The sequence below is a fragment of the Meleagris gallopavo genome, chromosome 1 (assembly GCF_905368555.1).
Source record: "Meleagris gallopavo chromosome 1, MGAL_WU_HG_1.1, whole genome shotgun sequence".
Taxonomy (NCBI): domain Eukaryota; kingdom Metazoa; phylum Chordata; class Aves; order Galliformes; family Phasianidae; genus Meleagris; species Meleagris gallopavo.
In genome coordinates this window covers 102,212,417-102,331,651 of record NC_139404.1, presented here as the reverse complement: position 1 = coordinate 102,331,651, position 119,235 = coordinate 102,212,417, and the positions used below count along the sequence as shown (strand labels likewise).

The following is a 119,235-nucleotide window of genomic DNA, read 5'->3' as shown; positions in this document are numbered from 1 at the left end:
CAGTAGTCATAACAGGAAGGGTCTTGGTCAGAAAGTATGGCTGAATAGCTCAGGAGTGGCTTTTCCAGAAAGCTCTGACACTCCACATTTCCTGACTGACACTTCAGTTGTACTCTGTTTAAACAGCATATATATTTGAAAACTGAGTTCATCATCATGTTTGGAATCCATTGTATACATATTTTTAAATGTCAGTGTTTCTAGTTAAACCTTGTATTATTATCCACGGTTTACAATGGAAGATAGAAACACCTGTGCTTTACTGAATGTGCACATCCTAAGTTGGGTTCTTCTCCAGAAGACTAATAATCATGAGCTAAGATATCAAAATTGTACAAACAGCCAAGATTTAAATTCATTTAAGTATCAGTTCTATGCTTTACACAATGCTTGGTCACCTGGAATTACTACTTCATGTAAGGCAGCATATTTTAAGAATCCCAGAACATTGTGGCATTCTATATATAGGACATTAAATCTGAAATATCAAGTTGAATGATTTGACTGTAACCATTTTTTGTCACGTATTTACTACTGAGGTGCTACAAGAAATAACAATATGAACTTAAATAGCACATTTTTTAAAAAATTTTAAAATTACTTTACAGTAATACACTGGAGAAGAAATCCATTTTAAACAATGGGGAAGTTGAAATTCAGGGTGCTTCAATACTGTGATTTGCTGAAACTAGTAGTTGAAGACATTGTAAATCTGGGAAGGAGATACATCCCGCTTCTCCTATTCTGTAGTCTGATTGAAATCTATGTATCTAAGAAAATTATTCAACATATTGTATTATTGTAACACAAATAATACTTTTTTATAACAGTCTGCATATACATCTTACTGTCATATTTATGAAAATTACAGGATGCCTATAACACCGTTGTTTTGTTTTATTTTATTTTATTTTATTTTATTTTATTTTATTTTATTTTGTGCTTTTTCATTTTCAGCATACTCTTAGACATCAGATGCCTAGAAACCAAGAAAAATTTTGTTAATGCTTTATCACACTGCAAAGCTGATGATAAGCAAGAGGAGAATATCATGAAAAACATCTTAAAGAGACGTACACTGAATTAGGAACACTGAAAGTCATTGATGCTCAGTAGCAGAGACATGCAAATTTGTAACAATTTTAGAATGAAGTATAAGTTATTCTACGGATGTAAAAAAAAAGCCAATATCTGCTATCTAATAAAACACCTGTTGCCTTCTCTTTTTTAGCTTTGCTACTCTCAATTCATCTTGGCTTCCTAGTATAGGTAGTATTTTAGTAGCATATGATCTCATTCGTGCTAAAATGGTGTTTCACAGATTGTCAGTCACTATTTAAAAATACACTTTAAATATTCCATCATATGGGAGATGTCCCAAGGAGAAATGAAAAAAAATATATATATCTTTTGCTTAAAATTGCTCCTACAGCAAAATCTTCATTTTACAAATTCCTCTGAGCATGAAAAGAATCAGTTATGAATATTTCTGATTTTGCTGCACATTATTGCTGTAGCAAAAAAAAAAAAATTGAAACCTCTGCAGGAGACATTTGTTCCTCTTTACTTAGATTGAGTCTGACCAGGTCGAAGCTGCTCCTTGCCACAGAGAATTGACTTTAAAAACATAAAAACTGGTGAGTTACACTTTTAGTTCCACATTACATGTAGAACTAAGGAAAACAACAAAAGCAACAAAAAACAAAACACCTTGATTGCAAAGCTCAGCATTTGCCAGACACTAAAATGGTATATTCCGTTTTGCCTGTCATGGTAATTGAAAAAATGCCTTCACACCACCCATAACAATACCATTTCTTTATTGACTCAATCTCTTCTATAAGGATAACCATTTCAAGTCAGCATGAAATGAGTAGAGTAGAGAAATAACTAGAGAAGTGGGTTGTTTGTTTTGGTTTGGTTTGGTTTTTGTTAAAGAGAAATTTTAAAAATTGGCTTAGTCAAGGTAATGCAGAATGACAGGAGCTGACTCAACATTTTTTTCACCTGTCTTGTGATCATCTGGAAATTACTGCAACTTGAATCATTTGAAAGTCTGACTATTGAAAAGCTCCAGCAATCTGTAGACAAAAACTGTGGGAAGCTAATGATGCTGACAGGAAGAAAACATAAACCTCTGAGACAGGAAGCTGCCAAAGGTCCTTGAATATTTATTGGATGAAGAGTAAGATGAAAGCTGAAGTTAGAAATATTACTGGAAAAGGATCGCTGTTGTCAGAAATTAACAGGTGCAAACATACACTCACATCAGCACAGAGATGCAAATAACCTTTAGAAATTAAATACAGGAAGAATAGCAGCAGGTCATCTGAATAGGGAATGATGAAGAGGGATATGGATAGACAGTATGCAGCAATGCACTGGGAGATTAGCAGACAAATATTCAAAGCTAGCACTGGCTAGAAAGAAACATTAGCACTTTCCTGAACGCACTAAAAACCAAACACATCAAATTTATTTACTGATTGTGTCATTAAACCATAATAAACTGTCTTAGGATAGAAGGACAGCTCTCTTACAGTCATGTAAAAGTTGTCACTCCACTTCAGTTGGACTTTTCTTGTCCTAAGGAAATGCTTAATGTATCTTGCTAAAGAACTTACTTGGAGGAAATGTTGCAGAACATTACAGACTTACTCAATGATGGCTGAGGTCATCATGCTCCCATGGATACAGCCACGAGACTTTCAAGCCAGTACACTTTTTTATCAAACTTTGTTGCTGTCAGGTAGAAGTCAGCCTCCAGAAGAACCTGTGCCAGAATCCCCAGCAGCAGCCGATATTCTGTGCCAGTGGTTTTAGCACTTTAACTGAAATATGTCTGCTAAAGGATTTTTAACAGTATTTGCAGTAATGACTCTCAAACAAACGTATTGAATAGCTTTGAAAACCGTTATTTCTAGACAACAGAGAATAAGTACTGATTTGGTAGTCCCTTATTTATACTTACCTCAGATTATGAATAGAAGATAGATACCTGCTCTTCAATGCTGCCCCTTAGAGGACATATTCAAGAAATTCATCCAGCTCCCGTCAAAGAGCCTTTGAAGACAATACAAAGAGAACTGCATCAGGACAATATACTGTTGTGCCATCTGAAACCTATTAACAATTTTGATTCTAACTGTTCAACATTATGGTATATTAACATGTCAAATTCCTTAATCACTTCTAGAAAATGCCTCTGCTTCAGTGATGTTTGTCAAACAAAGCAAAAGATTTCCCATACCACTTTTGTGTAAGTCCTCTACTGACATCCCAGTTTTAACTTTGTGATTTTCTTCACATAGTCATCCACACTAATCCAAGTGTGGATGACTATGTGAAGAAAAATAAAAAGAAATCTACAAACTAGACATGTACTCTTCTTCTTGTTTTAATTCTTTTTCCTTTTTATTTACTCCCCTTTGTTTAGTTCTGTTGTCAGTACCAGCTGATTGTCTTAACATCATGGACTGTATCCAGGCTGCCATAGCTCCTGCTTGAGATCTCTCGATCCTGATACTCTTGTGAGAGCAACAAGAATGCCACCTTATCAGGAAGGCAGCACAGAATACTGATCTCTAGATTATCTCAATTAAGGGATCCTCATAAAAATGTTGAATAATCCCATCTTTCAAGATGCAGGAACTCTATGTTTGAAGTTTGAATTCCAACAGATGTGTGCAGTTAGGTTGTAACATCTGGTAGCCATCTATTTCAGACGAAACGTTGAAATGTTATGATATTTAACACTGAAGTCTCAAGTATTCTCCACTGGCATCAAAAGAAAAGGTGAAAGGTAGGTGGGGTAGCACATTTTTGGGGACAAATTGTACATCCCAGGAAACAGTTCAGATCATCACCCTATTTGCCTTTTGACTATTGTCTTTAAACACATAGAACTAATGAAGTTGCTATTCAAATAATTAAAATGAAAATTACTCCTATCTATTCACTCGATTCCTACACTTTTATAGTCATAATAAAATAAAAACTAATTTTAAATTAACAAAACCAGCTATCAGTACAGCCCACGTTTCTTGAAATGTTAATTCCAATACCAGTAGCACTAAACAGTTTGTGTTACCAGTGATTTTCTATGTCTGTGCAACGTTATGCTAAGGATTCACTCTAATGAATTTAAGGGAGAAACACCAGAAGTATGTATCTGGAATTCTTTAGCACAGACATCTAGACATAAAGCATAAGGATTTATTTTTATTAGTTTTTAAGTAAAAATACTATGGATGACACCCTTGGAAATATATACTCAGTGTTTTTTTATTTTAGTTTGGACTGTGATCCCAGTACGTAAAATCAATTATTAGCTCTCAGCTTCATAACCTCACATGAGTCTCATCAGAACACCACCTTTTGTTTTGTAGTTCTTACGTACGTGCCAGTGGTAACAGAAATTCAAGACAAACTACCGCAGAGGATGGAGGCATAGAAGCATAATGAAGTACCTCAGTAGGTGTTAGAGTTCAAACTTTCAAACTGAAGGCTTGAAAGGCAGACATCAGACTGCCTAAGAGAGCAAAGGGAGTTACTTATTTCTTCAAAACCATCATAAATAGAATCATATGTTGCTGAATGACTGCTTTGGGTTTTTCATCTTCTCTACAGATTTCTCTCTGGATCCTATTCCACAGTGTTCTTCTGAGTTCATGCACAAAGCAAGTCTAATTGTCAATGTCTTCTTTTATCTCTTAAGCACGTGAAGTTCAAACGAAGCAAAAAATTTAGCAGTATGGTTCAGAGTTCTGTAGACTCTGCCTTCCAACATTTCCATCTGTGAAAGTGCTGTCTTCTGGGCCAACCTATCCAAAACCTCTGTAAGTGATCAAGCAAGCAATTATTCTGTCAGTTTCTGGAGATATTAGGAACATAGATGACTTCCATGTATATATGTGGCAGGTTGATGTTCAAAGTGAGAGAGCAAGTGGTGGCATGGCTTGTTGCCACACAGTGTTCTACTTCAAGCACTGGTTTAATGTCTTCTGCTTTCATTGCCAGCTGGCTGAGAAGGACTTCTGCTAGTGGATCAGAATAACCAGTGTGAAGTTATAATATATTTTTGGACCACTTTCACCCAAGAGAATGACTACCAGAAAATTTGCTCTGAATCTCACGTGTGGCATTTCTGGGCTTCACAGTATAAAAAGGTTATTGAAAGAATCCAGAGGAAGGCAGCAAAGCTGGCAATAGCACTGGAAGGGTCTGTGAGGAGATGACACTTGGACTGTCAAGTCTTGTCTAGAAGAGGTCAAGTGGCAACCTCACTGCTCCTTGCATCTCCTGAGCAGAGGAAATGGAGAAGGAGGCATTGATCTCTTCTCACTGGAAATCAATGACTGGATGCATGGCAAAGCTGTGCTGGGGAGGCTCAGGCTGATATTTGGAAAAACTTTTTTTGCTGTGAGTGTGGTCACACACCGAAACAGGCTTCCTAGAGAGGCAGTTGAAGCCCCATGGCTGTCAGTGTTCAAGAAGTATTTGGATAATATCCCCAGTAAAATGCTCTAACTTTTGTTTACCCCTACTCTGGTCAGACAGTTGGACTAGATGATCTTTTGAATGTCCCTTCCAAGTGAACTATTCTTTTCTGTTCTATCCTGTTCCATTCTGTTCTTATGCTGCATGAATATTACAACACTGGTACTTTCACAATTATCTGTTTTGAAGTTGTTATTAAAAAATGTTTCTGCTTAATTTTTACATTTAAACTGTGTCTTGCTGCTTAAATGATACTTAATGTATGGGAACTGCTGAACCACGGCCTGAACCTCTGATTGATCACCTGAGGCGAGCAATGAGTGAAGGCAATTCACCTGTGCTGCAGGAAGGGGTGGAGCCTGGCTGCACCTCTCCTAGACCCATTTAAGAGCTGGCTACCGGGCAGAAAGGATCTCTTCTGGAGATCCCCTCCTCTGGAGTTTTGTAGTGAGCCTAGGATGCAGGTAAGCTTTCTACCTATTCTCTTTTTGTTATTTGCTTTGCTAAACTCTCTTGTTTATTTCGTGATTGTAACATCTTTATATTCATTGCCTATACACTTAGGCAATTGTCCATTTATGATATTTATATAACTGTATAAATATTACTTTTTCCCTACTGTGTAACTTAAATACCAATAGTGTATTTTTTCATCTTAACAGGTTTTTTAAGTGCTAGGTGATGTGACTACTGTTCAGATACAGGATCACAGTTTAGGGATTTAACATGTGATGTTGGAATCAAATCTTGTGATATGGTCCAAGATTTTGGCATGGATCCCTCCAGGGCCTTTAGCATGACAGCATGATTTCCTTCTTTATACAATGTGGAATTATATCTCCTACTTTACAGAAGTGTATAGCGTTTAGTTATTAACACTTCTTTAAACACTTAAGGAATTGTGTAGGGAAGACTACGCATAATTGTGTAGGGAAGACTATGCATCACTGGGCAAGGCATGATATTTAGTTACATTTAGGAAAGTTCATGCAGGTCAGAAAGGGCTGCAAAGGTATCCTTTGAATTCTTTTGATTCACAACTGAGTATAGGGTCAGGCTAATTGCCCAGCTGCTGGTAGATACATGGGGCTGAAAGAGCAGCCAGGAAATAATGGGATATACAGAAGTTTCCCCACGTCATGCTAGTGGGTCACAATTTGTGCTGGCAGCAGGATGAAGAGAGCTCTGCAGTCCCTGGGCCTGATGCCCCATCTCTGGAACTGTTGAAGTCCAGTTTGGATGGGGTTTTGAGTAACCTGACCTAGTGGAAGAGATATCTGCCCATGTCAGGGGTGTTAGAACTGTATAAACTTCAAGGTCTCTTCCAACTCAAACCATTCTATGATTCAGAAGCAGCTGGGCCAGGAGACTCTCACTGGCCTAGATTCTGGAGACTTCATAGGTTTCTCAACAAGTATATTCTGAAGATATAGAATCACAAAACCTAAGATTAATTCCCAAATATGAACAGGGGTAACATGAGAAAGAAAATCTTCAGTTACTTGGACAAGGTCTTTAAGATATTTGGGTAGAGAAATGAGGTATTAAAAAACTGAAAAAAGAAACTCCATCTTTTTTTTCCTAAACGCTTATTATTGCTTTAGACTAACCCTTAGAAAATTCCAGATTGGTCCACTTAGTCAAGGCAGGACACAGTGCGGAAAGATCTTAGACCTCAATGGCCCAAGTGCCAACCAACCTAAGTTGAGGTTTGAGCTCACAATCCTACCACTTAGCTATATTTGCTTTATTTAGCATCAGCAGAGTGAAAGAAATGCAGATCAGATGTGATAGTAGCTTGTTTCTAGGAGTCTGCAAACAGTTGTGATTTCTTTTACTCTTCATGACTTCAACTGAGTGCTATTTCTGCAAAAGTCTTTGGCTATCCAATCCTCAGCCCACCATCCTGTTCCAGTATTTCCTATCTTTTGAAAGTACAGCCTAAAATGACTTTCCCCCACTCCTCAGTTTGATGTTCTCCAAGTTTCCACATCCCATACATGCTGATAAATTCTTCCCACCTCCAGCAAGAGCAGCCAAACATAATAGCAGCTGGTTTGTATTTCCCAGATACTGTGCAATGCACTGGAAAAAAAACTCACACATCACCATTTCAAAAACTGAAGAGAGATGACTCCCCAGGCCTTAACTGATGCCTGGATTTGGCTTTCTCATGGAAAACAGAACTTGCCATCTAAATCTGTTATTTTTACCCAAAGAATCTTTCTTATCAAAACCAGAAAGAGCTCAATGATTTTGCTTTCCCTCATAAAGCAGATGTCCTTGGATTGTGTTTTGGTGTGTAGTGTATCTGTGACTCATCACTATTTTATACCTGAATAGTACCTGCAACATAAAATAGTTGAAACAGCATCACTTCCATTCTGAGACTATCAGCCTTTCCAATCTTGTTTGATTAGAAAAACTTTTGATCTCTTGCCACGAGTGCAGAGAGAATCAAACATTATGGATCCTTAGCTCAGTGAGGGACTGCGAACACTATTTTAAAATAAGTCAACATTTTCAAAGTGTTCCACCCCATGCGAAGACAACTCCTCTCTAAAATCCCCAGAAGTGGGGACTTTAGGAGTGACCTGCTAATTGGGTTAGCTATAGCAGGAAGCTCATATATTGAGTTAAAAATACACTAATGGTAAAGTCGTCTTTCTTTCCTGTCTTGCTTCTACCAGCAAGTGAGATAAGCCTGGGATGCAAGTAGCATTTAACTCAGGAGCTTTGCACCAATGACCTAAGAAGTACTCATAGCTGATTAGAGCACTCCTTCTCATTTTGTGACAGGTGAGATAAGACCAGTCTGGAAAAAGATTATGCAATTTACTGCTGTTGTTACCAAGAGAATAATGCTCATCTTGAATGCTCAGTCCTATGTGGTTCACAATTCTGTGTGTCATGTATAAGTGTGATTCACTGCAAACTAGGTGTGATCCTCAGGTTTTCATCAACATGATGCTCACATTTGTTCATTGGACAAACATCAGCACTGTTTGACAAACACAATCGGGTATTTTACTCACAATCTCACCAAACACTTTTATGTCCCTTATTTTCCAATTTCTCAGGTTCCCACTGTGGAATAAGTAAATAGAATCTAAGCCCCTTAACATTCTACCCTTTTTACAAATTTCCCAAGATCTTGTTAAATTTTACCATCCCAGAATTTGACAAACATATGCTGACAGATAAGTTGGGGATTTCCATGTGTACAGTAATAGATTTGGGCTGTTGAAAGGGCAGCCAACTGCCAATAGCCAACCCTGTGACCTTTGGATGGTCCTCTAGCATGGTGATGTCTGCACAGAATATAAATGAATAGCTAAAAAAAGATCAAGGCCAAGTCAAAGTCATGATTAGACACTGGAGTCCTAAATACTTCCTGATTATAATAGAGTATTTTAGTAATAGTTCAGTATAGATTAATGTATACATGTATATGTTTATAATAATGTACATATATATGTATATTCTAGATTTAGTAGTATTCTGGCTTAAAAAAAAATGTAGCTAGCATAAACTTCACGGAATACATTGGACCAAGAGAGCAGTTCCAGAAATAATACAAGATAGTATAGGGCAGCATTGCCACAGAGCATTGCTGCCTGGTTCCCTTCTTCCTTCCTTATGAACAGAAACAAACACTGAATAAATTTAATTCTAAAAAAAAAAAAAAAAAAGATGCCTGGACCAAAGTGAAATGGACAGCTGAAGTGCTGAATAATAAGATTTAAACCACAAGCTGCTTATGTAAGTAGAGTCAACTAGGAGCACCATGCAATGGTCCAACAATTCCTGCTGGCCCGTATGAGCGACTTTGCTTTTTTTTTTTTGCTCAAATTCTATCATTTTGCAAAACACATTTCATCTATATATCCATCATAGAATATTCTCTACAGGTAAAGCACTTAATCCTGCAGAGTGGGATGTAATCTTTGGGAGACTGCTGGCATGGTGGAGCATCACCTGTGCACACAGCTACTCCCTTGCAGAACCTGTGCTGTTGAAGTCACAGAACATGTGCAAGAAATGGTGACAAACTGGGAAGAGATCACCATTCTGTTAACACTGCATGGAAAAATGGTGCCCACCTCAGTCTGGAGAACCAGAGGGACATCAAGGGGGCCAGAAGGGATCAAGTCATGGGCTACACAGGGAAAGGGAAGCAAGGTCTGGGTGAGAAGTTCAGATACAATTTTATTTGCTCCTTGAGTAAAGTGACAACACCTGTGGCCCTATGCAGGACCAGCAACAAGTGTGGGTAATCAATGCCTGCTTGGGCTGCTGCACCAGCCAGGCCCTGGGCACCTTGTGGAGATGTCACTGCAATTACATGTGGGTGCCATGGTGACATCTGAGCATCTCCCAGAGAAACCCCCAACAGCTCCATGGGATTTTGCTTGCTAACTAGCAGGATGAAGGGCGGCTCCTCAATGAGATGGCTGTGAGTGCAAACTTGGTCAGGCTGAGACAGGAGATATAAAAAGACAACCATCTGCAGCATGAACCTCTTCTGTTTGGGTTCTGGAGGAGCTGGCTGAGTCCTTCAGCTGTCCTTCTCCTTGTGCTCCACCAGGAGCTTGGAATGCTGGCAGGGCACCAACAGAAGAAGAAAAGGACTCACAGCATTTTACCAATGAGCAGGAAACAAAATGTTCACCTCATACCTCTTCTGAGGAGAATATTGGCACCACCAGTATCTTTACAGCCCTCAGCTTTACAGAGAAACTCTGGACACTGATTGGAAGTGACCGGTTTGAGAACACCTGGTGGGGTCACAGTGGGAACTGTGCTTTAATTGATGAAGAACTGTTTCAGGTGGAAGCACAGGGAAAGAAAGGGCCTTTCAGAGTTTGTGGGACAGAGAGCATGAAAGGCTTCATTCCTCAGATTAATGTGCATGGATTTACCCTGCTGCGAACTGACTGCATAAGAACTATCTCACTTCCTGCATTCCAGGCAGAAGAAGGGGCACTGCTGCTCATAGGAAGGCACGTCAGCTGCTCCACCACAGTGTTCCGGTGGGAGCAATGGAGAGTCTAACAAAGTAAGCCTTGGTAATAGAGAGGAGGGGGATGGCAGTAAATGTTTGTATCCTGATTTCTTTCTCTGCCTTTGCAGATACTTCAGAGGTAGCACTGCTGAGTAATAGAAGTGTGAATAAAATATATTTAAGTTACATCCAATGTGGAATGGAAAGATAAATAAATGAGGATGTGATGAGTCTACTTCTTTCAGTGCATTTGCAACATATCATAGTCAGCCTAAGCTCTAGGTTTGAACTGACTGATAGACATTTTAATATCCATATTTACTTTCAGCAATTAAAAGCCTTAGTTCCTGTGCCTTGCTGTCTTTCAGTCCCAAACTGCTCACAACTAACTCTTCTCCTATACGTTTTCAGTTATTCTTCTAGTACAACCTTTGCTTCAGGAGAGATTACCCACAGCTGCTGAAGCACTGCAAGTGCACAGCTGCCCTGACTAGAAGAGATGTGGCTGCTCCTCTCCTGCAGGAAGAGCTGAATGAGAGCCCTCTGAGGAGCAGCCCAGGTGCCCAGCCTGTGCAAAGAGTGGTTGCTGGGCCGGAGTGGTTGCCAGCAGATCCTGCAGCAGGCATGCGGAGAGTGGCAACCATTAAGTGCCACTTCTGCTCCTCTGCCTTGCAATGCTCTGCTCTTCACGGCACCCACTTTTACACCTGGCACAGCACAGCAGGAGTTTCCCCAGCACCCATAGGCACCAGAGTGGCTGGTTCCTTGGGTTGCCCCACCGTGCTTCAGCCAATGCTTTGCCATGGCTGTGCTGACACCGCCTAACAGGCGGTCCTGGGCAGCCCCGCAGTGGGAGCCCCTGGGAGCCCAACATGCTCCTGTAGCTCTGACAGGGCAGATGGACCACAGCGTGGGACCCGCAGCAGACAGTGGGGACAGCAGTACCTAGTTACAAGTTCATAAGCTGATAGTTCATAGACAGATATTTCTGGAAATAAAATGTTTGAATAATAAACTTTTTTATTTGCTATGTCCTTTATTTTATTTTATTTTTTTAATGTTTGTTTATTTAACTGTGAAATATCATTGAATTTGTATTTCACCTCAAAAGACAATAGAAACAATGGTTCTAGCATCAATGCACAGGTTTTCTGTGACAATCAATCTCTAGATTCTTAGCTGTTGAGAGTAACAGACTGGTTGACGTTTTCATGCTGCATGCACTGAGAATGCTCATCCTAATGATGTCTTCTGAGAGAAAATTAGGAGAGACTAATTAAATAACAGCATTTTAATTATTGAAGACTCAGAGAATGTCACCTTCTTATCAGGACGACTGCTCACAAAGTATCTCTCTACATTCTCAGGCAGTAATAACCCAACTTAATTTCTGAGCTAATGTTTACCAAGTTTGTAAGAAACCACGTGCCTTAGAGAGGTTGTTCTTAAAAATCAGACAGTGGCGTTATGAAAAGAAGTTATGAAAAGATAACTATTTAGCCTTTCTTGTTTTAGAAAAGTTATAATGGATATCACTTTGAGAAATGTTTTAAATAGTAAAATCCCATTTCTTTAACACCATAAACACCATTACATTGAATCTTCTATTGTCTATCTTGGTTTAAATCAAGCAAGGATAATAACAACAATGTATACATGCAAGCTCAGAAATATTTTTTAGTACAAATCAGTAGTGTTTGGGGCTGGACAATTTAAGTCCAGCTTGGCACTCCACCTTGAATGATGTAGTGCTGGAAAGTGATCAGACCCTACAGGAGAACACCGGGCTCCTGGCTGAAAACTGCAAAATATTCAGGAAGCATTTCAACATTTAACTATTATGTTTCCTATCTGGAAAAAAAAATGTACTTGTATAAATCCTGCAATAATGAGGCAGGTCCAGATGATAGCTTAGAATATGTAAAACATATGGTAAAAAAATGAAAATTTAAGAGTTGATGAATCAATAGAGACTTGTCTGAAGCTCGTGCTGGATGTTACAGAGAACTGAAAGTCATCCTGTGAGTTACTGATTAGCAGTCTAACCACTTGATCTCTTCTTAGTCTGTGCAATAAAATGAATATGTCTAAATAGAAGCATTCAACTATTTAGACCCCTGATTTCATGCTCATGGTTATGAAAAGTCATCTGCATTGACTTAGAAGTGTCTCCTCCAAGGCTATGAAAAGATTACATATGTTGCTTTATAAAATGCAAACTCATCTGTATGGGACTTGGAATTTCCTTATTTCTAAGCTGCCCTGTGATGCAGATACATTGGAAAGGAAAAGAGAGAGTTAAGTGGGGTTGCACCCATTATGCCAGGTATGAGCACTTCCTTTTGCAGTACCCATACACCTTGATTGCAACAGACAGGGCGGAATTGGTTCCCTCTACTGGCTTGAAGTTGCGCCAGAGGAGGTACAGGTCAGATATTAGGAACAATTTCTTCTCAGCAAGAGTGGTGATGCAATGGTACAGGCTGCCCATGGAGGTGGTGGAGTCACTGTCCTGGAGGCGTTCAAGAGCCGTGTGGATGTGGCACTGAGGGATGTGGGCAGTGGGCCTGGTGGGGGTGAACTGATGGTTGGACTGGGTGATCTTAGAGGTCTTTTCCAACCTTAATGATTTTATGATTCTATGATAAATCCTATAATGACTTCTAGCAAAAGTTCACACAGACTTCTGAAGTTGATTCATGGAGCGCTTTATTTTTTCTTTCCATTACCACTCCTTATTGCAATGTCATGATAAGTCAAAACTGATGACATTTTAGGAATTATAGGGTGATAAAACTAAACTAAGTATGTCCTCTTGAGGATGCTTAAACATCACATTTTAAGTGATTTCATTAACCTGTATATGGTCTACTTATGGTCCAGAGAGGAAGCAACTTTATCCCTGCTGGGTTACAGGCTTATTGATTGTGTGGCCTAAATTCAGCAATATTATTTCCCTTCTTTGACAAGGTGTGTTTTCTACTTTTTCTACAGCTTTCTCCTGTAGAAACTGCCCATTCACAGCTTGCATGAGAGTATTATTCTTTAGGTAAAGAACTGGCTGAATGGATGGGTCCAAAGAGTTTTGTGAATGGAGTTAAATCCATTAGGCAGTGGTCACAGGTGGTGTTCTCCAGGGCTCAGTATTAGGGCCAGTTTCCTTTAACATCTTAATCAGTGATATTGGTGAGGAGATGAAGTACACCCTCTGTAAGTTTGGGTAGGAGTGTTGATCTGCTTCCTAGGCTCTGCAGAGGAATCTGGATGGGCTGGATTGATGGGCCATGTCCAATTGTATAGTTAAATGCCAAGTCTGGCACCTGTGTCATAACAACTCCAAGCAATAGGGTTGACAGCAGAAAAGGACCTGGGAATGCTCATCAGCAGCCAGATGAACATGAGTCAGCAGCATGCCCAGGTGGCCAAGAAGGCCAATGGCATTCCAGCTTGTATCAGAAATAGCATGGGCAGCAGGACTAAGGAGGTACTGAGCAATGATGAGACTGCATCTTGAGTGCTGTGCTTAGTTTTGGGCATTTCTCTACAAAAAGGGTGTCGAGTTGTTCAGCTGTGTGCAGAGAAGATAAATGAAGATGGTGCAGAAAACCAGTTACAAGGAACAGCTGAGGGAACTGGAGCTGTTTTGTCTGGAGAGTAAAAGGCTGAGGGGAGACTTCATAGCTCTCCAAAGCCACCTGAAAGGAGGTTGCAGCAAGGAGGACGGTGTTGTTGACAAAGGACAAGCGAGGAAATGGCCTCAAGTTGCACAAGGGAAGGTTTAGATTGGACATCAGGAAAAATTTCTTCATGGGAATGACGCGAGAACAGGCTGCCCAAGGAAGCAGTAGAGTCCCCATCCCTGCAGGTGTGGGCTATAGCGCTTAGAGACACGGTTTAACAGCTGCTTTGGCAGTTACGTAGCTGGTTGGACTCGATATATTAAAGATCTTCTCCATTCCGAGGCCGCAGCCCGAGCGCCGCCCCTCGCCGAGCTGAGGAGAAGCGGGAGCGCGCGCTCGAGTTCCCCGGCAGCGACTGGCTGTGCCTGCGGCTCCGCCTCGCTCACCGCGCATGCGCGCTGCCAATCCCAGCATCCTGAGGCGCGGCGCGAGCGGAGCGGAGCCATGGCGCTGCACGTCCCTAAGGCCCCGGGCTTCGCCCAGATGCTCAAAGAGGGAGCGAAGGTGAGAGGGGCACCGGGCAGCTCGCGCGCGCGCGCCTCCCGGTCTCCTTCCTCCCTTCCCCCCTCCCGCTGCGAGCGGGCTGCGGGACGTTTCGGCGTGGCGGGCGGGGAAGTTTCTGGAAGGCCCGGCGGCTCCACGCGGCCCGGCGCGGCCTGGGCTCCCGGCTGCTCCGCTCGGACTGTGGGCGCCGGGAGGGCGGCCTGGCCCTGTGGGGCTGCGTGCTGGGACGGCCTTCTAGAAGGCTCTGCAGTCGGAGATAGTCAGTGCTACTGAAAGATGGGATAGAAAGGAAGCAGCTTATTTTTCTTGTAGGTGGAAAAAAGGAGGGGAGCTTTGCTTGCTGCTACTGAATAGAACGGATAGCGAAGCTGAGCAGCTCAGTCCTATTTTTTTTTATTTTTTTTTTTCATTTATTTATTTTTTTTTCCGGAGGTTTCTTTGGAGACAAGGAATGGCTTCTTTCAGGGGTGGGAGAGAGCAGAATGCCGTAGTTGCTGGTGCTGTAAAAGAAAAAAAGGCACAGGGAGAGCTGTGTTCTACCGAGTGAGGAGGGTGCCTTCTGAGCTGCTTGCTTTGCACTTAAAGAGTGATTCTTAGGGAGCTGTATGCGTATAGTGGCCTTCCAGTACCTGAAGGGAGCATGCAGGAAAGCTGGGGAGGGCTATTTATAAGGTCGTCTAGTGACAGGATGAGTGGAAATGATATTTAAACTGGAAGAGGGTAGGTTTAGACTAGATGTTAGGAAGAAATTCTTTACTGTGAGGGTAGTGAGACACTGGAACAGATGTTGGTTGCACAGAGAGGTGGTGGATGTTCCCTCCCTGGAGGCATGCAAGGCCAGGCTGGATGGGGCTTTGAGCAACCTGGTCCAGAGGGAGGTATCCCTGCCTACAGCAGGGCGTTGGAACTAGGTGATCCTAAAGGTCCCTTCCAACGAAACCATTCTATGACTCTCCTCCTGGGAGGCATAGACTATGGCTTACCTGGTTTACAAATAAGGCCCTTTCAGGAGATTCCTTCTTCCAAACTGAAGCCAGGCTGATCAGCTTCTCAAACACCAATATTTTCTGAATCATAAAAACATTTAGACTGGAAAAAACATTGAAGATCATGCAGACCAACCGTCAACCTGACCTGAGTCTCAGGACTAAACCATGTCACTTGGTACATGGGCATACGCACTCCAATGTGTTAAATTAAGTCACTGAATTAAATAAATGTGCAGACTGTCTACTCTTAAATTTTTTAAGCCATTCATTTGAATGTGAAACTGAGTTAAATGATTTTGTGATGTACAGAGTTGTGTGTAAAGAAACGAAACCCTTTGTTGCATACCCCTGGTTCTCCCTTCTTTATCCAAGCTGCTCTTGGTTATTTTCTATCTCCGTTTTGTATGCCATTAATGTTTTATTTAGTAGCCTTTTGCATATAAAGAAGGGCTATAAGAAAAGAGGAGACTGGAAATGGTTTTGAACTAAAAGAGGAGAGATTTAGATTGGATGTAATGAAGAAGCTTTTTTTACTGTAAGGGTGGTGAAGCACTGCAACAGGTTGCCAAGAGAGGTGGTGGATACTCCATCCCTGGAAATGTTCAAAGTCAGGCTGGATGGGGCTCTGAGCACCTGATGGAACTGTGTGTGTCCCTGCTTATTGCAAGGGAGTTGGATCAGGTGGCCTTTAAAGTTTCCTTCCAACTCAAATGATTCTATGATTTTTTTTTTTTTTTTTTTAGAGGAGTTTAGATATCAAACTATTAAAAAATCATGTCATGCTGAGTTGAGTAGGAGCATGTGCAATTTCTTGTCTCATTGTCTTTGGGTAAAGATTATTTTTTGTTTAAACTTTTTGTGAAGTATCAACTCTGTCAGAAAGTTTTGTGAACTTGCTGAATTATTACTGCTTCTTTGAGAAGTGACTAGTCCTGAGCAGTTTATTTGTTTGTTTTTAGCATTACTCAGGACTAGAGGAAGCTGTTTACAGGAACATCCAGGCATGCAAAGAACTTGCTCAAACCACCCGTACAGCTTATGGACCCAATGGTAAGTAAATCCTGAAGCTGCAGTAGTTATTTAGAGCAAAATTATGTATCTGAAGGCTAATCTTGCCTTGACGAAGAGGCAGTTAATTCTTTCTTGAGAAAACTCATTGGACTTGCTGTAGAGAACTCCAGATACAGTTGTTGTGTCTGGTTAGTTCTTAAGTTATGCAGTATGTACCTGCCTTATCGCTGGGGTTTTTGTGCCCGTTATGCTGCAGTTACTTTGTTCTCTTTGCTGTCTGATTGTTATATGGAAGACCTACAGAACTTAGAGTAGTCATGATTAATGACTACAGAAATTGGTAGTCATGATTAATGTAACCTTAGAATATTCTGACAAATACACCACAACAGCAGTGTTCTCCAGTGTTAATTAAATTATGCACCAATATTTCTGAAAACTGCTTGTTCAGAAGAAATGAGTTCTTAATAATGTAATGCATTCCCAAGTGTTATTTCACAAAAGTACATAAGAATCTGAAGTTATAAATAGGGCTCATGTTTTAATGTGTCAGATGAACTCTCGACGCAGAGGGTGGTCGTTAGTGGTGCAGAGTCTGGCTGGAGACCTGTAACCAGTGGTGTCCCCCAGGGGTCTGTGCTGGGTCCGGTCTTGTTCAACATCTTCATCAATGACCTTGATGAGGGGATAGTGGCCACCCTCAGCAAGTTTGCTGATGATACGAAGTTGGGAGGATTGGCTGACACGCCTGAAGGCTGTGCTGCCATTCAGCGAGACCTGGACAGGCTGGAGAGCTGGGCAGTAAGAAACCGGATGAGGTTCAACAAAAGCAAGTGTAGGGTCTTACACCTAGGGAGGAATAATTGCATGCACCAATACAGGCTGGGGGATGAGCTGCTGGAGAGGAGCTCTGCAGAGAGGGACCTGGGCGTCCTGGTGGACGACAGGTTGGCCATGAGCCAGCAGTGTGCCCTCGTGGCCAAAAAGGCCAATGGCATTCTGGGGTGCATTAAGAAGAGCGTGTCCAGCAGGTCGAGGGAGGTGATCCTCCCCCTCTACTCTGCCTTGATAAGGCCTCATCTGGAGTACTGTGTCCAGTTCTGGGCTCCCCAGTACAAAAAAGACAAGGATCTCTTGGAAAGAGTCCAGCGGAGGGCCACAAAGATGGTGAAAGGCCTGGAGCATCTCCCCTATGAAGAAAGGCTGAGTGAACTGGGTCTGTTTAGCCTTGAGAAAAGACGACTGAGAGGGGACCTGATCCAGGTTTATAAATATCTGAGGTGTGGCGGCCATAGCGGTGAGGCCAGTCTCTTTTCAGTGGTACGTGGAGACAGGACGAGGGGAAACGGACATAAGCTGCAGCACAGGAAGTTTCGCACGAATGTGCGTAAGAACTTCTTCACGGTGAGGGTGACGGAGCACTGGAACAGGCTGCCCAGGGAGGTTGTGGAGTCTCCTTCTCTGGAGATATTCAAGTCTCGCCTGGACGCCTACCTGTGCGACCTGGTGTAGGGAACCTGCTTTGGCAGGGGGGTTGGTCTCGATGATCTCTAGAGGTCCCTTCCAACTCCTACAATTCTGTGATTCTGTGAACTGGAAAGCTACAGAAACTGTATTTCTGTACAATGCAACAGTTGCCTAATGAATACTTTTTTTTTTTTTCCCCACTAGGAATGAACAAAATGGTTATCAATCATCTGGAGAAACTTTTTGTTACAAATGATGCTGCTACTATCTTGAGAGAGTTGGAGGTGAGTTCTCTTAGAATGGGTCACTGGGAGGAGACCTTCAGAGCTGAGAATCCGACTGCTTGACCGCTTCAGGACTACACAAAAATTAGATCACGTTGTTGGGGACGTTATCCAAATGAGTCTTGAACACCAAAAGCCATGGGGCATTGACCACCCGTGCAGGAAGCCTATTGCATTGTGTGACCCTCGTGGTAAATTTCCTCCTGATGTTCAGTCGGAACCTCTTCAGTACAGCTTTGTGTCAGTGGTTGTAACCCAGTGTTCCTGTTAGCATGGGTCACTGGTTCTGAGCTCTAAGAGCTCTAATAGGAATTTTATGTCACCCTCCCAGATTATGTATGCCATTTTGTGTTTACGTTTGTCATTGGATTTAAGTAAATAGGTATATCCAGCATGAGATAAACTTTTCCATAAAGCAGCATCAAGCAGTTGCAGAAGATGCTTAGTAAATGACTACTTCTTTTCCTTCCAAACCATTGTATATTTAGAGAAGAGTATGCTTAGGCAATACGGTGTCTGGAATACTCTGAATGAAATAGCCACTGTGTTAATCTCGTGGTGTTGGTGGTTGCCATCTTCTTCTGTTTGCTTAGAACGTGATAATTGGATGTATGAAGCTGGAGATACAACAGCACCTACTCCTAAGTAAACAAAAGAAAAAATTGTGGAAAGGCTGACATGACTTTTTTCTTTTGTTATCAAATGTGTGATAGAAATGATACTTCACTGAGTTCTACTTAGACAGAAATTCTAGAATAATTAGCAAGAAACTTTGTCAACTTTGTCAACTGTAAGAATAGTTTCTTCAAACCAGTATAGTTACTGGTGTTAGTGACAGTGATGTGCACCTTCTTTTAAAGGTCCAGCATCCTGCTGCAAAAATGCTTGTGATGGCTTCCCACATGCAAGAACAAGAAGTTGGAGATGGAACTAACTTTGTTCTTGTTTTTGCTGGAGTCCTTCTGGAGTTAGCAGAAGACCTTCTGAGGATGGGATTATCAGTCTCAGAGGCAAGTTCCATTGTTAAGACAGTTCATGTATCCTGAGTTCAGATTGCAGCTGGTCAGTGTTCTCGAGTCATAGTGCTGTGAATAGCACACTTCATCTGAATCAAGTTTTAGTTAGAAGTGTATTGATTGCTGCTTGTGATTCTCGTTTCCCTGGCAAACTTTTTCATCTGCATGTTTTAGTGGACTTTTGGAAGGAAACATAGGCAGTATGAATGCATAATGAGGTAAAGTAGTAAATATTTGCTGTTGTTGCACAGGTGATTGAAGGATATGAAAAAGCATGCAAGAAAGCTCTAGAAATTCTTCCAGATCTGGTGTGCTGTTCTGCAAAGAACCTTAGAGATGTTGATGAGGTGGCATCTTTGTTGCATACTTCAGTAATGAGCAAACAGTATGGCAATGAAAGTTTTCTGTCAAAGCTTATTGCTCAGGCCTGTGGTAAGTGCCTAACAACATATCCGTGCGTGCATCTGAAAAATGGAGTGCGTGTCCTTGTGGTTCTTCACGGCCTGTTTAGTTTACTAGGTTAAGTTAATGAAATACAGTAGCCTCTGAAATTAGTATAATGTTTCTCATGTTGAACTCTTCATTGAGATGGTGGCTCAGAAGAGCCCTGTACTTCCTACTAAACGTAGAAATTGCTTACTACTTCTGCCTTTCTATCCATCTTCTGTAGTCTCTTTTGACATCAAGGGAATACATTACACTTCAGATAAGCTGTTTCTACTCTCAGCCACAGAACAATGGAAGCAAGACTGTAGTTGTATTGAGCTGTTGATTTCTCCTTTTAGACTTCAAAGTAAAACATGTAGGTTAAGTGCTTTCTATAAAATACCCTGGGCCAGGTTTCACTCAAAAATAAGTTTCTAAATGGAGCTCATTCAGACTGTTGAGTTAAAGTAATGTTGCTTTCTGATTACTGCTACATTTTAAAAAGAATTTAAAAAGCAGGAAATATAACTGCCTTAAATTAATTAGGCAGTTCAAACCATAGAATTCTAGTATTTCAGGGAAAGCTTTAGGTATCGTGATCTTATTTTATTCATTAAGCAACACATTTTTTTTCTCCTTTCAAACAGTTTCTATTCTGCCTGATTCTGGTCATTTCAATGTTGATAATATCAGAGTGTGCAAGATTGTGGTAAGTTGAAGATAGATTTACTGTAAGCTAAGAAGTTTAAGGAAAGAACATAATTTTTAGACCTTTCAACTTTTGAAAGTGCCTCTACTGTTCTAATCTCTGTTGTGCTGTGGCATGCATGATAAGCTTTGGAAATTGGTCTCCACATTCCTTGTTTACTGCTCAGTAGCTAACTTCAGAAATAGAAATTGTGAAATTTGCACTGAATCAGATAATTATCTACAGGGACTGCTGCTTTGTAGTAGAAGCGTAGAATCATTAAGGTAGGAAAAGACCTCTAAGATCACTCAGTCCAACCATCAGCCCTCCCCACCACGCCCACTGCCCACGTCCCTCAGTGCCACATCCACACGGCTCCTGAACACCTCCAGGGACGGTGACTGCACCACCTCCCTGGGCAGCCTGTGCCACTGCCTCACTGCTCTTGCTGAGAAGAAATTCTTCCTAATACCCAATCTGAATCTCCAGTGAATTCACATGGATAGGCTGAGGTGCAGACTGGAAGAAATGCAGTGATATAATCTTAAGGTTTATTTCTAAGTGGGACTTTAGGCCTCAGTAGATTCTATAGAATGGGAGCACAGATTTTCCCCGTATTATTTTTTTCTTAAGTCTTCTGTTTGTGTGACAGTGGAGATTGGTAGGTTCAAGTAAATGTAAGGGACTGCTTTTGGAAAGTGTAGTGCAGCTTTCTGACAGCAAATGAAATGATGAATAATGTGACTTTCCTTCTGTTCTATCTCTTTTCTACCAGGGTGCTGGTGTCTCTGCTTCATCAGTGCTACATGGCATGGTTTTTAAAAAGGAAACTGAAGGAGATGTTACTTCTGTCAAAGATGCAAAAATAGCTGTGTATTCCTGCCCTTTTGATGGTATGATAACTGAAACTAAGGTATGTAGAAGCTCAAAATAAATTATGTATCTACATATACTTATTTGTGGCTCTTAGCCTCTTATTTTTAGACTTATCTATAAATATTTTTGACACTTGGTGATTAAGATATATTTGTTAAGACTGAGTTCATTAGACTAAAAAAGTTCATAGAAAACTTCTGAGCCTAATTTTGCTATGTAAGGTTTTGGATGGTATGGGTGGGTCTTGGTTGTTTTTATTATTATTTTAACCCATTTAGCCTGGGAAGTGTCAGTGTGATTCAATAGGCACATTTGAGGTTTATGGATTGGTTGGGAGACAGACAGTGATTTGTCTAAAAGTTAGGGTTTTCATTTGACACTGAACTGATGTGTGTATGTGTTTTACTAGGGCACTGTACTTATAAAGAATGCTGAAGAGCTGATGAATTTCAGCAAGGGAGAAGAAAACCTAATGGATTTGCAAGTCAAAGCTATTGCTGATAGTGGTGCAAATGTAGTTGTAACAGGTGGCAAAGTGGCAGACATGGCACTTCATTATGCCAACAAATACAATCTTATGGTAGTCAGGTAAGTGCTAGAAGACGTAAGATATTTGCTCTGCCACATTTATGAAATGCACTTGGGATATTGTCTCTTGCCTCTCAGATTACTTACAATGCAGAGTACTGCAGGCAGTTTTTCTAGTAGGTAAAAACCTGAGATGCAGACAGGTGGTTTCCTAGCCTATGTTTCTTGACAGTATTTCACCTCTATGTAGTAACTAACTGGGTACTAATTAGTGTAGGTATGGTACTGTTACTCTCTTCTAAGGTCTTTTACAAATCAACTGATTTTTTTTTTTTTTATTTAGAAAACAGATGTGTCCACAAATGTGTATGATTACCATAAGGGTTCTTCCTGGTCAGTTGTCTTGTGAAACCTTAGCAATGACAAGATGCATCTCTGTGCATCACTGTTATGTTGATGAATGGAAGAACTAATTCTTAATACTTCTCAGCTACTTCTTTGGATCTTAGATCTGCTTAAAATACATTCTGCAAAACATAAAGACAAATCACTTGATAGCACCTTTTATGTCTTACGTAGATAAGTTGCTGAAAACTTCATTGATGGTGTCTCAAAATTCTGAACTTCTGGAAGTAGTGAACTTCATGGAGCATGATACTGTCATTTCTTGCATGACAGGGGATTATTACAGGGGTGTTGTAAAAAATCAATTGAAGTATTATGCAGTAGGAGATCAGTAATTTCCATGTATTTGGTATTTGTTCTCAAACTATTAAAAAAGTCATTATATAGAATCTCTTTTACTTGATGCAGTAAATTTTGATGGATGTCACTGTTAACAAAAAGTTAAGGGGAGAATATTTGCTCGTCTGTGTTAGCATTTGTTCTGGAAGGTTATAAATAACAAGACTGCTTTTGTTTTTGAAAGGTTGAACTCAAAATGGGATCTGAGAAGACTGTGCAAAACTGTTGGTGCGACAGCCCTACCCAGACTGGTATGGAATTTTCAAATGAGATGCAGGTAGGAGAGAGTTGTTGAGTCATCTCCTGACCTTTGTTTTTCTTTCCAGACCCCCCCTACTCTAGAAGAAATGGGTCACTGCAATAGTGTGTATTTATCAGAGGTTGGAGATACGCAAGTTGTTGTGTTTAAGCACGGTATGTATGTTCTATAGAAATTGTAATGCTGTTGTTCTACAAGGATGGTACTCGTGTGTGTGTTTACATCTAACAAGTTAGTTCAGTAATGAGCATCTCTCTCTTAACAGAAAAGGAGGATGGTGCTATTTCTACTATACTCATTCGTGGATCTACAGACAATCTCATGGATGATATCGAGAGAGCAGTGGATGATGGCGTAAATACTTTCAAAGTGCTCACGAGGGTAAATACCCAGAATGTTTCTGTTACCAAAACTGAGCTATGGATCATTTGAGGCATGGTACCTGCCTCAAATTTGCTTTGGGCTCGTTTGTCACGAAGGCATTAACTGCCCCTTTCATTGTCAATTCAGGAGTGTTTTTGATAGGTTGAAAACGCTGTGTAGAGAAGACTGCTGCCAGTGTTCTCATGAATATGATGTATTTAAAAGCACTATTTGTACTGAATTCGCTTCTTCAGTCCTTGAAGATGCTCTTTGACCTCTTTATGTGTACCCCTTTTAACTCTCCTTGAAAACCAGAGAGGACAAAAGCCAGATGGCTTTTCTTGTCTCTGAAAAGTGGGGGGTTGCAAAGTAATTTTCTCATTCATGGGTCATAAGATACGCTTTCCCCACATACCATTACATTTTATAACTTACTTATAACTTACTTCTTCAGTGCTTTTTTTGTGATCAGTTTTTGTGGAGTAAATTTCCTTTTGAAGGAGAAAAGAAATGTTTGAAAATTTACTTGGAAGATAGCATGCAAAAAGAGTAAAAATCTAGACACTTACAGTCCTGCATTCATACATACTGAGTATGGGAACACCCATAAACTGTACATTTATGGCTGTCTGTAGTTATGGTTTATGTTGATAACTTTTCTGTTTAGAAGATTGGGAGTTCTTGAGTGAATGCTGGTTTACCAGAAGGTTTTTTAAATTCTTGGTTTTTTTTTTCCTTCAAACAAAAAACAAAACTATTGTGATACCTCTTGATGTATTGAGCTTAGTTTTAAAGGATTTGTTTTGTGCTTATTGTTTACCAAATACTTAATAGAAAAAGTGAGGAAAAAAAAACACCCAGGAATTCAACCCTCAGCTTATGAGTAATTGAAATGACTTCTATGAAGAGAACAAAAAAACTGCACTATTATTTTTCTTGAAAGATATTTGGAAGGAATGATTAAATTCTGGTAAATGTCTCTTGATACAAGTGTTCTAAAAAATAAAATTCTGGAAGCTAAGAAATGAATGTGATGCTTTCTGTTTTGGTATGGTCTGTTCACAGGACAAACGTCTTGTTCCTGGAGGTGGTGCAACAGAGATTGAATTAGCCAAGCAAATCACATCTTATGGAGAGGTACAGCTGTTCTTTTGTTAATTTTTTTTCTTTCTTATATATATACATGCTATTAAACAAAAAATACATATATACATGTACCTACATGTAAATCAGTAGAAAAATGTAAAGGAAGTAAGTACCTTCCTTATATTACTGTTGTTGAAAATGCCTGCGTGGTGTTCACTTTAGACTTGTCCTGGGCTTGACCAATATGCCATCAAGAAGTTTGCTGAAGCATTTGAAGCCATTCCTCGAGCATTGGCAGAAAATTCTGGAGTAAAGGCAAATGAAGTCATATCCAAACTTTATGCTGTGCATCAGGAAGGCAACAAAAACGTTGGATTTGATATTGAGGTAAGTAGTTTCTCACATTACTCACTGCTCAGCAATACAAGGTTATATTTAAAAGTACTTCCATCAGTAGTACTGCATATTTATAAATGAACTGAAATCTTTGAAGCTTGGTGTTGCACATTCTACAATTAATGGGTTTTTTTATTCATCAGGCTATTAAACTGGGTACCACCTGTAGGAAGTAAAGCGAGATACTGAACTAACATGATAGATACAATAAATCTTTAGTGATTACTTTATCTTCCTGTAATGGAATAGAAATGAAGATTTTTCTGAAGAGATAAGAAAATGGTAACCTTGAAAACTTAATAACTTACTAGGTAGAAGCCTGTAAAAACTTAAAAGATTTTCCTCCTATTTGAAAGGCTGAAGCTGCTGCTGTGAAGGATATGTTAGAAGCTGGCATACTAGACACATACCTGGGAAAATCCTGGGGTATCAAGCTGGCCACAAACGCAGCAGTAACTGTCCTACGAGTCGATCAGGTAAGCTTAAAAATGCTTTGGGTGCTAAACTGAAACCTCTGCTTTAACTCAGTGTTCAGAACACTAATACAAAGTGTGAGAGTGTTGTGGGATTACAAGGCACATAGATCTGATGCTGGAAAACTTGGTTTGTTTAAACTTACTTTGAAAAAATGAGGAATTGGTTTCTTCAGGAGCTCATATTTTGGAATATGAGTGGAGATGTTTCAGCTACCAAATATTGCTGTTTCATGTTCCTTTAACATTTAGCAATTGATACTTATGCCCAGAAGGGAACCTTCTATAGGAACAAGGATTATCACAAGAAACCTTTTCCCATATACTATTCTTACATTAAAATCTCACTTCAGGAAAATGTTTATAATATTAATGGTTAAAAAAAAAAAAAAAAAAAAAAGTTTATTTCTTGTGTGGAATTCTAGCAAAAATGTATTTGCATGTAAAATTTCTGTAGATTATTATGGCAAAAACAGCAGGCGGTCCAAAAGTCCCTAAGCAACAAGGACACTGGGATAAGGATGACTGGAGAGATGAGCCTGACAAGTAGTATCAGTAAGCTCTGTCAGAGAAGCATCAGTGTGTTAAAGCATGTGTGAACATACTGACAATCACATGACAGATCTGCTTTTTTCTTGAGGGCATGTAACACTCCTGTCTTATGTGTGCTGACTTCTTATTTCCATCTCATTTGTGCCACAGTGAACGAGCCTTACTCTTCAAACTAAACTTTCATTGAAGAGATGACGAGTACCGTTCTAGTTTTACCTGCCAGTGGAACAAGTGCAGAAAATAAGCCTCTAACAAAGCATTGCTAGTGGGACTTGTGCTTTAAAGGGTGTATCTAGGCTGGAGTTCAGTAGCTCTGATAATTTTGCTTTGTGTGGAGGGCGACCTGTAAAGCAGTCACCGCTTAGTTTATTTAAGCACTCATGCTTTATTAGACTAACTTATTTTGCATGCGTAAGTAAGGTAAAAGCACTTTGTATGTGAGGGCTCAGCTTCTGCCATTTTCAAGAAAAAAGATGTGTTTCAGTAAGATGGATAATAGTGATTGCGAGTTTAAGTTCAAAGCAAGGAAACTGCATAACCTAAGAAATGTTTTCAGTCAGCATCATAAGGATATAAATTAGAGGTGGGAGAAAAGCGAGTCTAACTTTTTTTTTCTTCTCTTTTTCTACTTTCTCGTCATCTTCAAGATCATAATGGCAAAACCAGCTGGTGGTCCTAAACCTCCATCAGGAAAAAAAGACTGGGATGAAGACCAAAATGATTGAACAATTTAACTGTACTACTTAATTACATGATTATGTGAGTTTTGTAATATTCCATTTGGGACCTGTCATGATGTTTTGGTCTCTTGCCTTTAAGTTATGAACTGTGTATCCAGTAGAGTTGCAGAACTTTGAATGAACACTTCAATAAACTTACTACTCCTAAACTGCTTGCTTTAATTTTATTTGATTATCATAATACAGTTCTTCCCTGCTGGGCCCAGCTGTGTCAAGCAGGGGGCAGCCCTAGCCTTGCCTCCCCTAAGAGCTGAGCCACCCCCTTGCCTCTGCAGCTTAGCTTGGTACAGGAGCTGAGTGAGACTGGCCATAAGCCTGCTGTAAGGAATACAACTGAAAGCACAGTCCATACTCTTCGCACTTCATTGCAGTCCTTGCCCCTCTGTGTAAAAAGTTAACTGAGTTTTGAAATAATACAGCGGTTATGCTGTAGTCTGTACCTATGCTTTGTGTTGATACACACATCTCTTACATCCTCGCATTCAGAGGCTCTACATGCTCAAAATGTCAGCCAGACAGTGGTGAAACGTATCTAGTAGCTTTACAGATAAATGAAGGTTAGCTGTTGAGAAGTATCAAGCACATATATGCTGATCACTGGAAATTTTTCACGCAGACATAAAATTTGAAGTCCTCTGCTAAGTTTCCTTGGGGAAAGTAAATAACTTGTGTGCCCTAAAGTCCCTTGAAATTCAAACCACTTCAATATTTTATTACTCTTGTCTGTACTTCACAGCCAGAAGGGAGTGGACAGCTAAATCAAGTTTGGAACTACTGCATGCCTAAATAAGGTTGCTGCACAGCAGCTATACCAGAGCTTGCCTTACAGTTGGTAGCTGGCATGGCTGAAAAACTCAGCAAGTTTTTGGAAGGATTGGCATACTGATTTCATCAGCTGCACAAGTGCTACTGCTGATGACTTCAAGGGTAACAAACACATGAGAGCACTCATTTTCTTAGGAAGGGTGTTGTGAAAAATGCACTGAATGTAAACAGCTGCTGGTTCCAGCACAAGGAGCCAGGACTTTATGTGAACCAGTGTAAAGCCAAGCCTGGGAGGGGACAAGCTTTCTTAATCCTCCAGAACCAAAGTGCTTAACACTAAGAGCTGTGATCACAGCCTTGTCAATATGCTGCAGTAAGGTGCTCATACCAGGGACTTCCGAGAGACTTTGCAAATTGAGGGCTCCACTGGAAATAAACCAAAGACACAAAGACAGCCAATGCAGAATCTGTTGGCTCTAACACACCTAGAAAGTTCTGGAACACATACATACAGAAGTAACAGGTAACTGTAGTTCAATACTAAAGCTGGTCTCTGTGAAATGAAAGAGCAGCAGATGCTTGTTTGTACCAGTGTAAGAATACTCAGTAGAAACATCAGGTTCTAATTTTGAAAAAAAAAAAAAAAAGTTCTTTATTTATAAGTAGTGAAAACACTGGAAAAAGTATAAGTTAACCATGTGTCAGTGTGTCTAAGAAGCACAAAGTATACTCTTGCAGTTGCATACAGTAGCTCTAACATGTTAATATGATTTGCTTGTTCCAGCCTTCTTTTAGGGTGCTTAAGGTGGTTATAGACCAAGGAGACATCTTGGATGAGTTACAGCAGTCGCTCATAGAACAGAAGATAGGCTTGTGAGCTCAGCACTTTTGATGTAGACACAGCTTGTACATGGGTATCGCTGATGTGGAACCACTGTCCTTTTATTGGTTCAGTTTCTAAAGCTACAAAAGTAAGAATTTCAGAGCAAAAGTAGGGATTAATGCACTCAGTCCTGTTGCTGTTTGGCAATAAAACGTAATTTGTAAAATACAGTTAATTATTTACCTTGAGGAGGATGTCCTTGAAGGACAAGATCAGAAAGATGGTTGTTCATATTTCTTATTTTAGCATAAGCAGTGTAGTGCCCAGACCTCATTGTTCCACTGTGTTCAACAACTCCATAGAGAGAGTATAATACTTTCGTATTCCCTTCAGCCACGTTCTAAAAAAGTGGGAATTAAAGCATGTCAGTGTGGTACTGGCTTTTGAACTAGGCTAGAATATAATCTCTTCGCTTTGATTTGTTTGCCAATGAAAAGGAAGGTGGTCATCTGTGGTAGTACACCCAAATTAAGATAGCTTTGAAGTGCCACTTGCACTTGTCACAAAAAAATAACCTGATAAGCATTCAACACAGATTTTGCTAAGCAGCAGAATTGTGAAAGCACATTAAAATATGGGAGAATGCAAATGTTATTTCATTACTTACTTTACATTTAACTGTACAGAAAGGAGCCATGTCTATCACTTCTGGAAACTTGATATGCCTGTTAACCTTCCGTAGGTTAAATCCAGCCTTAAACAGACAAAAAGTAGAAGGAAAATCCATATTTTAAGTCTAGCATATTAAAACTATGCTTAATTACTAAATACTTCAGCTTAATATTTTTAGCAATACAAATTAAATTTTACGTTAGACGAGATCGTAAGGAAGCAAAATTGTCTCTATTTTTCTCCCGTGCCCAGAGTGTTCTGGCATTACCTCCTTGCCCCTGCAGGCTGCACAAGTTAAGATGGCTCTTCAGCTCACTCTTACGGTAACTTAATGGTAGCAGGAGAGAACGATTCAACTCAATGTACACTCTTCTAACTATGAAGACATCTCTTTCTTCTAGATACTGCAGTACGCCTGATGACCTAATTTTAGATTGTCAAAACTGATGGGAATTCTACTCCCACCTTATTAAAATAATCTTCCAGTATCAAACTGGAAAAACAGGGGAAAAGATGATAAATGTTATTTTCTTAATTGTATAATCACCCTTAATAATATCCTATACATTTGCATTTTCTCTGTGGAATCGCTTTTCATCTACAAAAAAAGTCACCTCCCTTATTTTATTTTTCAGTCTTGAACTGTTTTGACCAAAACTTATATGGTTTTAAATTGAAAAGAGACAACACTGTCTGCTATCCTCATCTATTCCCTCTTTTTCTTCTTTTCCTTTCAAATTTAAAGCCCTACGTGTAAAGCTTTTCTAAGCCTATTCATTAAATTCTTTTAGTGAGGCATCCTGTTCTATCTGTACAGAAACAGAAGAGTTCATCAGCTGCTGTAGTAGCAGGGAACAGTGTTAACTTGCTGCTTAATACAGTTTGCACTAACAATAGTGAAGGAAAAAATTATTAAGCAAATAAACTCACAAGAAGTTGCTTAGACCCCTACTAGGAAGTTTTGCTTTTTTTTTTTTTTCTTTTTTTCCCCCTGACAAAACACACCCACCTCACCACCCCATGAGAAACAAAAAAAAGCCAATGAAACAAAAAACAACCACAACCTTGCATGTATCTGCCTCCCAAATACTGGAAGGAAGAACAACAACAGAAAAAAAAAAAAAACACAAAACAAGATTAGAGATAAATGGAAATATGCTACCATCAGATTTAAGTTAAGCTAGTACAATAGCACAAAATCACAGAATGGCTTGGGTTGGAAAGGACCTCAAGTATCATGAAGCTCCAACTCCTGTACCGTAGGCAGGGCCACCAATCTAATCTAACACTACACCAGGCTGCCCAGGGCCCCATCCAACCTGGCCTTGAACACCTCCAGGGTGATATGATGTATACATATTAAAAATGCACATTTTTGAAATAAATACTGTTCATTACCTGTTGAAATCTCTTTAAGTGAAGAGTTAAAATTGGAGGAGCAAGAGAAATCAGCATTTGCTTTTTGGCATTAGTATAAACATGCTTTTCATCTGCAAGAGAGAAAAAACATTAGTGATTAATATGTAAATCCAAGCATTCAATTTTAGCATGATGAACTGTAAAACAGCTGCCATCATGCAGCTCTCAGATCACAGAATTACTAACTGCTTTTACTATGTCAGATCAGAGCTAGCACACGCAGGATGAATTCTTGCATGTTCTCTACAACTCTCATAATCTGAAACTGCATGCTGCTTTCACCGGTCTTTTGAGCAAACACCAACATGATCTCCCTATGACTGTTACAGAAATTCCACATCTGAGAGAAGAAAGAATAACCACTTAATTCATCCACATTACAAAGTTCTAGATTGAAATGAACCTCCTGAATTAAACCCACTCCTCTTTAACCATCTGTTCCAGTCCTGCAGTATTCTGTACCCAAGCTTGTGAGCACACTACTTTACTTGATTAATAACTTGTATCAGTCTACACAAACAAGGTTCTCACAACCTACACATCAAATACTATTCTACAGATCCAAGTCAGGTTTGAAGTTACACAAGAAGTTACACTCTTTTAAGAACACCCCCCTTCAACCCAAGCAGCAATCGGGACATTTGTTCATTTAAAAGATTAAAAAGTATATATAATCAATCATACTTTTTGTGTTCTTTGGTCCATAACGTCTTTGTGTACATACATCACACAGCAGTTTATTGTTCTCACTAAGTTTTTCATTACGGGTAAATTGATACAAACAGTGATGGATTGAGCCTTCTTCTGGGTTCAGGTCTTCCCTGCTAGCAAGAGTACAAAATGCCATTTCTGCATCTTCGGTTAATATTTCACATGTCTTGGCTGGAACAGTTTGAAGGTCATCTACGACGTTTATATCCGATTCAGCACTGGCACCCAAGTGTAGTTTTGAAAAGTCAGTAGCAAGCCCTTCATCGTCTTCATTTTCTTCATCTTCATCTTTCAAAGACAAGTCATCAAGGCCATTGACAAACTCTACAGGAGAATCTAAGTCTTCTGTGGGGGGATCCACTATAGACTCCTTTTCTACACATTCTTGCTCTGGCTTTCCTGTGCTTTCATGCATGCTTTGAACATCTGTACTATTTCCCTGTATATTTAAGTCATTTTGAGTTAAGTAGTCATCTCTGCAATCATTTGATGATTCCTCTTCCTGCTTCACATCAGGAATTTCAGAGTTAATTTCTGCCTCTCCTTCCTGGTCACATACTACATCTTTTTCTGACTCTTCAGTAGCACAGATATCTGTCAATTGAAGTACCTTTCCCTGGAGTTTTTGCTGGCGGCGCTGGCTCTGCAAATTGGCATACATAATTTATAAGCATAGAAAAAGCATAGAATCATTTAATTGCTCAGGATGGAAAAGACCTTTAAAGATCATCAACCACGACCTAACCATACTACCCTAACTAACAGCCTTCTGCTAAATCATGTCCCTGAGCACCACATTCAAATGGTTTTTAAACACATCCACGGATGGTGACTCAACCACCTCCCTGGTGAGCCTATTCCAGTGCTTAACCACCCGTTCTGTAAAGAAGTGTTTCCTGATATCCAACCTAAACTTCCAGAAGAGTAAGTTTAAATGATACTTAACATTTCTGACCATTTCTTTATGAAATTTCTTGCTGCACCACACATCTGGGTGAATAGGGAGAAAAATACCTACTAGTAAGTGATCTGATGTCAGTTTAACTAACACTGATTTTATCTTTGCTCAGATGTAACAACCCCCACTGCACTCTGTTGCATAGGATCAAGGAGATACAAAGGGAATTGTTGTATTTTAAAGACACTTTCTTAAGCCTGTATTCTAAAGTTTTGTGACTATTTTACAACCAATGAGTGGAGAACCTGACACAAGCACGCTGCCCATCTGAAGTAGCATTAATTTCACATTCCCCTGGATACTAACTTATTCCTTCTACAACAGCTCTTAACAGAATGTATAATTTCTTCACAGCAATGCCCTATATAGAATTGGTCTTTTTTGTTGTGCATTTGATTGAGGAGAAATTCTAAGTTGTCCCCTCTTCCTCCACCTAAACTGAGGAAGCAAAAAAGAACTTGTTTTACCCCAAGTTTCAAGTGCTTCATTAGTAAAAATGAAATACTTATCAAAACCAACCTTGGCTTGTTTTTTGGCCTGTTTCTTTGCTTTCTTCTGAAGGTGCTTACTTGTACCAGGGGGCTCATCTCTCTGCTTAATATAATAATCATTGTTTTTATCATCTTCTTCCTCTTCAGACTCCTTTCCTTTATTTTTTTTAACATTTCTCTCATTTGTATTTTTTGTTTTCTGGTGGTAAAAAAAGAGAAAAGCCACAAAACAATCACAGAAGCAGATATGTTACTGTCCTGGATAACAAAACAGCATTCCAGAGAAAACTACAGGAATGTTAGTTGAGTTCTGAGCCCCAGACATAACATTTTAGTGATTAATATACAACCAACTCACTGACGCCAGCCACCCTAACGCTTAGAAGAGATGGATCTCACTCCAGGTGAAGCCCATGAGAAATGATGATTTGCAAAAGGAAACAGTATGAAAAAGTCAGTATATTAGACCCATATTCTGGACCCATAAAGGGACAACCTTTGCCTCTAATAGATGGAAATCTCATTAAATTCACTAAAGAGTAGCATTTCACACAAGTAGAGACATTTGCAGTTGAACTGCATGTCACACAATTTTTGCAGCATTACCATTTATTTGCTTCTGCTAAAACAAAATCTGTTCATTTGCACGATTCCTTTGGTTAAGGGGATTTCATTTCAATATGTATTCATTAGTTGAGCAGTGCTACATGGCAAATCTGAAATACTATACGTGCTGATTCTCAATTTGAAGCTCAAAGCAAATCAAGTATTCTGAGTGTCAATTTTTGAGAGCAGGCAAATCAAATAAGTATTCAGACACTATTCTAGCGATGCTTCTCAATTTTATTCAATATGCATTTAGATTATGAGAAGTATTATTGCACTGAGTGTAGAAAAATGGATGAAAAGTCAGAAAATAAATTGCTATTTATACTAAAAGTATACCAGTGGGCAACCATCACTGTCATGCCATTTAGTTCATCAATGACAGCGAAGGCAAACTGCTAAACATTGTTCTTTGTAACTCAATTTTCCACTGTAGTGAGACAGCATTTGAATTTACCAGATTATTCCCTAAGCCAATGTCTACACCAGAGTTATTAACTGACAATGCAGAAAGATCACCAATATACTATCACTGATTTTACAAAGGCAACTTAAGAGCCATTACTTACTGGAGTAAGTCTCATGAAAATCTTATTCTCTGCCTTTCTGAGGCAAGATCAGTATTTTGATATGCAAAGAGGCGTTTAGAAAGATGCATATATTAATTCCCAAATGAATATATAATATGTGCTTTCATATACAAAAAACAAAATTAAGCCAGGTGTCAAGCACATACAGGTCCTTACCTGATCATCTAGTACAGGAAGCGACAAATCAAGGAAAGATTCATGGACCAAGGATACCTTTAAATGAACATTTAAGAGTTCAATTTAAATTTTTGGATACAGCTGGCATGCTGTCAAATAAGCTTATCTGTATATATCTTTGTTGCATTCAATGTTGGGTTTTTTTCCCCCACTTATGCATACAAATGTAAAACATAGTCAATCTGTATTCACAAAGAGCTATCCACAATTAAATTCTACCAATCCTACAGAAGTAAGAAATACTTTCATTAGTCTTGGTTTTCTAGAGCATGAGAATACAGCCTAGGGCCTATGAGGTTCATTCTGAGATCTGCCAGGATAATCATCTAACCCACTCACTAATATCCATAATGATCCCATTTTCGGGGTGCCTCATCCCCACAGTGCCTTCTTCCTTAACTATTTTCCTAGGAACTCCATGGTAATTCCTACATGGGAAAGGGATTAGGAAAGTCCATTAATTGTCTAATGAAAAAGTAAAGAGAGACCTTCCTAGCATACTGCTGCTGGTAACAGAACAGAACAACTCATTCACTACAATTTGCATCACTGGAAGGTATTTACCTGGAATCTGATAATAAATTATTTTGGTAGGTGCAGCTTGCTGCTGCTACCCTCTTTTTTTGGAACTTTTGGAAAGAAATGGAAGATTAACTCTGTAGGAATAAGGAAGACAGATTTCCAGCCAATCATGCGACTCATCAGCTCACAGATGTGTATTAACTGAAGAAAATCTCTCTAATTCCACTTATTTCTACAAAGTTACTTTGGGGTTCTTCTCAAAAGGACATAAAATCATGCACTAAGGCATTCAAAGCAGGTACTTTACTCACTGTTCTGCATTCCTCACACATAATCGCACTGGTTAATTCTCCACCAAAGATTCGATCTACAAAACTTTTTATTCCTTTCTTCTTCTCATATTCTGAGAATTGACAAAGTACACATTGCAGTTAACAATATTGCATATAATATAGTGGCAACCCATTTAATTATGGCATACCAAATCCCCCAAAATCCCACCAACATTATGTAAGAAGTACATGGCACGTGTTAGTCTGTTCCATCTACTCAGCAAGTGCAGTATGACTCTTACAATAAGATCCTTTCATATATCAAAGGAGCAGGTGTAAAGAATCTGCAAAAGACACCTTGACTGAACTGAAAACTTTACAGCTTTCTCAAGTCAAATGCATTTTTTAATTTCCTCAGAACGACCACACCCCAGCAGGAGTTCCCATTTTCTCTCTGGATTTACCTCAGACAATTGTCTGAAGCTAAAGCTAAATATCAGCTTTCATCACAATCAGACCTCTACAAACAAAACCAATTTCTTCAACCTATATTTCCACTGTAGCACATACTGTCTTATTCCACTATAGAAAAACACCGCTAAGGTCAGCAAGACTTCTAAAGACATCATTTAATGTTTGATCATTTAAAGTTTTATGTTCTAGACGGACACATATTCAAGATTTGGCACTTAACATGTATCTTTTAATGACAACTGTTGGTGTCAGAATGAAAAAAAAATTTAAACTATCATACCATCAGCAACACATTTTTACCTTTAATTTTCTTTCTCAGTTCTTCTTCATTTTGTTTGTTTGAATCAGTCAGAGCCTTCAGTATTCCAACACTTATTCGCTGAAATTTTCAAAACAAGCACACATTTTGCACTATTTCCTAACTGAATTCAGTTAGCTTTATAAAGTGCCTCAAATTGAGAAAAAAAAAAATTCTCTTTACTGTTAAAAGAATCCATACAAACAACACAACTGCCTGTATAGATAATAGAGACCTCCTGCATTTTGACGTTAAAAAAAACAGCCAACCAATCAAGAAACAAATTTGCAATCATAACATCACAATTAGTATATAAGAAAGTTAGTCCAAGGATTAAATACTTTATAAAATTAGAACTGGACAAACACAGCATGAAATTTCCACAAGCGTTCCTCTAGATTTTTCAGAAAGGAATACACACACACACACAAAAACCAACAGAAAATATCACTGCATTTGAAACTTAAACAATGTGTGCAACCTTGAAGAGATAGACGATAGGAACAAATTTATTTCTTTGAATATTCTTTTCTAAAATTAAAATAGCAATACTCATGATGGTCTCTTTACAACGATACTACTTAGAGCCTGCTATGTTCTACAGCTCTGTTGTCAATCCTCTGCAAGTACGTACTTATGGGCAGCACAAACCACTTTACATAGGGTTGACCTCTCTGAGAAAGAATGCGTTTTCTTCCTTCAGCAGAGATGAAAGTCTTGATCTGAAGAAGAAAGTTATATGCAACTATGAAACTAACACTCACTTGAATTTCTTCTGCTCTCATTCCATCAAGTAAGTATCGAAGCAATTCCTGACTGTCTTGCTGTTGATAACCTTTAAATCGTATTGCTCTGTTAAAGGAAACAATAATTGTGAAGTATAGCTGATCTTAGAGATAAAAAAAAAGTAAAAACAACATGCTCCAGACACAAAAGTGCAGAATCTCAAGCATCCACGTATTTAAGAGCACTAAATATCTGCATATGTTAGTTTCTAAAAATCTGAACATATCATTGTATCACTGAATCTCTTTCATTTTATTTCTCTTTGCTTATATTTCGCTTTTTACCCTTTCAAAACTTTAAGTACTATGATAACTTTAAATGCAGTGATGTAAGCTCAAGAAAAAGAAAGAAAACTCACCTTTTGTTTAAAGAACACTCCCTCCAGCCCCCCCAAACTCATTATGCTATGCAGTTACATAGATACTCACTTTTTACAAACCTGAGCAAAAAGTTCCTTAGGAGTCACTACCCCTCTCTTTGTCTCTTGCATTTCTGTCAGGAATTGATGCATGGCTAAAGTCAAAGGACCTGGCTGATCTAGTTTTACCAGCTGAGGTTCCTGTTTTAAACAACAATAACAGAATTGGCCCTTAGTTTGGAGACTGATCCTTCTGGATTAGGTTTTTCCCTGTCTGATCTCTCGACTTCTTGAAAATACTCTTACAAGACAGAATACACACAATTTCAAGATGGCATTCTGTTACACTGACAAGAACAAGCAACAAATGGTTTCTCATCACGTAATATCAAAACACTGACTTGAAAGTCATTAGCTATTTTTTTTTGTTCAGTTGCAACTGTTTATTTCTTGCTTTTATTCAGTGCTTTAACCCATTTTTTTTTTTTCCCAGCCAAATACCCACTGGGTTTGTGCTGGAGACATTTTCTAGTTCCCTATGTTGCATTCAGACGAATGCAAAAGTTATACAGTTCCATTTCTTTGAAAATGAAAAGCAGACTGACTTCAGCAGCAGCTCTGTTAAATTCAGTGGTGAAGTTTCCACTGATTTCACATTTTAATCTTGTTAATAGTTAAAGAGTTTTCAAATCTAGAGAAGAGAGTATTGCTTGCTTTTTTTAAACAGAATTGAGGAAAACAAACAAACAAATCCACAATGAAGGTTGAAACATATATACCATGAACAACTCAGGTGACTCGATCTTAACTGTTGTGTTGGGTATTTTAGCTTCTTTAAGCAGCTCCCTCAGGACTGGGGTCTGTGATAAATTCTGCAGAAGACAAAGGAAAGAAAAATAGGCAGGGAACAGGTAGCCAGGGAACAATAGGAAAGGAAGTTCCCCTTGCACGTGTTAGCAACAAGATTAACAGTAAGTTATATTTGCCAACCACAATTAGAGAGTTAAGTATGACTTTGGACACAAATCTGGAAATTCTATAAATGTTTAACTACTAAAAGTAAATCCCACAGAACTAAGGGGACTCGCAAATATCTTCTCTCTACATTCTCATTGGTCATAGAAGCCCTAGATGTATTCTACAGACTGACCTTTTGACGGTCTACTTACTAGTATCTGTTTTAAATCGAAAGGTTAATCTAGTGCACATATTTATTCCCTTAGTTTTAAATGTATTACAACATAAAATCAAGCTGTTCATTAAAATCTACAAGTGCAATGTGAATTTTGCTCAAGAAAAGCCAGCAGCCAAAGAGTACAAGGTAACACGCAAGTTTTAAAACATTCAGAAGAGGAAGCTTACTTAATCTATGCATTTCTTAGCTAAGAAAGATAGCAATGGAATATGCTGATCCAGTTAATATTTTCCTCTATTTGATTTCCTGCTGCTTACAGCGAGTATTTTGTTTCAGTAAACATCCATGGTCTTTGGGTATTAATGTCATATTCCAAGAGGTCAGGAAGGGTAACATACCAGGCTACTTTACAATGTATTTTTACATTATTACTAAATTTGGACGTTGGCATGCTTAATCTCTATCAATAAAAGATGCTGTCCCTCAAAGGCAAGGCAATTGCTTAGATCTCCACTTAGTGCAAGTCTGAACCTGCAGTGCCATTCCTTCATATTTCTCTGGGCCAATGCACTATTTTTAAAATGAACCCATCATTCTTGGCAGATAAAAATCATATTTTAGTGGTGCTATTTCTTTATCTGATTTTTATTTTTTACTTTTTAAGAACAGCAGTAACTACTGTACCTGCATCACTGCGTTAAAGAAACATGTATTCCCCAAGTTACTAAGTCCTTTCACAGTCACTTCAGAGTTGGTACTGGAATGAGAACTCTCTTTCAGCAATACTTCTTTTTCTTGCTCATTTCTGCTGTCTTTTTCTACTTTTTTAATTCCAACATCTTCGTTCTCTTTTTGCTTTTCTGCTGAAACAAAGAAATATATTAACCCAATAACAACAAAGGGGCAAGGATAAAGTTGTTATATGCAGGAGCAAACTATGATGTTTGAAACATAAACATATGATAATTAATTCTATAATCCTATAGATGCAAGGTTCTTAACTCCTATCACTTAGACAGTCTAAAACAAACAAGAAACTTTTGAAACAACATTTCATATCAGCTTAGCACTTAAACATGACACTCAGCCCATAAGTCATTCATGCCAACAATCTCTGAAACTCAGCACGTGTTATCTGAAATTTCATTCCTGTTGCAACATCCTCTATGTTAGGGGTTTCTACAGCATCCAACAAGATGGCATCTGGCCCTCTTGATATGGCATTATTATCTGAAATGAAACTCAAAAGGATTCCCACTGTGAAAGAATCCTCATGTTTTCTTCATTAATATAAACAGATGAAACAGAGAGGAACATATTCTTCAAGAGACATTAAAGATATTTTCCCCAAAATTACCTTGGTGCATAGCTCAAAATTCCAATGACTTAACAAAATATAAAGGAACACCAGCTAGTTTTCAGAATAACACCTGCACCAGTTCTACCAGTTTGGCAATCTACCCTTGATAAGGTTTCTGACAAATAGGGCTGGGAGTCAAGGTAACTTTTAGACAATGCCAGCTCTGAGGAAGCAAGAAAATGGACAATATCAAATTTGTTGACGAACAAGGAAAGAATAACTGCTGGAATTTCTGAAACAGGCAACCACAGGCAGCTATGAAATCAGCAGCCTACTTCAAATCTATTCCAGCAAGCAATCTAAGTCCAGATAATACATGCAATGAAACTACTTATCTGGCAAAGATGGAGCAAACACACCCAAAGATTCTGATCCCCTTTGGGAAAAGCTCAGCTGATTCCTGCACAAAATATTCAGAGACAACTACTTGGCGTTGCTGGTTTGGGTGTGATCTGTTTCCAAAAGGGGCTATGATGTGACTCAAGCGTAGGACAATGTTGGAAATCTTGATAGGAGTTAAAGAATTTATTCTGCTATGAAAACTCCTCCAAGTGGAAATGCTTTGCAGAGAAATAGTTTTGCATAGCACAACATCCATAGCATAGCAAACTGGAGGAGTAGGTTGGGCTTTTTGCTTTTAAACAACCACATTTTGAAGGCAGACTGCAGAGTTCTCAATGCTTTGCAGCAACATGTACACCCTCAGAAAACAAATCCTCTTATATCCTAATGGAAGGAGTATACAAGCTGCAACAGCTGAAGACCTAGCCATTCCAGCTGATACTTTCAGATGTCTACATAAATACATAAAAAATAAAAATCAAATTACCTTTAAGCAATTACAATTTATTTTTTTTCCCCTCAAATCTCAAGAGAGACAGGGCAATACTGATGAATTAACAGGACCTTTCTTAGTACCGAAAGTCGATTATTTAATCACAGTACGTCCTAATAACATGCTTAATTTCCTGCTACTCTTTCATTTTTCAGTCTACAAAAGTTCACGAGACATTAAGAAAAAATCGGGTCCAATTAAGTCTATGGGCTGAGATGTTTTGCTTTCAGAACTAACAAAGAAAAATAAATGAAAAAATTAGCCATTTAAATTATCATAAGATACTCTTTAGTAAGCAAAGAATTAATGAACATTCTTAATTTACAAAATTATTTGCTGTATTTAAGAGTCTTTCTGATTTACTCTATGGATACCACAGTTACTTACCTAAACGTGATGAGTTGACACAAACTTGTTTTTTAATATAATCCACAGTCTGGCCCAAACGTGTTGAAGTACTGTATGGAACTTCGTTATCACATATGTAGCACCTGTGGTGGCCCACCCACACCCCCCAAAAAATGATAAAAAAAAGTTATTCCTATTTTTTTTTTCCATTACAATTCCTAAACTACTTACTCGTTACATGCAATTAATTACACAAAGACATAAAATTACAAGTTATGGGGATTTGTTTTTTTTGTTTTTGAAGGTTTTGAAGTCCTACAGAAGTAGCTTCAATTTATTTCTGATTAAAAAAGTAAGTACAGTGATCTACAAACAAAAATGAGACCTTTAAGGGAAGTGTTTTACAAACCTAGACTGCATGCAAAGGAAACGTTGGGCCAATTTTGCCCAAATAAAGGAAGTGAGATAATAGGCCTTATAGGAAATGGCCTTCCAATCTTACAGCACTGAATAAAAAATTGATTATTTTTGTGCTCCATCAGTTCTGCATGCTTTTTTTCCCCTCTTTTATTACTGAAATAAATCTGTTTGTCTCTTCACGAGCAAAGAAGTAACTAACCACAAGCACATAGTTACACCACTGATCTGATTTCAACAAAGTTTTGATAGAAATTACAGTGATAAAGGCTTGAGTAAGAGTTAATTTTTGCTGGAACACATAAAGCATATGGAGAGTTGTATGTATCGATTTCGTAGTTCCATTCAATCAACTATTTGAAGAGGTCTTAAAAGCTATTGAAGGGAATGCAAACACTTCTGCACTTAGAAACATGGCAATTACAGTTATTAGGCACAAATGCATTTAGCAGATCTCAGGATTATCTGTAACTTTCTGATCTTAAAAGCAGCAGAAGCCTGCAGTAATTTGCTTCCCTAAATCTCTAGCATCTTCAGTACTAGCTGTGATTTTTCCTTTTTTTTTCCCCAATGTTTCATTAAAAAACAAACAAAAACAACAACAAACCCTGGCTCTACCTGTGGAATCCTTGAGTATGTATTTATTGTCAGTTGGTTAATTGTAAAAATTGGCATTCTCACTCCTACAATAACAAGATGATGGTTACTTTTATGGGCAATTCCTAACACAGTAACCTTTCAACAACTACCTTTCTAGGAAGTCTTGAAGAAATCAGGAGATTAAAATTAAGTTTCTTCAGTGATGCCAATTTGACTAATGTGTGAAAACCATTATTAGATCCAAATGTGAGGTCCTACTGCAAGTGCGTACAATAACATTTCTTGTAAACACCAAGTAGAAGACAATGAATTGCTAGAACTCTCCTCTTTCTCTCCATATTCAAAACTACTTACAGGTATTATTTGAGTCCAATTTCAATCGTGTATGCATACACACTATATACATTAATTCATAAATTCATAGCATTAACAAATGCTGATTGAAATTGCTTTTGACTTTTTGGTTTTATGTACTAAAGTCACAATGAAGTACAGTTCTGGACTGTTCTGATTAATAACAATACTTTAAGGCCGATATCCAGTTCTCTGGTTAACTTCTTACACAAGTTTGTACAAGAGAAGAAAGCAAATATTTTGTTTAGACAACTTTCTCTCATTCAATAGTACTTTCATTTCAAAATACCTCAAAATCATCAGTTTAACACTTAATTAAAATCACAAATAAATTCACTAGTTCATAAGTAATATACATGTATTACTAAAAGTTTGTTTCCAATCAAGAACAGTATAAAAATACTAATCATCACATGTATGTGCTAAGTATGATCACACAAAGAGACAGACTAATATAAAATCAACACAGCAATGAATAATAAGTTTAGAAGAAGGTAACTTTAAGCAAAATCAAAACTATGGCAGATACCATATTTCTATACAGCACAGTTCAGGATGCTACAGTTCTCCATTGCACATTAATGTACTGCTCCTCTGAAGAGAAGAGACTATTACCAGGAAGACAGAATTTGTTTTAACTGACCCAATAGCATCTTTTAATCCTGCAGCTGTGCTTCTTGAACAATGTATCTTGTATTAAGAGGTCATAATTACTTTTATCTTCTCAGTAAGTAAGATTTTCATTAAGTCTGCACCAGAAAGGAGCTTCTACCAAGGATTGAAGTTAAGATTTAAAGCTATACAACATGTTTCTGCGTGTCAGTAATTTGAGCAAGCAAAAGCAGTGAAATAAGAAATCAGCAGCATTTACTGATTGGTCAATTCTAAGTTCAATTATAAAAACGTTCTAATTAGGAGTTTTACAAGAGAGTAATATTTACTCAGCAGATCTTAACAAATACTACTGTGTGTGGAAACACTTTACATATTCCTAAAGAACTCCCAGAAATCACAAAGAAAACACAAGATATCCCAGCCTCTGTTTCCCTCTAGCTGCATCTTAACTGTTTCCTGACAAACTCACCACACACTCCAGTTGTCCAAACTGAGAACCAAACAATGGGGATCTGATCTTGGCGTTGTGTAATGCTTTAAAGCATGCTGCTCTTGAGAATTTCTGCCACAGCCCTATAATGTTGATAACCAGAAGCGTCACAAAATCCAGTTTTGACTACCAATGAAACATAAAAAGAGTCAGAGTATAAAGAAAGTATTTAAATGAAAACCATTCAATTATGTTCAACCAATTAGGATGAATAGATGGCTCTTTATTTCAAGACATTTGTTCTGCAGACAGAAAAGTACCTTCCTGAGTGCAGAATAAACATAGAGTCTTTTTGAGACTGAAAATCTAATTTACAAAATCTAGTTTGAATGGCTTGAAGAACTCAACAGAAAAAGAACAAACAAGCAAACAAAACCAAAAGCAACCAATTGTTTGGCATGCAGAGTTCTAACTTCAACAAACTAATGTTAGCACAAGATATTATGGTGAAAACAAAAAATTTAGACCATTAACATAAATTTATATTTTCTTAGAAAAATAATTTGGACTTTCATAGAAAGCAAATCCTCAAGATTGTGTTTTAGCCTTAAGTCTGCTAAATGCCTTTGTGCCAAGCTTTGAAGTACTTCTCGTGCAATTCAGAGCAGACCTTTCTCATAAGACTACCTATATCAAATCGCTCACATAGCACACTTAAAATGATAATGAAAAGGTGTAACTGTTTAATTAAAGCTCTATTTTTCCACTCAATTATGAGGCACTGAAAGATGTTAATAGAAATTAACAACAAAACAAGAGATACCCTATGGCCACATTTTAGACATAACCATATTGGAGGGCTTTCATCAGTCTCTTCCTCAGATTTCTCTCGTGTCTTGTTGTCTGCCTTGCAGTCCTGACAAACATGCCATTCCACATTCAGCAGTGCCTTTTTCAGATGACTTTGTTCCAGTCCTTTACGAATATGCTTGCATACAGGCTCTACAAAACATAAAGCACAAGATTCTTGTAGGTATCATAACAAATGTGGAATGTTTATGGGTTTCAAAGACGCAGGATATAATCCAGAAACTGTGATGATCTCTCCAAACTCAAAGGAATACTGACTGACAATTTAGTAGACATTACCAGAAAACCCATTCAGAAGCCCATACACTTTGTTACCTCCACTCACAATCTGAGGACATTTTCGATAAATCCTAAACTCTTGCATTACTAAGAAAAAAAATAATAATTCAAATATCACTCATATCTACATTGTCAAAGCTTTTGGTTACAAACCTACCTAATGAGCCAGGCTGTGGGCTTCTACTACTGTGGTGTTACGATTCCCACACCTCTCAAGGAGCAGCCACAGCCCACTGCCACAGTTCCCAGTCACCAAGGCAGCACCTGGCTGGCCTATAAAAGTGGAGATTGTGGAGGTTATGCTTCCAGCTGAGCTGCTCAGTGAAATTATGCAGCAGATCGTGGTAGAAAGAAAAAAAAAAAATGGCAGAACCATCCCTCTTATACCATCATCATTTTGCACTATAATACGACATTCTACATATAGCTATATCTTCTGGGCCTGGTGTGAACTCCTCTATTCAGACTCTGTTTACACTGAGAATAAGTGTTTGCTGTTAGAAGGCTTGTTTTGTTGTTGGTGGTGACATTGTCACTTGAGAGTGAAGATAAGCTACCTGTATGCTTAAGTCTTACACAGAGAAATCGGGCTAAAAATGTACAAAGCATAGTTCAGCCATCTTATTATCATCACCCTACAACTCCTCAATATTTGCAGTTACTAATGTTTAAATTTGCAAATAGAAGGTCAAATATCTGACAGTATCAATAGGTAGCTCAGAAAAACAACACAGAATAAAGAAACTCATGCTGAAAGAAAAATGTGTTCTGTGTACTTAGTACCTTAAACTAACATGCTTTAGTGAAACTTTTATTGAAAACAGTTACCTTGTCGTTTACATACTTCAACCTTATTAAGTTTTTTGCTACAGAATTACTGTTTTCCTCTTCAAAACCAGAGACTTCTCAGAAGAAACATACCCACTATGTCCAGAGACTCATCAGCCTGTGCAGTTTTGCCTTTGGTGCGTTTCTTTCCCATATTTGTAGCCTATGATTTTCTTCACACGCAACAGTGACCTAGCAATGAAAAAATCAGGAATTAGGTTTAAGTTTTATTTGTTAGTTGCTAAACAATACATTGTTTCCGTGGCCGAGATGTTCCTTCAGGAGAATGAACTTGTAGTCTGACATTCTCAAAAGAAATTAATTTTAATTTAACAGAAGCAAATGTAACTGTGGTAGAAACAAGAAGCCAGCATGAATTATTAAAAACGGTTTAAAACCCTAAAGCAAAAGCAACGCAAAGGAGAACAAAGTGAATTAGTTATGTATCAAAGATCTTACAGACTTTCAGAACTTGGACTTTAAGTAACTGGTAAAACAGCAATTCCAGGAAATGAAACTGAGTTTTTCCCTATTAAGTCTTCAAGACTTGCGCAATTACAGTCTTTCACTTTTGTTTTCTGTAAATCTCTCGCATTGTTGATAAGGCTTGACATGTGCGAATACTCTAACATATTTAAAAATATACAAACAATGGGAATTCCATCTTTTAAATTACTTTGTTGGAGGAAATTTATCATTGCTTCCCAACATTACAAGAAAATACAAGGGCTAGTATTTGGTATGCCCATAAACCCTTCTACAAAAAACAATCTACCATTACAGAGCTGAGAGATTCCCTTCAGAAAGTTTGGTGCTTGTTTCACTTTTAGCCTGGAGTTCCTGTAAGGCTCTGAGACTTATCTCACAGATGTCAGAATTGACATTTGCAAAGATGCAGACTGAAAGGATGGAACACCTCCCCTGCAAGAACAGGCTGTGAGATCTGGGGCTGTTCAGCCTGGAGAAGAAAAGGTTCTGGGGAGAACTAAGAGTGGACTTTCAGTATCTAAAGGGGAGCTGTAAGAAAGAAGGGGACAGAGTCTTTAGCAGGGTCTGCTGTGATAGGGCAAGGGAAAATGGTTTCAAGCTAAAAGTGGAAAGTGGGATACATTAGATTGGATATAAGGAAAAGGATGGTTTTTGTTTTGTTTTTTTTTTTCCTCAATAATGATGGAAAGGCAGTGGGACAGGCTGCCCAAAGATGGTGGATGCATCATCCCTGGAAACACCTGAGGTCAGGCTAGACAGGGCTCTGAACAACCTGAACTAGCTGTAAGTGTTCCATTCATCACAGGAGAGTTGAACCAGATAGCCTTCAAAAGTCCCTTCCAACTAAAATGATACTATGAAAAAGTTCCTAATTGAGTCCCTGCAGATTCATGCACGCTTTGCAAGCTGGCCTGGTTCTGCTCTCCACCCTTCAAGTCAGCAGCGGGTAAATGCGCAAACACAGAACTCAGTCTGACTTATAACATCCATCCTTTCAAAACCAGGTCTAAGCTTGGAATCAGCACCACACTAAGAAAACAACTGCTTGCTTGATGCTGCCACAGCCAGAAAACAAAACCAGTGTAAACAAATCAGCATAACTGAGCTGGGGAGAGCTTAGACACACTACTTTTTTGTAGTGCTTACAAAAAAGTGCTCTTGAGCTTAGACAGGACTTTTTTGTATGAAAAACCTTTTAAGAAGCATGCTTGTAGAGCTGATAACCCAGATGTTAAATGAGAAGTAGCAGAATGGTTAAATGACTTCAAGAGCAGTTCCCGGAGGTGCTCAGGGCCAGGATGGATGGGGCCCTGGGAAGCCTGAGCTGGGGGGGGCAGCCCTGCCCATACGAGGTGTTGGGGTTGGCTGGGCTTTGAGCTCTCTCCCAGCCCAAATTTTTCTGCGATTTCATGATCACATTTATAAATATGCATTCAGTTTAGTCAGAAGAAGAGTTCATCCAAATTCCATCCCCAGCACATTTTTTTTTTCCCCACAGAAAATCACAACGCTTGATCTTTTACAGTCAGTCCTAAATAATTACAGCCCTTCCCAAGCTGATTTAGCCCCAGCCAGGCTGACAGGTCAGCACCAAGCTGTTCACACAACCTGCTGCGGTCAGCCAGACGTGTCTGACAGGATCTCCACCAGCAACCTACACTGGGAAGTGGGACACAGAAACCAACATCTAACCCAAGAAAAGGCTGGGTTTGGTTTCAATTCACGACAGCTTTATTTTTTAGCAAAGAGCACTCTGAAAAGCACTAAAAGCGCAGGGTAATGCTCCCAGGCGGCCAAGCCCAGCGGTCCCACCGGTCACCTACTGCCAGCAGGGAGCCAACACCTCTGTCCCGCGACAGGAGCCGGACAGGGCCGGAGGACCTCGGGGTCGGGGTTGTGGCCACACCACCTCACTCACCGCGTCCCGCGCCGCTCACGTGTCGCCCGCACGGCCCCGCTCCGGCCTCCCCGCGAAACAGCACGCGAGTCCGCCCCATTCGCTTCCAATTGGCCGAAAACGCCTCCGTGTCTTTGCTGACAGACGGCGCAGCCAATAGGAAAAGGCGAGAGCCGCGGCTGGAGCAGAGACGGCGGACAGCCAGCAAAGCAAGTCTCGGGATTGAGGTGGCCGGAGTACCCGGCACGCCGCCGTCCCTCACCTGCTCCCGTCGCAGCACGGACGGCGTGGCGTTCCATGGCTCAGTCCCGGGCAGCCGGCAGCTTCACCTCAACCCCGGGCAACGGTCAGCAGCTGCCGCGCGTACTTCCGGCGCGCTGCATTGTGGGCCGTGAGGGCATAGGGTGGGCGGTGGAGGGGAATGGGAGGAGGTGGCGGCGGCGCATGCGCGTTGGGTGGGTCGCCGTAGCGGAGCGACGGTCGGGCGCTTGGAACGGGTGCAGGTGGGGGCGCAGTCCTGCCCACGGCAGTACGTTGGAGCTGGGTGGGCTTTGGGCTCCCTTCCAACCCAAAGCGTTCTGTGATTCGATCGTGTTCCATTAGAAATTAATGGAGTTGTCGCATGAACTTCATGCTTTGCCTAACATCTATGAATTGGTTTTGATGGAGTTGGTTTTAAAGACTAATTTGGCTTACATGCGGGTAGATGATTGACTTCTTCACATATTCTTTCCCCCTTCACGTTTATTTTTCTTTCTCCTCACTTAGGAAGCTGCAGAAATGACTAACCGGGAAGAAGCCGAGATACAAATATCGGAATTAGATTTACTCTCTAGCATGTTTCCGTATGAGGAAGAGTTCACTGTGACCGACCAGCTGGCTGTGGCAGAACTAAAGCACTTCGTTGAAAATGAGTCTGCAGAGATGCCATCTTCTAAAATTCAGTTTATACTGAATTTGAAGCCAGAGGACTCTAATGCCTCTATGGTATTATAACAATGTTTTGGAGAGAGTGTTTTTGTTATTTTATGATTTTTTTCTTTTTTTTCCTAAGACTATATTGTGAGACACCAAGGTTTCCTCAAACTTAACATGTGCATATTTGTTTTTAGGGAAAATTTTCTATGGTCTGTGCTTTGCCGTTTAAATATCCATCTGTTCTACCAGAAATTACCGTGAGGTATGTTGTAAAAATATTGCTAGTAAAAGTAATTAGAAGCTGTTGTAACATGTAAATAAAGATCTAATAGCAAAATACAGGTTTTTTTTTTTTTTTTTTTTTTTTGGGTAATTTACTATCAAATTATTCAAATTTATTCACTAGTCAGATTTAGCCAGGTGGACATTGGTGCTGAAGAAAGTCATATCTACAAGAATTTGATTTCATCAGTCACCTTGGCAGATAAGACAAAAATGGGAATAGTGAGGAGGATTCCATCTTCCATACAAAGGGGTTATGTGTAAATAGTGTTCATTGGTCTGATGTTCAAGCAGAGTACATTTTCCATTTTGACAAGGTTTAACACTCTTGCAAGGAGTGAAAAGTTACTCATGGTATTACTCTTTCTTGACCAAATGCTGTTACTGCCAGACCTCAAGTTTTTGATTTTTTTTTTTCTTGGACATTTCTCATTAAATGTCATTTTCTCTATTTTCTGTCATTGTGTGTTACAGAAAAGTAGTTCAGTCACCATGCCTCCTCCTTACGTGCTTTTTCCTTGATTCTGATTGTTAGTACTGTATCTGTATTCAAGACTTAGCACAGTAATTGAAAGCTTTTTATGACATTTATATCTCACATGACTTAAATGTCAATAGCAAGTGCATATGGCCTGATTTGTTTGGTAGCCTAAGTAAACTGTCTGAAAAAATATGGTAGTCTGTAAGCATATTACAACTCCTTTTTTCCTTTTTTTTTTTTTTTTTTCTTTTTTCCTTTTAGGTCACCATTATTGAGCCGCTCTCAACAAGCCCAACTGAATTCAGATCTAAAAACATATTTGATGCAGAACTGCAGTGGTGAGCCTTGCGTGTTGAGTGCCAGAGAATGGGTTAAAGACCAGGCAGCTGCTTACATTGACAGAGAACTTTCACCTTCCTCAGTGACGTCTAATGCTGTTCGGTCAGAGGATGTCATTTTCACTAGATTGTGGATCTATAGTCACCATATTTACAACAAGCAAAAAAGGAAGAATATTATAGAATGGTCCAAGGAACTCTCTCTGTCAGGATTTTGCATGCCTGGAAACCAGGTGTTGTTTGTGTAGAAGGTCTGCAAAGTAGCTGTGAAGAGTTCTGGTCAAGGTTAGCTTTTCTTTGTATTTAAATGCTGTTAATACTAAGAGTAATTTGTTTTTTTATGTTGTGTATATGGGCAGAAGATTTGACACCCAACCACCTTCCAGCCAATAAGGGTCTGCAAGGGTTGTAGTTTTTTTTTGTTTGTTTGTTTGTTGTTGTTGTTGTTATTGCTGTTTTTGTTTTTTTTCCCATAATGTGCTTGCAACTCAGTATCCACTGTAGTGGTGGTTATAGCAGTCAAAGCTACTAATACTGCACAGTGCACATATATTTCTGTTTTTATCTTGCTCTGTATTACAGAATTATAGCAATGGACAGCAGTATTCCATTCTTGTTAGATATGTACATGGTTATCTTGCTTTATGTTCATAATTTATTTTGCCCCCATCACTCATATAGGTACTACTACCTATATGAGGTAGTATTAGACTAAATGAACATAATTGTTTGATTAAAAGAATTTGACAGCACATAGTAAGAATGTTAGAATTCTTAGCACAGCAAGGCAGAAGTGAGCACTGAAGTTGAAACCACACCTTCATCAATTATACTGTGAGGAGACACATAAGAGTTCTTGAAGGAGATGAAACAAGCTGCTGCCTGTGGGAGTATTTACATGGGAGCAGTATTCCTATAACCAACTAAGGAACCATTACTTCTGTCATGATGTATGTAGGAAATAAATTTGTTGACTTTTGTGATAACTGCTAGTTCATACTATTTTTTAAAAGAGTCTGTATCTTATAGATAGGTTGACATTTCTCCATTTGCTTTCAGAATAAGAAGACTAACATGGAAAAGAATACTAATTCGGCACAGAGAAGATATTTCTTTGGAAGGTGGATGTCTTGCTGAGATTCAGAAACAAAGAAAGTTTTCCACTTTGGAAGAAAAATGTTTCGATGCACATGGTGCTAGAGGAAATCATATGGATTTGGGGCAGCTATATCAATTTTTAGAAGAAAAAGGATGTGCTGACATTTTTCAAATGTACTTTGGGGTTGAAGGGCATTAAATCATCACAGGTCCAACTGCCGACATTTCTAAGTTAATCTTCATAACAGATTTGTAAGCTTTTCTGCAACAGTTGATCAGAGAGGAAATTAGTGATTCTTTTTTAATGTGATGGATCCAGTTTTCTAAGAAAACAAGTATTCAATGACAGCTGAATAATGAAAATGACTGAATGAATGGACACCTGGATGCTTTCCTGTACGACCTGCTCTAGGGAACTGCTTTAGCAGGGGGCTGGACTCAATGATCTCCAGATGTTCCTTCCACCCCCAGTGATTCTATGAAGGTGTTATTACAGCTGCTGATTTTAAGGACTTTTGCATACACACCGAATTACAAAAACTATTTGGTAGCCTAATGGGTAGAGTTACAGAATGTGGAATTGTAGTGAGTGAGTATGTGAATAGGAAGAAGAGAAAAAGGTGTGTGCATTGGAAGAGAAGAAATAGGATGTTTACATGATTTATTACTGTTTACATGTGCTACACTCAGACTTCTCTAACAATGTCTTCTATCGATTTCTATATGAAAGTTTATGAAGCTGTGAAATCAGTTTTCATTTTTCAGGGGAAATTGTTCTAAGTTGAGGGAGGGAAGATTTAGGTTGGATGTCAGGGGGAAATTCTTTACAGAGAGTGGTGAGGTGCTGGCACAGGCTGTGGTTGTGGATGCCCCGTCCCTGGCGGTGTTCAAGGCCAGATTGGATGGGGCCCTGGGCAGCCTGGTCTAGTATTAAGTGCGGAGGTTGGTGGCCCTGCATGTGGCGGGGGGGTTGGAGATTCATCATCCTTGAGGTCCCTTCCAACCCTGACCATTCTGTGATTCTTAAAAAAAAGAAAAAAAGAGCAGACTCAGAAAAGCCTTATTTATACAGATAGAATTAGCTCGGATATCTTTTGTAGTGACAGTTCACAGTGATTTTGTTTGATACACAGAGATTTCCCCGGCTGAGAGTATGCAAATCGTCAAGCACTTTTAATTTTACACAGAACACAGCAGTTTTATAAAGGCCCCACGCGTCCTCTTCCAGGTGCGCGTACGTTCAGGCGTGAGGTGAAGGGGCGGGGCCAGCGAAACGGGCGGGCTCATGAGGGAGGCGGGACTTCCGCTGACCCCTCCCCTCCCGCGCATCGCTGCTACTTGTCTTTCCGGAAACGCCGGTCCTCGGCCCGTAGCGCCGCCGCCGCAGCCATGGGGGGCAAGAACAAGCAGCGGACCAAGGGCAATGTGCGGGTAGGTGAGCGCTGCGGCCTTCCTGTCCTGCTCCCCTCTGTGGGGCCGTCTTGCCCAGCCTCGGTGGGCGGACGGGCGGGTGGCGGAGCGCGGCTTCGCGGTTCGTGGCCTCCGCCGCTGGTGGGCAGTTGAAGCCGCCCTACTCCGTCCGTTCCCTTCGTAGGGGCCGCGGGACGGCTCCTTGCTGGACTGGGGTTTGTGTGGCCTGGGTGAAACTTGACCGAGGTGCCGGTGAGGGGTGTTTTTGGGTACCTCTGACCCAGCCCACCGTCTACTGAAGGGATACCGTAGGGCACGTCACTGGCGCTGAGGTTTCATGCACAGGAAAAGTATCTTACTACTGTGGGTAGTGTGTCCGTGTGTCTTGTGTGTCAGAGGGGAATTAGGAAAGTAGGGTGAACCTCAGCAAGTTGTCATTAGCCCAAAACAAAGCTAGTGACCATTATGAATTAAAAAGTATTTGGTGTGTATTAGGGTAGGAAGGTTCTACAGAGCGATCTGGGTAGACTGGACCAGTGGACTGAAGGCAACCCTCTGAGGTCCAGCAAGACTGAGTGCTGGGTCCTGTGCTTTGGCCACAATAACCCATGCAGTACTACAGACTTAGGGCAGCGTGGCTGGCAGGCTGTGTGAAGGAAAAGAATGTGGGGGTATTGGTCATCAGCCTGCTGAACATGCACCAGCAGTGTGCTGAGGTGGCCAAGAGGGCCAACTACATCCTGGTTTGTGTCAGAAATAATGCCGCCAGCAGTACCAGGGAGATGGTCATCCCCTGTATTCCAGGCTGCACTGGAGTATTCAGTTTTGCACCCCTCACTATGAGAAAGGTGTTGAGGCCTTTGCCTGAAGTCCAAAGAAGGACAGCAAAGCAGGTAAAGGATCTGGAGCACAAGTCTTATGGGAAGTGGCTGAGGAAACAGTAATTCATTCTGGAGACCTCATTGCTCTCTACAGCTGCCTGAAAAGAGGTTGTAGCAGAGTGGGGGTCAGCCTCTTCTTTCAGGTGACAGTGATGAGAGGTAATGATATCATTTTGTTCTGGGGAGGTTTAGGTTGGATATTAAGAACAATTTCAGAAAGAGTGGTGAAGCACTGGCACAGGATGCCCAGGCGGGTGGTGGAGTCACTGTCCCTGGAGATGGTCAAGAATCATGTGAATGTGAAAGAGGTGGTTAGTGGGGGTAGGCTGACGGTTGGACTGGATGACCTTAGTGGTCTTTTCCAATCTTAATGATTCTATTGTTGGATTCTATGATACAATATTACAGATAACTTTAAAGCATCCCTCAGTTTCAGTACAGTCTGTTCAGAAGAGCATTCTTGAAATAAATGTTAGGCCATAGCATGAGCAGTGTGTTAACTGGGGCCAAGCATAAATGCTCAACTCCAACAGCTCACTGCAGTCTGATGGGACAGTGTTACATTGTCTTATATATGTATCCTTTCGATTCATTCTTCTAAATTGTTCTTGACCCTTTACTTTGTTGCTGGTAGGGTTCCTTGGTGGGTGTCTAAGTTTTCCTCCTAACCCCCTGGGCGTGTCGCAGGAGCAGTGTTGGTTCATAGACAATAATGTGAGAAGAACTTGGAAAAGCAGCAGTGAAGAAAGAGAAATATTTTCTTAATAAATTGTTAACTTATGAAATGAATTCTCTATTAAACTTTTTTTTTTTGTACTTGTAAAAATAATATAAATTTCCATCAGTGTTCATGGATTATAGACATAATAAGGAAATGGAATGTTGAAAATAAAGAGGAAAATAATTTGCTAGGTCAGATTTCAATGTTTAAATTGTGGGTGTCCCTTTAGGCTTTGTTTTAAATAGAAGGTTAATTATAAATCGTATCGTTATTTTGAATGCCTGATGCATGCAAAATTAAATAAGTGATCGATGTGTATAGCTGACTGATGTCTCTGTCCTTTGCTAGCCTTCTAGCAGTGGCCGGGCTGCAGAGCTCCTCGCCAAAGAACGTGGAACAGTGCCTGGGTTTATTGGCTTTGGAACATCGCAGAGTGATCTAGGTTATGTTCCTGCAGTTCAGGGTGCAGAGGAAATAGACAGCCTCGTGGATGCTGATTTTCGAATGGTCTTGCGAAAACTCTCTAAAAGGGATATCATAACAAAATTAAAAGTAAGTGTATACTTTCTACCCAATAAAAAAATTTATATTGGAAGAGCTGTCCTGACTTTCTGAGGGTTTGGAGAGGAATCTATCAAGGTATCTGGTTGTATGTTCATACCAGTATATTTATTAAAGCTGCAGTACAGAAGATAATTTGAAAGACTTTTAAGGCTGCCCATCAGACAGTGCTGACAGAGCATTCGTAAAATTAACTCTATGGATGCTGAACTTGAAGAAATAAATTAATTTTTGAAAGAGAGTTGCAGTATCTAGTAGAAGCTAGTAAACTGGAAAATGTGGCTATGTGTCAGTTCTTAAATCATGCTGATATCTTTTTTTTTAGGCTATGCAAGAGTTTGGTGCGATGTGCAAAGAAAGAGAAGCAGAAGTTGTTAAAGGTGTTCTTCCTTACTGGCCAAGAATTTATTGTAAAATCTCACTAGTAAGTACAAAACTATATAGATTAGAAATTTCCCTGAATGTTTCCTGTAAAAACACATAAGGTGGTCTTATTTTTTGTTGGAATTGTTGGCTTATTCTAGGAAAAAGAAAATGAGGGAAAGTAGCGTTCTTTGTTAATGAGATGTTTCTGTATTGGCAGTGGGGTAACCTTCAACTGTTGATGCCTGGGCTCTTTCTGCTGTTTGGACCTTGTCGTTCTTTAATTGTGATACCTCCATCTGGAATGGCTACTATTGAAAACGTGATATTGATCAAAATGAATCATTAGAATCCATTAAAATCATCCCTGATGTTTCTTTTAGAAGCCAAGAGCATAGAAAATCGTGATGTAAATTGATATACAAATAAACATATATACACAGAGAAACTGCAAATAAGTGCACAATTTTACAGACTTACGGTAGTTTCAATTCACAGTGTCTTCAAGACTTTGTTTTTCTTTCCTCCTGTCTTTCTGTTAAGTGTTTGTATAAAATAGAGATATGACTGTAGTTATGTCTGGGAAAGTTTATGGTTCTAGATGTGTAATATATCAGGAATATGTTGGTGTGAACTTAGGACTCTTCTTTATTTAGGAGTATTTGAATATTCAAATCTACATAGCTTGATTCATTGCAAAAAATGGCTGAACTGAGAGAAACAAAAGCAGCTTTTGTGTGTGTGTGTGTGTGTGTGTGATTTCTTTTGCTTTGAAATGCTTGGCATCAGAAATATACTTCTTTTCACTTCAACAGGATCACGATCGCCGTGTTCGAGAAGCAACTCAGCAATCTTTTGAGCAGCTGATTCTTAAAGTGAAAAAACACTTGGCGCCTTACTTAAAAAGTATCATGGGATACTGGCTAATTGCACAATGTGACACTTACTCCCCTGCTGCTTCTGCTGCAAAAGAAGCTTTTGAAAAAGCTTTTCCTTCAAGCAAACAACCCGAAGCCTTAGCGTTCTGTAAAGATGAAATTCTTAATGTGAGTTGGTATTTCTTTAAGACTTCGTGTGTATGTATCAACTTCTATTAAAAGTTCAAAACTCATCCTGTCTCCACCTATTCATCGTTAAATTTCAGTAAGATAAATTTGTTTTTCACCTGAAGCTGTGCTCCTACTAATGTGAAGAAAAGGCTGATACAAAGATAGCTCTTGTTTTTTCACATGTTGTTGCAATGGAACCATACAACCAGAAGAATTAATAAGATGAATGTTACTGCATGCATTTCTCTGTAGTGATGCTCAATCATCAAATAATGTTGCTGACAGTTAGAATAATGATGCAGATTAGCTGCAATAGTGGATGATTAAAGAATGCTGAACACTGTTTCAGAATGCCCCCAACAAGTGGTATTGCTACCAAGTTTAATATTATTCTGCTATTCATATTTGAAACTGAATTTAAGAAGATAAAGTTTGCATTGCTGGCCATTGAATGCCAACTTAACCATTTTGTTTTGCCTCAGTTTATCATCTTTTTTTGCGAGAAACATGTCAGTGTAGGACTGCAGCTTGAGTATTAGAAAGCCTGGATTCAACAACAGCCATTGGGGGTCAGTAAAACTGTTCTTGCTCACTAGCATGTCTGTAATATATTTAGGAAACTCAGCTCAGGGATTCGCAAGTTTTACTGTAGAGCTGTTTCTGAATAGTATGTAAGCTATACTATTCACATTAGTATTATACTCTTGTGTGTATGTATGTGCATAGATATATTGTTATTATTTTTTTTCTCCCTAGGTTCTTCAAGATCATCTTCTGAAAGAAACACCTGACACGCTCAGTGATCCTCAGTATGCTAACCTAAATAGGTTTAACTCTTGGTCTATGTTGAGTTTTACTCTTCTTGCTGAGGTAGTGGATCTAGCTCTGTTAAAGAGAGAGAATAGTTATGTGACTCTAGATCCCAGCAACTTTCCTTGGGGTTTGTGAAAGTATTTATACTTATCAGTTGCCTAATTCCTGTTTCAGATCTTTTAAAGTCGTATTTACAAATAGCTGTGGAAGATGGGATGACTTGAAACTCTAGTACTTAATAGAATAATTTGGTAGCACTGGAGCATATGGAAAGCCTGCTGATTAATTTAGGGTTCACTTTAATTTTGTGTTCTTTTGTTTTTCTGAGAACTGTACCAGAGGAAGAAAGAGAAGCCAAATTTTTCCGGATTTTGACCTGTTCCTTGTTAGCTTTAAAAAAGTTGCTTAGCATGCTGCCAAAGAAAGAGGTGCATTCATTGGAGGAAAAATTAATGTCGCTTCTGTCTCAAAACAAATTTTGGAAATATGGTAAACACAGCACACCACAGGTAATTTTATTTTAATTGTTTTGGTGAGTTTTCATTCAAGACAATGCATTGGATTTAAGCAGATATGAATTTCTTGTGTCCTTCAAGAATGAACTCTATTTTTTGTTGGATTATGTTTGAAACAGTTCTAGACTTCTAGACCATAAATGAATAATATTGTTCTAAATTTCGCCTAACAGGAGATGTATTAGGAAGTGAAATGTAATGTTAGTAAAATGCATGTTATCAAGGACCAAATTATTTTAAAATATTAAAAGTTATTTTAATAATATTTAAACCTTTGCTGTTGTACCAAAATATGGAGCCTGCCTGTTGTCTTTAAAAGTAATGTTATATAACTATGTGTTGCCATTTGCCTAATGATTTTGTTCTTCTGTGGTCCGTCAGGTTCGTTCAGCTTTCTTTGAGCTGGCTTCTGCTTTTTGCCAGTACTTGCCTGAGCTGGTGAAAGCTGAAGCACCAAGAGTTTGTCCCGCTGTTCTTCTCAATATTGATGACAGTGATGCAGTGGTGTGTCCTGCTCTTTGGGAAGCTGTCCTTCATGCTATTGCCACTATTGAGGTAACATAATAGACCTAAGGGGCAGATGTTTTACTGGAATGTTGCATTTAATTTTTTACCAGGTACCAGAATTATTTGTGTGGAATAAAGAACAGCTTATCTGAGTTTTCTTCTTAATTAATAACATGAACTTATCAATGCTTCACGCTCCTTCCTGCTCCTTAATGTATCAGTGTAACTTGCAAATCTGTTGTATCCAGAGGGGTAGTTTTATAAGTTTAATTAAGTTAAGTTGAATCTGTTGGATTAAAAATAGATAGAACGTTTTTTCTTGGTTGAAGAAGGTTACAAAAATGACCTTCAGTACTTTTTTGCTTTCTTTGTTTTCTCTTCTGACTTAATTCTTAGTTCCAAACTTTTTAAATTATTTTTTAGAATGAAATATCAGATTCACTGAATTAAAGAGCAGGACTAGCAGTGCTTCCCATAAACATACATGGTACACGTTAAACAGCTTTGTTGTAGATATCTTGAATGACGATAGGTCAGAGGATGAAAATCTTTAAGGTGTGAGAAGAAAGTGCTGAGGTATTTTGTAATCATCAGAAGGTTTTTTTTTCAGGAAGTTTTGAAGTTAGTGATGCTTCTGAAGTTAGGATTTTGAAATCGATGTTTGTTCTTAATGATAAGAAAAGAATTAAATAAGGAAGCAGTTATGCTAATAATTTTTTATGAAAAATTCTTAAGTGCAGCATCGTTAAAGAAAAGTGTTTAACTGCAGTTTTATCACAATTACTTGTAAAAATTCACAGCTAAAATAATGATTTCTAAAAATAGGGGAAATCAATTTAAATTTTACAGTGAATTGCTTCAGCTACAACTTAACCAGATAGATTAAATGTCTATCTAAGGAGTTCCTCCAAAGTAACACCTTCTCTTTTAGTTTACATTAAGTGTATTTATTTCCCTAGGACTGTTGGAGTCATGTAAATGCCAGAAAAGGAGTTCTACCAAAACTGTGGACAGTACTTCGAGAAGGTGGACGAGGGCTAGCTACTGTTATATACCCAAATATTTTGCCATTCATTAGCAAGATACCTCCTGGCATCACAGAACCAAAGCTGGAATATTTCAGAACTTTTTTCAGCTCAGTGATTCAAGGGTATGAACCAGAAACTGCACTTATTTGTTATCAGTCTCTTATATTTGGAAACAGGACTAATCTTTAAGTATTTAAACATAGGTAACTATATCTCTTGGCTTGAGGATATTTAAATATGCATGTATCATTCATTTTCGGGGGGAGAAACCACTTTCTTTGCTATTGTATCTGAAAATAACATTTTCAGATTACTTTTGCATATGTAAAGTCAAAGTGCTGAAGTCAGTCCTTTGCAGCTGTTTCTATCCTGTTGAACCTCCTGTGTGATTTTTGTTACATATTCTTTGCCAAAAACATCTTTCTTTGTCAAAGGTTTTGTGTTTATTCCATGATAAGTTTTGAAAGGAAAAATGGGAAATGAATTTCAAGTTGAATTACTTCAGAGACATCAGGTTCTTCTTGCCAGTGAAAAGGTCTCACTTTATTATAGAGATTACTGAGGGTTAGTGTTGTGGTTGTGAAACCTACTATGTGCAGGACGTTTAATTCTTGTTATATTGATTTTAAAGGATTTGAACTGCTACCGTATTTTTTCCTTTAAAATGTCAATAGCAGCTGTCTGTCAAATGTAATTTACATACTTTGTATGCATTATATACTCAAAATATATATATTTTTCTGAAAGACTAAAATTATTTAAACCAAACGTATTTAAACTAAAATGAGTTCTTGACTGATGGCGAGGTGATCATTAGCAGAGTTCTTTGAGAAAGTAGTACTGTACAGTAATTTTGTGTGGTCTTTAAATGGTGATTTAAGCATCAAGGTCACTCTGAATCAAACTTGTGGTGAAACCTTCTTTCGATGGCTTTTTGTGTATTTTTTTCATTTTTTTTCCTTGTAGTGATTAGTTCCTTTCTTTTTGTATTATAACATAAGCTACAGGCTTAAAATAATAATAGCATCTCATAGAATAGTAAAATCATGGAATCACCTCCAAGACTGTCCAGTCCAACCATCCACTAGCCAGCAGTATTTTCCCACTAATCCATGTCCCTTAGTACAACAGCTAAATGTTTCATGAGCACCTAAACCTGTTTAGTGTGTACAGAAAACTGTAGGTGAGCTTTTGTGACCTTTTACAAGTAGCTGAAACAGTAAATTGTATTCTTGATTGGAGAAGTTTCCTCAATTTACATAGTTGTTTGGTGTTTTTTTTCCCTTTCTATTTAATATTGAAACAAGATGAAAAAGATATGTTAATATAATTTGTATTACATGCCTAGTTTTATTGTTTTGACTCTTTGAGCATTTCCTCTTGAATTCGTTTCTGTCTAACAACTAAATGGGTTTTGTCTGGATAAAAGCAACATAATCAGGGTTACATTGAAGTATTACACTTTCTCTGAAGCTTAGACAACTGACTGTTCCTACTTCCACCTCCCACTGTTACCTTTCAACAGGTTGTCAAATGAGCGGGCACTAGCCAGTCCTTCAGAGAGTTCAGCAATTATAACTACTTTTATGGAATGTCTGCGCTTTGCCATACTACAGAAAATAGATGAAGATGAACAAAGACAAATACATCAGATGTTAATATATGACCAGGTATTAAAACTACCTACTGTTCTTTCACATGCATGTAATAGTTCAAAGCTAAAGCCATCAACTTCTGTCAGGATTTATTTCTCTGTTCAAAATCTCACTAGATTTTATGGTGAAAAATAATGTTATTAAAGTTGTTCAATATTTCCCTTGGTATAAATTCAGTCTTAATAGTTTTGAGGTTTTTGGTCTTGGTTTCCAGAATGTTTTTCAAAATGATAGAATTTCCTGGTATTAGGAACAATGAAAAGCTTTTCTAGTTGGATCAATTTATTTTTATTTTTTGCTTTATAGCTAATTCCTCTAACTGATGCTGTACTTCAGGAGCCCAGGTTACAAAATGGACCATTATTTTATCAACTAGCAGAAACAATAAGCTCCTGGGAAGCGAAAGCTGAAGTCTCTAGTGATGATAATACAAATGAAGTTTTCCAGAAACTATTGTCAAATTTTTGGGACCGTCTTTTAAAAATGTGTATACTTCATGTTGATAAGTTGGAGGCTGATGAGAAGACATTGTTTGCCATATCTGATATGCTGGAATTTCTTCAAAATCCAAAGACTGCTACGAAACTAAACAATAGAAAATCCCTAAAAGTAAAATTTTCAGATGAGGATGAATCTGAAAGGAACACGGAGAATGGAAAGATCACAGAAGTGAGGAATAATAGTGGCTCTGAAATACAAGCTGACCTGCAGCATAGTTCAATTCTAAGGAAAGAACCTTTAGAAAATTTAGTCTGCCACCTTTCTGAGCTGAGTATTGTATATGTCAATGAACAGAAATCAGAGCAGCATTTGAAATTCCTTTCTGCCCTCCTCAACTCTTTTTCATCTAACAGAGTTTTTCAAGTACTTCTAGAGCCGGGAAGCAATGCAAGTTGTCCTCCAGCTGAATCTCAAGAAGACATAAAAGTTCATAATGAAAATCCATCTGTACAATTTCTCTATATGAATTTAATAACTTGGCTTAAAGAAGACTGGAGGAAAGACATGCATTTTCTGGTTGATATTTTGTACAGTGTGCTTAACTGTTGCAACAGTAATGATGAAAGGAAAGTCATTCTTGATGATTTAATGAAGGTATGTCTTGAGTATTTTCTTAATAGATTTTGCTGAAGTTACTATTTTTTATGCTATGTGGGTATTAAATCTCTTTATTTTGCAGATGTAGAGTGAGTTATATTCTGTGTGAGCTTGTTCAACCAAACAGAAGTAGATTTAGAAAAGGTAGACGTTACAGTGTTGGAGTTATATTTTAATATAAATATATGTAAAAATAATTGTTTACATATATATTTACATATATAGATAAAAGTAACATCAGAGAAGTTCTCTATTCTTCATCTTCATACAGTGTGCTTTTATGCTTAGTCATGGGAGGCCTTTCTTTTAATTACACGCCTTTATTGGTCTAGATGCTAGAGAGAGAGTTGGGAGGCAAAATAACTGATAAATAACTTTGTTACTTTGAAACTTAGCAACTTGTGCTTATCACTTGCAGAAAATCAAATTTTACAACTAACAGAAAAAGATATTAAATACTTCCAATTCAGTAAATACTTTCTGTTAAATTTTCTGGAATTTTGTTTTTCTTCTAGATGGACCTGAAATGGATTGTTTTTCTCCAGATAATTGAGAAGGTACTTCTTTAGACTTTTTTTTTTGTTATTTTGCTTAGTTTTTAATGTTTCTCTAGTTTTATCTTTGAGATTTAGATGTATTAAACCCCTTTTTCTTACTACTTTTTTTTTTTTTTTTTCAAACTAATGGTAAAGTAATGCAGCAATACTTTCAAAGTGTTTGTTTTAACCCCATTTAGAACTAGGGTTAGTCTTAGAAATGAACAGAAAAATCCCACACGTGTGCACACAAAACATCCATGCATCTTTGTCCCTTCTATTTTTGATCAACTTGCCCTTTGAGCCAGAAGATTCCTGATTCGTTTCTGGGCATCTCTTCAAAACTAGAGAAAATGGAGCTGGGTGTTAGACTGATAATTTTGGGATTATCACCAATACTTGTGTTATCTTTCTCTGTTTATTATCATAGAGTTCATATTTGCTTCAAAAATAGGTATGTAAGTTGCTGTATTGTTTTTGAAGACTATGAAATAGTGATGGATTAGGGATCTAGACAGCATGCTGTGAAATGATTATCACCCATAAATTGTGTGCACAAGAAAAAGGTAGTATCCCATTATTTCTGCACAAGGATATTGAAAAATTGGTATGCAAGTGAATGCATGGGATGAAATATGGAGTGTATTACAAATTTTTTTGACAATAACTTGCATCATTTGACTGATTATCTACTGGGTTTACAATAGTACATTTCCTTACAGATACTATGTATTTTTTTTTTTTTGAAGCTTTTATCCCATTATTATTTACAATGCTTTTCTGATTGTGACCTGTCATCTGTTTTTAGAGAAATTCAGATGCTGTAAATAAATTTTATTTCAGCCAAAAGGTTTAGTTACCAGAAAGTTAGCTCTTTTTTTACCCCGATTTAGGCATTCTCTGGCCTCTGTAGTTGGAGAAGAGAAAAAAAGGAGAGCTCTTAGAAGGTGTCTTGCTTCACCTTGAAGTAGAAGTCTAATCTAGCAGTAAATTGCTGTCTTGTCTTTAGCCAAAAAGGAAACTAAGGGAATGATCACAGACATATTTACCTAGAGACTTATTGTTTCTGACCCAGTAGGATTCCTGCTTGTGTAGGTTTGATTTGTGGTTTCTGGGGACTGCATATTAATCTTATACTTCATAATAGAAGTTAGTAGCTTCAAAAGATTATAAGAGTTATTTTCTTTTTGTCACTCAGGCATGCTCTAGCACAACAAAACTCTCGTTAATCTCTGGGTGGCTGAAAGGAGATATGCTTGGAGAAAGACTTGTCATGCTGGCAGATGATCTGTGTCACCTGGGTTTAAAACCAATAGCAACCTCACCAGAATCATCCTCTTCAGAAAAATGGACCGTCCTGAGCTTGGTGTTGTCACAACACATTAAAAATGGTAAACATATTTCATCTTTGGAGTTTGTGAATTGTAAATACTGCACTTAAACTTGGTTTTTGTTACCAGAATTCTGGAAGTTTCGGTGTAGAGGAGCATCAGAACTCCTTCCTCTCTCCAGACAGAAACTTCAACCAACTTGATTCGTTATGGTTCATGGTGTCCTGGGGCTGATTTCTCAGTGACTTGGCTGTTTATCAACTTGTAGAACTTGAATATAATGCTAAGCTCAAGGCATTCATTTATTGTTGGGTGATTTGTGACGTCTTTTACTGCATGTTGGATGAAGTCTAAGAGACCTTCAGGGTTCTTCTCGACTTACTTGTGTAAGTCAGAGTAGAGTATATGACTTTCAAAAAGATTTTTGATGTGTTCTCTCTTCTGAATTTCTCAAGGTAAACTGGATGAAGTAAAAGGAAAGGCTTTTCATGGCTCGGTAAACTATTAAGTGATAGGAGTTAAAGGGAAATAAGGATGAATTGTGAAAGGGTGGTAATTATTTCTGATACGTTATTCAGATTAATCGTAACTAAAATGCAGGGATTTGTAGCAGTATGTTATGATACTGAATGATTAACTGACAAAAATAAAACTGAAATTTGTGACTAATAAATATAAAAAGTATGTCCAGGGAGAAATTAACTGTGGCTTTCTCTCTTCAGTGAACTGTTAAAATTCAGAATCAGTTTTTAGGAACTGTTGTCAGAAAAACTGAGGACCAATGAATATCATTGTTAGCGCTAGGATGTCAATATCTTGATTATGGTCTGTAGTTTTGGTCACTTCAGTATTCTTGTTCACTTAAATGTTTTTTTTGTTTGTTTGCTTGTTGTTTTTTTTTTTTTTAAAAAAAGCTACAATAAAATCAGAAAATATCCAAAGAATTTGTTAGACAAAAGTGATGGTTTCTGTTTAGAATCAAAAGAATGAGAACTCTTCAGCTTACGAAGGAAGTTTACAAAGGGGTTTGTTTTTGATAAAGAGCCATAAACTCTGTAATTCATATGAAAAAATGCAAATAGGAAGGATCTTCTCATTGTTTTTTTAAAAGAGAAGAACCCAATGTTTCTATGTTTAAAGCCTGAGGAAAGACATAGGCATGCTGCTTCATACAGTTGATAATTAGTGGAACTCAATGCAACAGTATGCTGTGGAGTTTGAGTATAAATGGAAGTAGCCTACATAGATTCAGCCAGAAAGGGAGTGATATTCATAGGAGATAGATCGGCTGGGTTAATTATATCCAATGTCCATGTGGAATCTCTGGCTCACAATGGGTTGCCAGAAATTAGGAAGTCAGAGAAGGGTTAAAGGTATCACCCTGCATTTGCTCTGTTCGTATGTCTTTTACCTAAGCTGGTTTAGATAAAGATATTTGATTATAGGGATACTTGGCTACCTGATCCAAGATGGTTGTTGAAGAAGGATAAGAGTTTAGGTATCCATAAGACTGCAACTACTTTGCAGTTGATTTTTGCATGCCGTATTATAAATAAAAAGCATGTAGGTACATATTATGTCTTTGAGATATCGTTTGTTAACTTATCAAAGCTCGTTGTTCTTTTCCTGTTCCTAACAGAATCTTTGATTGGTGAAACTTACGTCAAAAGGATTATTGATAAACTTCAAGCAGCACTGTCTAAAGCTAAGGATCTTTCAGAAGCTGGAAATACTGAACCATCTGTATCTTTTATCTGTGATGTAGCCTCAAGCTTTTTCAGTTCAGTTAAAGGGTGTTTACTGATGCCATCCTCAGAAGACTTGCTGCTTACCATCTTCCAACTGTGTGCTCAGAGGCAGGATGCCACACATTTAACAGGTGATCTGAAGGAAGAAGTGTTTCTCACCATGTCTGGTTTTGTACTGTTATTTTTTTGTCAGTCATTTTACTTATCTCTTAGATCTTGTTGTGAGATGGATTATCAGCTAGGGGGTGAAAATAATCGCTCTTAATCTCAGACAAAATATTACTTATGTATAAAAGTTAACTTTAAAATTGTTCTGCAGCCAGAAATTTACATATTTGCCCATGACAGTGATCATGTGTAATAATGTAGAAAAAAGAATTCTCTACTTGCTCTAGCACCATTAGTCACGTGATCATTGCTCTAAGATGCAGCTTTTTATTTTTTATTTTATTTTTTTACAATAGATTTGCTTGCAAGCAAGTTAAAGCACACTTGGATATCTGGTGTAAATTCGCTCGTCCGTCATCTTCGGAATATGCAGAATCAGAGCACCTTTTTGCATAAATCTGCACTATGGATCAAGAATCAAATTCAGTCTTCCTCTTTAGATGTCAAAAGGTAATTGTGATGCGCATGTCCATGTCATAGTATGTTGTTCCCTAAAACAAATGAAGATCAAACCTATACAATTCCATATTTACTTGGCATCTGCATTATTTAGAGTTTTTTAAACCTGTCAGACGTGGGAACTATGGCTTAAAAGCATAATTAAAACATAGCATGTAAATAGCATTCTCTATTTTATAAAACAAGATTTTGCTTGATAGTGCCAAACTTGTTTGCAGCATTTTTTTGTTTTTCTCAGCTTTCAGGTTTTGATCTCTGCAGTTAGTGACTTATTGTCTACACTTCTGGAAGCTGACAGACAGTCTGGATGTCTTGTGGGAGCTTATATTGAGCACGTTATGCCAAACAGAACTGAATGGGAAAAATTACGTGAGTCTCTTTCTGCTGAGGTATGAAAATAATTGATTTTCACATTATAGTTAACCTTACCTGTCTCCAATTGCATGACATTTCAGGTGTGATTATACATAGCAGCATGTGTCCTGTGGTTCTTTTTGGCCTCTATCTCTGTTGGACAAAATCTGTATGGTTATGGCCCCATCAGTACTGCTGGAGACAAGCAAAATCTGTGAAATTATACTTTTTGGCATGAAATGTTGGCAACTTACTTTGCAACTCTGAAATTTTGTCTGTCAGAATATATCTCCTGAAGATATTCTATAAGTAAACTAATCTATAAGATTATTTTTTGTGTAACACTAATATCTGCAGGGTAACTTGATGTGCTGATTGTAAACAAAATGCTGGCATGACTAGATCGAGAGAGAGCAATAATTTTTTGTCCAACTACTAATCTTCAGTAACCCTACTATTTTTTTTTTTTAAGCTGTATAGCATTCTAAATGTATGTGTTTATTTCAGAGGCAATAATGCAGGCTCAAGTAACTGCTGTGGATTTATTTGTTATGTACACAAGGGGGTGATCCTCAATATTATGCTCTTGGTATAAACTTGTATCTTCTGTGGTTATTTTTTAATCGTTGTGAATTTTTAACATTAAATAGATCATCTTCTGTATATCATTTTTAGATCTCAATCATTTGTTCATAAACTTTTTATGCACGTATTACAGTGGATGCACAAACCTCTTTTGGAAGGAAGGCTGAGTATGAATTGTGAACATTTGGGATCATGTGTTAAGCTATGTGGCACAACTAAACTTCCAGGACATCTGTGTACTTCAGCCTTATTAAGTAAAATGGTGCTACTTGTACTGGAAAATGATATGGTGAAGGGAAATGAGGATGCTGAAAGAAAGAAAATTGACAATATAAGTAAGTTACAGTGGTAAAATTTAAAGGAGTTTGATTTTGTAGTAGTTCTGATTGTCAATTCAGGTTGATTTAGAATTGAATAATGAAAGTTTAGCACATGAGTATCAGAAATATATATGCATATAGTTTTGCTTCAGGTCTCCTTTTTAAGTATGAGTGTGTACTTACACTTTTAGGGCCTTTTGCTTTATATACATGCTATCTCAACAGGACTTTGATTTTAGGGAAGTTTGAATTTACAGTGAATCTCAAAGTTGTTCCTCGCCAAAGCGTGTATGGTGCATTGGGGTGAGTGGATAACAGTAGCTGTATCCATGCCATCAAATAAAAGCCTTTAGCATTTAGATGCACCTTTTCTGAATTCTACTGGATGAAATTTAATTTCTTTTGGTTTATAAAAATGTAAGATCAGAGACAGCATAGTCAGATTAACAATTCTACCTCTAGATGTCCCACTGTGAAGAAAAGTGTAATTGTTCAGTGTAGGTCTTTGTAAACCAATTAGAGGGAAAAAAAAAAAAAACAAAAAACAAAAAACCAAGCACATGCTAGCTATCTATTTAGTTTTTGTTTGTTTGTGCTCTGGATTTAGATCTTGTTTGCCTTGTCTGCAGAAATGTATATTAAAAAAATGTTACGAAGAGGGTGTAAACTTCTTGTGCTTCATTTCCTTTAAAACTTTTTGTACATCTATAGTGGTTTATTCTTCCTTTTTCTTCTTTTGTGTTTTATGCTGTAATGTCAAATAACCCAGTTTGTGCTCTGAAATATCTGAGATTGTGTATAACTGTTGTTGTCTTAATGCATTACAAATACATTAAAACAACCCAACAACTATAACAAAAACCAGACTTCTTACCTATCCATTGAATATACTCAGCAGTTGGTTTTGTTGTTGAATTAGTTGCAGAACTGTTGTATTCATTACAATGGATTGAAGAATTGGAGAATCCTCCTTATCTGCTTCTGGAATATCTACATATGTTAGAAGAAATGCACATCACATATGAGAAGTTCAGTGCACTCAGTAATACAACTAACCTTCAGCAAACAATATTTGATAGGTATGTAAGAACAAGTAAAACCTCAACCACAGTACAGCCCTTAGCTCTGTCTTTATACTTTGCAGTGTGTAGAGTATTGACTGTTAAGCACTTCTGTTAAATGCTATAGTTTTTCCTTATGTATATTGTTTCATATTTCATCCAAACGCTTGTGTGGTGAACTGTTTATGTTATGTGTATATTAACTAGGATCTATTTTCTTCTTTTGAAGATCAGAGGAACACGGAAGACTCTGGTCCTTAACCATGGCCAAAGTGATTCATGGAGAAGACGCTGTATCCTATGAGATGAAAAAGCTTTTTAAGACGAGCGAAGGGTATCTAAATACTGTTGCCTGTCATCTCTTAAACAAAATAGACATTGCAAATATTGCTGATGTTAAATGATACTGATTCTGATGATCAACATCTGAAGACTGAAAATTTGGTTGTATATATATGTGAAATGCAAAAATGAAATGTTGTATAGTGTGTGGGATTAGTTACGTTGCAGGCTGTTAAGTGGCCTCTAGATCAATATGAAGCAGTTATCATTTTGTTTACTAGTTAAAGTTTTGAGTTTATTTTTGAATTTCTGCTTGTTTGAATAGGTTTCTGCCATTAACAGAGGGCAGATTGCATACACTTCAGTGCCTATCACCCTTTTTAATTGAGGAAGAGAAGAGAGAACTTGTTTTTCACTGCGTGGCCAAACTTATGACATGTCCACAGACAGAGCTCTCCAGTACTGATGGTCAGTATGGTTTTCTACCTCAGCATACTTCATTATAATTTAAGAACATTATTTTGTAATAATGTTTGCTTTTATGTGAATTAACTATAATCATATCAATTTTACTAGAAATGAACGTGTCTACAGTTTGCGTATTTCTTCTAGACTGTTTGGCATTGTGGTTTTCTGTCTTTATAAGGAAGTGCATCTATACATGCCCGGTCTAAAATTAGAACTTAAAAATTAACAATATCAGTCAAAAGAATTTTGATACAGCCTTCTTGTTTGGTCTGTCTGATTTGAACACATTTGCAAACACTGGAATTTTCAATTCATCATTTCAGCTTTTTATAGCATGCAAAATATTTCTGTTGTTTACTGTTAGTGTTGTGACTGGTTTTAGTGAGAATTCCTTTGAAGTTCATAATTAGTTTTTTGAGCAGTTCATATAGTGAATGCTACGTCATGTGCTGAGTAAGAACTGCTGTACATGCACATCTCTAACAGCTTTTGAAAAATTACTTAATGAGGTAATTGATGTGTTATAATTGCTTTGAATATCCTGTAGAAAGAATAAGACTGAAAACTTTTTTTACAGAAATCTTCAGAAATACACAAAATCCTTCTACGTATTTGAATTACGTGTGATCTTAAGAACAAACAAACAAACAAACCAAAAACCCTTCTATTCTGTCTTGATACTTTTTTTTTCATGATTTCTTGCACATCGTCTTATTAACTTGTCTATATATAAAAAAAATAAAAATAAAAAATGAAGGTTTATTTCTATGGTTTCTTTTTTAACAGAACCACACTTAAATTGAAAAAAAATCTCTATGGCCATTTTAAACTGTTGGCATCTGTCCCTTGGTAGCATTCTCATGTTTTTGGATGAGATCTTTCAAATGAATGTCCTTTAATTAAGGAAATCTTCAATGTTAGTTTCGTGTAGCAATTGAAGATAATGTTTCTACTGTTACAGTTTTTATAATGCTTGCTCTTTAGGCTTAGTTTGTTGTGAATCTTACAGGAGTTTTTTGGTTATTGGTTTGAGCGTTTAGCTTATAGTACTTCTAATTTAATAATGGCACCTACAGATTAAGTGTTAAAAGAAAATAGCTGCTGTCCAAGCTCTGTTATGATATTGGGTCCAATCTATGCTTGTTCTAATGTTTATCTTACCTTGATAATTAATGCCTCCTGAGACATAATATTTTTGTTGTATCGTAGGAGCTTTTGGGTGTCTCTCCATTTTGAATTCCTGCTTGAAAGACAAAAGTTTTGGTTGTGATCACCTCTTACCCGGAGTACTAAAAATCATAATATCTTGGAAAAATGATAATGAGGACAGCTTCCTCTTTAGCTGGTGGGTGCAACTTTGAGATATTTTCACTGTTTTTTTTTTTCCCAATTTCTAAAGAGTTTAAAAATATGGGGTGGTTGTGAACTCAAACAAGACCAAGAAAATAATAACTTAATGCTGTCATCCACCATTTTAGTACTATATTTTTAAGTTTCTGTTGAATTGCATCTTGCAGTTTAAGATTGCTTTGTGAAGTATCTAATAAGTCATACTGAAAGGAATTACCTGAAGGTAAGCATATGTAAGAAAGTCAACCTGACAGTAATTCTGTCTTGTAAGCAAAGCTGGAAAACTAGGAGGACTTTCAAGTTGTTTTCAAAGCATACAGAACTGAACAGTTTTGCAGGTGTAGCTGAAGATTCAGTTCAAAACTGTGATTGCTTAAGGTAGGAGAAAGACACTTAAGTTAGGTATCAAAGTTTTCTAAAGTTCTGGACCTGACATTGTAATTTGGAAAGCTAAACTTCTAGCAGAGAGTTAAAATGTGCCAGTATTTGTTTGAATAGTGAGAAAAATCCAGGCAACACCTTTTGTAAATAACTTACAATATTGGGACTATTGAGGGCTTATATTTTAAGTAAGTTATTAATTAAAAAAGAAAACTATTTTTCTTGCTCTTATTTTGTTAAAATTACTAAATTTTGCAGTTTAAAGTTTTAGGAATCTGTTAAAATAACATACAAATGACAAGTACCTCTGATCTTCCATTTTGTACCAGTTGACTGACTTGTTTTGAATTGGTAGTTAATGTAGGATTCTCATTTTGAAAGACAAAGTGTTTAAAGCATGTAGGGTAGTAGCCTGGAACAAAACTAATGTGCCCTAAGTTGGGAAAACAAAGGCAATTAAACTAATACTTTCAGTTACAACATGACAATACGTAAGCTTTAGTTGTATTTTTATTTCAGCAATCTGAAAGAAACAAGTGCTCAATTGCTTGGTTTCAACATAGAGATGATCCGCTACCTTCCCTTATTGCTGAGGTATTCTACAGCTCCTTTGGCTGATAATGAATGGGACTTTATCATGTGCTCCATGCTGGCTTGGTTGGAGGTAATATCAAAGAGACTATTACTAATCATTACGTTGCAGTTTATAATGCAATCCTCTTAATACTCTTGGAACAAAACAGGCTAATTTAGGCTGGGGATGGGGAGCAAGGAGGGAGGAATTTCAAAATTAGACTGGGAAACAGCTATATTTTTATAGATTTTTTTTTTTCCTGCAATTTGGAAATGTAGGCATGGTCTGGGTACAGTTTTATGTTTGGAAAAGTGAGATGATTTCACATTGCATTTGTGGCTCATTTGGCTGCACAAGTGCAGTGGAAAAGCTACAGATGCATACATTTCTTTTTGAATCCACTTGGTGGCAGTTTTAGACTATCATTGTAAAGAAGGTCATGTAAGAGAAGTAGTCTAGAATTATAAACATTGGTGAGACTTAGAATTTCATTTCAGCATGTCTTATTGAAAATGTAATCTGTATTTTAAACTTTTAAAATAGTTATAATATAGTCTTTGCAATTGAGTCTTTGAAATAGTACTTTGGGCTATAGGGAAGGAATGTAAAACATCTGCTTTAAACCAAATATTATTATGAAATCTTCCTCTTATTTTTTATTTTTTTTTTTCTTCCAGACAACATCTGAAAACCATTCACTCTATCATGTCCCACTTGTGCAGATTTTTGCCTGTGTCAGTTGTGACCTGGCATCTGCTCTCAGTGCTTACTTTGAACCTGCAGCTTCTAAGACTATTGAAAACCTTCCTGCGAATTTGGTCAGTGAATGGAAAGAATTCTTTTCTGAAGGAATTCACAATTTGCTGCTACCTCTGTTTGTGAAAGTCACAGGTGGGTATATGGCAGCTGGCAAGGAGGCCATTGGCAGTATGTAATCAGGCTATTCTGAAGTAGAACTTGATTGGCCACATTTTTTGGTTCATAGGAATATGATGTTAACACAATATTATGTTTATAAAAGTAAAATGGTATTTTTCAACATATGCTAGTTAATAAAGTAATTGTATTCCATTGGTTTTAAGGTAGACTCTTTTAATTGTAGCCTGAATTGTTACTAGTTATGCTTGTTTATCATAGTATCCATACACTGTGCATCACAGTTTACCTGTTTCCTTTTTGTATAGGAGAAACAAAAACTGCAGCTGAAGGCTCTTTTCAGAACTCCGTATTAATGTCTTTGGGTGAAGCTCTAACTTACATCTCGAAGGATCAGTTGTTAAACCATAAGCTACCAGCAAAGTTTGTTGCAGGCCAGAAAACAAATCTTCCAGATAATCTACAGACTCTGTTAAATACATTATCTCCACTGCTGCTTTTCCGGGCTAGATCTGTTCAGGTTTCAGTCTACCACATGTTGTATAAGTAAGATCAACAAAAGTCTCACTCTCTTCACTTCCTTCCCCCTTATTTATTGATTTTTAAAATATGCTCTAGAAAAGGCACTTAAATGTTTAGCAAAGTGATATGCCACTATGGAGAAAAAAAATGCTTAACCGGACAACTTGTGTTCTAGATTAGAACACATGATGTAAAGCCACGAATGCTAAATTTAATTGTCAAAATGAACTAAATAGATACAGAGAAGTTTTACTGCAATACATGAAAATACAATTTTATTTTCTATAAATATGTATTGTTGTAACTGTAAAGTTATTTATTTTTAGCACTTGTTTTAATACTCTTAAAATCCTGAAATGTAAACTGCAACATTCCAGGTTTGATTTGGTAACCACAGCATCATTAAATAGTCTGACCTTCTTATTTTCACTAATTTAGATAAGAAAATGAAGAAAGTAAAGAAAAACGTGTTGTGTTCTTGTGAACTTATTTGATATCTCTAATACAAAAAGAGTGAACGTAGAATTTAAAGATTGCTATGTGCCTTTGACTGCTCAAAATGCAGGCAGCAAAGCAGCTGACTGGAGCATAAGAAGCTACCATAATACTGAGGCATTAAGTTGTAAGAGCTTTGTTCTGAGATGGAGATGTTTCCTTTAGTATGAATTTAGGTGTTTGGGAGGTTTGGAGAACTAAGCAAGGCTTACGTGCTCTTTGGCTATTGCCATTCAGGAACCAATTTGGATGACATGACTTATAGATTTCATGATGTTATTAAAAAGTAATTGCTTGATTTTACTCATTGTCAATAATATTGGCATTGATAATTAGAAAGCTATGCATTGGATACATTAAAAATAAATAAAAATTAAATCTCATTTCTTTTCCGTCTTTCTATAGGTTAATGCCTGAGTTGCCTAAATTTGATGATGAAGATCTCAAGTCCTATGGTGATGAAGAGGAGGAATTAGCATTGTATGTATTTTTTCCTCATGTTTCTTTCTTTTTTAATATTTTTTTCCCTGTTGTTATTTGTTAAAGAGTTGAGAATTGCAGCACAGTAGTTGTCTTTCAGAAGCTATTAAGGGAAAAAATGACATTCTTATGACAATAAGAGGTATGAATATTGAAAATCTACAATATAGTTGATTACATCTGTATCTTTACTAAAACTGGAAACAATATTTGTAATTGTTTTCTGAATCCAGTTACTAAAGTAATTAGACTATCTATGTTCTACTGTAAAATCTCAAAAGATGTTTAAACTGCATTGCTGTATTGAGAATATTTCTAGCTGCACCAATAGCTTCAACTTCCTCAATTATTCCTTTTATCCACATAATAAATTAAAGATGTCCAAAATTGGAGACGTTTTATATAGATTGAATCTGAAAAAGTCAACAATTAGAATAGGGAATAGGATAATCATTTTTACTTATTTACCACAGTTCAATGATTAATAATGTGTTTTAAAACAGAGCTGCACAGGGTGTTATAATCTGTTGCCAAAACCCAACCCATCATATTGATTGCTCCATTGTTGGTGTGACTTGACTAAAGAAAAAACTTAAGCATTCCATGGTGGAGTTTAAATCAGCTCAGCCATATACCAAACTCATCCTATCAGAATGTGGAAAGAATTCAGTTTATATCCTTCTTCTGAGAAGGAGAGAGACCAACTATTATTTACAGGAGAAAGAAATATTAAGATGTAGCTGTGGTGTGTGAATCTGAAAATAAGTTTTTCTGTAGTGAAAGACCCCTTCTGTGTTCTACATACATTGCTTTATTTAAAGGATGCTGGGAAAGTTGTGAATATAAATTCAGATAATGCTCTGCTAAAGTTTCCAGTTTACTATGCCAGATAACATTTTTCCATAGATCACCTCCAGCAGCTCTTATGTCTGTCCTTGCCACCCAAGAGCTCTTGCTAGAAAACATCCTAGAATGCATTCCAGTTGGAGAGTTTGCAGTTATTCAGCCCTTGAGCGATGAGTTCTGCCTTGTTCTAGGATATCTTCTCACTTGGAAGTTGACATTAACTTTCTTCAAAGCGGCTTCTTCTCAGGTATATGCTCAGTTTTTTTTTCTTTTTTTTTTTAATAGTTTGTTTACTTGATTTGGGTATTGAGATTATATTTGGCCTCTTTCTTTTAATTGTATATTGTCCTACTTCCTTTGGACATACTGGGACTCTGTTCCAAAAGCATCAGTAGATGTCTGTCGAGGATGGCAATATTAGAGTAATAAATTTTAAAATTCATAAATGTTTTTTTTTTTTTGCTGGTTTTAAACAAGCTTGTGACATTTTATGATCTTCAAGTCATTCAAAAGGTTACTAAGAACTAGATCACTCTTCTAAACACTCATTCTGAATGTCAGAATAACTTTTCCTCCATATAGAAGCTTATATGTATTATTTGCAGAGTAAGCTTTTTATTCTCAACTTCGTTTTTGTTGTTTTTCTTATTTTTGTTGTTGTTTGTTCCTTTGTTCAAACATCACCAGCTGCGAGTTCTCTATTCACAATACCTTAGAAGAACTAAAAGCTTGAACAAACTGCTTTATCACTTGTTCAGGCTTATGCCTGAAAACCCTGTCCTTTCTGGGCTGACTTCAGAAGTTCCAAATAAGGATACAAAAACTTTCTTTACTGAAGAGCTTCATTTAGATGTCAAAGGTTAGTAAAAATTATATTTGTGTATTTGAGAGAGGTTTTAATACCTTTCAGGCTTAAAAATAATAATAAAAAAATAATAAATAAAATATATGTATTTAATTTTTTTTCCCAATAATTCCGCATTTGAAGCTCAAAGGAAGCTGAAATATTTAACAGAAAAATAATTGAAACAAAACTGGAAAATGATACTTAGCAGCGATGTATTTTTTCTCTATGCACACATATTCCAAAATATGAAAATATGTGATATGGGATTTCTTCATTGTTTCTATTTTTTTTTAATGCTAAATTGATTTTTTTTTCTCTATTTGAATATGTAAAAACAAGAATGGATTTTAATATATATTTTAAAATATTTAAAATTTTTGAAACATTAAATCATTAGTCTTGCTTTTACCATTGCGTTTAGAAGAATCTTGGTTATTGTAAGTTACCACTTCTTCTAGCTGAGAAACATGGAACAGAGAAATGGTTTTGAAAGTTGCTTCATTAAAAATGTTTTTTTCAATGTACCTGTATAGTTGTTGATACATCTATTGATGTACCTACAAAGATACTGAGATATCATTTCTTAGTCTTGTGCTTGAACATCACTGTATGTTGCAAAGCTGTTTATCTGGATGACAGAAAAGCAGAAATAAGGTAGTTTGGGGAATTAACAACAGAACATTTTTTGAGAGAAAGATTTCCCTCATCACAGAATCACAGCATGACTTGGTTTGGAAGGGACCTCAAGTATCATCAAGTCCCAGTCCCCCTGCCACAGGCAGGCTTGTCAGACTCTAGATCAAGTACTGCATCATCTCTTTGTACACTTCTGTAGAGCACTGCAAACTTCCAGTGTACCTCAAATATCACTCCAAAGTAAGCAGTTTGTAATTTCCAGAATGTAAAATTATTCTTGATTTTTGGATTTTGAATATTCTACCTACTGTTCATCTTCTAAAATCAGAAGATGATTTTCTAGCCATTAAGCGTTACTCCAAGAGACAAAGAAACAAGACAGATGGAGAAGGGTGTATTCAAACAAGCAGTTATATTAAGAAATAGAGAACTAAACAGAATTTCAGTTTCCGCACTTATATTGATATCATGTTGTTTTGCTTTTTTTTGTTTGTTTGTTTTCTACATGGTGTAGAAGAACCAACACTTGCAAATAATATATTAGGGTATTTTAATGTCCTTTCTTTTCTCTCACAGGGGCGGGAGCCCTGTCATCCCAGATCCCGCATTTGGCTTGTTCTGTGTATCATATAACACTGAAAGACTTGCCAGCCATGGTTAGGCTTTGGTGGAATAGCTGTGAGAAACGTGTCTTCAATGTTGTGGATAAATTTACAAGCAAGTATGTCAGCAGCGTGCTTTCTTCCCAGGAAATATCTTCTGTTCAGACTAGCACACAGCTATTTAATGGCATGACGGTTAGTAAGACTTGTTGTTCCTTTTTTTTATTTTGCTTTTTGTAGAACATGAAAGAAACACTGTTTCTTAACCATTACAGTATTTTACATGATTGCATTTTAATATTCTACATGGTTGATGAGAACATAATTTAGCTTGCTATTGATATGTGTCTGTTTATGAGTATTGTTTTGAATGAGTTCAAAAAGAATGGGTTTTATGAACATTGGAAAAGTAGAAGAGGTAAATGGAAGATTTTGCTATTAGTATACTACTTTTTGATTCATTAAAAAAATATAATCAGCCATTAGATTGAAAAATGGCTGTTAATTTCTTAGATTGCCAAGATATGAGTGAATTTATTCTCTTTTGAGAAAAATGTTTTCCTAGTGTAAGAAAATTATTTAATGTTTGTAGTACTTACAGGTCTTATATTTTAAAAAGGCTAGAGAAGGATGTGTGTGTCTGATTGTAGAGATTTTTAATGTTTGCATTTTTTTTCATAGGTAAAAGCTCGGTCTGCTGCACGGGAAGTCATTGCTACCTATTCAGTTGATGATATATTTATTGAACTAATAATACAGCTTCCATCAAATTACCCACTGGGGTCTATAACAGTTGAGAGTGGAAAGAGAGTTGGTGTGGCTGTTCAGCAATGGCGCAACTGGATGCTGCAGTTAAGCACGTATCTTACACATCAGGTGAGTTTAGAGAAAGCCTCTAGTTTTGAAAGCATACGACAATATTCCTCGTAATATACAACTTAGATTTATATAATGCATCTCTTCAGATCACAAACTTCTTTATGGAATTTGTTTCTCTTACCATCTGCTTTTCTCCAGATGTTAAAACAAAGAGGGAGGTAAAATTATCTGCGTAGTTAGTCCTGAAAAATCCATAGCCAAAATTGAGAATTATAAGATCTCATAAGGCATGGGCCAGTAGTCACAGCATGTGGCATTGCCATCTCAAATATAGTTTGAAAAAGAATATATACCTGAGATTGGTGATTGCTGAAGTTGCATCATCTGAGTTTAGAAGAAAGGATTTTTTTTTTTGAGAGGCTTGTTTGCAATTCTAAAGATTAAACTAATACGTATAGTTCATATGTTGGTTTTGTAAATTACTTAACTACACGTTGCCAATAACTTGATTTTTAGAGTCTTCAGGTTTCATTTCCTTTATGTACTTAAGTATAACAGTAAGAATATTCTGAAGGAATTCTGTAATAGTAGTAACTTTTTCTTCTGTTAGAATGGAAGTATTATGGAAGGCCTATCTCTGTGGAAAAATAATGTGGATAAACGTTTTGAGGGCATCGAAGATTGCATGATCTGTTTTTCAGTCATTCATGGTTCCAACTATTCTCTGCCCAAAAAAGCTTGCAGAACATGCAAGAAAAAGTTTCATTCAGCTTGCTTGGTAAGTACCTACACTAAATCCTTCTAAATAGGTAAAGTATCCTTTAATAGTTTGAGGAAGGTAGTTCAACTGCAGTGACATCAATTCTCCTTTGTTTTGTTGGAATATCTGGGATTAAGTGAATTCAAAATAATTTGCATGAATTCTATGCTAAGATGCACTGAGAGAGGAATTCTACTCTGAAGAGTTTTTGTATTTACTAGAATGTAAGCCATTACATCTGGCTTGGGTGTAGCAAGAAAATCTTGATGTTAGCAGCTTGGATAAGGGAGAAGAAAAAGTTAAAAATTAATTTACACAGCATGCTCCTCATCTGACCTGCTAATCTGGATAATTAACTATATCCAAATGTCATAGGTATTTTTGTATGGTTATTGAGTATGCTGGAGCATATTGACACCTGTATTGCCATACAAGAGAGGAATTCCTGCTGCTTTGAAAACACAACTTTTGGCTAAAATTAGACTGGACAGGAATTACTTTGTGCACGTTTGGTTTTTGTATGTCTTTAGAATAAAACTTCTGCACATGCAGTGTATGTGTATACACATACACAGATGTATGTATGTAAGGGGAAAGGGCTTTTTAACTGTTTTTTAAGTAAAATGAATGTTTTGATTTCTTCATTCACTAGTAATGCTTATTACTAGTGACAAAACAACGCTCTTGATACTTAGCTTGCATTCATCTATTAAGCTGTCATATTTCTTTTTCAGTACAAATGGTTCACGTCCAGCAACAAATCCACCTGTCCACTTTGTCGAGAGACATTTTTCTGAAATAAAACAGTCTGTCTTCTTTCTGTGAGCTAAGTAATACACGAAGAAGAGGCAATAAACTGTGTGTTGAAAGAAGCAAACTACTTGGAAATAATTTCTATTACTTAAAAATCTTGACTGTTGGGATATGACACATATTTACCTCTGGACTGTTTTTTTGTAAGAGATTGAAGAGTCTTCTTTGATATAAAGAAATATATAAGAATAATTTATTTTGATTTGTATATTTTTAAGGTATTAAGATATGTTAAAAATTCCTAAGTGATGTAGAGTTATGTCTGAAAATTGGTGTTTAAGCCACAGCATAGTTGATTAAAACCTCTTATTTTCAGTGTCATGGTGGCATGCACTTAAGGCCAGATCATGCCTATTAATATAACAGGTGAATTTAGAGTTGATGGCATAAAGACTTGATTTTTTGATTATAGTATATGTGGGTTCACAATAGTTCCTCTTATGGGAAAGGTAAAACAAAAAATAAAAATAAAAAAAAAGCTGCAGTTAAACATTGAGGCATGGACTTAGGGCGATAACCTTCTGTTTAAAGTGTAAAATTTAAACATAGCATGCTCTAAATTAACATTTATAAATTGAGCATTCATCTTTGTCTTATATTCTGAAAAAACCTCAGCCAACCAGCACTCATGAAAACCCTGAAGTTTAAGGTAGTACAAAGGGCACTGTCATTCCTGCATGACAATGAGAAACACTGCCCATTTATTGCAGACTGGTTTTTAAGAAGACGTGCACACCAATCAATTCTTCTATTGTCATTATTTCAGTTAATGTCTTTGTTAGCTGAGGCATAAACTATGACTGAATTTACCATGTCATTCCAGTCATAAAGTCTCATAATAATAAGGGCTCTAAATGAACATGATAGATGTATCAGAATTTAACATCGTTTTCATTCCAATAACCTTTTTTCATGTTGTTGTTTTTTTTAATAGCAGTAGCATACTAATATACTCCAACTTGGATGGTGTTGTTCCATGGCAGATTCCTTGGAAAACTCAATAAAATAAGAGGAATGAATGAATGTTGTTAGTCTGTGTAATTTCTGGATTGCTTTCTCTTCCTCCTTGTGTTAAACTTCCAGAAATTAATATATAATTTTTCTGATAGTTTCTGGCATACTCAATTGGCTGTATCTCAACAGCTGGTTGCTTTAGGTGCTCTGTTCACTCAACGTTGGTCCCTTTTGAGATGACAACATTAGAAGTAATTTTTAACTGTTAAAGTCTTTAGCAGATACCACTGTGCTTTCAGAAGAGAATTTTTTTTTAAATTTTTCTTTTTGAAAGAAGGGGAATCATTCACAAGTGGTATTGAAAAGGCCTAACTGGAAACACAGTCTAAAGGAGTAAGCTGCATTATTTTCCTAATTACTGAAACTCTGGTTATTGTGTCTGTTGTCTGTTTCAGATAAGACTATTTTATCCGACTTAACTGCAAGTTTGATAACTGTTTTGAAGGCCAACTAATGTTAACCAGGTATTGCTTGAAAAGAGCCAGGTTAATTTACTCTGTCAGGCTCGAACTTTGCAAATTGTCTGAGTCTAATTGGTTTAATTGTTTAGTTTGTCTAACAACCAAGTGCAAGTGCTGGCGGGTCTTTTTGATATGCCACTATTTCTATCTGAATAGTAGTTTTCTGTTTCCTACAGAACAATGCCTAGGAATATTGAGGAACAAAATTCTTGTATTCCTCTTACTAAGTTTGGCACTACATATGTAGTCTGTATCTGCCATGCAGCTTATTCTCATGCAGTGAATGCAGGGCTGCTCCTTCCAAACTTTTCAGAACTAGTATTGAATTCTCTAGTCTTCTAGAAGGCAATAGGTGTGCCCTGGCAAATGTTAAGTGTCTATGCAGTCATCTCTGTAGATACAGCAAATTTCAAAGTTCAGGGGAAAAATTAGTTTTTGCCTGTCACTAGTTCCCAGTCTGCAGCAGGATGATGATAGCAGTGTAAAAAAAAAATTAGTCTTAAAAAAAACTCACCCATGTTCTTCCTTGGACTGCATTTGGAAAAATTCTTCCACAAAAGTTGCAGCTGACATCAGTACACCTTGGCTAAGAGAACTGACTCATTATTTATTAAAGTGGACACATCTATTTCCTTGTTTAGAAATCCAACTGCCAGATAGTCCATTGTGATCTATTTTTGTTGAAAGCATGTTATGTTTTATTACATGTTGTGTTCTGATCCATTATTGTCATTTATAACGTGCAGTAAAACCACATGCTCAAGGGCTAACTGCATTTTTTTCTTTGATTACCTGTTTTTAAGCTAATTCTTTAATTACAGCTCAGAGTCAGGTGAACTAAAAATTCCCTTTGTTAAACTTGCAGTTTGATTCCATTATATATTTTAACTCCATCTTAAAATTGTTTTTTTGATGTCATGACCTTTGCACAGCAACCTTACTTTAGTCAAAATGATTAACAACAGAAAGCCTACAGAGCAATCTTAAGGATGAACAGCACTACAGCTGTAACACCAAAACCATAATTCTGCATAAAAGCAATATCAATGAGTAGAGAACCTCCCCTCCTTACAGTAAAAGAGGTAAATTGCCAAGAACATGAATTACTTTAAGTCATCACTAGAAAGAGACTATGGGATTGTTATTTCACAGATGGTCACAAAGTTTCATCTCAGTTTCTCACTTGTGCATTCCTTAGACAAGGTATTCTGAAGTTAAGAATCAAAGGTAATTGTAGCCTCGCTTTGGTCAGTGAGACTCACTTTGTTATTTAGGGATTCTTTTACTTACCAAAATCAGGTAATATCCTTTACATAACTGAATCTTCTGTCTAAATTCTCCTTCTGAGTGTTCATGCTCACATTCATATTAATCCATATAAAAACATATTGACAAAAAAAAAACCCATGTTATCTGAAAGTAATGCATTAGCTGTGCTTGGATTGAATTGCAGTGTTTGTTTTTCCATAGTCTTCTGAGTTGGGGAGTAGCGATATTGGAATGTAGAACAATCACCACTGTGTACTGCCTGCTCTCTAATACTGTATGCTCTTCAGCATAGTACAAGGAATAAGCTTTCTGCCTGAGAAACATCAACTTCTGACCTGTATCAGTCAAAAAGTAGCCTCTCACGTTACTTTGCAGAAAAATGGTCTAGCAGATGGTCTAGCTGGGTTTGTAGTTGTGTGTTTCTGCTAACATGCCCTATACTTTTATTTCTTTCATGGTGTTCTGCTTGTCCAAACCTTTCTACAGTCTCCTAGCTGAGCTTTTTTGGGTGGTCAGCTCCAATGATGAAAAACCTAAAGTTTTTGCCAGCTAGCTTAGTAGAGAGGTATACACTTAGCTCTGAAGTCATACAGAATAGTTATTCTAAAGCCTCAGTAACTGACAAAACAAATAAATTGTGATTTTAGTCCCCATGAAAACAGCTAACCAATCATTTAAAGTTTCTGTTAACACAGAACCTTAAAGATCAGTTTCTATGGAAGCCGTGCCTTGCATTACATCAAAACGAGTAACACGATTCCAAATTTTCATTTAAACCAAAGAGAGCAACAGACTAGCTATTAAAACAGTAGAAGTTACATCAAATACGTATATTCTTTCAATAAGCCAAGAAAAATAAATACACAAACTCCTACTTGTAAAAGTAGCAAAGTGCAAAACATGATGCGTTATGGTATCTTCCAGTTCACTCACACCTCTCCTGCAGCTAGCCAGAGAACAGCTGTACCTGACAACCAGATAAAAGCTGGTTGACATCCAGAATAAAAATAAGGACAGTCTTGATCAGTTTCATTGCAATGATGAGGAAGTGAGGATGCACTTTGTCCAAATCTGACTTAGAAAATAATTTGACAACTTCAGTACTCTGTATCCAACCTTTGGCATGCCTAGTATATATAACAAAAACAGTTATCCAGGCTTCCTAAATTTGAGAATAGTAAGCATCTCCTGTCCTGCTTGTCTGGAAAGCAGTCGTGTGCCTTCTAAGCCATGTTTCTTCATTGTTTCCAGAATTTCATCTATAATGAAAAGTACAGTGTTACCATAAGTTTGTAGAGAAATCAGCTATAATAAGCATTACTAAACTGCTGCTAAACATAAGCTACAACTGTCATTTTATACAGTAATTTTTAGGCAAAGTAGTCTTCCACCCTGAACAAATAAAGTTTACATTTTGCTAAACAAAGTTCAATATTTTGGTATTAGGAATAACAATCAATAATTCTGAATTGAATTACTGTTCTACTCAAAACTCCTTCATAATGTACAACCTGTTAAGCATTAGGTCAGAAGGAGCAACTCTGACCTGTGTAGAGAAAAGATTCAGAAATAAAAACATCTTATTTCCAACCGTCAGATTTTGCCTTTGAGTTTACAACACCAGTCTCTTTTGTAAGAAGGAGTTGGCCTGGATTCATTACCTAGTTTAGAAGATTTCAGACTTGGAATTGCAGTCTTACAGAGCTGCTGGGCTTGGGAGGTGCATACTACACTTTCTCCATACTACTGTTTTCTAAAGTAGCCTAGAGAGTTCTTAGTGTTGGTAAAACAAGTTCTGGTCTAGTTCACCATATGCTGAATATGCATGCCACAAATTCAGAAAATGGACAGTAAGAGACATCAGGTTATATAAAAGTACTCAGCTGCTTAGTCACCCACACAAATATGGAAGCATGAATCCACATAGATGACATGCTTTTGTATGTGGCATGTAAGTATGCCATTGCATTTCTAACAAATGGCCTAGAATACCTAGTTGAATTTCAATCCACACTGTCAAAATAATGTGCTAGTTCTACAATAGATTAGACTTCTGTACTTTGTTCTTGTTTACCAAGTTCTGATAGCCTCCAGAGCATTGTTGTGATCAACAATTTGATTAGTGGTGTTAAATATGGTTTGGAACAAAGGGGTCCAAAAGAAACTGATCACCTGGGTTATTTTCTTTAATTGTGACCAAGTAGAATAATCCTCTTGTTGAAAGCAAGTCTGCTACTAATGGAAAAACTCTATCCATTACTTCTCTGCCGTTTTTGCCACCAGCCCAGGATGCCTCTATTCCATGGCTTTGCACCTAGGAAGAAGGAAAACAAAAACCATCTTCCTCAATACAGAATAAGAAAGATGTCAGAGGTAATTGAACAATTACAGTCTGAGTTCTCATATCTCAGCTGATTTGATTTGCCAGCTCCCCTGCAAAAATAGCACATTTATTGTGGATTTTGCATCTATTTTTTCCTACCTCTTCAGAGGGTGTTACCACATATGGTGGATTAAAGAGCAGTAGATCAACCATCCCGTTTAATCTTGGTGACAGTCCTTTGACCTAGAGATGAGATTATCAATTCCTTTGTTAGTATTTCATTTTTTTTTTTTTTTTTACTATTACTTATTTCCATTTTTTAAGCATACAGTTACATAGTGCTGGCTATTTTCCTATCAATTTAAACTGATACACACAAAATTGAAATAAATTAATAAATAGCAGAGGGTGTACCATTAAGTTACAAATGTGTTAATTGATGAGAATTCAGACCCACAGGTGACCTAAGAATAATTGGGAAGTATTTAAAAGTTTGTTGCAATTCTAAATAGTTACAGGTTGTTTTATAAGAGATGATAAACTAAATTTGATATATTTGCCAAAACAGTGTAAACACTGTTCCAGAAAACTAGAAAAAGCTACTTGTCCTTCTGTCTGTTCTGTGTGAGGCCAGTAAAACTGGGTTACTACATGTAAATCCTTATCTACTTTGCTCTCTTCTGAGTGTAGCATGCTGTCAACTTTGGCTTGGTTCCAACCACTTCAGCCTGACTCAGGAACACCAAACTTTCTACATGCAAGAGAAGCAGAACAATATTCCTAAGACAGTGTTACGTGAAATGCAGAACAGCAAGAGATGCACATACAGACACAAAGGTAATATTTTATTCTTGCAGTCTAGTATTTCATCATTTTTTTTTTTTTTTTTACTCTGTGCTTATCAAGAGAATGTTCTTCTAGAATTTGTGGTTATAAACTATAAAGAAAATTACAAAAACTATCAAGAAGTTATTATTGAAGCTATCTTACCAGGTCAGTAATGACTGGCTGAAGGTGAACATTGTTCAGCTGAGCTGTCTCCAGTGTACAGTAAGCTGCCATAGGATTGATATCTGTACATCTTAAAGCAAAACACTGTAAGTTACTGGTTCCTGTATCTGCAAGATTAATGCTGCAAACTACACGGTGACTAAGGCAATCTCAAGAATAGCCTTTACTTTATAAAAAACAGTGACAAATAGCTAGGGAAACATACGAAGTGTATCAGTAGCTACACCACTCAGTTCTATACTGGAAGCTGGATTTGGGGAGTTGAACCAGCTGACCTTTAAAGGTCTCTTCCAATTCAATTCTGTGAGTTCTTAATGACTGTTTGAAAGCGGAAGTATGTGAAAATAAGCATTTTAAATAATTATATTTTCAATACCAGCTCTGTATGTAAACATATATGCATACACTCCCCAGTAAATCTCAGTTAAACACCAACAACCTAACGTGTCATCACCGTGTAAGGAGTGGGAAAACTGAATTCAAGCCATATTTCTGCCTAATGGATACACAATCTAAGGTGAAGAGGTAAGTCCCTCTTCAGTCCGACTGTCCTCTGTAGAACTGATGTGCTATTTCTCTACGGAAAGGGGAATCTTTAAAGCGAGACGTATGCACGGCGAGGTCTAGGCAGCAGCCTCACTGTTATACTCACAGGTAGAGCGCACTGGCTCCAATGATGGAAGCTAGGAATGCTGAAACCACGCCAGACCCAGACCCTATTTCAAGGCAGATGTCGATCCTAAAGACAGAAAACTCCGGGTGAGTTTTTTGGTAAAATACACGGGCCCCTCCAGCTGCCACAGAATCACTCAGAGCAGTGTTACGACACGTGCCCCGCCCCGCCTTCCCCACAGCTGCCTGACCGCGTGTACCCCGCCTGCCGGAGCTGGGTCGCATCCCGCTCCAGGGCGTCCAGCAGCAGGAAGGTGTCCTCGGCCGGCTCGTACACGTCCCGGTAAGGGCCGCGCGGCCCCATATGCTCGTATCGCGGCGTGGGGACAGCGGGAGCCGCCATCGGCCCTCGGGCGGCCGCGCATGCGCACACTCGCCCTCTATGTCCCGGCCATCAGCGGAAGGGAAGGGAGGCGGGGCCAAGGCCTGCGCCTCCAATGGGAGAGCGTAGGTTTCGCTCCGTCCGCAGATCAGCTCTATTGAACTTCACCTGACGGTCGCGTAGCGCTACTGAGGCAGCGGGCGGGAGGTACTGGGGTGTCCGCAGGCTCCGCAGAGCAGTGATCAGTGAGACTGACTGGTTTCACCATACTGATCCACGTTAAGAATCTTCACGAGTCAGGGACTTGAACCAGTTTAGAATCATCCTTAGAGTTCGAAGGTGGCTCTGTGGGCCACCTAGTCCAGCTCCCCTGCAGTGAGCAGGGACACCACTGCCCAGGTCTGATCCAGCCTAGCCTTGAAAGTTTCTAGCTTCTCAGAGCTCCTCCAGAGAAATAGCTCTGCACCACAGTTAGTAGGAAGCCAAGCTAAGAGGCACCGGTGAAGCCCGCGAGTGGTAGTTCTACAGCAAAGATCACAGTAGAAGGATTGACGTTGCCACTCAATGTTTGCATAAATATGTCTCCAAGGATCTGCCCATGATTCTTGACAGCAGCCTCAGGCCCAGCTGTATGAACGCCCAATTTCAAGCAGAAATGAGGCCTTACAAAACGGAATAGAGGGCAGCTTCAGGGCAAAGATCAGGGGAAGAACAATTTGCTTTCAATAGCAAATAGAGGGAGGAGGGTCAGAGTTCTGGTCGCCGTGAAATGTGTCCCTTTGTTTGTGTGCCAAATCCTCTTGTTCTGAAAGTGGAACAGATATCTAGATGAAGGAGATGCGAGGAGCTTACAAAGGAGCTAGAATCTTAAAGCATTTTTATAATCATTTCAAAACGCACTGATTCTTGGAAAATTAGCAAAATAATGCAATCTGGTGGATTAATCTGTGATGAATTAAGGACCTTTAAGGATTGAGATGTGTCTCTTCCACTGGTTTAACACCTGCCAGTGAGGCATCTGGAAGACTTGGCTAATATTTCAGTATTAGGGCTGCCTGCCTTATATCTATCTGCCTTTTTCTGTGGCCCACCTTCAACATTTCCAGTAAAACCAACTCCCTGCTTTACTCACAAAACCAATGCTTTTTCAGGTAATCGACAGAAATTAGGAGACATAATTAATATACCAGAAATACATGCAGGCCAGTATGATCAGCTGGTAAACTCTTTTACCCCACACTTTTGTGCTAAGTCAAAGCAAGCAGATATCCAGAAATCAATAACCACAAATCCAAAGATGAGTTTATGACTCAAGGATCATTTTTGTCCCATCACAGAAATGAGATCATCAAGCTCTGTCTTACAAGAGTTTAGGTTCCCTGTACCACCGTGTAGCATGTAAAACAGTTCTAGAAACTTCACTTGGATAATTTCAATTTCCAGAGCAAATTTATTCCTGGACTAGATCTTATACAAATATTACCTTTTAATTTGAAACATTGTTTTCCCTTAATTTATTCCGTCAAGTATATATTTAGAAGTATTGTCATAACCGACCTCAACCTTTATTTTGCCAACAAAATTAACAGTTTTTTCCTTCTAGTTTACCTCCTAACCCTGCTCTGTCCCAAATTTACTGTGGTAAATTACTCAGTCTTTCAACATGTTGTCTGCATAGGGTGTAAATGAGATCTCAGTCTGTGAGAAGGTACTAAAAGTTTCCTTTTCTGGAAGTTCCTTGACTGATGCCTAGAAAAATTATTACAGTTGATAACTGTGATAATTCTGTTAGAAATTCTTCTTATATCTTCTTCATCAATTGAGAAAGAGAGGCTGCTTCAAGGAGCAGTAGTGAGCGGAGCCTGACTGGAGATGGCCCTGGGGTTTTTAATGCAAAAGGGCATTCATTGGATACTCCTTTATTTCATCCATCTTCCTAGCAATTTGCTTCTGCACCACAGAAACAAGTACTTATAAAACATATTAAGTTTGCATAAAATTCCCCTACTTTGTTAAAATGAAATCGTGTTAAGAGAGAGAGTTTTCCTCTCTGTCCATATTAGGAAAATTAATTCTTGGGATATATTTTTAAAATCTCCACAGGTGGTCAGGCTTTGGACTGCAGTAGAAGAAATGACTTCACCATCTTCAGCTGTACAAGTTGTTGGTTTTGGCTGTTCAATAGTTCATGAAATCTGGTTAATTATTATTGTTTGTTTTAATACTTATAAGTCCTTCTGGGTGAATTTTATAAAACATTTATTTTTATTGCTTATATAACTACCTAAAATGTTTTTCTTGGTAGACAGCTCTGCTGTTTTTGCCAAAACAGATTCTATTTCAATTTGGGGAAATTGTTGGAAAGTTAATATTCTCATTTTCAGTGGTGCCTGTGCCATGCTATTAAACTGAGCTTTACAGAGATGAAAAATTGTTCTTGACAAGGATCATAACCATTTGTTTACCCTAACTGAGCTGTGTGGCCCTGTCCCGTTTGGAATTGGGTGCCGGTTCTCTCTCATACACAGCAATGCTTAACCCATACCTTCCTAGCTGCCTGTCAGCCCTCAGTAGACTCAGTCATAAAATTCTCAAACATTCCATGGCTTCTGGCCTTCCGTGTCCCGGATGAGATATGGGCCTGTGCTGGACCTGTGAGTGTCCCTATTCCTATGCATCTGAGGAAGCAGAGCCAGCAAGAATACTGCAAGGCCAGTGCTGCTAAGAGTAGGCTGGAAGAAATCTCTCTACCGATGGAATCCAGCAGGCAACTACATTTTTCAGCATCTTTCTTAAAGTGAACAAATATGTTCATGAAAGGAGCTAGGTTTCTTAACTGTCACTATTTCTAATGAAAGGCACTTCATTTCAAACACTTCCGTGCTCTAACGGTAACCTTGTAATTCCCAGTGTTAAGGTGGTGGTGACAAGCTTTATACTCACTCATTCTTCTGGCAGCTGTATCAGCTTAAACAGTTCACAGTTTTTGTTTGATAGATTTGTAGACAAAGGAAGGCTCTCATCAGCCTTTGTTCTGCTTGACTAAATAAGAAGTTTCCTCTTCTCTTAATTTCCCTTACCATATTTTCATATTTTGTGTAAGGATTCAAGTCTGACTTAACCCTGAATGTTACTTGTACAAAATATTCCACTAAGAGCAATCCCTTAGTGGTGCTTGACAAAGCACAATGGCTACTTCATATCTTCTGGGATACCCCAGTATCATATTTGCATTTTCCTTGCAAAAATGTTTTTTGTTTTTGTTTTTACCATTTTGTGCTCATCTGTTTTTCTAAGCTTTTATTCAATAGTTTCCAGATAACTGATTATGAAGTGAGAATTCTATAGGGTTTTATTGTTTTACTCATCCACTTTGAGAGTCTGTTGTTCTGGTCTCTTGACTACGTATTGTTATCAAGTGATGGCAATGACAACAATAAAAACATTAAGTAATTTCAGCCCCAAGAACAATCTTTAAGAAAGTCAGGATTAGTGACTTACTTTTAACTTAACACTATTCCTTTTCAATATGACGTATGGCTATATCATCTGTATTCAGATCCTTGTTCACCTCATGTTTCCTCTGCCAATGCCATCATCCCCAGCTTAGTATATACTTTTCCACATAACACCACATCAAAAGCTTAATGGGAGTCTAAGTAAATTCACTATGTTTCATTTTTCTATTTTAGAAATGGAGACAGACAGTGCAGTAATGTAGTAAGATGTACTGCTGTTACCATCGTGGCCAAAATCATCATCTGTCTGTTTTTAATCACTAAGCCAGCTTAGTGGTACAGAGGTCCTGCTTCTTTCCTTCTTGTGTACTCTCAACATGTATAGAAAACCTTTTGCTTTGTATTTTAGTATCTTCATTGAGAATCGTTCAAATGATTTTAACAACTCTCACTTTACACTGTATTTTTTTGCTTCTGAGGCATAGCTTTCTTACTGATCAATCTTTTTTCTCTTACTTTTTGACACTTTGTGTTATATCTAGAAATATCTTTCATAATCTGAAGCATTCTCCTGCTTGCATTCATTCCCGTGTTTCCCCCTTTAACCACCATCAGATATTTTCAGCCCTTTTGACTTGAAGCAATTCAGACCCTTCCACATTCACATGCTGAAATTCGGTCTGTGTTTTATTTCAATCAATTACTCTTGTAATTATTAAAGCTTGTCATTTCAGAGTTGTGAGGTTTAGTTATAGACCTGCTTTTGTTTCTCCTTTGTTTAATTATGTTAAATTATTCCCTGGTCAATCATGAATGCTTATTTTCCTTGACATGCCTGAAGCAACATAGTCAAAAGTCACAAAGCATTAACGTCTTTGATGATACAGGTACTACAACATTTTTACTGCTTCCTTGAATATTGAGTAAAGAACTTTTCAACTATTCATGTAAGAATACTTGGCGCTTCACATTTCTACTCATTAGGTATTTCTTTTTTTCCAAATGTCAGGCTTCCCAATTACATTTACCTTTCTAATTGTGCATAGGTCACTCTAAATCACTCTGAAACTAATGCCCCCTATTTATTTCCATGAAGACTACAACTGATATGAACAGCACAACAACACTTTTGACATAGCAAATTCTTGGCTACAAAACACTGTTTTTCAACATAGTCACCACCATTAGTTGTGCATTTTCACCAGCAATGAATAGGAGCCTGCATGCTGTGCTTGTAAAAATCTGCACCAACAAATCTTTCCCACTCCACATTCTCCACATATACTGTCACATGAGTGAGTGCTATTTTTTACACATTTCTTTTTCTTTTACATGTCTACAGTGAATAGTTTGAATCTTTGTTCACTTCCCTACTTCCCTACTGACTGATGAAAATTCTTGCCCTTACATCATGACATTGCTTCAATACACTGTGGCATGGTAATGTTTAATCACAGCTATGGAATTTCTAAACCTGCTAAGAAGAGGTCCAGAGATGACATAGTGTAGAATAAGTGATGGATACTTGTTTGTATCCCTCCTTGGAAAGATCCCAGAGTGCATACTAAACTTTACAAACCAATTACAAACTATTATATTGAGGGAATTACTTCACTCATCATTGAAATGCAGCTACCTCAGGGAAAAGGCAAGAAACATTTTAATATGTACAGAAGTATTTCAACACTTCAGGAAAGAAAATGAGTAATACCATATTCAGCTAAGCAGAAAGAGAAGATTTAGTTAAGTAGTCATATATAATTATTTTACCTGGATTTGAGCCAGAAACCAAGGAAAAACCTACTCCAAATGCAAAAAAAAAAAAAAAAAAAAAAAAAAAAGAGACTTGGGATTTTTAAGTCACAAATGATCAAGTGATCAACTTTGACATTACATCTTAAAATGTAGCACCTCAAGAAGCAGAGTTATAGTGAAGCTTTTATAACTGAGTTACCAAGACTGCCTCATTTAGAGGTTAGGAATGATGTTTGTTCTCCACAGCAACTATAGCAATGTACCTGAAGGCAGATTGGCTCCTTCAACTATTTTAAGAGCATTTCCTCATTTTCTTGCCATTTTAGAGTGTTAGTTTTGAAAGGAAAATAAGATTAAAGCTGTTTTGTATCATTGGTTCCTAACAAACAAACCATCAAGACTCACCTCCTGCCTGCCAAATGGTGAGGTGCTTGATCATGACTGCTAGAGTTGACATTGCTTTCTTACTTTGTCTCCAAGATCTCTGAAGAACTGAGAGAAAGCATGAAAATAATATGCAGTCACATGGCAATATATTCATATTCCTTCTTGACTGTAGAAGAATGGAAATCCTTTTAAAAAAAGGTTAAAAATAACATGAGTTAGCCTCCAGGTTAGTCTGTCAGTAGTAGTCATGGTAGGCTAAAAAGCACATTCTGAAGAATAGATTAGGATGCTAGAGAAGGAAAGAGTAAGAATAAAATGTGATTGAAGCTCATAAAACTGAATGTTGAAAATGCATTACATGAACTGAAGAAATTGAAACATTAAACAAGTTCTCAGGAATCCATAAAACTCACGAGTAAGAAATGCATTTTTTTCATGGTATATAATGAAGTAATAGAGCTAATTTTCAAAATATGCGCACGAAACCAATAGTCTGAAGAAGCAATTTATTTACGAAACTATCAGTTTAAGACACTAATCCTTCAAGGGGTGTAGCCATCCACAAATGGTCATTTAGAATAGGATATATTAAACAGCCAGGTTATTAATACATCATGCACTTAGTTTTAATTTCAGTGCTGCTATTCTATATGAACAGTGACTGCTGAGAGATGTTTGTAGCAAAAAATTGTAATTTTCTGTTGACCCACTGAAGCATATTACACCAGAAATATAGGGAGAAATTCACTAATTAAAGTGATTGACTTTTACCTGAGTTACCTTCTTTATTCTTGTTGTCCTAGGAACGTCCAAGAATTGTGAGAAGGTTTGAGTTGGTATTTTTTTATCTTGATATTTCTTTTGGTCTAACTACAGGATGAAAGAGTGACCCAGATGGAAAGAGCCACAGGAAGTCTCCCGCTCCTTCTCTTGCCCCAAACAAGCCCAGCTCTGGCATCAGATCAGGCTTCTCAGTGTGTTTGCCGGGCAATTTTGAAGCTCTATGAAGATGGAGCCTGGACAACCTCACTGGTAACCTACTCCGCTGCCTGACTCTCCTCAGGGTGAGATTGTTTTTCTTTACAACCAGCTTGAAGCACATATTTCAATCTGTGTCCATTGCATCTCAAGAACTGGTCCTCCCAGTTTGCTGTCATCTGAAAACCTGCTTGGGAATTGTTTATTATACAACATACTTGCAAAAATGGCAGTGAAGACACCCACTGTGTAGAAGATTCGATGTACCTTTTCCTGGCTGACACTGCTGAAAATGATTACACTGATGCTGATCTGAGATTAACAGGCAATGGTTGTTGCACTTCTAAATATTATGTCTCTTTTTATCTTTTTGTTTGGATACATTATGAACATTTTGCCAGCACAGTCTTATCTGTATTATTTCCTGGATAATGCTAATGTGTTCAGATAACCAGTGTGACTGTTATGAAACTAAACATAATCTGCATGTAATTACATTTTGGGTGGCAGTTTTCCCCATGTGTATTTTAATATGAAAATCTAATAAAGAAATATTAAAAAGGATTTTTGTTTCATAACAATCTTGGCATGTCTTTCATAATGACTCCATTACTAATACCCATAGTTCAAAAGGGGGGACGTTAGGCAGCTGTCTACCAGCGTATTGGGTGTTGATACAGCAAGCTTGGTACATCTCATAAGGCACACCAGAAGAAAGATTTTCTTGAGTGTTATGGAAATAAAGCATCTTGACAGACTATAGGAAAAGGACACTAATGTGAAAATATGAGGGCTGCTCTGAAAATAATGCCTCCTATTTTATTATGTTGGCCCACAAGCATCTGAGGTGAATGCCGAAGGTATGGCAGTAGAAGTTAAAACTTCCTACCAATATTCTGTTGCTGTGCAATAGATGGCAACAGAGGAGCTTGATTGCATTGGAAATGATGGTGGCAGTGTTGAAATATCACAAAGCTTGTGCCAGGTAAGTCCCACAAATGCTTACACAGAAGCACAAAGAACACTGTATACAAGTTTACCAGGACCTATTGAGCCAATATGAAGCTAAAGGTGACAGTTTCCGGGATTATATCATTACCAGTGGTGAGATATGGTGTGTGATCACTAAAAGCCCAATTCAAAACAACTGTAAATGGAGTGGCAACATGTTAATTCCTTATTGAAGAAAAAGTTCAGGACACAGCCCTCAGTGGGTAAACTGATGTGCACTGTCTTGAGATAGAAAAGATTGATCAAACAAACGAAGATTGGACAAACCATCAACTCTGACTCCTGTATCATGATGCTGATTAAGCTGAAGGCTCAAAATTCTAGAATCATGCTAGAGAAGAAGACAGCCTTTCTTGTGCAACATGATAACACCAGGCCGCATACCAGTCCGAAGACCATGGAGCACATCACCAATCTTCGGTGAACTGTCCTGCTATGTACACTGTATAATCCGGATTTGGCCCCTTCTGATTGCCATCCGTTTGAGACAACAAAAGATGAACTTCCTGGGCAACATTTTCCTAGCAATGACACCATCACAGCTGAATAGCATCATAGCAGCTATGAAACAGTTGGTCACCTCCACTGGTGAAGTTTTTTGTGAATGCAGCATGCAGGTTTTTGTTCATCAGTGGCAAAAATAAATAATTAGTGGTAGTGACTATGTTGAAAAAAAGTATTTTGCATCTGAGAATTTTCTCTATCAAATAGTGTTATTGTGATCTTTGTTGTTGTTTCCATGGAAATAAAGATACATTTCTTTTGGAGCAACCTATTTATATATTGACTCTATAGCTATCCATATTGTAGATGAGTGATAAGCGTACATTGTAAAAATGAATCATAATTACTCTTGTAAGGCTATTTTAGTAGAATCATTTGTGAAGTCACACATTGTTTAGTAAAAAAAAAATAACAGCAGTTTGGCCCATGCTGAAGGAATTCATCATAGTACAAGACAGTCAATACAATATCGCCATCAAAATATCCTAACTCAGCTCTAAGGACCGTAGATCGATCTCCACATTTGCAGCAACTTTCTTTAGCAACAAACATCTGCTAGCACTTCATAAATTACGACATTATCCTGTATTTCATAGCTTTTTCAGGCTTTTATTTAACTTTACATTTATTTAAATACATCTCTTGGATTTTTAAAGGAAAAAATAAAAGGAGAATATACAAAAAAGTGTGTCAGAAAGAAAAAGAAACTAAATATTTTGTGGAAAAGAGCCTGCACATTAGCTTCTTTCTATTTGAGTGGCCTGATCTGCAATCTGAATGAGAGATTTGTTTGGGTTTTTTTGTTGTTGTGGTTTTTCTTTTTTCTTTTTTTTTTTCTTTTTTTTTTTTTCTTTTGGCTTGTAAGGCTACATAGTTAACATTTTCATTGGACTACACTCAAACCGAGGCTTCGTCCAGCAACAACAATCTCCTTAAGCTGTCCATTTTTTTTTTCACATGCACACCTGTTAATATATTTTAAAGGAAATGCTAAAAATATGTTACAAGTAGAGACATAACATATGTCAGTATGAATAAATGAGGTGATTTAGAATTGTATTAAAATCTTCAAGGTGCTTGGTTGGTGAGCCATGCTCTAAAGCACTGCTCATTGACCTCATCTGGAAACAGGATCTAGCCAGGCAAGAAAAATGTTTGCAACTGATCCTTGTTACTCCTGCTGTCTTTGTGTAGCACATTACATATAGACTTTTGTCTTTCATTGTGGAGCTAGCATTTGTAAGAAATGTTGGAAAGCATTTTGTGGTCTATTTTGAATTGAGTCAAAGCTCTGCAGGTCTGAATCTTTTCAATTTTTCTTGTAAACTTGGGGAACAGAACGCAAAAGGCCCATTTTGTTTCTTTCAGCAGAAAAGAGGTAAATAAGAGTGAGGACTTAAAACTCTAAAGGTAGAAAAGGTGCTCATGGGACAGAAGTTCTAGCATTAGGAAACATTTTAAAGCACAAGGAAAGCTTAATTTTGAAACAGGGAAAAAGTTATTTGCTTTAGAAAGATCAACATATTTTTGTATCTGAGTCTTTAGCTGCTTTCTTCAACACTCACCTACCTCAGTAGTAAATTGGAATGTGCCAGGAGAGCAGATTTTGTGGACTTGCAGTCTCTGAGGGTATCGATGTAGCCTGGAGACAAGGATTGGCAGTATTTGCTTTTTGGAGTGTTATTTCCAGAAAGCCTGGGCAAATCTGCTCCCTTGAAGCATGCCACTGAGTACATCACTGGAGCTGATGGCTGCATCCTTCCCAACCAGGGAGAATTTAAAGTCTTTGAAGCCCACCCATGTGTACAGACATAAAATTTGGATGAGTGTCTACAAAAATGATGAATGGCTGTGTTAATTTAAATGTTAGACTACCATAAATACAAATGTGAATAATAGAAATAAAAATTACCATTGCATTTTTCACTTAAAGAGAGTACTACACATCTTGAAGTGAATGTTCCCTAAATTACTGTAATAACTTCTATAATAACCTCACTTTGAAATGGTTTTTGGAAACATCACTTTCAAAACTCTAATAAACAGATGTGCAATCAAACAAATATTTTATGAGAGATGTTAATAAGATCTAGGAGATAAAATTTGGGATGGAAATAAAAATTTAGAAATAGATATACAAACATGCTCACTATTTAACAGATCTACAACCACTGTACATGGAAAAAATGTTATATATCATTTCTGCCTGTCATAGTCCAGTGTATGTTAAATAAAACAAGACTAATCAAATATTGAAGGATGGGATGGTGGTCTGATTAGCTAATATAATTCTCCTGGATATAATTAATTTTTCTAAAATATGCTAGACGTTACAGTTAAAACTATCAAATAAAAGTCCATATGGCCATGTTTTTTTCATTTGCAGCTTAAAATAACAATACTGACCTTGGCATGAGGTATATTTTAGAGATTAATGACCAGCTTGGGTTAATGATCCTTGGCTGTGCTGCTGACCTTCATCTCCTCCCAGCCAGTCATTAATCCTCAGAAAATTCACTGTACCTTGATTGTTATTACTAATATGGCCCATGTTTAAACCTCAGGAACTGTGGCAAATATGTAAATGGTACTTCACTTACAGAACTCCTTCAACAGAAAACAAAGCAGAAAAAACTTCTGAACTTTTAAAAAGCAGAACAACAAATCGTATGATTTTGGTCAAAAGTATTAATAACAATCTTACTTTGATTGTGTGCTATTTTCTCTGTATGAATCTTATAGTAATTAAAGAGGAATATTGCAGAATTTGCGAAATGTAGTATTTGACATTGACTGTCTAGTTCAGGCATACCTAAAACAGCTATCAACTTTGTATTTAAAAGCCAAATGCTTTGATGTAATTCTTCAAAGTACTGCTCATTCTTTCACTGACAGTGGTGGAGATCAGAACAATACGTTTGTAAATGTATAAAATGAGTGAGGAGAAACTCAGGTTTTTGCTCCTCAATTATTTTTCCCTGTCCATCTTTCAGATAGTTAACTCCTGTAATGAGCTGCAGGTGGAGATTTTGAGGCAGAGAGATTTGCCTAAGTCCTTACAAACAGCCGCATGTGGAGTTATGATTAGAAGATGAGATTTTTTTCTAGTTACTGCTGATAGTAGTGTACATTTCTGAAGACCATTTTTTTTTCTCCCCATGCTAAGGATCTCTTCCTGAAGATAGTGTGAAAAACTGAATTACCCTTCCTAGTGCTAGGAGTATCATCAAAGTTACAGGCTTAGTAACAAATAGTAAGAAAGATAAGTGATACAATACTCCTTTCTAGAGCATCTTGAATGGGCAGTTCAGGAAAAAACAAAAAAGCAAATAAAACCAAAAATCTCTATTTTTGCTGAAATTTAAGAAATTAATACTTAAAACTCTTCCCATTAGATTTTGATCTAGCCATATTCTTACGGTGGGGGTGAGAAGCCTGATGTGAGCACACTGCCAGTAGGCTCCATTGTTTGCTAGATCCACTGGTGGGCTGACTCTGGCATGAAGAAGTAAGTTGGGTAAATAGCCTGGTAGCTTTAAGCTGCGTGGTTGGATGATTTTAGGGATCTTCTCCAACTGTAACAATTCTATGAATACCAACCTAGTAACCTTCTATAATGTCATCATCAGCTGAGTAGATAGAAGGATAGCAGTGCATATAGAATACCTTGTTTTCAGACACACCATCCTTGTAATGAAACTGAGAAAGTGTGGGATAGATGAATGGACAGTGATGTGGTTTGAGGGTTGTGATCAGCAGCAGAGTCTGGTTGAAGGCCTGCAAACAGTAGTGTTCCCCAGGGATCAGTGCTGGGTCTGGTCTTGTTCAACATCTTCATCAGCGACCTGGATGAAAGGAAAGAGTGCATCCTCAGCAAGTTTGCTGATGGTACAAAGCTGGGAGGAGTGGTTGATGCACCAGACGGCTGTGCTGCCATTCAGTGAGACCTGGACAGACGAGAGCTGGGCAGAGAGGAACCTGATGTGGTTCAACAAGAGAAAGTGCAGATTCCTACACCTGGGAAATAATAACTCCACCAGCACAGGTTAAGGGCTTACCTGCTGGGGAGGAGCACTATGGAGAAGGACCTGAGGGTCAAGGTGGACAGCAGGTTGGCCATGACCCAGCAGTGTGTCTTGGTGGCCCAGAAGGCCAGTGGTATCCTGAGGTGGCCAGCAGGTCTAGGAAGGTGATCCTCCTTCTCTACTCTGCACTGGAGAGGCCACTTCTGGAACGCTGTGTCCAATTCTGGGCTTCCCAGTTCAAAAAAGACAGGGATCTTTTGCAAAGACTCCAGAGAACGGCTACAAAGATGATTAGGGGCCTGGAGTATTTCCCTAATAAGGAAAAGCTGAGAGACCTGGGGACTGTTCAGTCTGGAGAAGAGAAGGCAGAGAAAGGATCTTGTAACAGTTTATGAACATCTGAAGTGTGGGAGTCAAGTCACTGGGAGGTGGGCTCTTTTTCATAGCAAGCAACTGTAGAACCAGGGCAATGGGCAGAAACTGAACAAAGAAGGTTCCATACTAATATAAAGAAGAACTTTACTGTCAGAGTGATGGGCACTGGAACAGCCTACCCAGAGAGTCTGTGCAGTCTCCTTCCCTGCAGATATTTAAGACCTACCTGGATGCCTACCTGTGCAACCTGCTGTATGAGAATATATTAGCAGTTGATTGAACTCAGTGATCTCCAGAGGTCTCTTCCAACACCTACAAATCTGTGTTTCCGTGATTCTGTGATGTCTTAGTAAATGGCTTTGTGAAGGAGACAGGATCTTTTTTGATTTGGAGCTGGAAAACTTATTATATTGTCTTTCATTCTTTTTTATGTTCTCAGTTTGGTTTTCTATCTTACTAGGCTCTGCAGCGCCTTCCAGCAGTGTTTCAGCTAAAGAAATGTGGATGAGACGCTGTGGAATACAGCCATAATTTAACCAAGTAGGAAGACTTTTATTTTTTCCTCCATAAACAACTGATTTCAATGTCTTCCCAGCATTTGCGGGTCTGCCAGTCTGAGAAGCAAAAAGAAAAATCCACCCAAAAAACAATGACCCTCACAAACCAAACAACAGGAATAGAAATAAACTAGTAAATCTAGTAAAGCTAGTAAATCTTTCATTTCTACTGTAATTTCTGGCTCTGTGCAGATGCAGACTGACCAAGCAAAGGAATGATTTTCCTAAGAGAAGCAGACACATCAAAATGCAGTTACTTTATAAGGAGTGTTGTTATGGCAAAAGCGTATTTTAACGTGAAGGAGAAGAGGCATGTTTATTCACACACTATATATAACTTTGTACTATTTGCATGCAACTTAGGCTGCATAAAAAAAAACAAGACAAAACAAAAGACCTGAACTGAAACAAAAGAACCCAAAACCAACACAAGGAAAACTCTGAAAACTCTTAAAAAGCCAAGATTTTATTGAGTTTCCCTTCTATGTTTTTGCAATACACAACTGAAAACCATTTAACTTTTTTCCAGATCTGGGAAGATTTTGCTGAGATAAAGGATTTCAGAAGTGAGTCAAAAGCCTGGTTTTAGTGCAAATGTAGCTCCTTGCAGTGAAGAGGAAGAAGAAAGTGAACTGACAGAGTTTATTTCTGCAAACTCTGTGACCAGATGATAAGGATAAAAAATTTCAGTCATTAGTAAGATGCTTAGAAAAGGAGGTGGATTCTGCTAAGAATTTGTTTTTTGAGGCCAGTGGTGGATTCTGGTGAGTGAACAAGGTGGCAGGTAGTTGCCATAAACAAGGAACAGAAAGATGAAGGTTTCCAAGAGTCAGCCACCCTGGCTGCAAAAAAAGGAGTGTATGGGTGAATAAAAGAAGGCAGGAATAGGCACACTCCTGCTCAAATAAACTGAAACACCGTTGCAATCATCAAGCATCTTGATGCACATGTTGGATTATGAACTAAGATGCAGAAGTTTTTGTTTGTTTGTTTGTTTTTCTTTTTTCTTTTTTTTTTTCAGAGAGACTGAATTTACTAAGAAAATGTGCATGTAGCAGTGCTAAATGCATAAAACATGCGTACATTTAGTACTAACAGAAGTAGCTTGGCGTCAAATGAGGTTTTTCAAGGCTCTTGCAAAATCCTGATTATCACAGAATCATAGAATGGTTTGTGAAGGAAGAGACCTTTAAGATCACCTAGTTCAACCCCCTGCTATAGGCAGGGATACCTCCCTCTAGACAATAGTGCTCAAAGCCCCACTTAAAGAACTGTTTTGTACAATTATGTATTTTTGGCAACAATTTGGTGATTTTCATTAAAAAATACATTTAAAGAAGAAGATGCAGAAGATAGTATAACCATCTTTTTAGTAGATTAAAAAGACAATTTCCTGTGAGAAATACACTAAATGTTCATGAATTAGACAATGAAAACACAATGCATAGGGTAAGGGCATCGAATTAATATTGCCTAGATGAACTTAAATGTTATATTCCTAAACCTTTGAATGTCCTGCTTTACAACCTTAATTTTGTTTTACGGTAGTTAAATTCAACAATGTAAATTATATGGAGAGAATAAATTTAAATGAAGAAGAAAATGTGTGTATATAAATATGTGTATATATCTATATTAGCTACATATATCTATACATATCTATATATTTAGATATATATATAAATTGCCCCAAACCTCCCATAAAAGTAATGGATATTCTTCTACTAACAGTAGTTTGTCTAAAGATCTTCATGTTGATATTTTTCTTCATTTTGAGTGGTGATATCTTACTGCTTCATAGAGCCTGCACCAAACAGTGTAGATAATTTCCTATTATCCTCATTATCATCTTGTTGAATGTGTTCTACTCTGAGGAATTCACATAAAGAAAAAGCAAAAATGTGTCAGGAAACAAGATTCAAAGGAATGCAAGTGTGTTACCTGACATCTGTGTGTCAAGGCTGCTTCTACACTAGCAATTTATTTTGAAACTGTAGTGTGTTTCCAATGATCTGATTGCCTCCAGTTTACCACACATTGATCCAGCTTATGAAGTGGCTTTAGTTTGTACAGATGGGCATCACTTTAGGAGAAACTGAAGTGGAAGCTCCTTTTCAGCAGTGTGACAGTCTTCGATGCGGGTACCATGAGTACAAAAATGATCTGCTTTTTGTACACTTTGTACTCATCTGCTGTTAAAGTGATGGAGTGGGTGGGAAAGGATTGCTTGAGGATTATGGAGAAGTTTTGACCTTTGGCTTATTGTTCTGGGGAAGTGCTGCACATGTCAAGTCTGGCTGCAAGAATGGGTCATGTCTTCCCTTGCCTTTTTGGGATGCTGGGCTGTAGGGCTCTGGATCTTTCCATGCTGTCTTGTCTCCTCTACTGCTGTGGTCGGATGGGTGAGAATACCTAAACCAGCCTTCCCCTTCTGCTGGCTAGAGAGAGTATCATTGCAGCTCTGGTATAGGGAAAAATAGCTTTGATCTGGACAGCTGGACAGCATATGCTCTTGCAGCCTGGAAGGCCAACAGTATCCTGGGCTGTGTCACAAGATGTGAGTAGGGCGAGGCAGGTGATTGTCCCTCTCTGCTCTGTCTTTGTGAGGCCACATCTGGAGTACTGTGTTCAGAGCTAGGGCCTGCAGCACGGGAAAGTCTTGGAGTTGTTGGAGTGGGTCCAGAGGAGGGCATGAAGTTTAACAGAGAGCTGGCACACCTCTCTTATAAAGAAAGGCTGAGGGAGCTGGGCTTGTCTAGTTTGGAGAAGAGAAGGCTCTTGGGAGACTTTGTCATGGCCTTCCAGTACTTGAAGGGAGCTTTCAAGCCAGAGGGGAACCACCATTTTATATAGTCTGATAGTGATAGGACCAGGAGGAATAGCTTTAAATTAAAAGAAGGAAGATTAGGTTAGATGTTAGGAGGAAATCCTTTCCTCAGAGGGTGGTGAGGTGCTTACACAGCTGCCCAGAGAAGCTGTGGTGCCCCATCCCTGGAGGCGCTCAAGGCCAGGTTGAATGGAGTCCTGGGCAGCCTGAGCTGGTGGGGGGCAGCCCTGCCCATGGCAGAAGTTGGAGTTGGAGTTGAGTGGGCTTTGAGGCCCCTTCTAGCCCAAGCCATTTTATGATTCTATGTTTCTGTGATTCTACAATTCTATGATTCTTTGATTTGGACCTGCAATTGCTAGTGCACAGGAGCCATGAAGGATACAGGGAGAAGTAAGCAGAGAGCTACATATAATGCTGAAGGCATCCAGAGCTGGATACAGTCTTGGACAGATCTATAGCATTAAGGCCTGTACAGGGGTCTTCTCAGATTCATTTTTCTTGTGAAAAAATAGAAAATATACTTAAATTTACCATTACTTCCTCTTCCATCCAAGAGAATTAAGTAGCTGATTCCATATGCCCCAGGATCAACAGCATCAGGGTCATTCTTGACAGATACCTTTGTGGTGCATGTCTAGATATATTGACGATGTGGACTCTGTAATTTTCTAAGCAATCTATTACACTTCTACATTTTCCTTAACATTAAACTGCACTTTTCAAAATGCCTACCCTAAATAGCTTTCATTTCAGAGTAAGCCTGTGTCTCCTTGTTGTCTTCACTGAAGTCACTGAGAAAGGAGATTACTCCTTGCAATGAAAAATTGTCATTGTGTCTGTCACTTGTGTTTCCTACCTTTGTGTTGTCTGTTAAGGATTTCAAATATGTATATTTAATCATAGAATCCTTTAAATTGAAAGGGACCTTTAAAGGTCATCTAGTCCAACTCCTCTGCAAGGAACAGGGACATCCCTGGCTAGATCAGGTTGCTCAGAATATAGTCCAGCCTAGCCTTGAATGTCTCCAGGGACCAGTCTTCCACCACATCTCTGGGCAGCCTGTTCTAACATCTCACTACTCTTGCCGTAGAACACTTTTTCTTATATCCAAATGAAATCGTTCCTCTTTAAGCATGAGACCATTTCCCCTTGTCCTGTCATCACAGGCCCTGCTAAAGAGTCTGTCCCCTTCTTTCCTGCAGCTCCCCTTTAGATACTGAAAGGTCACTATCAAGTCACCTTGGAGCCTTCTTTTTTCCAGGCCGAACAGGCCCAGCTCTCTCAGCCTGTCCTCATAGGAGAAGTGTTCCATCCCTTGGATCATTTTTGTTGCCCTCCTCTGGATGTGCTCCAACAGGTCCATGTCTCTCCTGTACTGAGGATGCCACATCTGGATGCAGCACACCAGGTGAGTTCTCACCAGAACAGAGCAGAGAGGCAGGATCACCTCCCTTGACCTGCTGGTCACACTTATTTTGATGCAGCGCAGGATATATTTGGCTTTCTGGGCTGTGAGAGCACCTTGCTAGCTCATGTCCAGCTTCCCATCCACCAGTACCCCCAGGTACTGGCAGGGCTGTGCTCAATCTTTTTGCTCTCAAGTTTGTATTGGTAGTGGGTGTTGCCATGACCCATATGTAAGACCTTGCGCTTGGTTCTCCTAGGGCTACTGCTTGAGTCTGTCTGGGTCTCTCTGGATGGCCTTAAGCACCTCTACCACACCACACAACTTAGTGTCATCTGCAAACTTGCTGAGGTGCCCTCAATCTCACTGTTGATATAACTGATGAAGACCTTAAGGAGTATTAGTCCCAGCACTGACTTGTGGGGGACACCACTCATCACTGATCTCCATCTAGACACTGAGCCATTCTCTGGACTCGATCCTGCAGTCAGTTCCTTGTCCATCACACAGTCTATTCATCAAACCTTTATCTTTTCAATTTGGAGAGAAAGATGATGTGGGGTACCTTTTAATAAATAATCACTGAACACCATTTTACTCACAGAGTGTGTGTTAAAAGCTACAGAAAGGGCTGTACAAAAATTCCTTCCCAAATAAACTATTAGTGCTTAATTTCTTACTACCAATTTGAATAGATGCTGCAGTTAAGTATGGTCACACCCAATTCACAACATATGTGCCAGAACGAGAGAAAAACAATTAGTCCTTCTGTTCTATTCAAATCACATTCATTGTGGAGGAAAAAAGTTTCTTTCTTTACGCAGGAAGATTTTTAAAAGGGATTCTTTTTCTCTCTAGCTATGCCAACATTCTTTTCACATTAGGAAACTTGAACAGATTTAAGCCCTCATTCAAAGTACAGTTTGTAGTACAAACATGCTACAGTTGTCAACACACAATGCACAAACACACAGGGGCAAAAATAGACAGAGTGGAGCAGACAAGAGTTCTTATTACTAAACTGCTGATGGGAGGAGGAGTGGAACTATTTTTATAAACAGCCAGCCAAACACATCGAAGTCTCAAAAAGTCTATATTTGGAGTAATTATACTCCAACTCTGTGTTACATCTTGGCTAATTGCAGCAGACGTTAAATAATTAAATTATTCAGCCATTTCCCTTTGTGTGAGAAGTGGCCTCAGATGGTCACTCTCATCCATTTCATACCAATGCAGCATAGCGGCACTGCTTATTAAGAGCATATGGAGGAAATATTTTAAGTGTAGTGTAAGTAGTTTTATACTGTCGTTCATTTTAAAGAAATAAGTGAACTGTAATAATTCCTTGAATTTTTTATTCCAAAATGAGTACTACAAAATTCTTGTTATATCCAGACCCTCACAAAATAATTTGACAAGGTGGCATAGAATTAGGTGTTACAAAAACTAATCACTGTTCTGTATGATTCACAACCCAAGAAGTGGGAAAACTAATGTTGCCTATAAGATTTAAGCTACATACTCAATAAAAAAGAAGTCTCTATAAAATACAATTTACCTCAGAACACTTTCGCTTAATCTTCTTGGATTCCGCAGGTTGGATTTATAACACAACCAAGGAGACAAGAGTTATTATTGAAATTCCACCTGTCCCCACTGGTATGTACCCCAAAATGATGCCAAGTCTATCATGATGTCAAAATGAATTCCCTTGCACAAGAGCAGAATTAGCCTAACTGCAATCATTTGACATTATCCAGACACTCTTAGGAAAGGGAGAAAAGCTGAGCTGGGATGAATTTTGATCAGGGAAAATATTATGTAAAAATGAGGTGCTAAGATTTCTGCTGAATATTCATCACTGAAAAAATACCTCATCAGTCTTCTCATTTAGTGCTTAGGTACTCTGAGTCAGTGTTGTGTGGCAACAGCAGTAATATATACACAAGGCTATCTTATTGCATCCTAATTGAATGCTTCAATATTTTCTAAATGGTTATACACATTACTGAAGATAGTATTAGTGGAACAGCTCCTGAGAGTCTTAACCTCAAAGATGACAGAATAAAACCAGAGTCATGCAGTATTACTGCATTGTCAGCCCCAAGTTGGTATTAAGGAGATGAAAAATCTCTTTTCTTTATATTTGCTAGTGGCCATGTATGCTAGTGTTAAGGTTTTCATGTATGCTTTTTTTTTGTGAAGCAATTTTGAATTAGGAAGCATTTGGGACCTGGATCAGGTTCTGGATGGAGATTCGAGGGAGTTCTGGATGAGGTTTTTCAATATTCCTTAACATCCTTAGAAGAACCATAAGTTGTCTAAAATGGAGACTTCTGAAATTTAGTTGAAATTGAGAAATATTTTGAATTCAGTGTCTCAAATAGTATTATTATTTCCTATATCTGGAAGTATAACTTTGAGAAGATCCATAAAGACACGGAAAGTCATCCTGGAGGATGAAACCAGTTTTACCTGAGAAGAGGTCTCTTGCACGGATGAGGGAGGGAACACTGAAGAAATTGATTATGAGTGCACTGTGGGCGTAACTAGAGAAAACTGTTTTGTGTGGGAAGTTGCAGAGGAAATGTTAATTGGAGGAATGGAAATACATCAGGATGAGATTGGAGTTAGGAGGTGAAGTAGAAAATGTGAAAGGATTTTAAAGAGGATACAGCCTCTCTTTTACCTAATGACCATCACCTGGCAACTGAGGGAACAGTGAGGGTATCGTTCCTCAGCACAAGTGCCTACAATACACTTTTTAGTGGCAATTGTTCTTGATCTTACTGGAAAAACAGGTAACAAATTCATGGAAAGGCTGGAAGTAGCATGGCGCACACAAATCTTTTGCAAATGATCATCACCAAGTGATTTAATGGATGATTTCTGTACAATATTATTTTGCATGAAATTGCAAAACAATCATAGCTTTTGGTCTCCATGAGGTTTATAAGGATCTGAGTTTCTTTCTGGTGCCATATTGCAATTCAGTTGTTTAGTGTAGTAGTTAACATATAGTTTTTGAGAGGTTATTTTTTCCCCTGATAATGACATTTAGGTGAGGCTTCTCACTATTAACTTGGGAAGATTTATCAAGAGGACCAAAAAAAAAAAAAAAAAAAAAAAGAAGAAGAAAATGGAAATAAGCTCCAGTATTCCCTGGCTGATAAATCTGTAATGGCAAAGTTTATCCAATAGTTATAAACAACATTTAGTGTGCAGTTTGACAAGACATTGTTGTTCCTTGAGAACATAAAATTCATATGTGTAAATATTAGAAACATATTGTAATTAAAAATGCTGCTTTATTAGTAGGTGGTTTAAGAGCTTTGTTATTCTCCATCTCAGCAAGTTGGAAATAGGACAAACAGCCATACTTCATGAGCTGAAACAGTACCAAGAAATTCAATGTAAATATTCAAACTGGGAAAAAGCATCCATATAGATCAGACTATAGCATGAAAACCTATGAGATTTTCAATTGAAGTTCTAAGAATCTTTATTTCTAAAAGAGCAAATTTTAGTCTGAAATCTACATAATTTCCTTTGTCACCCAGTACAAGAGATCATTCCTCAAAATGTCTTAGGAAGTACTGAGACTTAGTGTTCTAGTAGACTGGTCTATGTAAGATTGAGCATTCCTAACACAGTGCCATTACCCAGGCAGTAGAAGGTGCTCTTGTAACAGCAAAAGATGTCCCTTGATTTGACAAATTAGTGCTTAAAATAATTCTGCCTGTCGTGTAGTTCAGCATCTTGTATTTCAAAAACAACCAAGCCAAATGATTGCACAATCTAATTGGTTTTAATCAAGCAAGGCCAGTTTTGGTTATTGAAACTATATATACATAGCTATACTTTTCAAACAGTTTCAATTGGTCTCTTGGGTGTCTTCATGCAAAGATTTCTAAATTGTATGAATAGATCCTATTGTTGTCAATGTGAGGGATTTGGCTAAGAGCAAGTAAATAAATGTCAGTATCACACAACTACACGCAATGCTAGAGTTGACACAGACTCTCGGTACATAAGAGAAATTTTGAAGGATTTCCTCACTGTTCTCTGGGAGAACAAGTAATTGGATAATAGTTTTCTACACATTTATTCCAGATCCTAATCTTACATGGATCTTTCTGTAGGGGTAACCACTGACCCAGTCCTTTTCCTTGAACACTACACAATATCCTGGTATGATCTAGCTCTAAAACACAACCACTGCCAGTGCTTCCACCACCCCAAGGCTCTCCTGAATTTACAAATGTCCAATAAAATTTTCATCAGAACAGCTTCATGGACTTACCCCATTGTTTTTTCTCCCTTAATCAATTCTTTTATCTTCAGTAGCTGGCATGTCCCACATGCTGTTAAGTTCTGACAACTCTGATGGTGAGGAATATTTCCCTTTTAAAAAGATAAGAAAAAGTCACTTCTACTATGTTTAGTTCAGCTGTGTATCCATGAGGAGAGATAAGTGTGGAATAATTTTTACTGTTTCACAATATCAGTCTTTACTGAAGAAGACTTCACTCCATCATTTTTCAGTTGTTTAAACAATTTATCTGGTAGCTGAGAACGTATATAGAATCATAGAATCCTTAGAGTTGGAAGGCACCTCTGAGGGCCATCTAGTCCAACTCCTCTGCAACGAACGGGGACACCACAGCTAGATGAGGTTGCCCAGGGCTTTAACCAGCCTCACCTTGAAAATCTCCAGAGAAGGGGCATTAACCACATCACATCGCAGCCTTCTCTTCTCTAGGCTGAAGAGCCCCAGCTCTCTCAGCCTGTCCTTATAGGAGAGGTGTTCCATTCCGTGGATCAATTTATATCCAACCCTTGCTTCAGTTCTCTAGAACAGTCAGAGCTGACCAAGCACTTCATATCATTAGATGAAAGAAGTGGGTGGTTGTGAAAAGAGCTTGTGGCTGGGCTGTTGTTGGAGCTGGTTCTGGTGGTTGGGATGTGTTTCTTGAGACTCAGAAAATGAAGTCTGCAGAAGAGAAACAGATAAGAAACACATGTTAATTTAGCTGGAACATTTTGAAAATGTTAACATTTTCTGTAGAAATGAACAGAACAATTTTGGTTAATTTGTACAAGAAATAAACCAACTGACAACTGGTACTTTCTGGAGGAAGATGGCTTTGGTATTTGGACCACACAGAGGAAACATTCATATATTTTCACATGCTCCTTAGTATCAGTATGCCAAAGCTATCACTACTCTCTAATTTCCATTTTAGGATTTTTATGGATCATGATCTTTGCCTGTTTGGAGATATTCTGTACCAGTAAGAAGATGGTGTGAACTGCAATATTATGAATTTAGAAGGTAATGAAAGAACCATGAGTACTTAAAATGAGGTGCACCAGCATCTGAGTAGATTCATATCCCCTATGTAGATAAATGTAGCCTCATTTTCAGGGCTGTCTGGGCACCTGTGAAGAGATGGAGCAGCAGGAGGTCAGTAAGTGTGAAAGCCCAAGTGTTTTATGGTGAGTGCAGATGCCTATGAAAACTTTGGCAGCTGTATTTCATTTTTGGCCTGAGGGGCTTATTTGACTGCAATTAATTAGAAACATAATTTATTTAAAATATTTTTACACAACTTTTTAAGTAATACCAATATCTACCTGTAAAATAGAGTTAGTTTTTCAGTTTACTTGTGGCCTTTTCTACCAAATGTATTTTAAAAGGAAGAGTGATCTGCCTACCATGTTTTTACAATCTAGAATAAAGTCTCTTGTAATATGAGCAAGTGTTAGTGAGACTACATTAACTGCATGATCCTATATTGGCTTGTTATCTTGTTCCACTGCAAATTAAGGCATTTTAGTGCAGTAGATTTGGAAATGAGCCACCAAAAAGAGCCACACAATTAGCAGCACAGATGTGACAAGGCAGTTCAGAAAAAAACTGATCAGCAGTAGGTAAATTTTATCATATACACTCAAAAACCACACTCTGAGCTGGTAGCCACTGCCTCTTGGTGGAGTGTTATACTAGGGACTTGCATCATATATGCTACAGTGATCAATCTGGCCTGGAAACCTGTGGTAGAACTTCAGTCTTCTGTCTAAGCTGCCCATGTCTATTACTGTCTATATTTCCATCTACCTTGCTTTCTTTTGTTTTTGTTTCTCAGTGAGTCAGCAATTTTGGTATTGCAGTTTCTGCATATAATTGTGTATTGCTGAAGATATAAATGATAGAGCAGGGAATAGAAAATGCTTCAGATCAGAGATTTTTGATATAGATGTGCTTACACTCTAAATTAAGTGATTTTCTTTTGCTGTTTTAGGCTTCCTATGCACTCCTACTGTACATCACTTACATACAGAAAGCAAAAATCAGAAGAAGACACAAAAAAAAAATTTACTCTGGCTTTTAATTTACTCTGATGATGGAAACTTTTTACAGCAGAGAAAGCTTTACCTACCGTTTCAGTGTTGTACTATAGCTGAATTTAATTTAATCAGACTTAGGAATAAAGAAAAAGGAAAATACCTGGAAAAGATACTGAAAATCTTCTCATAAAAGTAAAAATTATAGAAAGTTCTGATGCAAAATATGTGGGTCATTGCCAATGGTAAATGCCACATCATTTACTATTTTTACTTTTATTATTACTTATTTTTACTTTATTATTAATTTTAAAATTCAAAAGTAATCCACAATGATTTTACATTATAACTATTCAGAAAAAACTTAGTATTTCCTAAGCAAGTTGGTGTTTTTGGATAGAGTATCTATCGCTATGGATGGCCATAGCAATTTACTGGGCATGGTGGTAATGGGTTGATAGTTGGATGAGATGATCTTAGTGGTCTTTTCCAACCTTAATGATTCTATGATTCTATCAAATAGGAAGCAACATTTTTTCCAGTTTTACATTTTTAAGGAAATATTGACAACTATGCTATCAAAGGACTGAATAGTGCCTTGCCAAAAAAAACACATAATTAAGTACACAAAAGGATCGATTATAGCTCATTGAAACCATTGCTCCTTCACATTTGAGACCATTCCTCTTTGCATTAACAGGAAGAATAGAAGGGCCTGGTATCAGGCAAGGTCTACCTAATTTTCTGTCCAAGGACTCTCAGTCTGAAGTCTATTCTCTATCCTTTTACTTGTACTGTTGTCTCCTACAGGCAATTTGCAGAAGGATCCATGTAGTCTATAACCCCTCTTTGGTAGTGGTATATTACAGTGCTGATTCTCCATTCAATTTTCTTATTGAACACTGCCTGTAAACAAAGCACCAGCTCTGTTCTCAGTTTGGGATGGCAACAAAACTGCGTGTCTGGGATCATGAGAGAATTCTGCAGTGCTAGGGAAGGTGTGGCCTCATTACCACAGTGAAGGGGAGGTCACTGACATGGCAGGTAGACATGAAAAACTACCTGAAGGAGTTTAATGCACCTTGGAAGTAAATTCAGTAGCCCAAAGCGAGCCCACCCTGCCCTGTGAGGAGCTGGGAGCAGCCACTTTGTTTAATACGGATGTTTCCTTCCCTATTCACCGCTGTCCTGTTTATTGCCAGCCATGCAAAGCTGCTTGGATATGAACCAACGGAAGCGGCACTGTTTCTGGGGTCCAGTCCTGCTTCGTGGTTTTGAGGGAGGATGAGTGAGTCTGTTTGCATTTATGTTCTAAATGTGAAGCTTTATTTACAGCCTACCGCAGTTGTCCTCATTAGCACTGGTATGCGCTACAGACTGGAAAGATGTGCCAACAAGTTTCCATATGAGATTTTTCACTAAAAGGAAGAAAAAAGGAAATTTAAAATGACATGATCATGTCTAGTCAGTTGTTTCTCAACTACAGCATGGATTCCTATATGGCAAGACACAGAGTTATGAACAGATATTGTCCCATATGAACTGCCACATTGCTCTTCATGATATACAGACATTATTACTGCAATAACTTTGATCTTCAAGAAGGCGGGGCATCTCACACATCCTCAAACAGCAGCACCAGGCCCCTCTTATCTTTTGCTAGGCAGAATGTTCAAATAGAGAAAATACAACAGATTAAGTATTAAATGCATCTGATGAATCATTCCTGTCTCCGTAAAGGCAGCTCTGCTCATTATAGGTAGATCCATTGCCCTGACATCTTACCATGCTTGAACATGTATTTGTGCTCAATTTACAAAGTAGTGCAAATGATTCACTACTATATGCACAGTGTCCTGGTCTCTGCTGCTTTTGACCAAGGATTGGCAGGGACCAGTTCATCCACAGGCTCAAAGTACAGTTTCCATTTGTCCATTCCCATGTGTATTCTCTGCGAGATTCACTCCTTAAATGGATCTCACATTCCACCAACCGTTCCTATCCCCACAACAGATACCCGTCAGAGGACAGATCATCATGAGTGGAAAGGAGCCAGCGTGGTCTTATTTCTTAGATGGATTTTTGGCAAATGAGCAGACAGTTTGGAGCATGCATGGAGTTATGAAGTGCAACTGCCAAGTCACAAGGCATTTTCCTTCTCCTGATCAGTTCCTCTCATCCTGCTCTGATACAGAGGTTTCAGCACAGCTGCCTCATGATGTCTGTGATTTTTCACCACCCAAGTATTGGAGTGAGTTCTGGTGCTTCCCCTCCTGCAGCCTGCCCTAGCAGCAGTGAGAGGGAGAGAGCAACTACCAGGCAGAGAGGCTAAAGGAGGATTCATTAGCCTTTGTGAACCAAGCATGGTGCTTTGTATGAAAAGATGTAATGAATATCACTGCTCAGAGGCAGATAGAGCCAGGAATGATGCAGCCATTCTATAAGCTCCACACACATTTATACCACAGCCGCATCCCCTCTGACCTTATATTCATCCTCCTTTTCAAAACAATCCGCCAATCATGCACCACTGAGCACTGCTTTTGCAGTGTGCAGGATGACCTCTGAGGATATCATTTAGATATCACAAAAACTGGGCTTCAGACCTTTCCATCTGGAAGTGCTGGATATCTGCTTGAAAGCTCCCTGACATCTTGCAGAAGTCCAGGCTCCTTGTGCCCCCGCTCTCCTTTCCAAACTTTGCTTTATATTGAACAGAGCAGGAGGAAGTTTATCTTGTGCTGAACATGAATTTAGTTCAGGACTTTGTAATTAGTTAGCTTGTTTCAAAGAATGCTGCATGTGGCATGCAGCAAATGACTGCAAAATGAATAATAAATTAACTGTAAAAAATGCGAAGCTTTTGCTTGTGACAGACTTCCAAACAAAAATGTTGGAAGTAAGTTGTTATTTTGATTCCTAACACCTGCAAGTGCACGAAGATTTATTTCCCCACCACACGCACATGCTACAGAGAGATTTTGCCCACACTGCAAACCTGCTCACCTGGAGTGTAACTTCTGATTAAGCTTTAAGGTACCAATGCAATAGCAACGATTAAGATGCACAGTTGTGCCTGCTATAGTTACTCTGTGCTTCTTCAGCAGATTTTGAATTTTCATATATGCATTTATTCTTCTGTTTATCCTGGCAGTAAAAGAAACATTCTTCGTAGAATCATAGAATAGCATGGGTTTGAAAAGGAACTCAAAGATCATTTAGTTTCAACCTCCCTGCCATGGGCAGGGCTGTCATCCACCAGACCAGGCTGTCAAGAGCTATGATTTGCTTGAAATCCTATCAGAATATATGTGTATCCTTTGTATACATTCATACAGGGATGAGTTTGACAGCCTGTTAAGAAGTATGGAAACTATTTCTAATCCAAATGCTAGCATTTGTCTGAGTGTGCTATGAGACTCTTCCTCATTTTCCTATCCCTTTTCATCCGAACAATTGGCTCCACCAGCTTGTGGAAAACACTGTGTAATTACCATATATAACATCTGAATCTAAGACTCTCATGATATGCACAGAGAAGTGAATTAGTAGACTGGTCTCCCTACAAGGATACAGTAAATTTTTTTGTTTGTAATACATTAAAATCCACTTTACATTTTAATATATTTTTGTTCTCCTCTTGCATTTCCTGAAATTAGAAAAAAACACTGTAAATCCACTTTGATTGATGGAACCCTAAATAATTTTGTTCAGGGGGACTTGCCCTGCTGGTCAACACATGTTAAATACTTGCCCTATAAAAACATTATTAAGCTCACTAAATTCAGATGAAAAAAAAACAAGAATTTAAAAGAAGTCAAAGAAATAATCTAAGTTTAAAATAAAGTGAGTTCTTCTCTTTTTCTTAAATATGTATTGTTAAAACAAAATGAATTGCTTATAAAAGTACTTTTTAGTATATTCTACTTGAGTTTTTTAAGAGTTGTAATTATATATGAAAACCTATAATGCTCACATGCATTTGACTAAAGATGACAAAGCCTTCCGAATCATTCTGTGGTGAGTGTGCAGACTCAGAAAAGATGCTCTTTTATGGAGATGGCTTCCCTGTTGAAATCTCCACCTGGAAAGCAGGTCTGAGGATGATTCCCCTCTTCCTCTACTAACGGCTGTCTGAAGGGTACTTCTGGGCTGTGATGGGCTCTAGTCAACTTTTAGGAGTTTGTCTTTGGCACAGTGGGACCCAATATAGACTGCAAATCAATGCCTAGAGGCTGTCCTGTGAGCTGACAGCTTGCTGGACTGCATCCTTCCATGAGTCGCTATAAAAACATTATTAAGCTCACTAAATTCAGATGAAAAAAACCGAGAATTTAAAAGAAGTCAAAGAAATAATCTAAGTTTGAAATAAAGTGAGTCCTTCTCTTTTTCCTTCTCTTTTTTTTTTTTTTTTTTTGTGCATCTCCACAGAGTTTTGTCTTATTTTTGCCATTAGAGTATGAACTGAAGTCCTACCCTTTGAGATTTAGTTTGGATAAAGGAACAAAGTTTTTTATGATAAGGGTAATGTAACACTGGAACAGACATACTTAAGACGTAAGACATACATAAGACACCATACTTGAGTCATTAACATACATTTTTCTTCTGAATTGCTCGTGGAAGCAACAAAATTTTCATCCACCATCTTTGCTATCACAGTTAATACATTTTTGCTGTGAAAACTGTTAGGTTTGATATTTCCTTAAGTTTAACACTTCTTCCTAGGTCTCTAAGTAGTGAATATTGAATAGCAGCTGTAGTTCCTGAGAGCTGTCAGCCATTTATGTGAAAGAGTTTGACAGCATTACTTTAGTTCTTGGGGGCACACATCAATACTTACATCAATATCTTCTGCCTTCTAGTTCTCCCCTGCGAAATAGAGGCAGTGTTGTGTTACTTTGCCTGCTTCAGAGGAGACTGGGAAATGTTTTCCTTCTTTTTTGTACTAACAGCCATGTTGCCAGGATTTGTGCTCTCTAATTTAAATACTGTATTTAGTTAAAGTAGAGACTTTCCTCTCTATGTTCAGGCTATTTTATTTTCTTTTTTTCTAACCCTCAGTTTATTTTCTCATCTTAAATTCTGTTTAAAAATACCATTCAGATTTGTTAACAGTTGATTGCTTATGTTGGAAAACAAGCTTCAAGAAGATATCCAAAGCAAATGTTTTTTGTGCAGTTCTTTAGACTGTGGATACAAAGTGAGTGACTTGTGTCCTTTAATTAATATACAAAAATCACTATTTATTGAATTACAAATTTAATTGGCAGTATGTTGAGAATTCCAGAAATAACTGAAGATTTAAATTCCTATACAGATATGTTACTGAGTTGTTCTGCCTCAAATCATCAGGAAGAATGCTTTTGTTTATACAGCCTGTACAGTGATTAATCCACATATTTCCAAATAAAGCTGATCTGGGTCTCTGCTAAGAGAAAAGGTTCTCTTCAGACTTTGTTAAAGGCTGAACCTCATCCATCCATCTCAGCACAAATGCATACAAGGTAAATTACAGTCTCTCAAAGCAAGTCAGGAAGAACAGCTGGTGCTGTTCTTTTCACTGGACTGTGAACTCAACTTCATGAATAGATACCAGAGTGACCAAGCATTGGCCTTGCACTAAGAAGGTTTCACATCATATTAGAGAGAGTGTGCCTCAGCGTACAGTTCAGCCAGCCAGACTGAAAAGTCAGAAATGAGCCTCGTCTGAGCTGCACTGAACATGAAGTTCTTTGATTTGTTTTCCAGCCTAAAAGAACTCTGAAAGAGTTTTTATTGTGATATTCAACAAAATTGGAGTGGTGCATTCCTGTCTGAAATGTCTCTAGTGGGAAGTGAGGAAACAAAGGAGCTGGCTTGCAGACCTTGTGTAGATGGTCTCGATGGCAGTGCTATCCATGCATCCAATTAACCAGGGAGGTTTGATTCCCCCCTATGTCTGTAGGGTTTTGAATTTACACCCTCTGCATGGGTAAATTGATGGAGACCACAGACAAACTTTACTCTCGGCCATGCTGTTTAAGAAGTGCTTTCCCTGGTTAACAAAGCTCAGCTCATTCTTTTAAGTCCTTAGTACTAATGATAGCCTCATTACCAACTGCTCTGATCTGCTGATCTGCTCCTTCTGTGATGCTTTGCTTGCTGAAACATGTGGTCGCACATGCCTTGTTCTTTATGCTGGCCTATCCTTTCTTCTGGTTATTTTTTCTCCTGAGTACTTCTGCTCTGCTTCTGCATGGTTTAATCTTTTGCATTTGTCACTCTATCAAGAAAGGGGAATGTCATTTTGTGGACAGCAGATCATGAAGTCACAACAGAAATTGCACAGACTGCGATTTTCCAGCAGAAAATAGTTTGCCTCCGCACACGCTCATTAAAAAGATATTTGTTTTCTTGTTTCAGATGTTTCTTCTGGTAAATACTGTACTTTCATTTGGGTTTTTCAGTTATTCCTTGTATTTTTGAAATATGCTGGTTCAAATCAGCTTTTGGACGCAGGATGCTCTCTTTTTCCTTTCTATCTGCACATTGCAGGGCATTCACTCCCACGCTATTTTATAAGAACTGTGTGTTTGGTGTGGTGGGGTGCAGCTGGCTAGTGTATAACAAAAGAAGAAGTACAGTGGGGATGTGGTGAGAAGATTTCCAACGGTTTATTGAATGTGCATCAGAGAACGTTTTTGTTCTGGAGCTTCCCAGTCCCAGTGCAAGGTTCAGCACAAAGAGATGCTGAGGGAAAGCCCAGGCCAGTGCTGATTCAAGTGATAAGTGATTCAAGTAAATAATTTATGCATTTTGATACATTGGCTAAACACAGTCCTGTGAACAGGGCAAAATATGCAGCTATGTTTTCTGTTTTGGTACAGGAATTTGAGAGTAGGAATCAGGATTGCAAAAAAAGTGATTGTGTCTGCAAGACCATTTTCAGTTGATGTAAATGGCTGCCTGCAAATTTTCAAATGGAATGTATAGAGAGTTGCAGTTGAGTATACAATTCATTATACAAACAATAGGTAAGAGCAACAGCACGATTAAGCAGAACATAAACCTTCCCGGTAAGAAGCCTCTAAACATCTCCTTAAGGTAAATGCTGTCTTTGGTTCTGGTAAACATGGTGATCAGAGGTGGGAAACAAAGGGATGTGACCAATCTCTTTTCAGTGGTCAGTGTTTCTTTTCAGTGGGGACAAGACAAGGGAAAACAGCCATAAACTGAAGCATAGGAAGTTCTGCACCAGTATGTGAATGAACTTCTTCACAGTAGGGGTGACACAGCACTGGAACAGGCTGTCCATAGAGGTTGTGGAGTCTCCTTCTCTGAAAATATTCAAGACCAGCCTGGATATCTACTTGTGCAGCCTGCTGTAGGGACCTGCTTTGCAGAGGGGTTGGACTCGATGATCTCTAGAGGTCCCTTCCAACCCCTACAATTCTGTGATTCTGTGATTCTGTGATTCAATGAAAAAATTAGATCGTGTCTCCTTACCAGGCTTTTCTAAGACCTCACTTACCAGAGAGAAATATCCCTAACTTCACAGTTGCATCTTATTCATGTCATTGCTTTTTAGCAGTAGCCACATTTGTCAGTAACTGTCAAGGATGAAGCACAGGAAGAGTAAAACTTCATCAAAAATCTCTGACGGACACCTGGAGAACTCACTAAGAATTGCTACTGCTGCCATCAAACCAGACTGGTGCATTGGTTTCACAAAAACAAGGTTTACGTTTTTGTTGCCTCTCTGTTTTAGTGCTTTAATAAAAATACTAAAAAATAAAATGCTTTATTACTTATATATTAACTATAGCATATATTTTACTAGGGCTGTTCCAAATGGAATGTCTTCTATTTTATGATGTTGTCCTGCCAACATCAGAGGTGGATGTTGGTGGTATAACAGGAGAACTTGAATCTTCCTGTCAATATCCTGCTGCATTTTGATACCGTGTGACAGATGGCAGCAGAGGGGCAGTCTGACAAAATGGCATCTGATATGGAAGTGCGGATGAAGCAAAAGTGTAACTGAATTCCTCTATGAAAAAAGAAATTTGAGCTTATTGACATTCACCGATGGTTGCTGAAAACTGACAGAGACCAAAGAGTGGATGTGAGCACAGTGAGGGGTGGATGGTTCATTTCAGAAGTGGCAACAGTGACATTGGGTCAGCTCTGCTGGTACAGGTTTTGACAAGTGCAGCATGCAGTCTCTAGTTAATCACTGGTGACAGTGCAGAGCTGATAGTGGTGACTGTGTTGAAAAATACTGTTTTGTAGCTGAGAATTTGCTCTATCAAACAGAGTTACTGTGTTCTTTGTATTTATAGTAGGTTCCATGGAAATAAATAGGAGGCATTGCTTTTTTGGAGGGAAATATGAGGCTTAAGACAATTCCTCTTCACTGAGTGTGGCCCAGGTAAGCCAAAAGGTTGGACAACCAAGTTCTAAGTCATCAAGTTGCAGAATTAAGCACCTGACAGGAAGTGCCAGTAATAGGAGTTTCTAGCCAACTTCAATCAGAGTTATGGTTCAGTTCTACAAATATGTCGATCCCTGTCTCACTTACAGCGCATGACAGACTGCAAAGCACTTCTTTATTTGATTTATATGTATAAAAGAGGATTTATTTTTGGAAATTAGGTGGTCATCTGCAATAGGTTAAATAAAAACCGCGCAGTCTTGCAGATGTAATAGTGTCTTGGAGAGATTTTACCTGCAGTTTATCAGTGTCTCCTGTTGAAGAGACAGTTTATCACCCATTCCAGGCTAGCGACTTTTCCTTGTGTTACACTAAGGATCCAGTTCAGCAAATGCATATTAACCACAGGCATAAGCTCTTATGCTGAATTAGAGCCCTAGCAAATGATGCCTACCACAGTATGTTTTCTTTTAAAAGTAACTTCCAATGATGATTTTGATTTGGAGAGGCCTGAGATTCTCTTTAAACAGAAGACACCTATAAATTTGATTAATCTCTTTCCATACTACATTGCCAATATTCATTTTTAATGTTTCTTCACAACCCCTTTTCCATTGCATTTAAACTGCACATTTTAAGGCAAAGTATGCTACCCTAAATATTCCCATGACAGCTGCAGCTTACCAGCTCTCAGACATCAGAACAGAGATACTCAGCACTGTGCTTGGGAAGTGTGTTTGCACTGACGTATTGATGAGGTGCAAGGAACACATGCAGTTTATGTATACTTACAAATCTTTTGCTGTGATTTTCCATCCTGTGTTTGCTGTGTCTACCCAGTGGCTCAAGCAAAAATTTAGTATTCACAGCATTCTGCAAAAAACGTGTACACAGCATGACAAAACATGTAGTTTGTTTTGTCTAGATCTTGTAAGGTTCATTTATTGTCCTATATTTCTTATAGGAGTAGGAAGCAAACCCTCCATGTCATAATGTGATTTCATCTATTTCCATCATATTCACTTTCAGATGTCTCTTTTCCTGACTGAAACAGAAGCTGCCCCATACCTTTGGTCATGCTTACTGTGCTTTTCCGGTCAAGGATGGCCAGACATAACTCTAGCCCTATCACAGAATCATAGATGACATCAGTGTCTCCTCCTTTGTCCACTGATGCAGTCATGCCATCATAGAAGGCCACTAGATTGTCAGGACTTACCCTTGGTGAAGCTATGCTGGTTATCCCCTATCACTTCCCACTCTTCCATGTGCTTTAGCATGGTTTCCAGCAGGATCTTCTCCAGGATCTTCTCTGGCGCAAAGATGAGGCTGATAGGGCAGTAATTCCCTGGGTCATCCTATCTACCCTTCTAAAAATGGGTGTGACATTGCCATTTTTCCAGTCACCAGGGACTCCACCTGGCTGCCATGACTTTTCAAATATTATTGAGAGTGGCTTGGTGACTACATCAACCAATTCCCTCAGGACTCTGCGATGCATCTCTTAGGGACCCAAAGACTTGCGTATGTTAGGTTCTCCAGGCTGTCATCAACATGATCTTTGCTTACAGTGGGAGGAGCATTTCACTCTCAGTCTCCACCTTCCAACACATCTACTTGAGGGCTGTTTGTAGAGCAGTAGTAAAGACTGAGGCAAAATAAAATTGTGAAGTACCTTAGCCTTCTCCTTATCTGTTGTTACCAGCCTGCCTGTATTGCTCACTAGAGAGAGTATGCTCTCCTGGACTTTTCCACTTAATGTATCTGTAAAAGTCTTTCTTATCCTTTTTCGTGCACCTTGCCAGGTCCAGTTCCAGCTGGGCCTTTGTCTTCCTAACCCCATCCCTGTACAGCATAACAGCATCCCTATGTTCCTCCCAAGCTACCTATTCCTGCTTCCGCTGCTTGCATGTTTTCTTCTTGCTCTTTATTTTGATCAGCAGGTCCAGGTTCAACCATGCTGGACTCTTGCCTTCCTTTCCAGACTTCCCACATCTGGGAATGGAGAGCTTTTGTGCCCTAAGGAAAGCTTAGCTAAGTTTGCTAGCTCTGCTCCACTCTCTTGTCCTTGAGGACAGATTTCCAGGAGGCTTTGTTGACTCACTCTCTGAAGATCTGGAA

The 119,235-nt window shown here is 38.0% G+C and overlaps 5 protein-coding genes across 10 annotated transcripts; 3 read left to right on the top strand and 2 right to left on the bottom strand.

The window, feature by feature from the left end:
* The first annotated feature begins 14,537 nt into the window (after positions 1-14,537).
* CCT8 (chaperonin containing TCP1 subunit 8) lies at positions 14,538-26,735 on the top strand. 2 transcript variants are annotated; one of them, XM_010722497.3, is made up of 16 exons: positions 14,538-14,688; positions 16,637-16,727; positions 18,360-18,439; positions 19,300-19,449; positions 19,707-19,887; positions 20,529-20,590; positions 21,345-21,482; positions 21,855-22,033; positions 22,902-22,968; positions 23,044-23,131; positions 23,242-23,357; positions 24,405-24,476; positions 24,648-24,812; positions 25,178-25,297; positions 25,752-25,849; positions 26,494-26,735. In XM_010722497.3, exons 1-15 carry the CDS (start codon positions 14,629-14,631, stop codon positions 25,842-25,844), a joined length of 1,662 nt encoding a protein of 553 aa, XP_010720799.1. In that variant the 5' UTR covers positions 14,538-14,628; the 3' UTR covers positions 25,845-25,849; positions 26,494-26,735. The 2 variants fall into 2 exon arrangements, with proteins under 2 accessions (XP_010720799.1, XP_010720806.1); XM_010722504.2 differs by lacking the exon at positions 25,752-25,849.
* On the bottom strand, positions 25,673-47,381 carry USP16 (ubiquitin specific peptidase 16). Of its 4 annotated transcripts, XM_085241632.1 has the most exons (19): positions 47,228-47,365; positions 44,673-44,771; positions 43,909-44,024; positions 43,451-43,604; positions 42,642-42,745; positions 40,226-40,329; positions 38,328-38,506; positions 37,288-37,380; positions 36,579-36,709; positions 36,129-36,216; positions 35,367-35,445; positions 34,632-34,723; positions 33,778-33,834; positions 32,454-32,624; positions 30,950-31,619; positions 30,245-30,336; positions 28,842-28,928; positions 28,418-28,574; positions 25,673-28,314 (listed from the first exon to the last, which is right to left on the bottom strand). In XM_085241632.1, the coding sequence occupies exons 4-19, from the start codon at positions 43,451-43,453 to the stop codon at positions 28,190-28,192; spliced, it is 2,232 nt and encodes a 743-aa protein (XP_085097758.1). In that variant the 5' UTR covers positions 43,454-43,604; positions 43,909-44,024; positions 44,673-44,771; positions 47,228-47,365; the 3' UTR covers positions 25,673-28,189. The 4 variants fall into 4 exon arrangements, with proteins under 4 accessions (XP_085097758.1, XP_085097739.1, XP_010720817.1 ...); XM_085241613.1 differs by lacking the exon at positions 43,909-44,024 and having other exon boundaries at positions 43,426-43,604; positions 47,228-47,381; XM_010722515.4 differs by lacking the exon at positions 43,909-44,024 and having other exon boundaries at positions 38,328-38,503; positions 43,426-43,604; positions 47,228-47,381.
* Positions 47,382-47,469: 88 nt separating this feature from the next.
* On the top strand, positions 47,470-50,829 carry RWDD2B (RWD domain containing 2B). The gene is given in 6 exon segments (XM_010722536.4): positions 47,470-47,494; positions 47,734-47,952; positions 48,078-48,145; positions 48,908-49,209; positions 49,212-49,269; positions 50,044-50,829. Coding segments are annotated over 5 exon segments (873 nt in total). The 5' UTR covers positions 47,470-47,494; positions 47,734-47,745; the 3' UTR covers positions 50,282-50,829.
* A 530-nt stretch (positions 50,830-51,359) lies between these two features.
* On the top strand, positions 51,360-79,019 carry LTN1 (listerin E3 ubiquitin protein ligase 1). The gene is made up of 30 exons (XM_010722488.4): positions 51,360-51,513; positions 53,443-53,646; positions 53,981-54,079; positions 54,834-55,064; positions 55,824-55,876; positions 56,209-56,389; positions 56,777-56,950; positions 57,862-58,052; positions 59,456-59,600; positions 59,892-60,680; positions 61,199-61,240; positions 62,418-62,610; positions 64,190-64,429; positions 64,763-64,916; positions 65,164-65,314; positions 65,998-66,199; positions 67,104-67,263; positions 67,475-67,579; positions 67,853-67,995; positions 69,205-69,340; positions 70,246-70,390; positions 70,978-71,191; positions 71,485-71,722; positions 72,599-72,673; positions 73,580-73,766; positions 74,207-74,378; positions 75,579-75,799; positions 76,286-76,480; positions 77,034-77,201; positions 77,918-79,019. Exons 1-30 carry the CDS (start codon positions 51,472-51,474, stop codon positions 77,978-77,980), a joined length of 5,313 nt encoding a protein of 1,770 aa, XP_010720790.2. The 5' UTR covers positions 51,360-51,471; the 3' UTR covers positions 77,981-79,019.
* Positions 79,020-80,145: 1,126 nt separating this feature from the next.
* HEMK2 (HemK methyltransferase 2, ETF1 glutamine and histone H4 lysine) lies at positions 80,146-85,148 on the bottom strand. 2 transcript variants are annotated; one of them, XM_010722470.4, is made up of 6 exons: positions 84,938-85,148; positions 84,727-84,813; positions 84,054-84,144; positions 83,223-83,306; positions 82,913-83,054; positions 80,146-81,999 (listed from the first exon to the last, which is right to left on the bottom strand). In XM_010722470.4, the coding sequence occupies exons 1-6, from the start codon at positions 85,087-85,089 to the stop codon at positions 81,890-81,892; spliced, it is 666 nt and encodes a 221-aa protein (XP_010720772.2). In that variant the 5' UTR covers positions 85,090-85,148; the 3' UTR covers positions 80,146-81,889. The 2 variants fall into 2 exon arrangements, with proteins under 2 accessions (XP_010720772.2, XP_003202930.2); XM_003202882.5 differs by having other exon boundaries at positions 84,947-85,146.
* Between the last annotated feature and the right edge of the window lie 34,087 nt (positions 85,149-119,235).

What these genes read in the sequence shown, in the direction of transcription:
- CCT8 (XM_010722497.3), top strand. Translation starts at nt 14,629, where the DNA reads ATGGCGCTGCACGTCCCTAAGGCCCCGGGCTTCGCCCAGATGCTCAAA. An exon ending in TGCTCAAAGAGGGAGCGAAG is followed by an intron (nt 14,689 to 16,636) that starts GTGAGAGGGGCA and finishes GTTTGTTTTTAG; the next exon opens with CATTACTCAGGACTAGAGGA. An exon ending in TCAGAGTGTGCAAGATTGTG is followed by an intron (nt 20,591 to 21,344) that starts GTAAGTTGAAGA and finishes CTTTTCTACCAG; the next exon opens with GGTGCTGGTGTCTCTGCTTC.
- USP16 (XM_085241613.1), bottom strand. Translation starts at nt 44,733, where the DNA reads ATGGGAAAGAAACGCACCAAAGGCAAAACTGCACAGGCTGATGAGTCT. An exon ending in TGAGTCTCTGGACATAGTGG is followed by an intron (nt 43,605 to 44,672) that starts GTATGTTTCTTC and finishes TATGTTTTGTAG; the next exon opens with AGCCTGTATGCAAGCATATT. An exon ending in TTTGCTCAGGTTTGTAAAAA is followed by an intron (nt 36,217 to 36,578) that starts GTGAGTATCTAT and finishes TTCCTTTAACAG; the next exon opens with AGCAATACGATTTAAAGGTT.
- LTN1 (XM_010722488.4), top strand. Translation starts at nt 51,472, where the DNA reads ATGGGGGGCAAGAACAAGCAGCGGACCAAGGGCAATGTGCGG. An exon ending in GTAAAGATGAAATTCTTAAT is followed by an intron (nt 55,065 to 55,823) that starts GTGAGTTGGTAT and finishes TTTTCTCCCTAG; the next exon opens with GTTCTTCAAGATCATCTTCT. An exon ending in GTCACAACACATTAAAAATG is followed by an intron (nt 62,611 to 64,189) that starts GTAAACATATTT and finishes TGTTCCTAACAG; the next exon opens with AATCTTTGATTGGTGAAACT.
- HEMK2 (XM_010722470.4), bottom strand. Translation starts at nt 85,089, where the DNA reads ATGGCGGCTCCCGCTGTCCCCACGCCGCGATACGAGCATATGGGGCCG. An exon ending in CGGCAGGCGGGGTACACGCG is followed by an intron (nt 84,814 to 84,937) that starts GTCAGGCAGCTG and finishes TTCTGTCTTTAG; the next exon opens with GATCGACATCTGCCTTGAAA. An exon ending in GGAGCCAGTGCGCTCTACCT is followed by an intron (nt 84,145 to 84,726) that starts GTGAGTATAACA and finishes TTTTGCTTTAAG; the next exon opens with ATGTACAGATATCAATCCTA.